Source organism: Schistocerca cancellata, chromosome 5 (assembly GCF_023864275.1).
Source record: "Schistocerca cancellata isolate TAMUIC-IGC-003103 chromosome 5, iqSchCanc2.1, whole genome shotgun sequence".
Classification (NCBI taxonomy): Eukaryota; Metazoa; Arthropoda; class Insecta; order Orthoptera; family Acrididae; genus Schistocerca; species Schistocerca cancellata.
Genome location: NC_064630.1, coordinates 150,433,379 through 150,577,557, shown reverse-complemented (window position 1 = coordinate 150,577,557; position 144,179 = coordinate 150,433,379). Strand labels below are relative to the sequence as shown.

The window sequence follows — 144,179 nt, the reverse complement described above, 5'->3', positions numbered from 1 at the left end:
TCGAACTGGTCTCAATAGGCCCCATTCGATGACCAGTAATAGGAGTGGAGGCATGGAACTAGTTAAAAGCTGTTTTCTTAGATACAACTGTGATGATATCAGAGAGGACCTGTGTAGATTAAAATGTAGATTAAAATGAAAGCACAGTACAGGCAGTAATCACTGCACAAATACTTGGTTTAAGGGTGCCCATAGTACTGGACAGTGGAACAACCAAGAATACAATTTCGCAGACTGTTTGACCAGATGCAAAAACGAGGACACACACCAACGCTTTCAGTCCAAAATTGTAAAATCCAAACAGCTGTAAGAGGTAAGTCTGAAGGCGTAAAATTGCAGGCATTGATTCCTATTCAAATTGATAGCTTATCTTTGCAATGCATTTTTCTTGTGGTTGAAAGGTTGATAGTAAACAGTCTTATCGGCATGGACGCCTTTAGGAAGTAAGAAGCACAAACTGCAACTGGTACAGGGCAGTGTCATTTCGGCGCGAACGACCAACAATATTCGGTAGACCCAGTCAAGTCAAACGCCAGAGAAAGCAAAGCAAAACATACTGCTGACGATCGAATACATTTCTTCTTTCCTACCATCATATTTGTAAACAGACAGGAAATTGAGCAATCACAGGAAGAGAAAATAGGCCCTGGAATCTTGCACATCAAGGTAAGTGAGTCTGTGTGTCTTACAGAAGAACAAAAGGGAGAATTGCAGACGATTTTAATACGTTATGCTCATATTTTTGCACGACTTCCTGGCATAATCAAAGGATACAAATACAAAATGGAAGTGTACCTTCACAAAGATTTACATGAATTTGTCCACTAAACAGAATTCTTCACTGATCAAGCATGGCTTGGAGAAATGTATGTAAGTGTATATAAGAGGTTACATAGTGTTCACTTGATACTTAGTATTACGGAAAGATTTCAATTTGCCTATTTCATGTGTGTTCCCTTATTGGGGTGTGACTTCTAGTTATGTACGTTTGCGAATCAGAGAAGCTCAGAAAATATTATCCTCGCCTAGCGCGAGAAAGTGTTTAATTTGGCTCTGTACTGTTTAAACACACAGTACGTGTACGACTGAGACGCAGCGCATGGAAGTGGTGGAGTGAGAACAGAAATGCTCACCCGCAGTAGCTAGCATTAGGCTGCTTGCACATTATACGATTTCGCCCGTACGGGAAGAAACCAGACGGGCAAATTTTCTTAGGCTGCTTGCACATTACACGATTTCGCCCGTACGGGAAAAAATCGTACGGGCAAATTTTCTTAGTTGACTGTTGAATAGCATGAGACGTTTCACACTGTACGTTTACAACACGGACACGATTTTTAGTCGTGTTGCAGCCGTCCTGCGTTCAGCGTGCCACTGCCGCCACACGGCACCGTGCCCTACTCTCGGCTCAGTGGCCCACGTGAAGAAGTGCACGCTTTCACACTACACGATTTCAATCGTACGGGAGCTGCCCCAGTGTTACTTCAACTGAGTTCATTTTGGCTTCAGGTTGCGATTTTCCGTAATTTCAGTTTGTGTGTGTCGCTGGCAGTAATTGACGCTGAAATTTTGACATCGCTAATTGAATCAAAACCTGTATTACTTGTAAGGATGCCGGCCGGTGTGGCTGAGCGGTTCTAGGCGCTTCAGTCTGGAACCGCGCGACCGCTACGGTCGCAGGTTCGAATCCTGCCTCGGGCATGGATGTGTGTGATGTCATTAGGTTAGTTAGGTTTAATTAGTTCTAAGTTCTAGGGGACTGATGACATGAGATGCTAAGTCCCATAGCGCTCAGAGCCATTTATAAGGATAGAAACGCAACAAGAAAAGCCTGGGAAGAGGTATGTTCATCCCAGATTTTGAGAGCATTAGTGATACAGAAAAAAATGCATTTGGTAAGTACTACCTATTAAGCAAAGTAAATACTTATTTGTATTATAGCTGAATAACATTTTACTTTTCCTTATAAGGCATTACGGCCGTGTGAAGTTGGTCTACCCAGAATTTTTCCATCTATTGGTTAGTTCCGTAAATTTTATCAAGTAAATAATTAAAAACATGGGATATTTATTCTCTCAATATAAGGTGGTCGAGGTATAACTAGGCTAACTAAATAAAATAGTATTGAAAGTTTAAAAAAGCAATTTATTTTATGAAGGCTACAGAACACTGATTTTCTGTCTGCAGAAGAGACGCTTCATACAATCTTCTGTTTCACATTTGACAAATTATATTTTAGACATTTACCAGGGTACACGTCCGACTTCTGACACAAAATATCTGCTAGTCACAGTTCTGATATTGTTTGCTGCCAAGCCTCCTCTTGTAGTATTTTCCCCTGACAAATCTTCCAGGTGTGTGATTGTCGTTGTGTCCTGAACAATATATCCGTTTCTGTCACATACAAGTTGTGCAATACGATGCAAGCATTGGCAATCAGCACTGCAAAATGAGGCTGCACATTGATAGGCCGATGGAACACGAGCTATTTATTACTAAGAATGCCAAATGCACATTCCACATATCTTCGTGCTCTCCACAATCGATAGTTAAATATTCTTTTCTCAAGTGTTTTTCTCTATAGGTGTTTGTGTAAGCCCAACGCTTCGTCTCCAATGAAGAAGTATCGTATTTTAGGACTCTCAGTCCCTGAAAGAGGTTGTTCCACAGGTAATGGTTGAGAACCACTTTCTATTGATCTCCACAATTTGGACCTCTTAAATATTGATGGGTCACATTCTTTACCATAGCTCCCTACCACAACGTAAGCAGATCAGTACTTTTCGTCTGCTACAGCCATAAGCACAATAGAAAAGTAATCTTTGTAATTGTAATACATTGATCCCGAGTCAAACGGACAAGTCAGTCTTATATGCTTCCCATTGACAGCGCCATGACAGTGTAGGAAATTAGCGATACTTTCAAAGTCACAAGCGATTGACATCCACGTATCACAAGTTGGTGTTGGAAAACACTCTTCTCGCATTACTGACCAAATCGCTGCACATACTTCAACAATTTTTCAAGCCGTTGAAATTCCAACCCTGCAGCTATAGTGCAAATCCGTAAACGTACAGCCATTAGCCAAATAAAAAAATTGAACATTAATTATTACATGTTGTTGTTGTTGTTGTGATCTTCAGTCCTGAGACTGGTTTGATGCAGCTCTCCATGCTACTCTATCCTGTGCAAGCTTCTTCATCTCCCAATACCTACTGCAACCTACATCCTTCTAAATCTGCTTAGTGTATTCATCTCTTGGTCTCCCCCTACGATTTTTACCCTCCACACTGCCCTCCAATACTAAATTGGTGATCCCTTGATGCCTCAGAACATGTCCTACCAACCGATCCCTTCTTCTGGTCAAGTTGTGCCACAAACTTCTCTTCTCCCCAATCCTATTCAATACTTCCTCATTAGTTATGTGATCTACCCATCTAATCTTCAGCATTCTTCTGTAGCACCACATTTCGAAAGCTTCTATTCTCTTCTTGTCCAAACTATTTACAGTCCATGTTTCACTTCCATACATGGCTACACTCCATACAAATACTTTCAGAAATGACTTCCTGACACTTAAATCTATACTCGATGTTAACAAATTTCTCTTCTTCAGAAACGCTTTCCTTGCTATTGACAGTCTACATTTTATATCCTCTCTATTTCGACCATCATCAGTTATTTTGCTCCCCAAATAGCAAAACTCCTTTACTACTTTAAGTGTCACATTTCCTAATCTAATACCCTCAACATCACCCGACTTAATTCGACTACATTCCATTATCCTCGTTTTGCTTTTGTTGATGTTCATCTTATATCCTCCCTTCAAGACACCATCCATTCCGTTCAACTGCTCTTCCAAGTCCTTTGCTGTCTCTGACAGAATTACAGTGTCATCGGCGAACCTCAAAGTTTTAATTTCCTCTCCATGGATTTTAATACCTACTGCTTGCTCAATATACAGATTGAATAACATCGGGGAGAGGCTACAACCCTGTCTCACTCCCTTCCCAACCACTACTTCCCTTTCATAACCCTCGACTCTTATAACTGTCATCTGGTTTCTGTACAAATTGTAAATAGCCCTTCGTTCCCTGTATTTTACCCCTGCCACCTTTAGAATTTGAAAGAGAGTATTCCAGTCAACATTGTCAAAAGCTTTCTCTAAGTCTACAAATGCTAGAAACGTAGGTTTTCCTTTCCTTAATCTTTCTTCTAAGATACGTCGTAAGGTCAGTATTGCCTCACGTGATCCAGGATTTCTACAGAATCCAAACTGATCTTCCCCGAGGTCAGCTTCTACTAGTTTTTCCATTCGTCTGTAAAGAATTCGTGTTAGTATTTTGCAGCTGTGGCTTATTAAACTGATTGTTCGGTAATTTTCACATCTGTCAACACCTGCTTTCTTTGGGATTGGAATTATTATATTCTTCTTGAAGTCTGAGGGTATTTCGCCTGTTTCATACATCTTTCTCACGAGATGGCAGAGTTTTGTAAGGACTGGCTCTCCCAAGGCCGTCAGTAGTTCCAATGGAATGTTGTCTACTCCGGGGGCCTTGTTTCGACTCAGGTCTTTCAGTGCTCTGTCAAACTCTTCACGCAGTATCGTATCTCCCATTTCATCTTCATCTACATCCTCTTCCATTTCCATAATATTGTCCTTAAGTACATCGCCCTTGTATAGACCCTCTATATACTCTTTTCACCTTTCTGCTTTCCCTTCTTTGCTTAGAACTGGGTTTCCATCTGAGCTCTTGATGTTCATACAAGTGGTTCTCTTATCTCCAAAGGTCTCTTTAATTTTCCTGTAGGCAGTATCTATCTTACCCCTAGTGAGATAAGCCTCTACATCCTTACATTTGTCCTCTAGCCATCCCTGCTTAGCCATTTTGCACTTCCTGTCGATCTCATTTTTGAGACGTTTGTATTCCTCTATGCCTGCTTAATTTACTGCATTTTTATATTTTCTCCTTTCATCAATTAAATTCAATATTTCTTCTGTTACCCAACGATTTCTACTAGCCCTCGTCTTTTTACCTACTTGATTCTCTGCTGCCTTCACTACTTCATCCCTCAAAGCTACCCATTCTTCTTCTACTGTATTTCTTTCCCCCATTCCTGTCAATTGTTCCCTTATGCTCTCCCTGAAACTCTGTGCAACCTCTGGTTTAGTCAGTTTATCCAGGTCCCATCTCCTTAAATTCCCACCTTTTTACAGTTTCTTCAGTTTTAATCTACAGGTCATAACCAATAGATTGTGGTCAGAGTCCACATCTGCCCCTTGAAATGTCTTACAATTTAAAACCTGGTTCCTAAAAATCTGTCTCACCGTTATATAATCTATCTGATACCTTTTAGTATCTCCAGGGTTCTTCCATGTATACAACCTTCTATCATGATTCTTAAACCAAGTGTTGGCTATGATTAAGTTGTGCTCTGTGCAATATTCTGCCAGGCGGATTCCTCTTTCATGTCTTAGCCCCAATCCATATTCACCTACTACGTTTCCTTCTCTCCCTTCTCCTACTGTCGAATTCCAGTCACCCATGACTATTAAATTTTCGTCTCCCTTCACTATCTGTATAATTTCTTTTATTTCATCATACATTTCATCAATTTCTTCGTGATCTGCAGAGGTAGTTGGCATATAAACTTGTACTACTGTAGTAGGTGTGGGCTTCGTATTATCTTGGCCACAATAATGCATTCACTATGCTATTTGTAGTAGCTTACCCGCATTCCTATTTTCGTATTCATTATTAAACCTACTCCTGCATTACCCCTATTTGACTTCGTGTTTATAACCCTGTAGTCACCTGACCAGAAGTCTTGTTCCTCCTGCCACCGAACTTCACTAATTCCCACTACATCTAACTTTAACCTATCCATTTCCCTTTTCAAATTTTCTAACCTACCTCCCCGATTAAGGGATCTGACATTCCACGCTCCGATCCGTAGAACGCCAGTTTTCTTTCTGCTGATAACCACATCCTCTTGAGTAGTCCCCGCCCGGAAATCCGAATGGGGGACTATTTTACCTCCGGAATATTTTACCCAAGAGGACGCCGTCATCATTTAATCATACAGTAAAGCTGCATGCCCTCGGGAAAAATTACGGCCGTAGTTTCCCCTTGCTTTCAGCCGTTCGCAGTACCAGCACAGCAAGGCCGGTTTGGTTATTGTTACAAGGCCAGATCAGTCAATCATCCAGACTGTTGCCCTTGCAACTACTGAAAAGGCTGCTGCCCCTCTTCAGGAACCACACGTTTGTCTGGCCTCTCAACAGATACCCCTCCGTTGTGGTTGTACCTACGGTACGGCTATCTGTATTGCTGAGGCACACAAGCCTCCCCACCAACGGCAAGGTCCATGGTTCATGGGGGGCAGGAATTATTACATAACTCAACAATATAAAAATACTCAGGTAATACATTTGTATTTATGCAGGCAAGGAAGTAATCCGAAGGTGGACTAACCTCCGAGATTGTTTCGTAAAATCGAAAGAAGATGAGAAAGCTGCCAAATAAAGTGGATCTGGGGCCAAAAACGTAAGAAATACCTGTTTTCAGACCAACTTCAATTTTTAGACAAGGTCTACACTGAAAAGGATACGGTAGACAGCCTGGACACAGAAATTGAGCCAGGAACACTTAACGAAGACAGGGAGCCTGAAGGTGCCGATTTCTACTAACGTAAAACCGCCATACAGTCTGACAGGAGGAAGAAAACATAAGAAACGAGTCGAGGTTGAGATGAAAACACTCAAAGCTCTGGAACCTAAAACACCCTGCAGTAAGATGTTCTTCCTTCAGAGTTTAATGCCTCATTTAACGAACTATTCTAACAGTGACTTCCTTCAATTTCAAATGGGAGTGTTAAATGTAATTGATAACGTAAACAAAATGAAGCAAACAGTTCCTCATTCTCAACCAAGATACTCCTCTTCCACGCCATCTTATCCGCCATTCCCTCAGTGTATGCTTTAGCCATCTGCAGTTATCTAACCACAACCATTTTTAAACATTCAACAACCTTCATTTCCAGCTCAACAATATGCAGGGCCTAGTTTTTCCCGTCAGATTACAACTAGCGTAGAAGAACATTCCTTGTATCAGCATAGGTCTATATGTGGACTGCAAAATCATTCAAAGGAAGCACACCATTCAACGCCTCTCCAAAAAAGTACACAATCCAAACCAGAAACACAGACATCATCACATGACCTGCACGAAATTGTTCACAGTGACTCTCCACAAAGTGAAAATGTTGCAAGTCCGTCTATTTCTCCTTCAGGTAATTCCTCATATTCCGATTTCTTCAGTTGATATCATCAATTTGTTTTTGGAACGTCACAAATAATCTACCAAAACAATAAACACAATGAAATCCATAATTTGATCAGAAACCTACAATGTTTGTATTTTCTGAATATCATATTTGTTCAGAATTGTATTTTTATTGATAACATAATCTCAAATCTAGCCTAATAAATAAAATCTATTATTGTAAATGTGTTTTATTGTTTTGCCTACTACTACAATATCATCTTACTGCATAACCATCTTTCCTGTTTGTATGATACTTTGGTAAGTAGAAATATAATAAAATAATTTTATATATAGTATTAGAAAAAATACAGCAATAAGAGTTTATACATGTATTATTTAGCTTCAGTGACATATTTGTTCAAACACCAGTAATAACAAAGCTGTATTTATAAACTTACCTTAAAGTCATAGCCAGCATTTCAATAGACTGTATTCAGTTTCTCATTTGCATGTTTTGGCGTTGCAGAACATTCTTCAGTTTCCCGTGCAATTCATCAAAGGAGCCAAGTGACATACGATAGTAGTTAAAAAAAATTCGGTCGTCGTTTCTCAGATCTGCAAACAATGTGTAGAAAACCCCGACTTCCTCATGTCTCAGAATAATTGGATGAACCCAGTGAAGGCGATTGCGCCTTCATCTTTTCCGGCGTCGATACAATATCCACAACACAATGACTTGTTCACGATCTGTAATAAAAACTGTACCAGGTCACACTTTGAAGGGAACTGATGTTCTTGTTTAATGCTTAAAAATCGTTCAGAGTGAAAATCAACCGACTGTGGTTTAAACCAGTATGGTTTTTTCCCATATGGGCGAAATCGTGTAATGTGCAAGCAGCCTTAAGATTGACAAACTCCGCACGGCGTGCGCATGTTTAAACACAGTGCGTGAAGCACTCTTCGTAACAGTGTGACCAACTGCCACACAAACAGAGTTCTGTACTTACAAAAAAACAGGAGACCTTTTTGGGATTACCCTCGTATGTAAATCTATTTACATTTATACAAGTGGCTATTTGCATGCTACACGAAAGGGGATATCTACACGAGGAATGAAGGAATATAAACTAAGTCTTGAGTATACTATGAGAGATAGGAGTGTGCCCCTCCTATGACAAAACGTGGCTTTCCAGGTGCAAAAAGGTAAGTCAAAACCACAACTGAAGTACTAACATATGCGCAACTCATAAAAAACTGATGAAGAATGAAATGCGCACTGATACAAACTGAGCACATGAATACCGAAAATATGATGCATTAATTGCCAGCTAGAAACTATGCACTTAGTTTTGAGTTAGTATTTAAGTGTCCTTCCAGTAAACGATACAAAGCCACATCCTGGTTAAAATCTGTAAAACAATAGTTAGGTGTTTGGTACCACTGTATAAGGGCCACACTGAAAATAAATCATTATGTGTATAAAAATATATGTGAGTGTGATGGTGTGAATGAGTGTATGAAAAAGCTACAGTACGCCAGATGTAGAAAAAGGTTGAACTTAGGTCTTGTGCTACCAAATGAAAAAGGTTCAGACCAAGTGTTATAAGTCAATGTGATTGAGAAGAGCGTCAAATAAGAGTTATTACAATACATTTGCATATGAACACAAGTTTCCTCGGCACTGTTTTAGATTTGCTTATTGACACAATTATTGTATAGACATATTCATGTACAACATAAAATCACGAGAAATGTTTGTAATACAGTCTTGTATTTATTTCTGCCCAGTATTTACGCAATTTTTGTACAATACTTATGTAAAGAAATGTAAACGCCATACGAAAATGTGTATGTATAGAGTAAGAAACACGCAAACCCAGCGTGTCAATATATTTTAAAATGTAAATACTTAGGCTATCGTAACAGTGATGAAACGTAAAGCTGAATATGTTTTCCAGTACTGCATATATGAACTAATAACTATAAATGTGTTACAGACATTTTGCGAAGGTTTGAAACCCGTAATTCCGTGTGTTCCCATAAAAATGTGTGCCAGTGCTGGGCACTAACAAACATTTAGATCCTCGGTGGACTCGGATATCGACAAGACATTCTACCACAGAAATGGTATAGGAATGAATAAAGGCGTTGGAGGCTTACCTTGAACACATTCTAAAGTCTTTGGGATACTGATAGCGTGAGTCTGGTTCAACCACTGAAAATGTGGATTACGACAGGAACAAATGCCTGGACCATAACCAATGAACATACTTGTTACAGCATCGATGGTTCTACTATGCACAAGCCTCAGCACACCATGGTGCAGCAATGGAATGAACACTTTCATTGACTTTGAGTAAATAAGTGAAACTGTAGCATACTCATAGACATATCAACTGAATTACAGCATTAACAAACTCAAGTGTAAGAAAATGGAGATCAAAGAAGTTACAAGCCCACTGAAGGGACCTTTTCGTGTTGTAAGGACTCGTGGACAAATGCAGTACTCCAGTTAACGAATAAGAGGTTTATAAGAGTAAACTCGGATAGAAGCAGTTCATTTAACTTTTAGACATTTCTTCTGAAATGTAAAGGAGAAAGAGTAGGCTAAATTCTGTCTTAAAACTGATTAAAGAGAGATTTTCGCATAGGAATTCTAAAGGTATATGTGAGGGAGACACTGAGTTCTTCCTCAGAGACAGGCCGACCTCCAGTCACTTTGGTTCTATTAGCCTACCTCTGACAGCAGTAGCGAGCAGGAAGGATAGGACAGCATGTGCATAAATTCGAAATTAATTTAAGATTATATAAAAGAGTAGCAAAAATTAATAGAACTAATTCGAAAACATGCATTTCCGTTTACGTGTTAGCGACCACCACCACCATCATAACCATAGGTGTGAAATTAAGACATCTCAGACGCATTATTCACTACAGTAAGTGGAAAGAAGAGAAGCGTTATGACCACATTCGTGTGAATTTTGATCCAGCTCATCGAAAAATCTCACAAGAAACGCACTCCCTAATTGAAATTATCCCTAAACCAAGTACTTGTCACCAATACTTCTACAAACTGGACAAGAAGAATGATCTGCTAAACATTTATCAACACATTCTTTATGAAAAATATGTTACGTTTTGTTTTTACAAATCGATGATTTTGATCAAGTAAACATAGAGAACAATCGTTACCTCCAAACTAACCCATTATTTCATAAGGTTTAATGTTTTGTATGAATGACTCAGATAAATGTTGAAAACTTAGTTTTTTCCCAGGTAACTTCATCCTTTTATTCCACTACAAAATAGTCACACAATATTTGTTATTGCTATATTATCCCAAATTATCTCGAAAGCCTCTCATAAAATCTTTAGATAAATTCTGAAACAGTGATATATTCTCTCTTTTATAATTTTATTATGTCTTCAGATCCCTGATAAACTGATATATATACATATATACACCAGTCTATTGACTGGGGCCCAGGGTAATGAGATTTTTCTAGTAGTTTTGGTCCGCCCCGAGTATTTAATTTCCTCGGTACCACCTATATATATATATATATATATATATATATATATATATACATATATATATATCGGGGCGGTTAGTAGACCCGCAACCGAGCACCTCCACAGGTGGCGGATAGGGGAATGCCTGCTAGATATAGGTGGTACCGAGGAAATGAAATACTCAGGGCGGACCAAAACTACTAGTAGCGTCTGTTCCCACAGTGGGCGGCTACAAAAGGAGTCTGCTCCACATGTCAGTGGCGGCCTCAACCAACCTCCTGATCTGGAAAGTCAGCTTGTACTCGGCAGCATACCATATATCCAATTACTAAACATTATGATGGTACAATGAGAAAAATCTCATTACCCTGGGCCCCAGTCAATAGACTGGGATCGTCGTGTGCGTCAGATTCCGAGGGGCTCACAGACATCATGAGAAGAATCGGAGCTTCTCGAACTCCCTCAAGACCAAACGCAAACACTACATCGGCACACTCAACGTGAACACACTGATGAAGACAGGAAAGATGAAACAACTGACAGACAATCTCGAAAAATTTCAAATCAAAATATGTGCACTGCAAGAAACATGATTCAGAGATGAAGACCATTTCAACACGGAGAATTTCAGAATATACAAAGGAAAAACATCGAGACAACTGAAAAACCTAAAGCTTTTTGGCACAGGATTTGCAGTACACAGGTCCATCACAGACAGCATAATCAACTTTTCGTCACCAAACGAAAGAATCAGCACCATCACAGTGAAATCAGCCAAAAATCCTACACAATAATCAATGCACATGCACCGACTAATGACTACAACAGACAAACCCGGACGAAATTGATTACTTCTGGACGACAATGGAAGAAACTATCAGAAAAATTCCTGCACATAGAGTCAAAATAATACTGGTAGACTTCAACGCTAAACTCGGAAAAGAAAAGATATACAGACATACCATAGGAAAACATACTCCACACAAGGACACAAACAAAAACGGAAAACACCTGACAGACTTTTGCAAAAGCCACGACCTCGCCATTATGTCAACAAAATTCAAGAAACTAACACGGAAACTTACCACATGGAAATTCCCCAACGGAAAGCAAGAACTACAAATCGACCACGTAATAGTCCAGAAAGACTCACAAAAAGAAATTTTGAACATAGACATACGTAAACGCTACTTCGACTCTGACCACCACCTACTACAGATCAGGATTCGTCTTTCGCCTAAGAAAAAGCCCCAGAAGAACAAAATTGTTGGACCAGTACCAGAATACCTTACTTTAAACCAGACACAAATATTAGACAAAATTAAAATGGAGAAAACGACAGACTGGATACAACTTTCAGGAAGAATCCGAGAGGCCATGAAACTAGCACAAGCACCAGGCACAAGGAAACACCGTTGGTGGAACCACACATGTGCCCAAGCTATTGAGCAACGAATCAGGGCATGGAAAAAATTTAGCAGCCATAAATCCTAAGAGAACTGAATGAACTACCTGAAAACACAGAAGCAATCAAACAAAATCATTCGCAGTGAAAAACGACTGTATGATAAATGGCGACTGACGGAGATCGAATCGGACTTCATGAAGAACAATACAAGAAACTTCTACAGAACATTCAGAGGAAATATGACTGGATATCAACCACCCAACTTGTGCTTCAGAAAATCGGATGGAACCTTAGAAACCAATACCAAAAACAATTGTGACATTCTGGCAAAGTATTTTGAAAACTGCTCTACACGGACCCCCCTATGGAAGAAATGATGACAGAAACGAGCACGTACAATCCAGATAGTGAAGCTCCAACTCTAGAAGAAGTTAAAGAAATAATCAAGTCAGTCAAGAATCGTAGAGCACCAGGAGAAGGCGGCATCATCGCGGAAATCTGGAAGTTACAAGACCCAGAACTCACCAAAGACATCCACAGGATGTTGGAAGATATCTGGAAGACCATGAAAATTCCTTACGACTGGAAAACTGCCCTGATACACCCACTACACAAAAAAGGTGACAAAACTGACCCGAACAACTAGAGAGGAATATCCCTACTGCCAGTCACATACAAGATCCTCTCTAAAACTTTACTAAACAGACTAGAATGCCAGACCGACCACTTGATTGACGAATACCAAGCAGGCTTCCGTAAAGGGCGGTCTTGTGCAGAACAAATTTGGAACCTGAAAATGATTTTACAACACAAACAGAACCTCATCATTACCTTTGTCGACTTCAAAAAGGCGTACGACTCTATCGACCGGAAAACTCTCTTCAAAATTCTAGCAGAATACAAAGTAGACAACAAAACACGGGCTATCATAGAGCAAACTTTAACCAACACGACCACCAAAGTAAAGTTCTGTGGGGAACTATCAGAGCCCTTTGAAATTCACACAGGTGTCCGACAAGGCGATGGCCTTTCACGTCTCCTTTTCAATCTGGTGTTAGATAAGGTAATAAAAGAATGGGAAACATCACAACTGGAGATAACCTTGAAACTTCCTGGCAGATTAAAACTGTGAGCCCGTCCGAGACTCGAACTCGGGACCATTGCCTTTCGCGGGCAAGTGCTCTGCCCGAGTTCGAGTCTCGGTCGGGCACACAGTTTTAATCTGCCAGGAAGTTTCATATCAGTGCACACTCCGCTGCAGAGTGAAAATCTCATTCTGGAGATAACCTTAGGAAACCTACAGATTAAATGCCTGGCTTTTGCAGACGATTTGGCGATTGTCACGAAAGGTATAAAAGAAACAAAAGACGCTATTGAAAAACTACACGAAATCGCTTCCAAAACTGGACTACAGATCTCTTACAAAAAGACACAGTTTATGAGCACAAAGAAACTCCCATCTCTGAACACAAAATATGTCACGATTTACAAAACGGCAAACTTCAAATACCTCGGTGAAACACTACAAATGAGTGGACATAACAGAGACACAAACGAAGAAAGAAAAACTAAACTGGACAAGGTATACAAAGTAGTGTGGAATCATTACAACAAGACGTCTATCTCACAAAAAGCCAAATTACGCCACTACGACATGGTGGTGCTCCCCGACGCACTATATGCAGCAGAGACCACACTAATCCTAGGGCATACACGTATCAGACAACTATAAAAAGTAGAACGGAAAATACTAAGGAAGATATTTGGCGCAGCTAACAACAATGGAATATGGATCAAGAAACCTACAGAGGAACTATACAAACATACGGACACAATCACATAAAAGATTAGAAAACGCAGACTACAATTCTTTGGACACCTATACAAAATGCCATCACACAGACTGACCAAACAGATCTTTGACTGGGTAACCACTAGAAACAACAAATGGATGACAGAGGTAAAAAATGATCTGAACCAAGTCAACATAACAGCAGACATAATAAATGACAGAATAAAATACAGAAACATCATTAAGAAAAGTAAACAACATGAGATACAATGTGACAAACGAACAGGCACAAAATGGACCAAAGAACGCAAGCAAGATCACAGTCGGAAGATGAAAGAAATATGGGCAACCAAAAAGGCAATCAAGATGAAGCCGAAGACACAAAGCTGACAAGAAGTATGGACAGAGGACCGGAAACAGAAACACAGCGAGCGAATGAGGGAAGTTTGGGCAGCAAGGAAGGCAGCAAAAAGACCTGATCATGTAGTTTAGTCCAAATGCGCTCTTTAAGGGCAAAACACCAATATATGTATATATATATATATATATATATATACATATATATCTGTGTTGACTTCAAAAACATGTCAGTGTAAACTACAAACAACAAATGGATATTAACAGATTGAGGATTTATAAACTCATAAAGAAATGGTCATGTGTGTGCTGAAGAAAAGAAGACATTGAAAACTTAAAAAGATGAGAGGAATTACTTGCAGAACAAATTATCGAAAAGCAACCACATGTTGTTATACCAACTGAAAATAATGATTTGAGAAATATGTTTGTTATGCTATGATTATTTGATAATTACTTTCAACATTGATTAGACTTAGAGAAAGCTTTTGACAATGTTGACTGGAATACTCTCTTTCAAATTGTAAAGGTGGCAGGGGTAAAATACAGGGAGCGAAAGGCTATTTATAATTTGTACAGAAACCAGATGGCAATTATAAGAGACGAGGGGCACGAAAGGGAAGCAGTGGTTGGGAAGGGAGTGAGACAGGGTAGTAGCCTTTCCCCGATGTTATTCAATCTGTATATTAAGCAAGCAGTAAAGGAAACAAAAGAAAAAATCGGAGTAAGTATTAAAATCCATGGAGAAGAAATAAAAACATTGAGGTTCGCGGATGACATTGTAATTCTGTCAGAGACAGCAAAGGACTTGGAAGAGCAGTTGAACAGAATGGACAGTGTCTTGAAAGGAGGCTATAAGATGAACATCAACCAAAGCAAAACAAGGATAATGGAATGTATTTGAATTAAGTCTGGTGATGCTGAGGGAATTAGATTAGGAAATGAGACACTTAAAGTAGTAAAGGAGTTTTGCTATTTGGGGAGCAAAATAACTGATGATGGTCGAAGTAGAGAGGATATAAAATGTAGACTGGCAATGGCAAGGAAAGCGTTTCTGAAGAAGAGAAATTTGTTAACACCGAGTATAGATTTAAGTGTCAGGAAGTCGTTTCTGAAAGTATTTGTATGGAGTGTAGCTATGTATGGAAGTGAAACATAGACGATAAGTAGTCTGGACAAGAATAGAAGCTTTCGAAATGTGGTGCTACAGAAGAATGCTGAAGATTAGATGGTTAGATCACATAACTAATGAGGAGGTATTGAATAGAATTGGGGAGAAGAGGAGTTCGTGGCACAACTTGACAAGAAGAAGGGACCGGTTGGTAGGACATGTTCTGAGGCATCAGGAGATCACAAATTTAGCATTGGAGGGCAGTGTGGAGGGTAAAAATCGTAGAGTGAGACCAAGAGATGAATACACTAAGCAGATTCAGAAGGATGTAGATTGCAGTAAGTACTGGGAGATGAAGAAGCTTGCACAGTATAGAGTAGCATGGACAGCTGCATGAAACCAGTCTCAGGACTGAAGACCACAACAACTATGTGATTAGATGTCAAAAAAGAAAGCTACACACATCATTATATGTATTTTTAGACACACATCTAAACTGTGAAGAGATAAAAAAGTAGAATATAATGTGGAGTTGATTAACTTGTACAGTAAAATGAAAGATGAATTGAATCATAATTTACTTTTCATTAGGGAATGGGTGCATTGCACTTTAACTTTTACAAGATGGACGAAATATTTTATAAAATGGTTTTATTTTTATCTATCTACCTAACGTATGATTTATCAAATTCCAGCCATTTAACATGTACTTGATCGTTTTTCTTTCTCAAATCTTTCTCAACTAGAAGTACATTAAGACATTTTCTCTTCTGGTGCTCTAACTCGTAAAAATTTCCTTTTTTTCGATCTTATGCCTTTAATTTAATGTGGTTGGATTATAACATCTGCAAGTTCTCAAATTACTGTTGACCAAGTAGCTGTAAAACCTTTTCAAAAAATTCGTTTATATTTTTTTTGCTGATTCTAGCTTTATTGGCAACTTTATATTTAACATTAGATACAAAAACAGCCGGCTTACAGTTTTTTCACTATTTTCTATTGGGTTAATTTCTAATATTGAAAGCTTTATATTATTGTATTCATGAATCAATTTTTGAGCTATTTGAGCTCATTTGAAAAGCAATTTTTTCCACATATTTCCTTTACATGTTCTACTAAATCTTTCAACAACAGATGCTTTTAATGAAGGGAAATCAAATAATTATTAATATTATTTTTTAATGAGCTCTGAAATGTTTATTATAAAATTCTTTACCAGTATCTGTTTGTAAATTCTTTAGAAATCTTTGATTTAAAATTTTTTCAAAAGGTCCTGAAACATTTCACTAGTTTTATTTTTAACTGGAATAGACAAGCATATTCGGTTATAGTTAAGAAATATTTATATTTATATTTATTTTCGAAATTCCTTTTAATTTACCAGAACCGATCTCTACTAGATCACCTTGTCATAAATCACTTATACCAAAAGAAACAACACTCCTTCTTTCAAAATTTTACTCATTGGTTTAAGTAATTTATTAATAATTTCATTATAAACATACCATATGGCTAAACACATCTTTGATGTGTGTATTTAGACCACCACTTACAAAATTATTTTTACAAATGTTTTTTAGTTTTACACATTGTACAAATTCCCTCATATTTTTGTTGTTTTTCTATTTGTGTGAAGGGTGTCAGGAAATTTTTACTTTTTAGACAACAAATACGATTCTGTAAAAAAGTCGTTTAGGGTTATTCATTTATATAAGATTAAATGTGGACAAATATAGTTATTTTTTGAATGTGCTGGAACAGTTTTACTTTATTTTTTTTATTTTATACTTAGAAAATTTGATTTATGCAATATTTTTGTCGGTTTGTTAGCGGTAGCTATTTCATACATGTTATCAAACCCACTTAACGAAATATCGAATTCATTAAATGCTAAATCTGTGCTTTTGCCGATAACAACAACTTTTTAAGCGTAAATAGATACACAAAATTATGTGCTTTCTGTTCATCAGCAATCATAAAAGTAAATTGTATTATATGTTAGTCAATACGTTAATTTTCAATCTATCAAAATCATTTAACGCACAATTAAGAGTTGTATTGATTTTATTTGTGTTTTATGACAATATTTTGTAACGCTATCACAAATTGTTTTTATTTTATTGAATTGCACTAGAACATTTTCGAATTTAGCTTTAGTTTCAAAATCTTTTAGTTCTCTTTGTTGACATATTAGTGAGCTATGTTAGAATACTTGCATATTCTGGTTTTGTAACAAGATTGTTTACCCACAACCTAAGTTAATTACTAAATTCAGCGAGAGCAGAAGCCAAGTCCACTTTAGATAATGCAAACTGATTTTGTAAATATTGTTTTGTAAATACATTATAACAATTACAGGATCTTTTATATTTACCAGTCTTCTACCTTACAAATAAATATAACTTGCAGATGCTTTAAAAATCTTACCCAATTCCTTTTGAAATTGCTTAATTACAGTCTCTATGTTTGCATCACCTGATGATTTTAATTCTATACACTTGTTATATACATCATGTAGATTGTAATTGAAGGGTTGAATTAAATTTTTTGTAATTGAATTTGATTTGAAATATTTTATTGAAGATCTTAATTTTTTATTGCAATCTTTTTTGTATATTTTACTAAATTTATTTGCTTATTTATCTTACAGCTCCCTTTAGACCTTATTGTAGTTCTAAAATGTCCATTTATTAAATTCAAAATATCATTAAACTTAGAATTATATGACAACAGTCTTAAAACAAATACACGCAGATGGCCACATATTACTTCATTAAAATTTGGTATTCGTTGTCTGTTATAGTACAGCTCACTTGAGCGAATATATTTAACCAATTCTTTAGGAATATTTCGTTCAAGAGAATCAAATACAATTTTTTGTATATTCTTGTAATAACAGATCCAATTTGTGCCAGCATGATCAGATATATGTAAATTTACTATTCCAGATTCATGTTATCTACTATGATTGGTCATTCATCAATCATAAAACACCATTCAAGTATTTGATTTTTAATAGTTTAGCAAGTTTTTCTATATCAAAATCACTCAATGTATTTGGATACAGATGGATTATTTTTGTAATTTTATATAAATAAAACACTTTAATTCTTTCAGAATAACCATATACAAGAAATCTCTCATGACCCAACACAGAAATTCAACAGTAAACCAAAGAATCAGTTGAATAAAACATGCTTCTTATTAATAAGGGGAGAAACACACAGATTAACAAATATGAATCAAACTGCCTCAAAGTTAAGAGCCCAGCCTAAGATCTATAAACCTAATATCCCTATCAGACCAATTGTAAATGGTATAAATCATCCTGGCTACAAAGTTATGCATAAGCTGCTGGCAGTTCTACAAAAACACTATAAATTTAAAACCTCGTTTTCAGTGAAAAATAGCTACCAAGCAATTCAAAGTATGAAAGATCTTCATGTCCCATCCAATGCAAAGCTCATCTCCCATGACATAGTGAACTTATGTACCAGCATACCTATCAATGAATCCATAGATATAATCAAAAGTTACTTACTAAAAGGTCAGATATTGCGTCCACAACTGAAATAGCTGAATTAATAGGATCCGTAGAGCTTCTTGTTTCACACAGCTGTTTCACATTTAATGACAAAATGTACAAACGAGATGTAGGCCTAGCAATGGGAAGTCCTCTAAGTGGAATTATTGCAGAAATTTTCATCAACCCTCTTGAAAATAAACTTCTCAACAACAAATACATAGTAACCTAGAAAATAGTACACTACTGCAGGTATGTTGATGACACATTCATTGTATAAATTGGAACTGATGAAGAAATAGAAACTCTACTAAACATATTCAATAATTTACACAACAATACCCAGTTCACCATAGAACATGAGAAAGATAATAAAATTAATTTTCTACACATGACAATTAGTAACACAGACCAAACCCTAATAAACAATGTATACAGAAAACCAACATACATAGACACAGTTATTAATAAATCTTCCACACATCCCAACTCACATAAACAAGCTGCTTTCGGATGCTTCTTAAGCAGAGCACAGAAATTTCCACTTAATGCTGCCAACTATGAGACAGAAATGAACATAATAATGGCTATCACAGACATAAAATAGACACACTATCACAATGCACAACTAAAAATAACAACTAACAATGTGACACAGCTTCCTCACACAACATCCAAAAACCCAAGTACATAATGTTACCATATTAAGTGTCATCAGACAAAATAGCCAAGCCGTTTAAGGGGACCACACTGTGGTTCAGGCTGAAAAAAATCGATTTTCAGTTTTCATCACATTTAGATAGATTAAGGATTCATTTAAATACCCTGAAAAGGATTTTGCTGAAAAAATTTTTTTGAGCATTTAAAGAGCATTTTCCTACCATGTGTGTTTATGTGCCATGCCCACTTTTCTGTCACCCACTTTTCTGCATATATTTTAGATCTTTATATCCCCTACATTGCACGTTAGGGTTTTTTTTTACTCCTGAGTGTGTTGGCTATCCTTGGAATGTAATGTCCGGTATTCTTTTGTTTCTGCTGTTTGTAAACAACATGCTTTCAAACATGCTGTTAGCTTTGTTCTAGTGTGAGTGCGAGTAGTTGTTATAGGAAACTTGCAGGTATACTATGGGCAGGCAATTAGGAGAAATAAAGAAAATGTGGAGGCAATGAAGAGAGATGTTTGGGCCATATTCTTCCATAAGTCCTCTACTAATGATAAGCCGTGTCATAGATTGGGTCCATCAGAAGAAAATCCGTGGTTCAACTGGAGACTCTTATTCTCACCAGCATTATCTTCCTTTTGCTGTTATTACAGCAATTAAACCTGTTTTCAGAGACTTGGCTCATCCTGACCTAAGGAAATGAATGTTTCAACAGCATAATTTGGAACTGCCTTCCTGAAATTGTATTTGTAGGCATGCATACAATGAACGTAGGAGTTCATGATGCTGTTATTACATTAAATTGTGGTAATATTGGAAAGTGTTGGGTACTGAAAAAGCTGGGAATTAATCCTGGAGAAAATATGATCCCAGGGCTGCAACATTGCGATAAAATGAGATACCGATGCAGACAGGTCTGCGTCTAATATGGCCAAGAAAGCAAGAGAAACATCCAGGAAGGTGTAAAAGAAACTGGAAGACCTGCTGGAGCCCAAAGAAGGGCCATCATATGCAGCAGGACAGTTTTAATTGACTGTAAGTAACAAATTGCAAAAGTTTTTTCTGTAAAGTCAATTTCCCCCAAACTAAAATTTTCTGTACATATGCTGCATTATATCAGAAACTATCGCTGATAAATGAATGAAGTTTTCAGAGATTCTTCATATCATAAAAAGCCACCTCTGCTACTACATTCATTAATATTTCCCCATTCGGAAGTTCACAAAAAAATATTTTCTGCAGAAAAAACTTAATATTTTTTGTTAAAAAATTTTAAAAAGTATTTCTTAAAAAGTATAAAATTGATAAATTAGATTTTAGTACAGTTGACTCTATTAGCATGATGTAACATACAGTATTAAGGTCCTGCATGAAATAGTTTTTTCAGAAATGGGTCAAATACTTGCCTAAATTAACATGAGTTAGATAAGCAGGGTGTGGTCCCCTTAAAAAAAAAGACATCAGGATCACCTTTGCCACCAACAACAACTTAAAAAAGAAACTTATACATGACATCTCACATCCCATAGGGAAAGTAACAAAGCAGGAATTTATAAAATTATACAGTCATTGCAACAAGTATTACATTGGCCAAACGGGAAGAAATTTTAAAATGCGGTTTAAAGAACACATTGACTGTTTCAGACTTGGCAAACCAAATAAGTCAGCTATAGCGAAACATATAACTGAAACACGACACAGTGTTACAATAGACAACGATCTCTATGTATTACATAACTTAGAAAAGAGCTGGAAAATGGACGTCTTGGAAGAAATGGAAATATTCATCCATGACCACACGCGGAATAACGAGATCCTGAATGAAATGACAGACTTCAAAAATTCACATGTAAACAACTGGCACCACATAGATCGACAAATCGATAGTCAAATCGAAACCAGCTACATTTCGACTGCCATCTTATCCATTGCACTACAGATGTGTTTCTGATCGTGTTACCAAGTGACTGACATGTTAGTAACATAGTCATTTGACTCTAGCCCCAGCAATAGCTTGGAAATATGTAAAATAAATAGTTTATATCATGATGTGTTCAATAATATTGTAACAGGTGCTCAACTTGCAGTGTATTTCGTCAACCTACATCTATAATACGATTACAAGACATGCTGAAGACAGGTAAACATCTGACTGCACATAGATCGACAAATCTACAGTCAAATCGAAAGCAGCTGTATTTCGACAGCCATCTTGTCCACTGCACTACAGAACTATTTGTGATCGTGTTTCCAAGTTACTGCTATGTTGGTGACAATTTGTAAACAGTGACCAGGAGATAGACGGAAATGGAAGCACCCCAGCACATCACTACGAGACTGTCACGTCAGAAGAAAAAAGTGAGTGCCCTTTACAGACATTTTCATGCAAACATCAGTCCAGCTTCCAAAGTGACATCACCCCTTACTAAGTTTTCTCTTGTTCCACAGGATGACCACAGCAGTCACGAAAAGACTATGTAACATCTGTATGGCCTTTTTTAAAGTTGTTTTTGTACTGCAATTTAGCCTGAAGATGAGGTTTACATCGAAACATGTCGCTAAACAAATAAGTAATACAGTAGTTGACAAAGATTGTGACTGGTAGTGGTAATTTAAAAAAGTTTAGAAATAAATTTGTGCTAATATTAAATGAACCTCCTATTTGAATTGGGTGGTAAGCCATTTGTTGTCAATAAGAAATTGACTGTACCTATATGAGAAAATTTTAAAAGATTTCATCCCTTGCCATTGCGAGTTATGCCACCAAACTTACTTCTATGTATTTCAGGTAGCTGTTTTTCAGGGGGAGGGTCCTTTCCAAAAATGCAAACAGATTTCATTTATCTGTAAAAATAAAAAAGTTACAACAAAATGAAATTTCATATACTTTAAGCTTGGTGATGGTCAGTGTGAGGCATTGAGGTAAGGTCTATTTAAATTGATAGGGGAACATACCTCATTTTAAATATTAATTATTCTTTTCTTAATGATAATTTGAGTATTGTAAGTGCCATTAAATGTTATTTGCAGTTAGTATTTTCAAATAAAATACAATAATATTAAAAAAGTAATTTATTTGCACCTAAAATAAACTGTTGAAGATGACTTAATTTCAATGAAGTTTGTCACACGAATAATAAGTATATATACAACGTACATGACTCCTAATTTAATGAAACTCTACTACATACATTGACCAAAGGGAATGCAGATCACTGGAGTTCACTATAATGTGTTGAGAGTACTGGTATTTGGCTAAAACAACCATCACCCTCGCTTATGTACTGAATAGCGGCCTGAATAAATGGAGTGTTTCTGCTAATTTAGAAGTTAGTGTCCATGTAGTGCTGTGTACTTAGGATCAGAGGAGTTCGAAACATATACAAGTTGTGTGAATGACAATGTGGAGTTTGTTTTATGCTCTTTGAAATCTTACTAAAGCAAAAATGTCAGGTAAAGAATTTATTAACTATAATTATTTACCTTCATTTATCTTTTTGTTAAAATGTGATATTTGTTCTAGTGTGGTCAAAATTGTTATGGTTTATATGTAAACAGTGTGTACATTGAGCATGCTTGGCATGTTTTTATCGCAAACCCTTTTTTGAGGAATTAATCGAATTAATTTTATTTTAATAAGAATTAATGAAATTCCTTTATTTTCATTTTTATGAAAACTTACATCTAAGGATAGGCAATAAATGGATGAGCTTAATCACAGTGATAGCGAAAACATTGTTTAGGGTTCTTTCAAAGAGGGAGGTAACTGTGGTGACACTTTTTTTTATGGATTATTGAATCAAAAGAGTTAATTAACCTTAATCGACAAGATCAATTGTTAAATTATTTCGAACAGTTAGCTGTTTGTGGACCCTAAATTTAATAGAAGATTTAATTAACATGATAATTTATCATGTAAACTAGGTCATCAACATCAGATTATTCCCTATGATTAAGGAGATTAAGGAGATGTTAGAGGCCAATAGGAGGCAAAATAATGATAAAAGGGATGGAACTAATAATAAAATAGATAATGGTTTGCAAGAAGTAAATAATCGTTTAGACACAGGTCTTAAAGAGATGAATGTTGAATTAACCACAGGTAATAATGAAAAAGTCTGAAGAAGGGACTAGTTAATAATGAGACAATTCAGGTCAGTGAAAAATTGGAGACTCATATTAAAGAGTCAAGATTAGAAAAGGAGATAATTAAGAACCAGACCAAAACTTTCAAGGGAGAACTATTAGAAAGAATAAAAGAGGAGAAAAACGTTCAAGAATCTCAGAATAGAAAACAACAAATGACTAAAAAGGTAGGTAAGTTGTCTGAGGAACTATGAATTTTGAAATTAGATGCCATGAAGAAGGAGGCAAAAGGTTTAATAAACATCAACAGTTTACTGAGGATCAACTAAAAATTTTTCAGAGGAAATTATAGTCTCTTGGGGGTAATTATGAAGCATCAAATGAGAAAAGGCAAGAGGAAAGATTCAAGAAAGTAGAAGATAAGGTAGAACAGTTACCAAGTAAGGTAGAAAATATTGTTATTCAACAGGATGTAGATTTGGAGCATATTTGAGAACATCAGATTGCAGAAGGGGTGACAGAGAAAGCAATGGATGCTCAGAGGACAATAAATGATGTCCTGAGATATTCCCTCCTCAAACCCAGAGAAATGTAGATCTTACAACAGAAGTAATGGATAAAAGAATTAAGCAGTATACTGAACAAAGATTAAAGAAACACGATAAATTAGCATACCTGCCAGAATTTAATGTAGAGCTCTTGGTTACAGTTAAAGCCCATGAGCATATCTCAAAATGTAAGAGAAATATTAAGAAATTTTATGTAAGGAACCAAGGTACATGGGAGTTACTTGAAACCAAACACTGCAAGACTGTAGTACTTTAAGAGCCTAGTACCGGTGAGAACAAAGGCCTATATAATTTAGAACACATATGTAAAAGTCGATTACAACAAAAGAAGCAAGAAATGTATAAGATAAATGCAAAGAAAATAGCAAACTTAATGAGAAAGACAACTAATTTTCTAATGGTACTTTTAGGGTACATGTGGTTAGTGGGCGTTATAAGTGCAAAATTCGAAAAACGGTGCAAAAGACATAAAAACAAGGAGTTTATGTCATCAGGCAAGAACAGGTACAAATCATAGTATCATAAACAACGTAGTACACCATGCAACTGACAACTTAGAAAAGTTCTTTGTGTATATTTGGATTTAAAAATCAGAAGAAAATGACAACAGTTTAACTGGTTCCAGGTTTTCAGAAAATGTAAGAAATAATTGGCAGTGCCAGTTGCTAAAATAAAGGAAGTGGATGTGTTATCTGGATTGTGACAATTGTTGACTAAGATCGCCTCTATAAAGAAGGTACATAAAATGGGACTTCAAAAAGGATAGACAATAATACAAATGCTGGAAATAATTTATGCATTCGTTTGAGAGAAAATTTCCTCATTAATGGTAACAGACGATGACTGTGTACAATCTCCAACCTAGGGGTGGATCTACAGTGACCATGTAAAGTTTAAGCTCGATAAATGGTTGTGGGTAGTTTAGCTATAAATAATATGGTGAAAAGGGATCAGTCTAAGTTACATATTTTTTTGGGACTTAAGATGATTTACGTACATTGATAAGTTTTATTTTTCTGTTTATTTTTATCCATTAATTAGCCTACATAGTTCATGGCAAAAATTGAAATGCAATACACCCATGACACTCAAGCCTGTGGAGACACTGAGAAAAAAATCAAAAACATTAATTTTCTTATGTTTTGTAAAAACTTTTAGGATGTTTCATCGATCTTGTAGTGTCTGTCTCTTCACGTCCATGATAGGGAGATGCCATAAATTTCTGCGTACCTTAATAATAATGTGAAATATATTTATTCTTACAATAAAAAGCCGATGTCACTTATTACTCCTTTATTTCACCGATATATCCATCAGTGTCACTTGTACCTGTAAAACTTTGGAGAAGCAATAAATTTAAGCAGAGCAAGCTGGACACTGTAACATTGTCTTTGAAGAAGAAGAGGAGGTAATTAACTTCAAAGCTAGAAGAAATATAATCTAATAATCTAACATTATATGGTACAGATTTTTTTGTATATGCAAAATCAGATGCCTGTCTGGAGTGTGCATCCCTGATTGTAAACTAGCTGAGACACACACACCCCAGTGTACTCATTATTGTTGCATCTCTTGTGTGGGACCAGCAAATCCCCATCGCAATTATTGTTCTAAAAATCATTAATTAATCAGTAGAACTGGCGACCATTCCCTGGATGGTGCCAGATTGATTAAACAGGCACAATAATTAAATTATGTAAAACATACTGTGTAACATTTATTTCCTTTGCTTTATGATGGTAAACACCACATGGTGTACATAAATTACAAGTGGTTAACTGGAGGAACTGTACCAACAACATTTAAGAAGACCATCTACAAGAAGGAATAAACTCGAACTTGTAGCTTGCTGGACTGCACTTGGTAACACCTCAATTGAAAGTAATATCCATGTTTTACCCTAGCCAGTTATAAATCTAAAGCATATTTTTAAAGCAATAGAGATTTAGGTTAACATTATTTTGAATTTTTGGAAGGTAGATACAAAAATTTTAAATGGCAACAATAAGCTGCAGTGATGATGTAGGATAAACCATTCACGGATTGGGAAAAATCCCACAGTCAATTTTAAGATTAAAATTTAATTTTATTTCATATTTATAACTTTAAAAAATATTTACAAAATGGAACTAGTTAAAAAGGTTGTGCCAACTAATGAAAATAGTGCAGAGATACAAACTGTCACCGCAATAGGTGTGAAAACTAACGATAGTGACTCCAAAAATGTCGATCATTTCGACAGCACCTGGGAATGCTACGCAAATCCAACTTATGCTGATGACAATAATGTCTCACCTCATTGTGATATGAAGGACACGGTAGATGAGAGTAATTGCCAAATGTCACTGAGAAGCATTTTTTCACATGAAGCCAATTAGAGAAGCGCTAGTGTTGATTCAGTAAATTTTAATTACTCCACATCAAGAGCATTTGTTTCAGATGTGGTGGAACAAGACATGGCAGGTACACAAGACATTAATGTTTCATCAATGCATTCAGTGCAGGACATGTATAACGAAAGGTCTCATAGTCCTGACGTAAAACATAAAAGACCTAAAAATTTGACGAAAAATTTTGTGATATGAAAAATTACCTATCACAGATGTTCGATAATTTAAGTCAAAATCTATGCTTGGACCTTCGTAAAGATTCAACATGAAAACTTGTCGATATGAGGAAGATATTAAAGATGGAATTATTCACTGATTTTTCGCAGTAAATAAACAACCTAGATTCAAAACTGACATCTATAGACGAGGCACAAGAGGAAATGGCAGGTAAATTAAAGATCGTGAGTGGTGTGCAGACTCAGATGCAAGACACTCAGTTGGAAATTTGCAGACATTTATAAACTGTGACAGGTACTTCTAATGGGTGGAAATCTTTATACAAATATTTGCTGGAAGAAGTACAGGAGATGTCGGTAAAACTGAGTAATTAAGATTAAGGTACTAAACTCATAAAGAAAGCACAATAAAAAATTGAAAAGGAGGTAAAAAGTTTAAAGGACAGACCCAAAGTGGGAATATTAAAGGTACAACCAATACACAGAAGAGACCTAAGTCGATGCAATTGAAGAGGTAGTAAAGGAAAGCAAAAACGAATTGATTGCTAAGATTGAGCTAGGGTCAAAGGCAGCAGAGGAGAAGTTGCAGAGCAGTGTAATTAATGTTGTGGATGTCACAAAAAAGACACCAATAGCAAGCAGTCAGCTGCAGTTGGGCAGGATAGATACCAGTAATACTTATCAACGATTTGCTACTACCCGTTCAGATGCAGAAGAAGGGAATTATAAAATGTAACAGGCACTGCCAATGTCAATACCAGTAGCACAAACCTGCCAAACCAGGATATAAGTTAGATACATTGAATTACATTTACTACTGGTACTTCCAAACAAGTAATATTGATAGCTTACATGACATTGCACTGTCAGAATTCTGTTATGAGTTCAGCAAACAACAGTCCGCCCCCGGTAGCTGAGTGGTCAGCGTGACAGACTGTCAATCCTAAGGGCCCGGGTTCGATTCCCGGCTGGGTCGGAGATTTTCTCCGCTCAGGGACTGGGTGTTGTGTTGTCCTAATCATCATCATTTCATCACCATCGACGTGCAGGTTGCCGAAGTGTCGTCAAATCGAAAGACCTGCACCAGGCGAATGGTCAACCCGACTGGAGGCCCTAGACACACGACATTTCATTTCAGCAAACAATAAGTAAATATTTCCATAAAGATGAAAAGAATGGTGCTCAAAGAGTTTACTCAATTATTCTATGGTATGTAGATGACAGATTTCGGCAGCAGGCAAAAAAATAGCTTCTTTCCACTCCATGTCATCAATACTTGTAACTTAGTAGACGCTATCCTAGTAGACTTAAGAGAGGTAGGGCTAAGAATAGCTATTTCTACTTGTGCTGTACGTGTTGTTTAAGATGTAGGGAAGACTCCTTTACTTTCATTAGCAATCTGGTTTTTCAGGGGCGTGAGTCAGACAAAATGAGGGAACTGATTTATGAATACTATCAAACTGTACATATTTACTGCATATTATCCTTTCAAGCTTGAAATTTAAAAAAATTGGCATGAACTCAAAGGCCAACAGAGTTACCTGTTCATGACAAATCTGTAAGAGACAAGCAGGCTTTGAATGAGTGGAGAATATGTCTGTATTGTATATATAAAACATCATAAGATGTTGTTAAATGCGTCCTAAGCACGCAAGTAAAATCTTAAATGACATACAGTGCCATTGAAATGTTTTCTTCTGCACAAGTTATAAATGTTATAGTGAATATAGATATGAATATGTATAAATTGTACCCTATATGTGCCCTATGTGTCACAGAAACCATATACATATTGAAAAAACAGACATAAAGAGGAACTATTCAATTATCAAATGTTTGGCATGTGTTGCAAAAAGGTTACCTTTACACGTGCTATAATGAGTGAAGATGTGGGTGCTTATGACGAGCCAAACGTTCTAGGTCACAGCAGCGATGGTCACTAGACTTTTCTACAAGGGACCATGTAAGGTGAAAATGCTTATATACTTTGTAACGGAACTGAAATGATCGTAGGCTGCCAGTAATTTGGAGTCCCGTGCGTCGAAAGCGAGCGCACTGGCGTGAGACCGCCAGGGCGCGCATCCTGATGCCATCTCTTGGCGAAACCTAGAATTAGTGCGAGCTGAGGACAGCGAGAACCAGCGAAAAGGCATCGCCACGCTGTCTGTCAGCCAATGCTCTAAGCTCTCAGACTTAAATGTATTCTTTTTGTTGTTAATTGTAAGTTATTACTGTATGATTTAATGTGGTTAAGCGCTAGTTGGTGAATCATTATGACTGGTATTAACTCCAGGGTAATAGATATAATTTGCTTAAACGCTAAATGATTTTGATAAATTTGTGGAAGGGGAACCCCCCACTCTTGGGGAGACGAGCGTCGCTCGTGGTAGCTGGAGGCACAGGGACTGAACAAATGGAGTAGCTTGGGTAGTGTCGATGGGATCGGACCGGTATAAGTGTGCTCACGCAAAAGTGGTTGTGCAACAGTGAAGAGGTGAATATCGTCGCTGTTTGTGGAATAAAACGTGACGAATGTTTATCAGAGTCGTCTCTACGCTACTGGGGCGGCTTGCAAGAGTTCCTGCGCCCAAATTTTATGGCGAACGTGCAGTGGCTTATATGAGTATAATGGCTCGTAGTTCCAGCCGCCATTGAGAGTATGAGGCGTGAAGAGTTGCGTTTTCCACATACCTCTCACCACCAGCACCTGCGTGTCTGCCCAAGGCAAGACAGTTTATAATTGTTTAATTCTAACTTTATAGAACTGTAAAAGGAGAATACCAGTCGCGTTTTTATGGAAGTACAGAGGACAGAATACAGTTATGAGTAAAAATATGACGCATGTTGTTCATGGCAAAGTGTAGTAACCCCTTACTAGTATAGTGAAATCAGACTGAGGCCACCATCACCTCTTTCGTTGACAATTTCTTTTATTGAAGAAAACTTTAGTGTATAAGAATGTTGAAAAGAACAACGATCACACAAGAATTTGCTAGTCGCCATTTTATAGGTAACTTAAATTTGTCTGAGGAACTTTTCAAGCAACGTTTCTTAATAATTCTATATTAACTGTTCCAAGAGTAATATCCAAAATCATTACATAAATTTGAAAGATAGAATTTTGTTAAGCCAAGCTGTATAAATTTCCATGGTAGTAATTATCAAGTCAACACGCAACTATCGAAAGAGTATTTGCTTTGTTGATTCATCTTTACTGGTCAGTAATAGAAATATTCAAAATTAAGATTAAATTTAACTCAAGCCATTTCACTTTGAAACGAGCACAAAATTGATTTATTCTTTTGCTCCTTCAGAGCTGGCGACCGTAGTTATAAGTATTTTCAGGAGGATTCGACGGTAAATCTGCTGCTCTCGTCGTGCTGGAAGGATTACTCACTACTGCTATCAGTGATGATTAGATACTTAAGACCACTACAAAGTTAAGTGGGTCAGGTAGGTAGTGTTACCATGTGAACTGTAGGGCGCTGTAGGCAATGAATCGAACCCTTTCAATCATCACAGCTCTTTGGGTCATAGTCTGGTTAGAAGTGTGCTTTAATCTTTAGGTAAATACTGGCAAGTAATGGTCAAAAAGTACACGCAAGTGAATTTAATAGCTTTGCAAGGTCCAAGCGGCACATAGTTAATGTTGCGCATTGGTGAGGGTAGGAGCAGAGTAAAAGTGAACTGAGAGTATGTCAGCTGTGCTGTATTCAAATATTAACAACTTGAATTCACTACTACCTCTTACCATTAGGACCATGTTAATTACTGTTAATACCCATAGCAGTAACCGCAAAAACGTGATAGCTACAAGTCCGTATTTGTGATATACATACGGAATTAGGAAGTGAGTCATTCTGTCAGTGGAAGGGGCAAAACAACCGAGTCGGTTGAAAATATACCTGTTTCAACGACAGAGGGATTTAGCAGTTTGGTCGCAACTTACATGAAATTTGGTGAGATCTCGACATTCTGCTGAAATGTATGTGCTGGCCTTGGACACTGAAATATGTGACGCATGACGTGGTCCCAGTACCACAGGTAGGAAATGATGGGCCTTTCTGTAGCAGCAATGGAAAATCTTCATCATGCACTTGCCTATCCACACTATCCTATGGAGCAGCTTTGTGGACATTTTGATGACATGAAATTCGTCGTTATCCAAAACTTGTGAAAACAAACTGTGTCGCTTAGTCATGTTGCACCAACGGACTTACGAGGTGTGCACACAGCAAAAATTGCTTAACATGTGGGAGCATAGCCCTCCAAAACGCGTGTAGTAGTTACTCCACAATAATGGAGCTGTGGAGTCTAACTTCGAATATGCACTTTGTCGTGGCATGGACTTGTAAAATTAAACTTTCAGAATATGTAAATAAAACAGTTAAATAAGAAAGAGCTGGTACATATAGGGTATACATTAAAAGAAGTTTTACCATTAATAAAGGTATTTTAAACACCCATCTGGTCAAAGACATAATAAAAGCTATGACTGGAAATAATATGTTTGATCGTACCTAGAAAGTACACTGTTACCCTATATGTCGACCAGTAATCGTGGAGCATACACTAGGGGAGCAGTTGCATTGAGACTTACGCTGATTTACCTAAGTGGGTATATATTTTATTTTGATCTGTTTATTTTCATCCATTAATTCGCCTAAGTAGTTTATGGTAATGATTAAAATGCCATACCCTCACAGCATTCAAGCCTGTGAAGATAGACAGAAAAATAAAGAAAATTAATTTTCTCATGTTTTGTATAAACTCATATCAGATATTTCATCGATCTTGTACTATCTGTCTTTTCCCGGCCATGGTAGAGAGAGGACATGAATTTCTGTTTACTTCATTAATAAGGCAAAATATATTAATTCTTATAGTAATAAGCCAATGTCGCTTATTAGTTCTTTATTTCACCTGATGTATCATCTGTGTCACCTGTACCTGTAGCACTTTGGAAAAGCAAGAAATTTAAGCAGAGCAAACTGGACACCATAACAATGTCTTAGACAAAGAGGAGGAGGTAAATAACTTCAAAGCTACAAGAAATATCATCTACTAATCTAACATTATGCGTCACAGATTTTTTGTGTATATGGAAAGTCATAAACCTGACTGTCTGGAGAGTGCTTGTAGGTGCATAAATTTTTCGAGACGCATGCTCCCTAGCGAACCCAGTGATTTTGCGCCTCTTCTGCGGCGCCAGCAAGTTTCCATCGTAATTATTATTCTTAAAATTATTCATTAATCATTTGAATATTTTCTGATAATTGATTCAGATCCAACTAGTTCGTTTCAGATTGTCTGTATTTTAGTCAGATACTGGTATTAGTTGTGGAAATGTTGCGGGTAAGCAGTCCCCATGAGTGATGTTTTGGTGAAGCAAATATGGTCAGAAAGTGCCTTGGAAATGTTCAAATCGTTGACCCCAAAACAACTAATTACGTTAAATTAAGTTTCCTATAAACTTGTTAGGCAGAGACATCTGCAAAGAGACATGTGAGGCTATATATGTCAGCAGTTAAAATAAGTAGATGCAAATATTAATAGTCATTAAAGAGAAGACAATATCATGGTCAAACCAAAATATTACTATAATTATCAAGCCTAAAGGTACCTTAAGAATTGTCAGTGTCACACCCCACTAACAACAGAAAAAGTTAATTCAATGTAATAATTAGAACCATATAGTCTGGTACTCCTAAGGTCCTGGACATCTTGTAATGAATTCCCAGAAGCCAATTTTTTTTAATTATAAATGCTATGAACAGCTATTAGCTTGAGGTGTAAGTTAAGAGCATGCACCTAACTGCTTCAATGAGTCAGCAGACTTTCAGCAAAGATACATCCCATGATGATCAAAAGAGTAAAATGCCAATCACGACATAAACGCGAAATAAATGCTAGGTAACAAGCCATTATTAGTGAATAATATATGTCATTACAAAACTTTAAGAAAATGTGTCAATTAGACATAAAAATATATTATTATAAATAAAAAGCAACATAGTAATATTTAAGTGACAAGTAAGAGGGGAGACATGGCTAGCCAATATACTATAGTCCGCGACAGCGTTAATGGCTTGTCGCCGCACCGCGCAGCTTCCAAGGAATGCTGCGTTGTCAACTCGGCGCTGGGCGAATTGACGGCAGCTATGCTATGGACAGCTGCTTTAGCCGATGTGTCACCTGTCTCGCTACTGTCAGGTTCATGGTGCTCTACTCCCCATTCCGTGATAAATTTATTAACTGTACCTAATCACTGCGACATACACATAAGAGAATGGAATGTCTATTCAATCATTCCCAGTCATAATTACATTACGAAATAGTGATTCATACTCTCTCACTGCAGAATGGATTCTATAATAAATTGCACATTACAGAAAGATTACGCCTTCCATTCCTCTTGCTTTATAAATGAAAAGACGAAAGAATCAAATCTAAAATACCCACCCCAGTCCCCAGGGCGAACAGCATTTTGATCTACGTTATATCGTAGACAGAATAGAGAGAGAAGTAAAATAAACAAATTTGTTTGAATGGCCATTATCTGCAGCAAGTATATAAATAATCGTTTTTTGAAGTAAACGCCTTTTTCTAGCTGCAATCTGTTTTATTAATCCAGACGCGTTCCACATTTTATTTTAAGGCATTAGTGGTGGATATCATCTGAAATAGTACACTGTGGCGATATGCCGCCATTGTAGGTTTAAGAACAGTTCACGCCCTTATTTTTGCATATAATCGTAAGTAATAATTTATTTATGCAAACATAAGGGCGTAAACTGTTTTCAAATCTACGACGGCATATAATAGCTACAGCGTACTACATCAGATAATATCCACCGATGATGCCTTAAAATAAAATTCTAAACGCGTCTGGATTAATAAAACAGATTGCAGCATGAAAAGGCGTTTAATTTAAAGAAAAAAACGAAGTAAAATAAAATTGTCATTACAGAATAGATATTCCACTGAACTACTTTCTACAGCACAGACGGCTTGAGAAGAAAGTAAATGTTCATGATAATTACAGAGTAAGTTTACATTCCATTCACATACCTTTTTACTCGGACCTTTCATTGTCGCTGCCTCCGGAACTGGAGTCGCTGGACGTGAGAGCTACACTGACGATTGACGAATCCATTATTTCGTCTCTGACAACTTCTTTCTGGTAATCTTCTTCTTGCAGTTTGTCAGTGTGACGCACGCAAGCTTCCCAATCAGCAACGGTGATTTTCTCTATTGATTCATGGGTGAGTCTTTGAGTGTCGGCTATTTTAAATGTAGTATTTTTGTCTGCCACGTATTTCTTCACTTGTGCCCACACCAGTTCAATGGTGTTATAATGGCAATGATAAGGAGGTACTGATATCACTCAGTGTCCATGTTGCTTAGCTATGGAGTCAATTTCGTAGTTTTTAACGCTGGTTTTTGACATCTTCACCAGTTCCAAAAGCTCTGCTCTTGTTTGTGTTTCACTGTGCGTTACATTATTATTTCGCAACCAAGAAACAATATCACTTTTCCTTGTGCTTGTAGTGGGAGGCATGTTGAGAACAACAGAGTGATAGCTTGCATTGTCCATAACAATGACAGAGTCTGGATGCAAATAAGGCAACAGCTGATTCTGAAATCATTCTCGAAATGTTTCTCCATTCATTTCGGTATGGTAGTCAGATGTGGTTTTTGATTTTGATTTGAAAATATGTTTACTTTCAGGCAAAAACCAGGCAGCAGCAGAACCAGTGTGACATATTATAAGACTCCCTTCTTTTCCCACTGGAACTTTCAATCCGCCTTGTCCATCTGTTGTTTGCCAAATAAAATTTCTAGTATGGTTTTGATTCACCCAAGTCTCATCCAAGTAATAGACAGCTGACGTTCCTTTTGATCTGACGTCATGCATTTTTCTTAGAAACGTAATCCTAGCAGCAGCAATATCACTACGCTCCATTAAAAATTTGTGCCCATCATTGGACTTTACATATTTAAATCCGATGTTCTTCAACATTCTTTGCATTGATCTTGCACTTCCATCAAACCCAATAGCTTCATGCATAACAGTGCACAATTTCGCTGCTGTGGGGAACTCGCCTCTTTCATAAACTTCGAAAACCTTGCGACGTAACACATTTTGATCGAAGTCGTCGATTCCTGTTACCCTCTTTGGAACGCTATGTTTCTTTCCTGGAGACCGAAATACCACATTGCCAACTGCCTGCTCTGACAGCTTCGCCTCCTGTATAATTCACCTGACAGTTCGTACACCAATATCGCCACAGGCCGCTGCAGTGCGTCCCTGCACCCTTGGCAACCTCGCAGATCGGCTCGCCTGAAACTGCCTCACGCTTGAAGAAAGAGTACACTCTAAAAATAAGGTCCCTTGCCTGTTTGTGAAACACTTGACGGCGTTTAGGTGTTTCAGCCATTACGACAAAACTCAGAGAAGACCCTGTATACAACTGAAATCGGCCAACCGCACTGTTCCGCATGTAAACAAGTATAACTTTGAAATATGACGGAGCTTCAAGACAGCACGAGGCGCGGAAACCGAATGAGCGCTCATTGGCCGGCTGCACAGCCGTGTACTGGGCATCGTCGGCCGAGAGGCCTTCAACGCTGTCGGGAAGTATAGTCTCTCACAGCTGAACAATGAGCCTTGAAGGCACATAAACCCAAGTACCAACAGAATTAGTCATAGGTGATAGTACCTATAAAGTTTAAGGTAATTCCATTGGGACATAAACATCCACTCAAACTAGCACAACATGTAATTGCTCTAAAGTAAGGAATATTGGATAAGAACAAACTACTTATCTTAGAGACAATAAAAAAAAGAACGATAAATTTATTTTTAAGTTGATTTAAAAACGAAAGAGCGACGAAAGTTTGTCTCGCTGTGTACAGATAAAGATGTGATTGTATTTGCATGTAAAGCTCCATTTATTCTAACAGCATGAGACTGAGAAGTTTCACAACAAGTTGGACAAAAGGAAATGATTAATAACTATTGGGCATGTTAGCTGAAATGACAATTTTCCAGTGACAGAACTTATAACATTATGGATATGTTATTGGTAGATTCTTTAAAACTTTCTGGTTCATCTTTACAATCTGTTCAAATTGTTCACACAATATTTTGACAGATAACATTTGTAGACACCATATAATTTTTGTAGATAAGATATATAATACAGATTTTGCAGCTTATCAAAAATTATCTTGAATGTGTGCTTACAACCAAATTTGGAACTACACAGGTATCAAAAACACACACATTTTGAAATAGACAAAACACATATTATATGTAAACAAACCTCTGCCCACTACAATCATGGAATTATCCATGTTAATTTCAGTAGCAAACCAAATGAAGATAATTACAAATTGCACAATAATGTTAAATTATTAATTAAACTATCTTTTGAATTTTGTCTCAGCTGAAAAATTATTGAGACAGAGATAGTAGAATGCTTTCTAGTTTTTGTCAGTTCTGTCGCAAATAGAAAGTAGACGAATTTGAACTAAGAAAATTGTGTCACAATTTTGAAGTCGAATGCATAGTTGATTCTCAAAACTATTCACACCAGAATTACTTTTACTATTTGTAAATCCTAATACTGAACATAAAGCAGATGTAACCTATTTGCAGGAAAACATGGAGCTGCAAAACATCTGCTTGACAATCAGAGTGTAAAACACACCCAAATCAAATTAAGTATATCACTTTCAACACAATATAAACATAATATTCCCATATATAGTTACCTACAGTTACCATAAGCTTATTTTCAAGCTGTATGTTTCACATTTTTCTAGTTTTGTAATGGTATTAACCTGTGTCAAAAACATGTAAGCAAAACCCAGAATAACAACCCCAGCCTCTACTTGGAGGTTGTGTAAGGTCTTTGACGTATCACTGCAGACAATGCACTTGGTTGTCAGGGAAGTTAGGTAGTGGACATGTGTTGAGGGTCACTCTATAAACTGTTATCATCACTAATATACATTACTATTATACAGTTGTGAAAGTGTATCAGGATCTGGAACTAAAAGTTCTGGTTGGAAACGATATCATGGGCAGGGCTAATCATTTAAAGACAAACGCCAGCTTAAACCTACTGTGATTTACAACTATGGGATAGAACGCAAAATTTTAAGGTGTATGTTACTGCCATACTTGCCATGTGAGTCACAAACAGTGAGCTCAATACTAAATCACCGTCTAACATAATAGTGATGACACTCCGTCTCGTTTTTGTTATACCCAGCAACATCCGCGCCCCAAGCGACCACCAAGCAACACTTATAAATACAGAATCGAATGAGTGCGAATACTAACAATTATATTGATTGTAACATAGTTTCTTACAATAGGGAGTGTAGGTAATGCAGTAAAAATTGATAGTAACTAAAAAATTACACCACGTTTGTGTTTAATTACTTTGTTAAGCACCCTGGGAGATAAGAAACGGCACATTACAGGACGGTTTATTTACGACTTTCTTGTAACGTACAAACATTTACTGAATAATGTCATTTTCCTTTAATAACAGAAAATTGTTAGTAATCACCAGAAGGCCTGACATTTTGCAAAAAGACATCGTATATCTATCCAGCAAAGCAGAGTTTTTTTCGTTACACTTTCGGCCATATCAGTGAAAGTGTAAAGTAGGAAACCTATATGGAATGTGATACTTACCTTATATAACGTATTAAATAAGCCACCACAACTGTAGCTTAAATAAAAACCTCATAAACGTGATAATAAATAGTGAAAAGCAATGAAACTGTATTCCAACACAGAAGAAACGTCAATAATCTTCGACACATTCGCTTTTGAAGAGAAATAGTCGTGTATTAGGCAGTTGAGTGATGTGTCAGAATGGGCGAATCGCTGGACTCCATAAAAAATTTTGAAGTGCTGAGGAAAGTGCTTATGATAAAAACGACAATAACAGAAATATGTGCTTCTGATGCATGAAATGTGTTTATTTCCTCTTGCTTTCAGCGGAGTAAGCTGCAAATACAGACGTATTCCAAAGTATTTCTTCATGAAGGACTTATAGCTTATATCAATGAATCGATGTGGTTAGACTGCTCTTACATGTATTTCACGATATTTCATATCTATTGGTAATTTACTAACGTGTGAAACGCACAAATATAGCAACTATTCCGCTGATTAAGTAGAAAATAATTAAAAACACACTATCCATTCAACGCATGTGACTGTCTACTTCTTCACTGCTTGAAGTACATGTCACTCCAGCTGTGAAACGGCTGTATTTATTAGACTGTGACTAAAGTGGAAAGACTACTCATAGGCGTCTTTGCCTAGAAAACCGTGACTACCTATGGTGGAGTCGCCCTATTGAAATGGGACAGCAGTACTTAATGTCGTATTTCTGCCTGTGACTTTAAAGTGACTGTTTCTTTTTTAAACAAATATGATCAAGAACTGTGTTGCATACCGATGCAGTAATCAATGGACAACAGGAACTGGTATTCAATCCCACCTGTAAGTTACATATGCTTTAATATATGACGAAGGAAATTTTTTTCGAGAAATTCAGATCCTGTGAAAAGGTATCTAAAATCTTTTAGTTTTCCTAACTCGCGTCCAGAACCTTTAAAGAAATGGATGACTGCAGTAAGAAGGGAATACTGGACTCCATCGAAACATGGCGTCATTTGTTGCTCTCATTTTGCAATAGACAACTATACATCTCGACCAGGAGCCGATAGACAGCTGCTGAAGGATGGTGTTCTACCAAGTTCATTCAGTTTTCCAGACCATTTGCAAGTGAAAATCAACTGGCAAAAGCAACTTGCTCTAAATAATAATCAGTTTCTGGCGTAAAACCGTGTATTTAAATAGCAATAAGGATATGCACTGCTGTTAATGTATATTTCTAAAGTTGTAGCAGCTCATAATTGTTGCTAATTGATTCATTTAATTTTGTTTCAGGAAATGAATGAGATCCAGACGACAAATACGTTGTGTGAATCCGATGGAAAGCGTGAGAACTGTGATGCAAGGGTTCAGAATAATTGTGACCCTTAGAAAAAATTTAGACGACTGCAGATGAAACTTAAGTAACATAGAAAAAACGTGGAAACAATGGCAGAATTAATTACACTGCTAAAAAAAGAAATGGTGTAAATGAAAACCTGGAAAGTGTCATTCAGGAACGTTTCAGTGGGTTTCCTTTAGACTTCATAGTTACGCAATTGAAAAACGGTTGTGCAAAGAAGCAAACCAGGTGAAACAGTGAACTAACCAAGCAATTGGTCCTCATTCTACATTTCTATCACCTGGGGCATATAAATTTGTATAATCTATGTTTCTTTTGCCCTATCCCAGTATCCTTTGTGGCTGGGTGTCATTAGCATATTGTAAACCTGGCTATCTACAAGAGGTTTTCAACTATCTAGCTATCTACAAGAGGTTTTCAACTATCTAAAATGTAACATTAGTGATAAACGGTATCATGAAGAGTGTGCACTTTTGATATTATGTCAATTTGGAAGCAGCATTTGTGGAACAACAACAAGGAAGTGATGCAGGCTAGCATCTTGATCTGGGCAACATTGTGAATACAGATGCAGGAGAACTGGCTACTGAAGCTTTAGTTTTTCAGATAGTGTCATATACTGAAAAGTTTAGATTCCCAATTGCATATTTCTCTGTGAATCACATATAATGGCTGAAACTGTGAGGCTTTGTTTACTGAAACTGTTTTCTGTAAGTGTTCTTTTAGGTCATTGACACATGATGGTACTGCTGTCAACATTCAGACCCTGAAAAACCTTGGATGCTCACTGAATCTGGAAAATTTTGTCCATTACTTCAAGCAGCTTCCCAATCATAGTAATGTTCACGTAATCCTTGATGCATGCCATATGCTGAAATTAATTTATAATACTTTATCTGAAAAGCAGATTATTAACTATGCAGCTGGACTTTATTTTGAAGTTATGTTATTAGCAAGAGTGTGAATCTTTAAAATTTGTTAATTAACTCTCTGGTTCACATATGAATTTCTATAATAAGAAAATGAATGTCTCTTTAGTGGCTCAGACAGTGAGCTCCAGTGTAGCTGACACCTTTTAATTTCTAGAGAGTTCCAAGCACCCAGATTTTCAGGACACCTTCATCAGTATTATTGATAAACTCTTTGATGTGCGAAACTCCAGGAATGTTAATGCTACGGGCTCTAAACAACCATTGAGAGTGGAAAAATGTAAATTATTGGAATGAATTTCTTTGTCATGCAGAGAAATTCCTTCAAGTGTGCATTAGTACATCCACAAAATACGTTTGTGCTGGGATTTTTGACGTGCAACCTCTACCAGGAGTTTCTGTTTCAGTGTACTGAACCTCTGAAGTATGTTTTAACATACAAACCCTCACAAGATCACCTAGAACTCTTTTTTTGCAGTAGATGTAGGTTTAGTTGGAATAATAATCCTATCACATTACAGTTCCAGTCTGCTCTGAGAACAATGTTGCTCAACAACAATGTTACTGCAAGTGACAAGAGTAGTGTAGATGACATTGAGAAAGTGAGCTAGCTCAGTGTTCATGAATTCATGAGCCATAAGAAGCAAAATGATAACCTCACTGATGATAGTGAAGATACTAGTTACTTTGAGGCTCTTGCTTCAGCACTACTCAGTGAATACCTGGATACTATTATTTATTGTATAGCAGGATGTGTTGCGATAAAGATAATGTAAATGTTAAGATGTTTCGAATGCAAAGAACTTACTACTGTTCCCTACATGTACCCAAATGATCAAGCTGCAAGACTCCTGTGGCAAATCCAACCCCCTACTGCCAGAGGTCGAGTCGTCCCTCAGGCATGGGTGTGTGTGTTGTTCTTAGCGTAAGTTGGTTTAAGTAGTGTGTAAGTGTAGGGACCGATGACATTTGAACATTTTGGCAAATGCATCTGCGATTACTAAAAAGGTTGACAGAGGCAGTTTGCTTCACCTGTCTGCAGTAGTGTTTAAAATAGTGCAGCATACAGAAAAATGCTTTCGTTCTGCTCTAGTGAGATTTACCTTAAACTCAATCCATTTTTATGACAGGCTTATTATTTCTGTTTGTTGTAGCATTGGTAAACAAGCGAATGTATTTGGAAAATTGCATGCACTAGTCTCTGCCATAGACTGTGAAGAGTCACAGCTAGTTCAACACGTCACTACTGTGTACCTTCTGATTAGATTAGTGGCACACACAAATAAGCAACAGCTGCTGCACAGGGTAACTGTTCTGGCATGAGGCAGAGGTTGGGGAAGATAATTACATTTGCTAATGTATAACATGTGAATATACATTGAATGAAGTTGTGCTGGCATAAGCTGGCGCCAGCACTCCGGGCGGCAAAGAGGTATGAAATTCGACAGTAGACGCTGGAGCAAGTGAGCCCATCAGGAGAGAGGCCAAAGACAAACTCACAAGAAACGCGCCACAAACGCCCTCTCGACCGCCAGTTTTTAGACAGCCACCATGGAGTGGAGGGCCAAGTCAGTCAGTCATCCAGTGAGTAACCGAGTCGAGTCTTCAGTCCCAGCCCAGTCCCTTGCAGCTGCAGACAGAGTCTCTGCCTCAGGCAGAATGTAGTAACCAGAGTAGTGTGCATAGCAACTTGAACTTCACCAGCAGTGACAGTAACTTGGACTATTATGGAAGAGCTTGTACGACAACACCTGGACTCTTTAATTTAAGTAGCTTCCTGTTTAATAAAGAACCATGTTAATACATGCATGCAGTTGTGTTATAGAAAGAGGATACCGGCCACCAAACAACATCCTCTCGTTACTTCCCATGGTACAAGCCTACAGTGACAAAGAGATGACACAAAAATGACAACGAGTAGAATTCAGTGCAGACTTTGTTTGTGTCTCTTGTGTTTTAGCTTACAGGGGTGCTCATTTCAAATTGCTAATTTCTTGTGTTCTTGCATGTATTTCAGAAGGGGAGCTGCAGAATTTATTTTTATTTATTTGTCCAAATAAATCTCTTTTTCAGTACATATATTGTACACAGGATATTGGACAGAAGACCTTTTTATCTATTGGTTTTTCAAACATTAAACATACATTATTAAAATTTTTATAACGTATTAAATCTATACATTTAGTAATTAATTTTTTTAAATACTGTATATTTTTAGCTTATTTCTACAGTTAAAGATACAAATTACATTTTTTCTTGCATGAGGTACTGTGAAGTAGAATAGCAGCAGTTTTTCAGAAGGTATGCAGTAACAGATTTTTTAAAGCTCTGTAGTTCACGAAGAGATTTTAAATGTCTTGGTAATCTGTTGTGCAGTTTTGTTCCTTCATGATATACACCTTTTTGGCATAGTGCAGTACTACAATGAGTAACATTTTTGTCACTGTCTGCTCTGGTACTGTAATCATGGACACTTTTGTTTTGAGGAAAAAGGTTTTCTCTTCTCAGTATACTTTTTTTGACATGCATGACTACTTCCAGTATAAAGAAAGGTTTGCATGGTTTTCTGCTGCTCACTTGTTTCATTGCTCTTATATTTGCCTTTTGTTTCCTGAAAACTGTTATGGCCTGGTGTACATTTCCACAGAAAATTATACTGTACTTCACTACTGAATGTACACAAGCTAAGTATACAGCTGTAGTATAGCTCACTTTCGCTAGTTTCGAATTTAAGGATGTGATATCAGAGCTACATTTACGATTTACCTGGAGATGAATCCCAAGATACTTAGTTTCATTGACAGCACTAATGAATTGGTTATCTACACGTATTACGGGTTGTGACGCATTTTTATTTTGATTTGTGTGGAAATTCATGACTACCATTGTTTGGGGATTAACTATTAGCCTTTTTCGGGTAAACCATTCAGACACTTCTTTTGTAATATCTTTTGCAGATGCAGTGAGATTTTCTTCTTTATTTCCTTCAGTCAATAGAGTGGTGTCATCTGCAAACAGTACAGGTTCAGAATCCCTAACATTTGATGGGAAATCATTAATGTATATGAAAAAAGAAGGGGCATGGTTCTAAAACGTGTACCTGGAGTTCATTTCCTTCCATGTACTTAATTTCAGTTACCTGAGAACGATATTCTAAATATTATTTAATCCACTGATTTGGCACACCACTTAGATCATACCATTAAAGCTTCATCAGGAGCACAGAATGATCAATCACATCAAAAGCTTTTGTTAGGTCCAAGAATAAACCTGAGATATTTCTGAGGTTGTCCACTGCATTTAAGACACGATTTTTCAGGTTACAAGTGGGTGTTTCAGTTGATCGCTGTGGTCTGCAGCCATGTTGACATCCAGAAATAATATTGTCCTCGTCGAAGAATATAGTTAGTTGTGAAAGGAACACGTTTTCAATAATTTTCGAAAATCCTGACCGTAGAGACTCAGGCCTATAGTTACCCATACATTGCTGATCACCTTTTTCAGTTGCTGTGGGAAGACACCACATGATACGGAAGAACTGCATACATCTAATAAAGGAGAGAGTATTTGTCTTGCTGCTATTTTAGTAATATAATCTGGAGAATCATCAATACCAGTTGAGTAATTACTGTTCAGTGCATTAATGTTATTTAGGAGTTTTGTTGGGCCTGTTGTACTGAGGTACATGGATATATTATTTATTTCAATAGACGAAAGGTCTTTCTATGTCATATTAAGTGGATTACAGATTTTTTCCTTCACTAATTTTCCAGCAACAGTTGCATAACGAGAATTGAAGGTGTCTGCAACTGCCCTAGGGTCAGTGACATTTTTGCTATCATGTGATTTCACAATATTTTTGTGAGTTCTCTTGTCCCCTGTAAGACCCTGCACAGCTTTCCACGTGGACTTAGTTTTATTGGATTAGTTCATAATATATTTGTATTTTCCCTTAAATTTTGCCTCTTTTATGACACATTTCAAAACTAACTTGTATTTTTTGAAATAACTAAGAAATTCTTGACTGCTGTCAGTTTTTGACTGCAGAACAAGTTCCCACTTCCTTTTAGAAGATCCTCTAATGCCTGATGTAATCCAGTTTTTGAATCTCTCTGTGATTCTGGAAATCACATTCCTTTGTGGAAAAGCTATGTCAAAGCTATGCTTGAAAATGTTCAAAAAATTTTCCATCTTCGCTGATTAGATACTGGAAGTATTCAATTTTTTCTGACTACAATTTGGTGGGAAAGATGGGAAAATAAAGAATTATATCGTTGCTTTTGCAAGCAAATTGCTGTTAAAACACGAGAAGAAATACACAGCAACAGAAAAGGAGTTCACTGGGCTTTTACTAAGTTTAGAAACTATTTTATGGAACATAAAACCATAGTGTACTCTGACCACAAAGCCTTAAGCTATTTGCAAGAATGCAGGTTATACCACAGCTGGTTAACAAGGGTGGGTAATGTGCCTCCAACAGTTCGATTAAAGTGCAGAATAATAAAAAGGTTCTAAAAACAAGATAGCAGATAACCTCTCACAGTCACCAATGGGAGCAGATCAGGGATGTCTTGAGGCAGAAGAAAAGGAATTCACACTTACATACACGAAGGGGATTTTTAATTAGATTATATTATATTAGATTAGTACCTGTTCCATAGATCATGAATAAGACATTTCGTAGTGATGTGGAACGTGTCAGGTTAATAATAGGTGTCTATACAAGATATTACATTAGACAAAATATTACATAACACTCAATACTTTTAATTTTCTTTTTTTTTTGTGGGGTTGGGAAGTTACCCACTTACTGTAACCAAAAATTCATCTAATGAGTAGAAGGAGTTGCCATTAAGAAATTCTTTTAATTTCCTTTTAAATGCTATATGGCAATCTGTTAGACTTTTGATGCTATTAGGTAAGTGAGCAAAGACTTTTGTGGCAGTATAATTTACCCCCTTCTGAGCCAAAGTTAGATTTAACCTTGAGTAGTGAAGATCATCCTTTCTCCTAGTGCTGTAGCCATGTACACTGCTATTACTTTTGAATTCGTCTGGATTGTTAATAACAAATTTCATAAGTGAATATATGTATTGTGAGGCTACAGTGAAGATTTCTAGCTCTTTAAATAAGTGTCTGCAGGATGATCTTGGATGAGCTCCAGCAATTATTCTGATTACACGCTTTTGTGCAATGGCATCAAGGAAATCAAAACCGTGATGAAAACAGGAGGCTAGTAGAAAGCCTGTTAGGCATACCAGATGAGGGATAGGTTACCAAATCTTATGAAGTATAAGAAGGTATTTTGTTCAGTCTTACTCAGGAGTACTCTGACTGCTGGAAACTATGTTGGCGAAAACAATTCATTAAGAAATTAATTATATACACTAGAGTTGTGGTCATTTTGGGGCACAAAAATGTCAGGAGAAGTTTCAAGAGAATATCTACTTCTAAGGTATGGCCAGGCAGGTAAGGAAGTGTATTTAAAGTTATAACAAGTGCTAAAGTGTCAAAGTGACCAACCAAACCAGTCAGGGACCAATGCAAAACATCATCCCTGAAAAACTCATTAGCCTGATCTGTGTAGGCCACTACCCAGTTTAAAAGGTGGATACAGCTATATTTTAGTTTCGGTAGCTCTATTTTCTAAACTTAACATACTTTACCCAATAAGAAAACCAATTAATCAAAGAATTGTAACAAGTATTGAGAATAAATATATGCCACAGGAAGGAAGCCACAGGCTATATGGTCTGACAATGGCTCACAATTTATTTCAAATATTTGGATATCCTTTGTTGGAAGAATAAAGATTAAACACTTGATTTCAGGATAAAACCCATCAAATAAGCCGGTTGAGAGATACATGAGGGAGATAGGGAGCCTATGTAGAACCTATTACAGTCATAAACATCTCTCCTGGATCGATCATATCACAGAATTTGAAGATGCGATGAATAGCTTACAACATTCATCTACAGTTTTCTCCATTTGAAATAATGTTTGACATAAAGCCTGCCAACATTCTGAATGAACTTACTGAGTTTACTATATGCACACAAATTTCTGCACAAGAAAGAGACGAAATCGCTAGAGAAGTCATGATAAAATAAGGTTAAGCTAAAAAGAAGAAACATAACACAATGAAAGAGGTGAACACAGATCAAAATAGGTGATCTTGTTTTAGTAAAAACACATGAGAAATCTCGTTTATTCACAAATATATTGGACCATACCAAATTGTAGAAAACCCAGCCTAATGCATATAGGTTGAGGTACCCAAACTGCTTGGTTTGAGGAACATCACAGCATTGAATCCTGTATCCAAAAGTCTTGAATAGTGAGTTTTAACTTTTGACATTTAAGAGAAAAAAAGTTGACCCCTCACAAAACATTTCCTCAGGGGGGCAGTCGATCTGTGATAACCAAGTGCTGAGCAAACATAAGGACCCAACTGTGCAATGTATACTTCCATTACAAAGAATCTTCAGTGTTGTACTGAAATTTTAGCCCTCCGTTCTTTATGTATGAATTCTTTATATGCATGAAATACTATAACTGTCTTGAAATCAGACTGCAAAACTTTGAATTCTGTTCAGTAATCGGATTCACATAAATCTTGCTACAAATTATGCAAGACTCATCTGTCAAACCCAACTTTTCTTGTTTCTAAATCAAAGTAATTATTCCTTATCCAGTATATGTTCCTCAGATTTAGTGACAAAATTTAATGACATTTTCTATTTTTGTGCACACGCCTACTTAATGTAAGAGTGTTTCCACCCAGAGTTTTGGGAAAACCTTTAAATTTTTATATGTGTATAAATTTTTACATACTTACGTTTCTGATAAAACAACACATAACCTAGCCTATGCAGTCAAAAGGGTAATTTACAAGCACTTGCCATAAGAAAATATATTACTTTTCCCTATAGTCATAATCATAATCATATACTGACTGCAATCAAAACAGTATTATCTAAGTTGAACCATCATTTTTAGACATGATGTTTTAATCATTATACTTAAATATTGGCTTACGTAACAAAATCTTTCAAATACACTCCTGGAAATGGAAAAAAGAACACATTGACACCGGTGTGTCAGACCCACCATACTTGCTCCGGACACTGTGAGAGGGCTGTACAAGCAATGATCACACGCACGGCACAGCGGACACACCAGGAACCGCGGTGTTGGCCGTCGAATGGCGCTAGCTGCGCAGTACTTGTGCACCGCCGCCGTCAGTGTCAGCTAGTTTGCCGTGGCATACGGAGCTCCATCGCAGTCTTTAACACTGGTAGCATGCCGCGACAGTGTGGACGTGAACCGTATGTGCAGTTGACGGACTTTGAGCGAGGGCGTGTAGTGGGCATGCGGGAGGCCGGGTGGACGTACCGCCGAATTGCTCAACACGTGGGGCGTGAGGTCTCCACAGTACATCGATGTTGTCGCCAGTGGTCGGCGGAAGGTGCACGTGCCCGTCGACCTGGGACCGGACTGCAGCGACGCACGGATGCACGCCAAGACCGTAGGATCCTACGCAGTGCCGTAGGGGACCGCACCGCCACTTCCCAGCAAATTAGGGACACTGTTGCTACTGGGGTATCGGCGAGGACCATTCGCAACCGTCTCCATGAAGCTGGGCTACGGTCCCGCACACCGTTAGGCCGTCTTCCGCTCACGCCCCAACATCGTGCAGCCCGCCTCCAGTGGTGTCGCGACAGGCGTGAATGGAGGGACGAATGGAGACGTGTCGTCTTCAGCGATGAGAGTCGCTTCTGCCTTGGTGCCAATGATGGTCGTATGTGTGTTTGGCGCCGTGCAGGTGAGCGCCACAATCAGGACTGCATACGACCAAGGCACACAGGGCCAACACCCAGCATCATGGTGTGGGGAGCGATCTCCTACACTGGCCGTACACCACTGGTGATCGTCGAGGGGACACTGAATAGTGCACGGTACATCCAAACCGTCATCGAACCCATCGTTCTACCATTCCTAGACCGGCAAGGGAACTTGCTGTTCCAACAGGACAATGCACGTCCGCATGTATCCCGTGCCACCCAACGTGCTCTAGAAGGTGTAAGTCAACTACCCTGGCCAGCAAGATCTCCGGATCTGTCCCCCATTGAGCATGTTTGGGACTGGATGAAGCGTCGTCTCACGCGGTCTGCACATCCAGCACGAACGCTGGTCCAACTGAGGCGCCAGGTGGAAATGGCATGGCAAGCCGTTCCACAGGACTACATCCAGCATCTCTACGATCGTCTCCATGGGAGAATAGCAGCCTGCATTGCTGCGAAAGGTGGATATACACTGTACTAGTGCCGACATTGTGCATGCTCTGTTGCCTGTGTCTATGTGCCTGTGGTTGAGTCAGTGTGATCATGTGATGTATCTGACCCCAGGAATGTGTCAATAAAGTTTCCCCTTCCTGGGACAATGAATTCACGGTGTTCTTATTTCAATTTCCAGGAGTGTATGTTTGGTTCTTAAGTTCATCAATTTTTGACATCTTGTACGAAACTTATTCTAGATATGTATCTATTCATCAAACTTTTACCAAAATACTTATGTACTAAGAGACACTTTAACCAAAAATGTATGGGATATAAAATACGTTCATGAAAGAATTACTTTCAAAGTTTTGAGCATCTGCAGAGCCAACAATGTCAATCAAGAAGCTGATGCAAGAGGGCTCCAAACATCCAGTCAAGACTCCTATGACCCTGAACCAACTGTCGAACGCCATCACCAGAATCATCTGACACTAATAGCAGGACGTACATAATATTGTTACAAGACATCAAGAAAACTTTGTAAAATTCGTTTAGTCTTTGTTAACATGTCCTTACACTGGTGTACTTCACCAAACCAAATTTTAAGACAGTTGTCATAGAAAACTTGGTTGTATCGAAATTGAACAATTTTAAAGTTACCATGGGATTAAATTGTTATAATTCCATCTATAGCGCAATACAATTGGAACTGTAAGGGGTTATTATAACATCATGGATATGTTATCGGTAGATTCAATAAACCTTTCAAACTTATCTTTACAATCTGTTCAAACTATTCACACAATATTTCGACAGATAACATCTGTAGACACCCTAGAAGTGTATAAACAAGAAATACAATATAGATTTAAGGCATACAAAAAATTATTTTCAGTGTAGGTTTACAACCAAATTTGCAACTACACAATTATCAAGAAAACATATATGTTGAAAAAGACAAAACGCGTAATAGATGTAAACAAACCTCTGCCCACTAACATCGTAGAAGTAGCTATTTTAATTTCAATAACAAACCAAAACACGAAAATTACAAATTGTTCAATTATGTTAAAATATTAATTAAACTATCTTCTGGAACTTTATGTCTCAACTGAAAAATTAGGAGACATAAGACACTGAAATGCTTCATAGTCTTTGTCAATTCCACCCCAAATCAGAAAACAGACGAATTTGAAATATGAAAACTGAGTCATAATTTTGAATTCTAAAGCCTAGTTGATTCTCAAAACTGTTCACACCAAAATTATTTTTATTATTTGTAAAGCCTCGTTGTTGTTGTTGTGGCCTTCAGTCCTGAGACTGGTTTCATGCAGCTCTCCATGCTAATTTATCCTGTGCAAGCTTCTTCATCTCCCAGTACCTACTGCAACCTACATCCTTCTGAATCTGCTTAGTGTATTCATCTCTTGGTCTCCCTCTACGATTTTTACCCTCCATGCTGCCTTCCAATACTAAACTGGTGATCCCTCGATGTCTCAGAACATGTCCTATGAACCGATCCCTTCTTCTAGTCAAGTTGTGCCACAAACTTCTCTTCTCCCCAATCCTATTCAATACTTCGTCATTAGTTACGTGATCTACCCACCTAATCTTCAACATTCTTCTGTAGCACCACATTTCGAAAGCTTCTATTCTCTTCTTGTCCAAACTATTTATTGTCCATGTTTCACTTCCATACATGGCTACACTCCATACAAATACTTTCAGAAATGACTTCCTAACACTTAAATCTATACCCGATGTTAACAGATTTCTCTTCTTCAGAAACGCTTTCCTTGCCATTGCCAGTCTACATTTTATATCCTCTCTACTTCGACGATCATCAGTTATTTTGCTCCCCAAATAGCGAAACTCCTTTACTACTTTAAGTGTCTCATTTCCTAATCTAATTCCCTCAGCATCACCCGACTTAATTCGACTACATTCCATTATCCTTGTTTTTCTTTTGTTGATGTTCATCTTATATCCTCCTTTCAAGACACTGTCCATTCCATTCAATTGCTCTTCCAAGTCCTTTGCTGTCTCTGACAGAATTACCATGTCATCGGCGAACCTCAAAGTTTTTATTTCTTCTCCCTGGATTTTAATACCTACTCCAAATTTTTCTTTTGTTTCCTTTACTGCTTGCTCAATATACGGATTGAATAATATCAGGGAGAGGTACAACCCTGTATTACTCCCTTCCCAACCACTGCTTCCCTTTCATGCCCCTCGGCTCTCATAACTGCCATCTGGTTTCTGTACAAATTGTAAATAGCCTTTCGCTCCCTGTATTTTACCCCTGCCACCTTTAGAATTTGAAAGAGGGTATGAACATAAAATGGATGCAACCAATTTGCAGTAAAACATGGAACTGCAAAACATCTGTTTGACAATCAGAGTGGAAAACACACACAAATCAAGTGAAGTATGCCACTGTCAACACAATATACCCATCACCTTCCCATAAATAGTTACCTATAGTTATCATAAGCATTATTCCCAACCTGTACATTTCACATTATTCTACTTTTTTAATCTGTGTCAAAATCGTGTGAACAAAACCCAGAATAACAACTCCAGCCTGAACGTGGAGGTTTTGTAAGGTCTTTGATGTATCTATGCAGATGATGCACTTGGTTGTCAGGGATGCTAGGAAGTGGACATGTGTTGAGGGTAGCTCTATAAGCTGTTGTCATCAATAATATATCTTACTGTATCAGGATCTGGAATTAAAACTTTTGGTAGGAAATGACATCATGGCGAAGACTATTTATGTACAGATGAATGTCAACTTAAAACCTACTACAAGAACCTACTTTTACAAGCTTGCACAGAAGAAGAAGAAGCAGCCTAGGAGACTACCCTCAAAACTTCAACATAAAAAATCTAAGTACAATTAATTCATCTTCACCGTCTTTATTTCATCCAAATTCAGCTACTTTAGGGTAGAAGACAAGATCCAGAATTTGGTCACACTCAAAAAGTATTCGGATAGTTGTATGAAGTGACTTTAGAAACTATGAAAGAAAAATAGTCTAAGTAATATAATGTTATAGATAAGTACAAACTATAGTGTCTTGAACAGTATTGCCCAAGAGGTAAGGACAATTGTATTTATTAAGGAATTAAAATAGGTACCACCATATGTCATTGTGCTGATGGTGGAATCTGTGATGATACAGGTTTTTTTTATAGCATCAGTTAGTGCAGCAACAACATATGGGAAGTGTCTGCCTGAATTTGTTATGTTAAGTACAATATAATACAGACACTGTTTGTATAAATTACATTAATTTTTGTTTTTAAAATTACAAATGTGCTTGTTGTTTCTTATGTCTAATGAGTGGCGCAGCAACTAAGTGGCAGTGGAATGGATCTTCCACCTGGACCGGAATACTGAAGTCGGCAGATGTAGACGTCAGAGACCGTATGTCCGTGTGCAGGATGATGATACTGGAAGCTTCCTTAGATGTTGTGGCTTATGTTTTTAACAATGAAATTATGTTTTGTGAACGAAAATATAATATTGTAACTTCAGTCCTATGTCAGAGTTCAATGTTAGCAATCTGAAAGAGCCACACTTGATGGAAGATGTACACTGAAATACACATGTAACAGTAATCTGTGTTTGGTGTTATGAAAAAAAATTTTGTGTCTTCTAAAAAGAAAAGTGTCAAATAATTAATTATTTTGGAAACTGATGACTCCTGTTTACTTACAATGAGATGTGTGTGAAGATCAGGAAGAGTGGTGACTTTTACTGAACGAAGTTTACAAGAAATGATATACACTGTGAATCTAGGAATGGTTTTCAAAGCATAGTGATCTGATAGTGTATGTCAGGGAAACATTATTAGTTTTATTATTCAAGAGGTGTCTAAACTGAACGCAAGTTACATAATTAATAATTTCCTGGATTAGAGAATTTTAATACTTTAACCAGAGATAATTGTGCACATGGATCTTTGTGTTAACAGTAATCCTTCGTTCACATAGTAATGGATAAACAAATAGAATTACTCACGTAATTACGCTTAAAGGTAATTTTTCTGAAGCACTTATACTATTCAGAGCCCACAATTCGACCGCAAAAGTGCAGTGAACATGTCTAAATAATAATTTTACTAATAGAGGTGTGGTTAGGTAGTATCTCTGTGAATAAGGTAGTGGAACTGACTTGGCCTACGAGTTATGTAAGATGAGCTCAGCCACAAGAGTCTTTAAGCTTCTATCACTAATACACCTATAGAGAGAGTGCGATACGACCTATCCTGCAATAGTAACATCTCAAGCTGCTGAGACAAGCCCCAGGTTAATGTATCACAGAAGTGACACGAAATTTGATGGCGAGTCGCTACAAAAACCAGATACAGCCTCTTCACTTTCTTTTATGAATGATATTAACAATTACTACGCACAACACGTTGCACGGATCAATACTACAATCACAACGGCTTATTATTGTTATGGCGCACAATAGTGTTACATAGCTAACGTTGGCAGCGACCCTAAACATTTCGGAGTGGCACGAAGTGAGCTGACTTCCTCCTATCACAGAGGGGTCAAGTAAAAGTGCGCGATCAGTAATTTAACTTTACAGGCACTGTGGACGAGAACGTGTGAAAATTGGCGAGTAATCTAAAACAAAGTTTATTTTAATAACTTCAATTCTGAAATTAAGTAATATAGGAACAAAGAGGCACCAGTTCTCATAATATGTAAAGAGCCACTTACATTTTATCATCTGTTTTTCTGTGAGAAGAAAGACATTATTTTTTAAACTCGTTTCATGGCTCACAAAACTGAAAAACTAGACTCTGTAAAGACGAACTGTTCAGACAGGTTACTGAATTCTGGGCGAGCCGTCTAACAATGATAGCGATGGCAACAAAGGGGCAATACAGTTAGTGTCGTACGGATGACACGAAGTACACACTGTTGTTGCGGACTGGGAAGCCATGATAATATTTGGTGCATACCGGTCAAGAGCCGAGCTGGAGGGGGAGCATATGACACTGGTACAGGCAGTACATTTTACAGGGCACACAAAGTATGGTGGCATCAGGAATATGGTACAAACTGAATGTACTGACCTGGGCTATAAATTTGTGCACAGATTACAAAAAAAAAATTGCAATTTGATTTTAATTTTGTTACACCTCTCTGGGAGGCTGATCCCCCCCCCCCCTCTTGCTTTATTCCATACTTGACACTGACTTCCTGCAGCTTTGATAGGGCAGGAGTGGAAGTCACTGCAGTCAGCTGGTTTGAAGATGACACCATATTACTGATAAGATCGCGGTCGTCAGCCACAATCTAGGCCACAGCAGCGGCCTGTGTTGTCATATTATGTCTGCCACATTTGGCTGAATTGCTCCAAATGTTGGAGAGTTATCTTGTAACATGTGAAGGAACACACACACACACACACACACACACACACACACACACACACACACAGTGTTCTTCATAATGACCCTGGGGTTCCCAAAGAAGATGCATGCAAACTACAAGACGTACAGAAAAAGATGCATATCAGTGGATAGAGCATGTCTCGAAGTTTTGAATCAGATTGTCACATCTACACTGATCAGCCAGAAAATTATGACCACCGGCATATTATTGATATAAACCGTCCAGGCGATAGCATCGACACATGGCGAGGAATGACTGCTAGTCAGACACACACACAGTGCATGTAGTATCAATGAGTGTTGTCCATGTGCAGAATGGGGAAGGTGCTCGATCTAACTGTGTTTGATCAAGGGTAGATTGTGATCGCCCAGAGGCTTGGCACAAGCATTTCGGAAACTGCTTGACTTATCAGGTGTTCGAGGAGTGCTATGGTGAGTGTCTTAAACACATGACAAAACCAAGGTGAAACCATTCCCAGACGTTGTGGGGTTGGGCGGCCAACCCTGATTACAGATGTCAGGCGTAGTAGGCGAGGCAGACGTAAAACAGGACAGGCAGTGAACTATGGCAGAACTAAAATCAGACTATGCTGGGCGAGTACAAGAGCGTCTAAACACACAGTGTACTAAACACTCCTAACGATGGGCCTCTGCAGCCAATGACCCACGCATGTCCCAATGTTAACACCATGTCATCAGGGAGTACAGTTGAAACAGACATGTGACCAGGATGGAGACAAACTGGAGGCAGCCCCGTTATGCTGTGGGGAACATTCACATGGGAATCTTGAAAACGTCAAAAGTGCGCTTGTTGAATCACCCATATTACATCATCCGGTTATGGGCGAACCATTTAAAATTTCAAGAGATGTATCTGATTACAGTATTGTTGCAGAACTTTTGCAAGGAGAGTGGGAACTAAAGAACGTAGAAGACCGAACCATAGCTATTGCTAGCCATAGTCTAAATAAGCATGAATTAAATTATACGGCTACTGAAAAAAAACTGTTGGCAATTGTATGGAGTATCCAAACATTTCAAACACTAGTATGGGGCTTGGAAATCCGCGTTTATACGGATCATCAAGCTCTATCCTTTCTAATGGGTAGTCGATTGTTACACAGTAGATTAATGCAATGGATGCTTTTCCTACAGGAATATGATATTAGCATACAATATGTAAAAGGTTCGGAGAATATTGTACTAAAAGCTTTGTCTAGGTTACCCATAGGAATGGAAGAATTAAAATGTATGGAAGGACCCAGCGTTATTTTTGCAGTTAATTTTGTCAGTAGAATATCCGAATGCCAGGGTACAAGAGATGGCTCAAAGAATAACAGAAAATATCCAACATGATCCCTATTTTACAGAAATGTTTTCTATGTGTATCCGGAATTCCTTACCTCCTAATCACGTAGGAAAATGGAAAGTTATAGGTCATTATTTGTTTTGGAGAGACAGCGTAACATCGCAACGTTGGCGCTTATGCATTCCGAAGGTAATGGAAGATGCACTTGTGTGGTATGTTCATACAGGATATGGATATTTCGGAATCAGAAAGTGTATAACCCATATGAATAAGTTCTATTAGAAGTTTAAGATAGCATCTTTGATTAGAACTTGTGAAATCTGTCAGAAGGTGAAAGAGAATAATACTCCTGTGAAATACAAAATGTATCCAATTATTCCTAAGCCGTTACACGATCTCACAGCAGCAGATTTTTTGGACAAGTTCCAAAAGGAAAGGGAGGAGTGTCATACATTTTGGCCATCATAGAGCGTTGGTCAAAATGTGTTAAACTATATCCAATCAAAAGAACCAACACACAGACAGTTATACACTGTTTACAACAATACTTTCTGGAAGTAGGTAAACCAAAACGGTTTCTTACGGATAATGGCCCCCAACTCGTGAGTAACGAATTTAAAGAATTTCTAGCGTGGGAAGGTATTTGTCAAGTGTTAATATCCAACTTTAACCAGTCCTCGAGTAGAGCACGTGTGAACGAGTAATTAAGGAAATTGGAAAACTTTGCCGTACCTACCGGCATGAAAAACATACTTTATGGGCAACTAAAGACTTTGAACTTATTCTAAATGAATTACCACATTTATCGACTGGGTTGACACCTTGAGAAGTAATAGGCAAACCCTTTGTAGGAGAACCTCTGATTAATTGTTTTAATTGGCGTGGGCAACCTACTGTCGATTAAGAACTGAATCAGGAAATATCTTCAAAGAATTTAATTGAAAGAGCACAACAAAGAGCAAGTAAACATAATGAAAAAGCTGTTAGCCTCAGTACAAGGTCGATGACCTAGTTCAAGTAAAACAACATCTTCAGAGCTCTGTCCTGAAGAAAGAGACACATAAATTTTTCCAAAAATATGAAAGACCATACTGGGTGCAAACGGTAATCCATCCTAAGACATTATTTTTAGTGGACCCTGCAACTCGATCAGAGAAGGGAAAGTACAATGTAAAAGATGTAAAGCTGTACATATCACCCAGGGACATTAATGTTCTGAGGTAACGGGCGGAGTGACAATGGTCAGATCCCGAGTTGTTTTCGGTGTTTCTTCTATAACAGTTATCCTGCACCGAATTCCCTTCCTTTGGATCTTAAACTACTCTATCATCCCATACTCAGAGATTCTATGAAAAAAATCGTACCAGCTACGATTTGTGATTATGTCGTCCACAATTGTTCCTGGTGGGGGATTTCCTTGTTCCATTCAGTTAGACTACTAACAACCTCTGGCTCCCTATATGATCTCTCGTGGAGCTAAGGAAGCTTCTGCATATGTGCTTCTGGTACCACTCTTATTTGCCCTGCAAGAGCACACATGAGGTAGAGATTTGCACAGTGCATACACACCTACCTGTCACCAGGCTCTTCTGTCCTGACTTGTCCCAACTTTGCTCGGCTGCAGCATGAGGTGGAAATTTGTACACATGTTGTCTCTGATCCCCGTTATTTGGCACAGCTCTGGGACAAGATATATTAAGTCCGCCTGGTCAGCTCTTCTCTCCCTCCATTTCGATCGGCGCAGTTTCCACATATATTTAGTCATGTTTTTGCTTGAAATGGTCTTTGTATGTAATCTCTTCACCAGTTTCTTTGCAAACCTGTGTGTAGATGTCTTTGTGAGATCAAGGTCATCAGTTCTGTATGTTCTATTGATATATGGTGTCATTACGATGACTCCAACACTGGTTTTCTTGAAAGGTGCCTGGTAAGCCCTTTATTTGTCACATATTTCTGTGTAAATATGGAGAACTGTGTCCTGGCACATAACTTTCAAAATAATTTCTGAATTCATGACAATACTATTTTCATACTGAATGTAATATAATCGGGCCAAAGTTCCAATTTATACTTCTTGACGCATATTTTTCTTGGTGAACTGAAGGAAATATTAAGTTAGCAGAAGATATAATTAAACAACTGCAACATATAGATTTTCTACTTTTTACCGAATATTTTATACTTTTATGAGATGTGATGTAGATGGGAGGGTTTGTACCAATTTATGTAAAGTATCCCACCCACCCACCCATATATATATATATATATATATATATATATATATATATATATATATATATATATATATATATATATATATATATATATATATATATATATATATTTAAAAAGAAAGATGATGAGACTTACCAAACAAAAGCGCTGCCTCGTCAGGAAAGAGGGAAGGAGAAGGAAAGACAAAAGGATATGGGTTTTAAGGGAGAGGGTAAGTCTTTCCGCTCCCGGGATTGGAATGACTCCTTACCCTCTCCCTTAAAACCCATATCCTTTTGTCTTTCCTTCTCCTTCCCTCTTTCCTGACGAGGCAACCGTTGGTTGCGAAAGCTAGAATTTTGTGTGTATGTTTATGTTTGTTTGTGTGTCTATCGACCTGCCAGCGCTTTTGTTTGGTAAGTCTCATCGTCTTTCTTTTTAAATATATTTTTCCCACGTGGAATGTTTCCCTCTATTATATATATATGGGTGTGTGTGTGTGTGTGTGTGTGTGTGCATATATATATATATGCATTAAAACTGTGATGATTTTACATTGACTATACATAAGGAGGAGGCGTGAGTAATGAAAGAGAACATAGGCCAGAGAGGAATTAATTGTGATAAACATTATGGAATGTCAGTTTAATACATACTCTGATGCACTGTAGGATAGTAGGACTTGAATTATAGGTAGACATAGGTAGACGAAGAGTATAGAAGTTGAGAAGTAGAGGAGGACTCTAGGAATTATATGAAGTATTAAGGAGTATCCAAAGTGTAGAGTAGATTTGTAGCTTTACCAGAAAATATTTAATTATAGTATACATAGGAACATATACTAGGGTAATGAACCATGAGACCCACTCAGAAAGGATAAGCAGGGCATAACCGGCATCTGCTAAGCATATAGGGCAAGCGTACCTACATGGAGATAGGACGACTTGTGGCCTAAAAAATAGGAAAGTTTTATAAAGGGGAATAGAAAGAGGAAGTGCACTCATATGGTCAACCCAGAGGCAAAGTATAGGTAGTGATCCTAGCAGAAGGGGACAGTATCATGACAGAAGTCACACATTTTATAGGAATTGTTGTAGAAACTATGAATTCTATGCACAACGAGCATTATTACGTTTTATGTAAGTTTACAAGTGTCAAAAAGTACACTTTCACGTTGCCCAGAGTTCCTCCAAACTACAAGAGATAATAAATGAGTACATACTTAGGAAAGGTAGTACAAAAGGTGAGATCAGAAAGTAGGTTACTCATGTGTCATGAACACCTGGTGTTTACGATTGGAAAGACAGCAGAAAAAAAGAAAAGGACACTATAGCCCTCACGATTCCTATATATTAAAAGAGCTTACTAAAACCTCGAGTGAAATGCTCACTTTTTATTATCAAAGTAAAATGAGAAAAGAATAGCTAAACAGTAAGCAAAAGGTTATTGACGGTTATTGAAAGGAAAGAAATGTATACTGTTAAAATGTGAGCTGTTATTATGTGTGATATTAATGTACATAATGATTATGAATAAAATGTGGTGTGTTCGATTTGAGGGTGGGGGGGGGGGGAGGGGGGATATATAGTGATTCGAGAATTTCTGCATAAATTCTAGAACCATTCGGCCTTCCACTGTCTCGAACACACGATATATTAGACGTGCGTGGGAAAAAGGAACCCTTTCTACTGTACGCCACCTGTCTGTGTGTGCAGGTCTGAAGTTTGTCGTGAGAAAACTGTAGACACAGCGGTCGAACGGCACCGACAACTCCTTGTCGGTCGGTCTATGAAAGTCGTAGTGAAAGCACACGGAAGAACCAAGGAACTTTTGTGTTATCCTGTGCTGTTTTGTAGTGGTGACTGTTGTTAGTGACAAAACAACAGTTGAGTTGAGAAGACTTTTTAGAGATTCTTAACTTGGACTTGCTAAAGGCAAGACATGTTTCTGATATCTGTGTAGCAGATACGTGACTGTTAAACTAACTCCGTTGTAAATGTAACTTAATGGTGTCTAATAGGAGACGACACGGACGACTTACAAGAAATCAAATATTTATGTAAGAAATGACAAGTTGTTGTTTATGGAAGTTGAGAAATACCGAGAGTGAACTAAAAGTATTATAATGGAATGCCAGTTTAATACTTACTCTGATGCACTGTAGGATAGTAGGACTTGAATTATAGGTGGACATAGGTAGACGAAGAGTATAAAAGTTGAGAAGTAGAGGAGGACTCTAGGAATTAAATGAAGTATTAAGGAGTATCCAAAGTGTTGAGTAGATTTGTAGCTTTACCAGAAAATATTTAATTATAGTATACATAGGAACATATACTAGGGTAATGAACCATGAGACCCACTCAGAAAGGATAAGCAGGGCGTAACCGGCATCTGCTAAGCATATAGGGCAGGCGTACCTACATGGAGATAGGACGACTTGTGGCCTAAAAAATAGGAAAGTTTTATAAAGGGGAATAGAAAGAGGAAGTGCACTCATATGGTCAACCCAGAGGCAAAGTATAGGTAGTGATCCTAGCAGAAGGGGACAGTATCATGACAGAAGTCCCACATTTTATAGGAATTGTTGTAGAAACTATGAATTCTATGCACAACGAGCATTATTACTTTTTATGTAAGTTTACAAGTGTCAAAAAGTACACTTTCACGTTGCCCAGAGTTCCTCCAAACTACAAGAGATAATAAATGAGTACATACTTAGGAAAGGTAGTACAAAAGGTGAGAACAGAAAGTAGGTTACTCATGTGTCATGAACACCTGGTGTTTACGATTGGAAAGACAGCAGAAAAAAAGAAAAGGACAATATAGCCCTCACGATTCCTATATATTAAAAGAGCTGACTAAAACCTCGGGTGAAATGCTCACTTTTTATTATCAAAGTAAAAAGAGAAAAGAATAGCTACACAGTAAGCAAAAGGTTATTGACGGTTATTGAAAGAAAAGAAATGTATACTGTTAAAATGTGAGCTGTTATTATGTGTGATATTATTGTACATAATGATTATGAATAAAATGTGGTGTGTTCGATTTGAGGGTGGGGGGGAGGGGGGATATATAGTGATTCGAGAATTTCTGCATAAATTCTAGAACCATTCGGCCTTCCACTGTCTCGAACACACGATATATTAGACGTGCGTGGGAAAAAGGAACCCTTTCTACTGTACGCCACCTGTCTGTGTGTGCAGGTCTGAAGTTTGTCGTGAGAAAACTGTAGACACAGCGGTCGAACGGCACCGACAACTCCTTGTCGGTCGATCTATGAAAGTCGTAGTGAAAGCACACGGAAGAACCAAGGAACTTTTGTGTTATCCTGTGCTGTTTTGTAGTGGTGACTGTTGTTAGTGACAAAACAACAGTTGAGTTGAGAAGACTTTTTAGAGATTCTTAACTTGGACTTGCTAAAGGCAAGACATGTTTCTGATATCTGTGTAGCAGATACGTGACTGTTAAACTAACTCCGTTGTAAATGTAACTTAATGGTGCCTAATAGGAGACGACACGGACGACTTACAAGAAATCAAATATTTATGTAAGAAATGACAAGTTGTTGTTTATGGAAGTTGAAAAATACCGAGAGTGAACTAAAAGTATTGCTTAGAGTACCTACAGGGTGTTTCAAAAATGACCGGTATATTTGAAACGGCAATAAAAACTAAACGAGCAGCGATAGAAATACACCGTTTGTTGCAATATGCTTGGGACAACAGTACATTTTCAGGCAGACAAACTTTCGAAATTACAGTAGTTACAATTTTCAACAACAGATGGCGCTGCGGTCTGGGAAACTCTATAGTACGATATTTTCCACATATCCACCATGCGTAGCAATAATATGGCGTAGTCTCTGAATGAAATTACCCGAAACCTTTGACAACGTGTCTGGCGGAATGGCTTCACATGCAGATGAGATGCACTGCTTCAGCTGTTCAATTGTTTCTGGATTCTGGCAGTACACCTGGTCTTTCAAGTGTCCCCACAGAAAGAAGTCACAGGGGTTCATGTCTGGCGAATAGGGAGGCCAATCCACGCCGCCTCCTGTATGTTTCGGATAGCCCAAAGCAATCACACGATTATCGAAATATTCATTCAGGAAATTAAAGACGTCGGCCGTGCGTTGTGGCCGGGCACCATCTTGCATAAACCGCGAGGTGTTCGCAGTGTCGTCTAAGGCAGTTTGTACCGCCACAAATTCACGAAGAACGTCCAGATAGCGTGATGCAGTAATCGTTTCGGATCTGAAAAATGGGCCAATGATTCCTTTGCAAGAAATGGCGGCCCAGACCAGTACTTTTTGAGGATGCAGGGACGATGGGACTGCAACATGGGGCTTTTCGGTTCCCCATATGCGCCAGTTCTGTTTATTGACGAAGTCATCCAGGTAAAAATAAGCTTCGTCAGTAAACCAAATGCTGCCCACATGCATATCGCCGTCATCAATCCTGTGCACTATATCGTTAGCGAATGTCTCTCGTGCAGCAATGGTAGCGGCGCTGAGGGGTTGCCGCGTTTGAATTTTGTACGGATAGAGGTGTAAACTCTGGCGCATGAGACGATACGTGGACGTTGGCGTCATTTGCACCGCAGCTGCAACACGGCGAACGGAAACCCGAGGCCGCTGTTGGATCACCTGCTGCACTAGCTGCGCGTTGCCCTCTGTGGTTGCCGTACGCGGTCGCCCTACCTTTCCAGCACGTTCATCCGTCACGTTCCCAGTCCGTTGAAATTTTTCAAACAGATCCTTTATTGTATCGCTTTTCGGTCCTTTGGTTACATTAAACCTCCGTTGAAAACTTCGTCTTGTTGCAACAACACTGTGTTCTAGGCGGTGGAATTCCAACACCAGAAAAATCCTCAGTTCTAAGGAATAAACCATGTTGTCTACAGCACACTTGCACGTTTTGAACAGCACACGCTTACAGCAGAAAGACAACGTACAGTATGGCGCACCCACAGACTGCGTTGTCTTCTATATATTTCACATCACTTGCAGCGCCATCTGTTGTTGAAAATTATAACTACTGTAATTTCGAAAGTTTGTCTGCCTGAAAATGTACTGTTGTCCCAAGCATATTGCAACAAACTGTCTATTTCTATCGCTGCTCGTTTAGTTTTTATTGCCGTTTCAAATATACCGGTCATTTTTTAAACACCCTGTACTTATTTCACAAGTAGAGAGAGAGAGAGAGAGAGAGAGAGAGAGAGAGAGAGAGAGAGAGAGAGTCTTATATGTTCCTTTAACTAGCATCACTCTTCAGAGAAGGAGTTTTTAGAGATTCCAGTAGCCATCTAACCAGCGAAGAAGATTGACTGCACATTCATAAATAAGTTGACTCGTGTAAAAGAAGTGGGAAAGTTGCACACATACTTCACCACTTTAACTCGTCCAAACCGTTAGAACTGGCCACCCAAATGCGCCAGACCTGAATGCAATGGAACACATCTGGGACATGATTGAACATGGCGTCAGAGCTCATTGCCCCTCCCTGGAATTTATGGTAATTAAGGTGACTTGTGTGTGCACTTGTGGTGCCTCCCCCCTCCAGCGACCTACTGAGGCCTCATCTGTGCCAAAGTTGGACAGCTATTGCGTAGGTGGTCATAATCTTCTGTCTTATCAGTGTACGTACACACACACACACACACACACACACAAGATCAATTTTATATACATAGAAGCGAGAAGTTCGTGGAATTTATTTCAGTTTTCGCGGAGCACTCAAAACATGTAATGACAAGACTAGGTTACTGAGACACAAAGCAATTTTAGTCCTCCTCCTCCTCCTCATCCTCTTCGTCATCCTCGTCATCCTCCTCGTCCTCGTCCTCTTCGCTGCTCCCACTCTCGTCCTCATCGCTCTCCTCCTCGGAGCCAGACTCCTCCTCCTGCTGCTGGACAGCCTCCAGCCGGCCCTTCCAGACGGCAGCAGCTGCTGCTATGTCCTCCTCAGTCTTGCACCAGTTGTAGGCTCCGCGACGCATCGTCTCCATGAAGGCGCACCACTCGGCGCGCTCCAGGTCGGCCGCCTCGCCCTCTTGGACTTCGGCATTGCGTTTGGAGATGTCGCACACGGCGTCTACCGAATCGCCGATCCAGCGGGCCCATTCCTGCGCCAGTGAGACACAGCCGTCCAGCCACTGGGTGTATTCAGTGGCATCTAGCACAGGTGGTGGTTCGGGCTGCGGGATGTCCAGTTCTGGCTGCAGGTCGGCTGCCACAGCTTTGGACAGAGCGACGATGGCGTCCCGCGTCTCCTGCTGCAGTGGAATGCCGTCCTCTAATTCGGCCATCCGGCGCAGCTTACGTGCTACTGCCGCCTCCACCTTTCTACGATCTTCCGACACGTCCTCCCCGTCTCCGTCAGCGGACAAAACGTCCGTAGTTGGAGCACGTAATGTGAGCTTTTGCAGTACTTTGCATAATGGGACCTTGGGCATTGCCTGTTGGGGATACAGCGAGACTAGAGCACTGAGCACCGACACCCGCTTCTCGACTACAGGTTCTGGAGGAGGTGGCTCCTCGATTGGTTCCACTCTGAATCCGTCTCCTTCTGCCGTCACCACGTACGTAGTTTCAGAACCCTCACTCTTTCCTTCTCCCTCTATAATTTCTCCCTCTTCTTCTTCTTCTTCTTCTTCTCCTTCTTCACCTTCTTCCTCATCGCCTTCCTCTCCAGGCTCGCCTTCTTCTCCACCTTCTCCCTCTTCTCCCTCTGACGATTCGTCCGGAGGGCCTTCTGGGGGCTCGTTTGGGGGTCCAGTGGCATCTCCCTCTTGAGGGCCATCTGGCGGTTCATCTGCCGGTTCGTCTGAAGTTTCATCTGGCTGGTCGTCTGGTGGCTCTTCTTCTGGTTCTTCTGCAGTTTCCTGCTGTTGGCCTTCATCATCCACTGGTTCTTCACTTTTGGTTTTCTTTGCCTGTTTTCCTTTCTTATCTTCTGCTTCCACTTCCTCTGCACCTTTATCTTTCTTCTTTCCTTTCTTAGCTTCTGTTCCTCCTTCATCTTTATCTATAACTTTCTGCTTACTTTTCCCTTTCTTATCTTCCACTTCTACTATGTCTTCATCTGTACCTTTCTTCTTCTTTTTTGCTTTCTTATCTTCCTGTTCTTCTACCTCTTCTTCTGCACCTTTTTTCTTCTTTTTCCCTTTCTTATCTTTCTCTTCTTCTTCTACTACTTCTTCTTCTTCCTCAGCTTTCTTCTTCTTTTTTCCTTTCTTTTCTTCCACTTCTTCTGTCTCTTCTTCTGCACCTTTCTTCTTCTTCTTCTTCTCTTTCTTATCCTCGACTTCTTCTCCCTCATCTTCTACACCTTTCTTCTTCTTTTTACCTTTCTTATCTTCCTCTTCTTCTTCCTCTTCCTCTGCAGCTTTCTTTTTCTTCTTTGCTTTTTTACCTTCTGCTTCCTCTTCTTCGTCTCCAGCACCTTTCTTCTTCTTCCCTTTCTTCTCTTTTACTTCCACTTCCTCCTCTGATTCTTCTTCCAGTTCCTCTTCTTTCTTATCTTTCTTTTTCTTCGCTGTAGGCTTTGCTTCCTTGCCTTTCTTGCCTTTCTTCGTTGCTACCTCCTCTTCAGGTTCTTCTTCCTCCTCTTTCTGCTTGGCTTTCTCTTTTGGCTTGGCCTTCCCCTTCTCTTTTGCTTTCTCTTTTGCCTTACCTTTCTTCTTAGATACCCCCTCATCAGATTCTTCTTCTTCTTCGTCCTCCTCTTTCTGCTCTGGTTTCCCTTTTGGTTTAGCCTTACCTTTCTCTTTCGGTTTCTCCGCTGGCTTGGCCTTTCCCTTCGCTGGTTCTTTTTTCCCTGGCTTCTTGCCTTTCTTGATGGGTTTCTCCTCCTCAGATTCTTCCTCGCTGGACTCAGAGGAGGAGCCTGAGATGCTCTGCGCGTCTTTGACGACGAGGTCGACCCAGACAGCAAGACGCTCAGAGAGCGCAACGAGCAGCTTGGCGACGCGCTGGCGCTCATCGGGCTTCTTGGGTGGTTTGCCTGCGGCAGCTGCCAGCCGCTGCAGGATGGCCTTTGCCAGTAGGCGTTCGCGCTGTGTATGCGGGCGGCCTGCCCCCACCTGCGAGCTCAGGAAACGTGAGATGTGCGCTGCAAACTTGGCCGCAAATTCCCTGCTCCACTTCTCGTTGGCTCTCGCACCCGCTGCCCTGGCTCCACTTGGCGGCTTCTTGCTGGTGACCACTTTAGGCCGCCCCTTGCCCTTTTGTTTCCTTCTGTCCCTGCCCTTCCCTCTGCGCTTGCGCTTGCCCTTTCCCTTGCCCTTACCCTTGCCTCTTCGGCGGCTGCCGTCTATACGGCACCGGCACTGTTCCCGCATCTCGAGTTGCTCTCGGAGCCTTGCACGGGACACCGCTGTCATCGCCCGCCTGTCAGCAAAACAACAAGTTTAGTGCTGTAAGATGCCAGACACGTATAATATGCTACAGGTAGAGTTACCACATACATTCGTGTCTTTATGGAATCTTTAAGATAGATGGAAAAAGTATTTTGCTAATCGGATAAATTGCATTGTTCATAGTTTCTGTACGATATATGTACAAACTGCGCTTCAAAATACTTTTCAGAGACTTATCCATTACATGACATACGTTTTCTGAATTTACCTTGCGGCGCGGTTTTCGTTTTAATGACGACAATATGTTAAATATGGCATGAACGTACACATTATTCTATACTGCAAGTCAGTCCATTATCTAGACCTATATTTAAAATTCACATTACTTAGCTGCGCCAACTCACAAACCGTGTTATTATCCTGAACACAACTTCGATTACGTGCCACGCTACAAATCGGGCTACAGATGTAAACAAGGTTAGAGGGGCCGCGGGAGGTGGATATCCGATATTAAACTCTAGCTGTAAAATTCATTTCATACTTAGTAGTGGCGGGACAATGACACATGCAATTACGAGTCTGATTAATGTTTCTGCAACAGACCATATGGACAGTGGTTACAGTACTGCAGAAAAGGGGAATTAGTAGCGGCTCCCAGACAAGGTTCTTTTGTGCATCAGTCTAATTCACATGTTATATGAATAATTGCAATTGATTCTGCTGTACTACTCAACGCCAATATATATATAAAATGTTAGGAGTAGAGTAATTTTTACTACAGATCTAGCATATGTGCTCGTGTCCCTAAGGTGCAGTGTTCAACACAAAACCTGGGCACCGGCCAGCCACTGCCCTCGCCCCCACCCTGCAGTGCTCCCAACACCTTCTCCAGTCCAATCTTGACCGATTCACCACTTGGTGCAACCAGTGGTTGCTTAAGGTCAATCATTCCAAAACCCAGGCGATCACAGTAGGCAAAACCACCCTTCCCTTCCGCCTCCTCGATTTCTATGTCACCATCTATGGCCGTCCTATCGCCCTCACCCCCACCCTTAAGTACCTTGGCGTCACCCTTGACCGTCGCCTCTCCTTGACCCCCCACCTCTGGACAATCCAAGCCAAGGCACGCTCCCGACTCCATCTCCTCTAGCTCCTTTCTGGCCGTACATGGGGTCTGGACCCTTACACCATCCTCCATACCCATAAATCCCTCATCCGCCCTATCCTCTGCTACACCCACCCTGCGTGGATCTCCGCTCCCGCTACCTTTCGCAAATCTCTTCAGATCCTAGAACGCCATGCTCTTCACCTCGCCTATCGCATCCGACTCCCCTCCCCCACATGGATCCTGTACGACCTTATTCCGTTCCCCCACCTCCTCCTTTTCGTCGAACGGATACAGATCCTCTACACCTCCCGTAAACTCGATCCTCCTCACCCGCTTGTCCCTCCCATCCTCTCCCACCCTCGTCCACTGTCGCGTCTGAATTTCCACGTCCCACCTGCTCTCCATCTCCACTCTCCATACCCTCTCCCAAGGTGGCTTCCGCCAGCTCACCTTCCCTCATGATGCCCTCCTCCCCTCCATCTACCCCTCCTACCAACTTTGATCCTCCCTCCCTCTTCCTGTGTTTGTTCCTATGGGCGCCCTCTCTCCCTTCTCTCTCCCTTCCCTCCCTCCTCCCTTTCTCCCCACTCCTCCCCCGGGCTTCCCATATCCCCATACCTTCATTCCTCCTACCATCTCCTCTGCCATTGGCGTCTCTGCTCTCCCCTCTCCCTCCCCCACCCCCTTCTTCCCCTCTTGGCAGGTCCCCGGACTCGCACACGTTAAGTGGACATTCGCGCTGGAGATCATCACCATCAGTTTCTCGTGTGTGTGCCATCGTGTTTGTGGTTTAGTGTTTTTCGCCGTCACGCTCCTTCGTTCACCTGTACCGTCTAAGTCGTCAGTGTTTTACGCAGTGCCGACAGTTTTTCGTGTTTTTTTTTCGTCGAGTGTGAACGGCTTCGTGTTATTTGTTTGTGTGTCTACTGTATTTTGCCCCCACTTTGTTCTGTATCTTCTGTGTCTCCATTGTATTTTCTCTGTAAAACTTGTGGCTGAAGAGCAGCATAATGTGCTGCTGCCAGCCCACCTTACTGTAAGGAGTCAAATAACAATAAAGAAAAAAAAAAAAAATGGGCCACTGGAGAGACTAAGTTCGAGTAAAGCCAGCCATTCCTCAGAATTCTAAGTCCCGACATATGCACGATTTCGCACCATTGTAAAATGCTAAAGAGTCTGGAGGAAGTGTTGTCCCCCTCCAGAGCTGTTCCAGTAGCGTTATCAGCTGGTGGTCTTGTGATAAAGAGCACGAAGTGTAGCCACGAAGTCGCGAGTTCGAGTCCACATGTTTCCTTAGTTTTTAAAGCGCATTTCTGCTAAAGTTATCAGTCTGATTGAACCTCAAACATAATATTCTTCACTTTCTAGCCCACCAGTAAGAGCACAAAGTTCCAGAAACAATTTTGCGAATCTACTCGTGGCTACATCAAGACCAGAGCGGTATACGCTGGGCAGTTTACCCGCCGCACCGCGGCCACAGGCTGCCAACAACCAGTGACAACCGAAGAGCCACTTCATGTCGATCGCTGTCCGACCAGGTGACCGGGGGCCGGCGCTATGAGCGCATTTATCAATTGCAATTTTGTCGGTTGGGTTGGGTTCTTTGGGAGAAGAGACCAAACAGCGAGGTCATCGGTCTCATCGGATTAGGGAAGGACGGGGAAGGGAGTCGGCCGTGCCCTTTCAAAGGAACCATCCCGGCATTTGCCTGGAGCGATTTAGGGAAATCACGGAAAATCTAAATCAGGATGGCCGGATGTGGGATTGAACCATCATCCTCCCGAATGCGAGTCCAGTGTGCTAACCACTGTACCACCTCGCTCGGTTGCAATTTCATTGTTTGAAGTTCTAGTATTTAGCTTGCAGTTACGTAGTGGATTTTTTTAATACTTGGAACTTGGGAACGTTGAATAAGCGTCGTAAAACAGAGTCACAACTGGAATGAAGTCTCACATTTGCGACATAATTTTCGCTTTGGGTTTAATAGAGGAGGCGAAGGCACTGGTGGCAGCTAGAATCCTATGTATTGAGTGTGTGGGCGAGTACTTTCAGACAAAACAGGTAAGGAAAGGATTTTCTTGTTTCAAGAAAGATTGTCCTGGAATAAATGTGTTTCAGCATCGCGCCCTGCCAACAACAGTGACAAAACTCAAAAATGAAGTACTTGAGAGATCAACTTACAGAAATCGTTCTATAAAACTTATACTGAAATAGTATAAGCACTCCGTCCGACCGCCGTGTCATCCTCGGTGGAGGATGCGGATAGGAGGGGCATGGGGTCAGCACACCGCTCTCCCGGTCGTAAGATGGTATTCTTGACTGAAGCCGCTACTATTCGGTCGAGTAGCTCCTCAATTGGCATCACGAGGCTGAGTGCACCCCGAAAAATGGCAACAGCGCATGGCGGCCTGGATGGTCACCCACGCAAGTGCCTATCACGCCGGACAGCGCTTAACTTCGGTGATCTCACGGGAACCGGTGTAGCCACTGCGGCAAGACCGTTGCCCCACTGAAATAGTATAAGCTTGCTTTAAATTTAAGTACTGTTGGCAGTAAATTGTATTAAATTTTTCGAGGAGTTGTGACACTGCTCAAATATTACTCAGTGACAAATTGCCGTTTATTGACTGTTGTCGCATTCCTTGCCGCGGTGCGATATGAGGTGGACTGTGACCATTTAACCGTCGTGCAACATTTGCATTCAATAGGCAAGGTTCAGAAGTCGGGTTTAGGAGTACTACATGCTCTTAATTCAAAGATACCAAAATTAAACGGCTGAATATTACTGCACATTTTCCTGAACAGCATCACTTCGCCCATTTGAATTCCTATTCAGTATTATTACTGGTGCCGAGTTATGATGAGCTTATGTTTACTTCTTAAGTAGACGTTAACGTCTGAGCCCTAACAAAAGACATACTCGAGCAAACGGCAGTGTCAACATAATATATTTCTACATGGCTGGCTCTGAGCACTATGCGACTTAACTTCTGAGGTCATCAGTCGCCTAGAACTTAGAACTAATTAAACCTAACTAACCTAAGGACATCACACACATCCATGCCCGAGGCAGGATTCGAACCTGCGACCGCAGCGGTCGCTCGGTTCCAGACTGCAGCGCCTAGAACCGCACGGCCACTCCGGCCCGCTATATTTCCACATATTGAGGTGGCGGGTATCATTCCGGATATCAACGCAGCTCTTGCACGATATTTCGACAACTTAACTTGTTGTCTTGCAAAAACATCTTGCAAAAGCAATATCCAGCAGAATACCTGACACCTCAAGATGTAAACAGATCGCCGGGAAAGTATGAAGAATTAAATAATATATTTCATATGGTGGCTGAAAAAGTGTGTTGTGTGCTACGAACACCTTCCCAAGAGTGTTTTCAATGGCAGCTCGTATTAGTTGTCAACATTGAGATACATCTCGGCGCAGTGTAAGGAAAACGACCGACAGAAATCTACATCTACATCTACATTTATACTCCGCAAGCCACCCTACGGTGTGTGGCGGAGGGCACTTTACGTGCCACTGTCATTACCTCCCTTTCCTGTTCCAGTCGCGTATGGTTCGCGGGACGAACGACTGTCTGAAAGCCTGTGTGCGCGCTCTAATCTCTCTAATTTTACATTCGTGATCTCCTCGGGAGGTATAAGTAGGGGGAAGCAATATATTCGATACCTCATCCAGAAACGCACCCTCTCGAAACCTGGCGAGCAAGCTACACCGCGATGCAGAACACCTCTCTTGTAGAGTCTGCCACTTCAGTTTGTTAAACATCTCCGTAACGCTATCACGGTTACCAAATAACCCTGTGACGAAACGCGCCGCTGTTCTTTGGATCTTCTCTATCTCCTCCGTCAACCCGATCTGGTACGGATCCCACACTGATGAGCAATACTCAAGTATAGGTCGAACGAGTGTTTTGTAAGCCACCTCCTTTGTTGATGGACTACATTTTCTAAGGACTCTCCCAATGAATCTCAACCTGGTACCCGCCTTACCAACAATTAATTTTATATGATCATTCCACTTCAAATCGTTCCGCACGCATACTCCCAGATATTTTACAGAAGTAACTGCTACCAGTGTTTGTTCCGCTATCATATAATCATACAATAAAGGATCCTTCCTTCTATGTATTCGCAATACATTACATTTGTCTATGTTAAGAGTCAGTTTCTACTCCCTGCACCAAGTGTCTATCCGCTGCAGATCTTCCTGCATTTCGCTACAATTTTCTAATGCTGCAACTTCTCTGTATACTACAGCATCATCCGCGAAAAGCCGCATGGAACTTCCGACACTATCTACTAGGTCATTTATATATATTGTGAAAAGCAATGGTCCCATAACACTCCCCTGTGGCACGCCAGAGGTTACTTTAACGTCTGCAGACGTCTCTCCGTTGATAACAACATGCTGTGTTCTGTTTGCTAAAAACTCTTCAATCCAGCCACACAGCTGGTCTGATATTCCGTAGGCTCTTACTTTGTTTATCAGGCGACAGTGCGGAACTGTATCGAACGCCTTCCGGAAGTCAAGAAAAATAGCACCGACCTGGTAGCCTGTATCTAATATTTTCTGGGTCTCATGAACAAATAAAGCGAGTTGGGTCTCACACGATCGCTGTTTCCTGAATCCATGTTGATTCCTACATAGTAGATTCTGAGTTTCCAAAAACGACATGATACTCGAGCAAAAAACATGTTCTAAAATTCTACAATAGATCGACGTCAGAGATATAGGTCTATAGTTTTGCGCATCTGCTCGACGACCCTTCTTGAAGACTGGGACTACCTGTGCTCTTTTCCAATCATTTGGAACCTTCCGTTCCTCTAGAGACTTGCGGTACACGGCTGTTAGAAGGGGGGCAATTTCTTTCGCGTACTCTATGTAGAATCGAATTGGTATCCCGTCAGGTCCTGTGGACTTTCCTCTGTTGAGTGATTCCAGTTGCTTTTCTATTCCTTGGACACTTATTTCGATGTCAGCCATTTTTTCGTTTGTGCGAGGATTTAGAGAAGGAACTGCAGAGCGGTCTTCCTCTGTGAAACAGCTTTGGAAAAAGGTGTTTAGTATTTCAGCTTTACGCTTGTCATCCTCTGTTTCAATGCCATCATCATCCCGGAGTGTCTGGACATGCTGTTTCGAGCCACTTACTGATTTAACGTAAGACCAGAACTTCCTAGGATTTTCTGTCAAGTCGGTACCTAGTATTTTACTTTCGAATTCACTGAACGCTTCACGCATAGCCCTCCTTACGCTAACTTTGACATCGTTTAGCTTCTGTTTGTCTGAGAGGTTTTGGCTGCGTTTAAACTTGGAGTGAAGCTCTCTTTGCTTTCGCAGTAGTTTTCTAACTTTGTTGTTGTACCACGGTGGGTTTTTCCCGTCCCTCACAGTTTTACTCGGCACGTACCTGTCTAAAACGCATTTTACGATTGCCTTGAACTTTTTCCATAAACACTCAACATTGTCAGTGTCGGAACAGAAATTTTCGTTTTGATCTGTTAGGCAGTCCTAAATCTGCCTTCTAGTACTCTTGCTAAACAGATAAACCTTCCTCCCTTTTTTTTATTTTCCAATTAACTTCCATATTCAGGGATGCTGCAACGGCCTTATGATCACTGATTTCCTGTTCTGCACTTACAGAGTCGAAAAGTTCGGGTCTGTTTGTTATCAGTAGGTCCAAGATGTTATCTCCACGAGTCGGTTCTCTGTTTAATTGCTCGAGGTAATTTTCGGATAGTGCACTCAGTATAATGTCACACGATGCTCTGTCCCTACCACCCGTCCTAAACATCTGAGTGTCCCAGTCTATATCTGATAAATTGAAATCTTCACCTAAGACTATAACATGCTGAGAAAATTTATGTGAAATGTATTCCAAATTTTCTCTCAGTTGTTCTGCCACTAATGTTGCTGAGTCGGGGGGTCGGTAAAAGGAGCCAATTATTAACCTAGCTCGGTTGTTGAGTGTAACCTCCACCCATAATAATTCACCAGGAACTATCCACTTCTACTTCACTATAGGATAAACTACTACTAACAGCGACGAACACTCCACCACCGGTTGCATGCAATCTATCCTTTCTAAACACCGTATGTACCTTTGTAAAAATTTCGGCAGAATTTATCTCTGGCTTCAGCCAGCTTTCTGTACCTATAACGATTTCAGCTTCGGTGCTTTCTATCAGCGCTTGAAGTTCCGGTACTTTACCAACGCAGCTTCGACAGTTTACAATTACAATACCGATTGCTGCTTGGTCCCCGCATGTCCTGACTTTGCCCCGCACCCGTTGAGGCTGTTGCCCTTTCTGTACTTGCCCGAGGCCATCTAACTTAAAAAACCGCCCAGCCCACGCCACACAACCCCTGCTACCCGTGTAGCCGCTTGTTGCGTGTAGTGGACTCCTGACCTATCCAGCGGAACCCGAAACCCCACCATCCTATGGCGCAAGTCGAGGAATCTGCAGCCCACACGGTCGCAGAACCGTCTCAGCCTCTGATTCAGACCCTCCACTCGGCTCTGTACCAAAGGTCCGCAGTCAGTCCTGTCGACGATGCTGCAGATGGTGAGCTCTGCTTTCATCCCGCTAGCGAGACTGGCAGTCTTCACCAAATCAGATAGCCGCCGGAAGCCAGAGAGGATTTCCTCCGATCCATAGCGACACACATCATTGGTGCCGACATGAGCGACCACCTGCAGATGGGTGCACTCTGTACCCTTCATGGCACCCGGAAGGACCCTTTCCACATGTGGAATGACTCCCCCCGGTATGCACACGGAGTGCACTTTGGTTTTCTTCCCCTCCCTTGCTGCCATATCCCTAAGGGGCCCCATTACGCGCCTGACGTTGGAGCTCCCAACTACCAGTAAGCCCACCGTCTGCGACCGCCCGGATCTTGCAGACTGAGGGGCAACCTCTGGAACAGGACAAGCAGCCATGTCAGGCCGAAGATCAGTATCAGCCTGAGACAGAGCCTGAAACCGGTTCGTCAGACAAACTGGAGAGGCCTTCCGTTCAGCCCTCCGGAATGTCTTTCGCCCCCTGCCACACCTTGAGACGACCTCCCACTCTACCACAGGTAGAGTATGTTGGTACTACACGATAATGCACTCTGCTGACGTCACGAACAAAAATATTCAGGAATTTGTTTGGAAAGTCATACCTCACGCACTTATTCTTCTGATCTTATGCCCTGAAATGTTTATCCTTCCCGCTCCTTATCGAGCAATCGTCAAGATTTCCGGAGGAAATTTCGGTTCTAACCTAATTTGACGATATGTTAAATCAGAAGCAGTAGGTTTCTACAGGCATGGAATCGGTAATCTACCTGAGCATTGTCGGACTGCTTTCGATAATATGAAAGAATATATAGGGTGTCCAGGAGAAATGGTAAACATTCAGGGACACGACAAGAAACGATCTTTCAAAGCAAAAAAGTCTAGTAGACATGGGCTCTTAGATGCAGACTTTAAAAGCTATGAGTACTTTTTTATATTCGATACTGTGAAAGAAATCTCTTCTACTGTAAGCCCTTTGTTTCCCGATTTTGGAATGAGGTGGTATGGTGAAAAACAAGAAATAGTTGTCTAGTAGTCGTAGGCCCTAAAATGAAAACCTTGACTAGTTAATTAAAAGAGATACATCAGCGAAGAGAAAGAAGACCTCAGAGCTCTTGAAATATGCATCTTACAGTTCATGCCCACTCGGCTTTTTTGCTTCGAATGATGGCTGTTGTCATGTCCCGGAATATTGTCTGTTTCTCACTGGGCACCCTGTATTATTGACAATTAATTTGTCTCTAACTATTAACATTTAATTTAATAAACTAATGCAAAATGCTATGAAAATATGAACTGTACTAATAGAAATCAGTTACAACTTACCACCATAACTTTATGACAAAAGATTAATTTCATAAAACCTGAGGTATATGCAGTATGATTGTGCCTTTATTGGCACGAATTAGTAGGATGTTACACATTTTTTACTTCGAAACGGTCTATGTTTACTTGCTGTCATATTTCATACTCAGGTAGAATGAAAAATTCCTATTTCGTAAGTAAACTCGTGAATTCGCAGTTACCAAAAATTATGTTGGCAGATTTGGAAACACGCATTTTCAGTGGCAGTATCGACGTTTCTTGCGTCTTTGAGACGATTTTTGATGGAGAAGATGTCTTAAGATTTCCTTATAATTTTTTGATATGGCTGCTTGCAGCTCTGTCACAGAAAGAATAAAAATCTGAGCTTCAGGAAGTCTGGAACCACGAGACACAGCTGTCTTCGCTCTATACCCGACCACATTGCCTCAGAGCTAGAGATGAACAGTGGTATGCGTCTCCCCCTTATTGCCCCAGTGCTGTCTAGAACAGATAAATCGCAATGTAAAATATGGGATTAGTTGCACTTTTGTCGTGGAACGACTTTCCAGGACTCAAAATCATAAATTGTCAACCTTATGTCACACTTTCAGTGAAACTCACTCTGGTTATTCCATAGAAATGTCACTCGCGTTCCTGTAACTATGTTGAGGAACTACAGTGTTGTTACTAATAATACTCACATGCACCAACTGCAAAATAAAGATCATAAGTCAATAGTTGTCACAGTTATTGGTGCTTTACTGTCTTGGGCGTACTGAAAACTAAAAAGCTCAATCACCAGGAGAGACTCCCTTTTTTTGGAGTGTTCCAGTGACGATACTGTAACATTTAAGAGCAGGTCACACAACGGAAAGAGCACGTCAGATTTAAAAGAAAGCAAAATCCCCAAGATTGGCAAAGCTTTGCAGAAGTTCGAAATATAGCGCGTGCTTCAATGCGAGATCTTTTAATAACGAAACTCTCTCTCGGAAACTGGCAGAAAACCCAATGCCATTCTGGACATATATAAAGCACACCAGTGGCAAGTCGCAGTCAATACCTTCTTCCCTGTGCGATAACAACGGTGAAGTCACTGAAGACAGTGTCACTAAAGCAGAGTTATTAAACACGGTTTTCCGAAACTCCTTCAGCAAAGAAGACGAAGTAAACATTCCTGAATTCCAATCAAGAACAACTGCGAAGATGAGAAACACAGAAGTAGATATCCTCGGTGCCGCAAAGCAGCTTAAATCACTTAATAAAGGCAAGGCCTCCAGTCCAGATTGTATACGAGTCAGGTTCCTTTCAGAGTATGCTGATACAACAGCTCCATATTTAACAATTATAAAGCTCGCTCATAGAAAGATCCGTACCTAAAGACACCATTTTTTTTCCTTTATTGAGTTTCGATTGCCCCCCGAAGGGGGCGGGCTGGCAGCAGCGCAGTATGCCGCTCTTCAGCCTACAGAATTTGTTTTAAGAAGAGGAAGATAATAAATAATAAAAACAGGCGATAAAATCGGAGACTTAAATGGTAACATGGCGGAAAAAAATGGTTCAAATGGCTCTGAGCGCTATGGGACTTAACATCTGTGGTCATCAGTCCCCTAGAACTTAGAACTACTTAAACCTAACTAACCTAAGGACATCACACACATCCATGCCCGAGGCAGGATTCGAACCTGCGACCGTAGCGGTCGCGCGGTTCCACACTGCAGCGCCTAGAACCGCTAGACCACCGCAGCCGGCACGGAAAAAAATCGTGGAACTTAAAACATAGAAACAAAAGAATGATGATGCTAATAAAATACATATGAAGCAGACAGGTAAAATAATAGACAGACAATTAGAAAACACGGCGACAGTCTGGTTTCTGTTCGCAAGAGACATAAAATTCACACCCAGCGACAGCATGATATCTGTTCGCAACACTTAGGAAAGACGAAAAACACTGAACATTTACTTGAACACTGCACTAAAAAAGTTGGCAAATATGACATATCACAGTCGAGGGCAGGTGGGGGAAACCTGGACAAATGATGGAAAAATAAAAGGGGGGAAGGAGAGGAAAAACGAAAGGGCGGGAAAGACACCATATTTAGCAATTATATACAAACGATCGCACACAGAAAGTTCCGAACCTGAAGACTGGAAAACTGCTCAAGTCACACCAATACCCAAAAAGGGAAACAGGAGTAATCCGCTGAATTACAGGCCCATATCACTAACGTCGATTTGCAGTAGGGTTTTGGAACATATACTGTGTTCGAACATTATGAATTATAAGGTTCATTCAAATGAAACCTGGTCAGTGCGTCTACCTTTGCCTTACACGTAAGGTGGCACCACGCAACTGCTGGTATGTTGGCGCCATGTATTGGCAGAGAGACTGACGCGTGCGCACCGTTTGATGTTGCATAGCGCCAATGCGGTTTCACGCCGAAGAGAAGGTGGTTACACAAGTTGTCGTCCACTACCGAACATGCAGACGAGTAAGCAGGAACAACGAGGAGTGATTCGATTTTTGACGGCGGAGGGAGTTGGAGGCCGTCAAATGTATAGACGGATGAAGTCTGTGTACGGTGCGTACAGTCTGAGTCAAGTGTTGTGGAATGGCGCACGCGATTCCTAGAGCGGCGCGAGTCACTGGAAGACGATGCTCGTCCTGGACAAGCTCGTCGTGTCATCACATTGGAAATGGTTGCGGAAATGAATGCTTTAGTCTTGGACAACTGCAGAACCATCTTGGACGAGATCCATCGGTTACTGGATATTAGCGTGGGCACCGCCCACACCACAATGCATCAACACTGGAACTTTCGAAAAATCTGTGAACAGGGGTTCCGCACCAACCGACCTCCGAACAGCCCAATACTCGAGTGGCGCTGTGTTTGAGTCATCTGCAACGTTATCATGAGGAGAAATACGGCTTATGCCAACAGTGGCGCTGTGTTTGAGTCAGCTGCAACGTTATCATGAGGAGGAATACGGCTTATGCCAACAAATGCACACTCGTATTACAGATACATCATGTTTTATTAAAGTAGACTTTCATTACAAGGTTATTGTGTTATGTTGTATTTCATTTGTATTACTACAGTTCATATTTTAATATAATTTTGCATCAATTTATTGAACTCAGTGCTAGAAGTTAGAAAGCTATTAATCATCAACAATACAGTGTGTCATAAGAGGATGGCCAATATTCAGGGATATGGCAGGAACGATCATTTGAAGAAAAAAAAAAGTCTAGTAGGCACAAGCTGTAACATACATACCTTAAGATGTCATCTTCATCTTCAAATGGTTCAAATGGCTCTGAGCACTATGGGACTCAACATCTTAGGTCATAAGTCCCCTAGAACTTAGAACTACTTAAACCTAACTAACCTAAGGACATCACACACACCCATGCCCGAGGCAGGATTCGAACCTGCGACCGTAGCAGTCCCGCGGTTCCGGACTGCAGCGCCAGAACCGCTAGACCACCGCGGCCGGCCCTTCATCTTCGATATTGTAAAACAAATCTCTTCTACTGCAAGGTCTTTGCTTTCCATATTGTGCAAGGTTGTAGTATGGACCGAAACAAGATAAAAGACCAGAAAACATGAGCTCTAAAGAGCATACATTAAGGGCTATGAGCACTTGATCAGCTTCACTACTGTGGAACACATCTCTTCTACTGAACAAACGTTCATCGGTCTTAAGGTAAGCGCCTTAGAGCCCATATTTACTAGGCTTTTTTGCTTTGAATGATCGTTCCTGTTATATCCCTAAATATTTACCACTCCTACTGGTACACCTATACAATGTTTCACATTATCTAAAACAGTTTGAAAATGCACAGGTAGTTTACCGATTTTGCGCCAGTAGAAACCTACTGCTTCTGAATTGAAGATGTCATCAAACTAGGTTTGAATTCCTTTTCGTCTGGAAAGAAAGTTTCTTGACGGTTGTTCGATAAGGAGAGAGAAAGATAAACATTTGTGGGCACAAGGTCAGAAGATTAAGTGGGTGAGGTATGACTTCACAATCAAACTCCTGGATAGTTTTGTTTGTGACATCAGGAAAGCGCATTATCGTGTAGTACCAACATACAGGACATTTCTGTCGGTCGTTTTCCTTACACTGCGCCGAGATGTATCTCAATGTTGACAACCACTACGAGCTGCCATTGAAAAAACTCTTGGGAAGGTGTTCGTAGCACACAAAACACTTTTTCCGCCACCATATGAAATATATTATTTAATTCTTCATACTTTCCCGGCGATCTGTTTACATTTTGAGGTGTCAGGTATTCTGCTGGATATTGCTCTTGCAAGATGTTTTTGCAAGACAACAAGATAAGTTGTCGAAATATCGTGCAAGAGCTGCGTTGATATCCGCAAAAATACCCGACGCCTCAAGAGGTCGAAAAACGTTATGTTGACAGTGTCCTTTGCTCGAGTAGATATCTTTTGTTAGGACTCAGACGTTCACATCTTCTTAAGAAGTTAACATAAGCTCATCATAACTCGGCACCAGTAACAATACTGAATAGGAATGCAAATGGGCGAAGTGATGCTGTTCAGGAAAATGTGCAGTAATATTCAGCCGTTAAATTTTGGTTTCTTTGAATTAAGAGCATGTAGTACTCCTAAATCCGACTTTTGAAACTTGCCTATTGAATGCAAATGTTGCACGACGGTTAAATGGTCACAGTTCACCTCATATCGCACCGCGGCAAGGAATGCGACAACAGTCAATAAACGGCAATTTGTCACTGAATAATACTTGAGCAGTGACCCAACTCCTCGAAAAATGTAATAGAATGTACCGCCAATAGTACTTAGTTGAAATTTAAAGCAGGCTTATACTATTTTAGTATAAGTTTTATAGAACGAATTCTGTAAGTTGATATTTCTCTCAAGTTTTGCATATTTGAGTTTTGTCACTGTTCTTGCCAGGGCGCGATGTTGAAACACATTTATTACAGGACAATCTTTCTTGAAACAAGAAAATCCTTTCCTTACATGTTTTGACTGAAATCACTCGCATACACACTCAGTACATATGTTTCTAGCTGCCACCAGTGCCTTCACCTCCTCTACTAAACCCAAAGCGAAAAGTATGTCGGAAATGTAAGACTTCATTCCAGTTGTGACTCTGTTTTACAACTCTTATTCAACCTTCATAAGTTACAAGTATTAAAAAAAATCCACTACATAACTGCAAGCTAAATACTAGAACTTCAAACAACAAAGTTAAATGGGCTCATAAAGCCGGCCCTCGGTCACCTGGTCGGACAGCGGGTTAAGGCTTCTGCCTTATTCATCCGTTGCACCGTGTTAACGTGTCAACGCGCCCCCCAGTCACTTACAGCTCGCCTTTATGACTGTATCCGACCTGCGAGTTTAACACCTCCAGTAGATATTGGTAGGATTAGTTATAAATTACGGCACCTCAAGGAATTTTTTCTTGAGGTCACTGGTTGTCGGCAGCCTGTGGCCGCGGTGCGGCGGGTAAACTGCCCAGTGGATACTGCTCTGATTTTGACGTAGCCGCGAGCAGATTCGCAAAATTGTTTCTGGAAGTTTTTGCTCTTACTGGTGGGTTAGAAAATGAAGAATATTACGTTTGAGGTTCCATCAGACTGATAACTTTAGCAGAAATGCGGTTTACGAACTAGGGAAACATGTGGAGTCGAACTCGCGACTTCGTGGCTACATTTCGCAATTTTACATTTGTTTTTTTAAGATCCGACTACAAGCTTAGAATTCGTGACGATTAGCACTTTTTTTTAACTTTTTACTACACAGGAAACACACCGAAATTATACACTCAAATGGCAGTGTATTCCTTCAAAAAACGAAAATATTCACTCCTTTTTTTTTCAACGTACTTACCGAAGGCAATCAATTAAAATAAAACAAAAGAAGTCAATTCGACAAAAACAAAGGGGTGAAATCAGAAAAACTTATATGAAGGAATGGGGCGTCAATTTTAACGTGCCCACACATTCTTTGTTCCTTCACTTCTACATGGTGGAACATCTAAATCCATAGAAGTGTCCACAAAAAAATATATATATATATGAAAAAAATTATAAAAAAGGGGCATGGCAACTCATCCAACGACTTGTCGATGAAAAACAAGATACAACATATTAGAAAAAAATTCATGATACCGGGGCATCCGGAGCCACGTCCAATGTGCGGTGGCCATATACTGGGAAAAGGCACACAGATCTGCGTCATATCCACTCACCATCACGTAGTGGATATAATGACCAACAAGCCACATGAAGGTATTGTTCTTCGATCGAGGAAAGAAGGTTGAATCGGGACGCACGAGAATCTCTCTCGAGATAGCCGCCTCCGACGTCCTGAGGAGAAAAGCCAGTTGTCGGCGAAGCCATCTCCAATGGGCATGACCGCAGGAAGTCACCCGAGGAGATAATGTATCAGTTTCATGGCAACGGTTGCAGCGATCCGTTACACTGAGGCCAATACGAAAAAGTCGCACGTTGGTAGGTACAATATCATGAACAACTTGGTACCACGAGGACGCCATTTACATCGGGAAAATCGGGAGGCTGATGTTAGACCAAACAATCTTCCAGTTCGTTTCCGGCGACAGGGCTTCCACAGAGGGAATACTATGAGGAAATGGTCAGCGGCTTAACAGCATTTTTAGGGAGAGATTCGCTTGGGAAAGGATATTTACTCGTAAATAACTGACCTCAAGAAAAAATTCCTTGAGGTGCCGTAATTTATAACTAATCCTACCAATATCTACTGGAGGTGTTAAACTCGCAGGTCGGATACAGTCATAAAGGCGAGCTGTAAGTGACTGGGGGGGCGCGTTGACACGTTAACACGGTGCGACGGATGAATAAGGCAGAAGCCTTAACCCGAATGTCAGGGAGGCCCAAACCTCCCTGCAGACGGGGCCGCACCATGACCCCATAACGCACGCGAAATACAAAGTGGCGCCAGATAAACCTGCCACTTAAACTTTGCTAGACCAGGAGCTCATACACCATGGAAACAGCTTTAGAGAGAGACAACATTTCCTCCAGGCTCTTACATATTCTACAATATTGCCAAATCCCGCAAATGACCGAAATCTGAATTCTACAGGGTGACCGATTTATTGGCTACTTTAAGTGAATGATTCGGACTTGCGGTGGCCGGCTGGCGGCCATGTTTTGTGTCTAAGACTGTAGCTTTCAGTTTCAGGAAAATCAATGTGTCGTAAAATACTGTGCAAATCAGACTGTGACAGGAGAACAAAACTTATAAGTACGAGACTGCTGAATTTCCTTGTGGGCAATGGCTGTTGCATCACGGAAAACGGAGTAGGTACTGTCTTCCAGGAGGTTTCCGTCTGTGCGTCAAACTAATCTACACACTATGAGATGTGATGTTACCTACCACCCCAGAGGACAACCATAAAACAAGTCGTTGCAGATGAGAGCAAAAATATTGTGTGGATTTGTTATCTTATTTACACGTCGAGTAAGAAAGCATGTCTTCAATATGGGACAAAAGTCGCAGTAACTTTGCTACTACCATCGCCAGCCTACTTTAGAGAAGCACGAAGTCCTCGGAGAATACTGAACTCAAATTAAATGTCATCCATATTCATTCGTTCTTTGGGTAGACTTGTATGTAAAGATGTAATGACGGACGTTTTATTTGGCAGAAGCTTGATATTTTGTTGTATGAGTTGACGGACGATACATGGAGAATATACGAAAGGCGTTCGCATATTAATCAAAAAAGAAGAAGTTGCATTGTTATATTTCCTTGCAGCAATAATTAAGCAATGAAGAGACGAAGCCTTTCAGTGCCGCATCCAAGACGTTAGCAACAAAGAGGTAAAGAAGAGGAATATAAATCTTCATTGAATAAATTACGTCCAGCGCAACTAGGACCATGGAGCGAATAACTGCGATTTGTCCTACAGTCAGGACTATATGGCATTGTTCCTTTACCTACTTGCAGAAGGTTCGCGTTCTGTATCTTTGATGGCAATGACTTTCTCGATGACCGTGGCGTACAACGAAAACGGATACCTCCACCAAGTGCGTGAGCAGAATTTTATCCGAGAGAGGGGCAAAGTATTAAGATTGCCGTTTTTTATATAAATGATTGGATGAATTTAAAAATTTGTCTTGCCCCAAGAACTACATTTGACAGGGAACACGCAAAACTTATTGCATCTAAAATTATTGCAGCTCAAGTGACTGATAGTTATCTATTATTACTTTTAATGAAGATTACTTTGACACCAAAACCCTAAGCACATTTCAGTACTATATGCAAAGATAATCATCTTGTATCATTAATATGAATATGGATGTCATCTGCTTGGTTTAACGATCTAAAATTATATCCTCATATCATTAAGTCCATCGTACACAATGAGCTATGAAAACAACTAGAAAATATTCACATAAAATTTATTCATATTCCAGAAATTTTTGGTTGACACTAAATATTAAAAATCTTAAACGCACAAAAAGTTAGAACGATTGAGAAAATCCTTTTGCTTACCAACAAAAATTGCCATGTTAATGCTGTTTGAAATGGAGAAATAAGGAACAGACAAAAAAAAACTTATTCAAATTTGATGATGTGTGCAACACTTTTTGCATATAAAACGTCACATATGACAATGTTTATGGGTTTACTGCATCAGTTTCATACACTCTATTTTTTAAATTATTACTGGCATAACTAAAGTTGAATAAAATACGTATTGGAAGCTACATTTTTTGGGTTGGTTGGAGAAAGTGTATCGCCAGGTCAGCATTGCACTAGAGTGTGGGAACTCACCCAAACCACATCAAACCGGTCGGTAGCAGTGACGTGATCAGGCCCAGTGGACCGCACGCATCTACAAGTTCCCTCCTCCACTGTATTCTGTCCATTGCTGCTATCCGCCATCCGTCCACATCTATTGACACTTGGTTTAAATCTTCATGTAGTCCATCCCTCCAACGCTTCTTGGGTCTCCCTGGCGGTCTCTTTCCTGTAGGTGTGAAATCCAGGAGCTTCCGATGCCATCTGTGATCCTCCATCCGGGCCACATGGCCGGCCCACTGCATTCGTTTGGCTTTGACAATTCCTGCTATGTTGGGCCGCTGGTATAGTTCCTCAAGCTCTTGGTTGTATCTGATCCTCCATTCCCACATTCCAACGTATCTGAATCCAAAACCGGACCGAAGGTCTTCCGAAGCACTTTTCTCTCAAAAACAAGGAGCTTATGGAAGTCCTGTTTCCGCATACTCCATGTCTCACAGCCATATAGAACAACAGGCTGGATCTGGGTTTTGTACAGTCGAATCTTGAACTGTCTGGAGAGATATCTGGACCGAAGCAGTTGTGCTAGGCTGTGGTAAGATCCGTTTCCTGCTTGTATTCTGGCATTGATCTCTGCTTCACACGACGAGTTCTCAGTGAAAAGCGCCCCTGTGCATTTGAATTCATGCACTCTCTTGTAGGACTGGTCCCCAACCTGCAGTGATTGTAGATGACCAGCAGTCTGACAATGACCACGCGTCATAGCGAGGTGCTCTGTCTTTGCTTCGTTTATGTTTAGCCCAAATTTGCTGGCAGCCTCCTTTAGTGCTTTGGTCATTTGCTCCAACTCCTCTTCCGACCTAGAGAGAAAACAGATATCGTCTGCATAGTCTAAGTTTGCCAGTGTCTTTCCTTCGATTTCAATCCCTTCGTTCTCTTAGAATGTCTCGCGTACGATCTTCTCGAGGACAAAGTTGAACAGGATAGGGGACAACCCATCTCCTTGCCTGAGTCCTGTCACAATTTCAAATCCCTCAGTTACCCGATTTCCCATCGTCACCTTTGCACGTATTTGGTTCAGACAGATCTCCATCATTCGAATCGATCATTCGATCATCATCGAATATCTCCATCATTTAAATATCAAACTCATCAAACAACATCAATACAGCTAATTGTCATTTTTATGAGAAATTCACGTCTTCCTATTTCTTATTATAGAATTAAAACATAAAAATCAAGTTTGCATTGTAAACAAAAATTCTTAATTACTGGTCTAAGATAAAAAATTGTCAATGAATATAGTATAATTGAAACAAATTAAGAATTACATATTTTTATCTTTTTTATGCTTCATGCATATGCTCATAGAACATGTACTCATGTTATTAAATGTGGTTTCACGAAGATTCGAACCTAGGCCCCACACAATAAGTGACCACTCTACCATGTAGGCACACTGCTTGTCTAAAAAAACACCATCCTTACTTTAGCATACTGAAAGCGATCGGTAAACTTAAAGTCGATTTTCTGCGAACTGCTTTGGGAGAGGTGTATTTGAATTGTTAACTTCACGTACCTTGAATATAAAAAAATTACGAAAGTCTGATTGCTGTGTAGTCCCCTTGATACTGTATGAAATGTAAATTTGTAGGGCATCTGGCCATCCTCTATCGTTAATATTGCAAGTCCCAAAAGTCAACATGCCGACTCCGTGAAGGTACGGGATAAAGTCCAGGAAAAATATGAAGAAAAATACGAAGTGCAGATTTGTGTCAATCTTGGAACGTAATAGCCTTTCACTACACAAGAGATAACCAGTGATACAATCATCTGGATGAAACAATGCTTGTGGATTTGAAATGCACCAATGACTTACAATCGCTTGTAGGTGGAACAATAGCGGAAATGCACTGTAATACAAAAAGGAATTACCCGAGAAATTGGTAGATGTGATGCACATGTGCAGACGTGCAAATGACTACCATTTCAGAAAAATTGGACGGTTTGTTCAAGACTTTCACAAACTGGGAAAGTCAGTAACGCCTTGGTCCACCTCCGGCCCTTATACACACAGTTCCTCAGCTTGGCACTGATTGGCAGTGCTGGTGAATGTCTTCCTGATGGATATCGTGCCAAATTCTGTCCAGCTGGAGCGTAAGACCTTAAAAACCCGAGATGGTTGGAGGATCCTGCCCGTAATGCTCTGGATCTTCTCGGTTGGAAAGAAATCGGCGACCATGCTGAACAAGGTAGGGTTTGGCAAGCACAAAGACAAGTAGTAGAAACTCTGGCGTGTGCTGGCTGGCATTATTGAAATGTAAGCCAACAATGGCTTGCCATGAAGGGCAATAAAACTTGCATAGAATATCGTCGTCGTTCTTCTGTGCTGTAAGGGTGCCAAGTATGACAACCAAAGGGGTCCTGCTATGAAAGGAGTTGGCAACCCAGACCATTACTCGCGGCTGTGGTGCCGTATGGTGGGCAACATGCAGGTTCGTATCCCATCGCTGTCTGGGGCGACTCCAGACACGTCTTCGGCCTGGAATCTCATTGTGTGGTGGAGAACTGTCTCCAGTTATGAGTTCCGCTTCGAACTGAGCCCCGGCGACCCCTTGGACAGCAGTGGGATACTAATTAGATGTCGCCCGCCGTATGGTCCGACAGCCACGAGTGATGGCCTGGGCTGCTCTTTTGTTTTCATAGCAGGACCCCTTTGGTTCTCATCCTCGGTACCCTTACAGCACAATGGTACATCGACGCTATTCTATGGCCAGTTTTGTTTCCCTTCATGGCAAGCCACCCTGGGCTTACATTTCAGCAAGATATTGCCCACTCACAAATGACGCGAGTTTCTATTGTTTTGTCTTCATGCTTGCCAAACGTTGCCTTGGCTAACGAGGTCGCCGGACCTCTCCACAATTGAGAACGTCTGGAGGATTTTGGGTGGGTCCCACCACGATCTAACGCACCAATTGGACAGAATTTGGCACGATGTCCGTCAAGAGGACATCCAACAGCTCTGCCAATTGCATACAGTAGTACAAGTTTATATGCCAACTAGCTCTGCAGATGGTGAAGAGTTGAAGAAATGTATGATGCGATAAAAGACATTATTCAGATCATTAAGGGAGACGAAAATTTAATAGTCATGGGTGACTGGAATTCGAGAGTAGGAAAAGGGAGAGAAGGAAAAGTAGTAGGTGAACATGCACTGGAGGTAAGGAATGAAAAAGGAAGCCGCCTGGTAGAATTTTGCACAGAGCTTAACTTAATCGTAGCCAACATTCGGTTTAAGAATCATGAAAGAAGGTTGTACACGTGGAAGAGGCCTGGAGAAACTGGATGATTTAAGATCGATTACGTAATGGTAAGACAGAGATTTCGGAACCAGGTTTTAAATTGTTAAGAAATTTCCAGGGGCAGATGTGGACTCTGACCAGAATTTATTGGTTATGAACTGTGGATTAAAACTGAAGAAACTGCAAAAAGGCAGGAATTTAACGAGATGGGACCTGGATAAACTGAAAGAACCGGAGGCTGTAGAGAGTTTCAGAGAGAGCATTAGGGACAAATACTGGGGAAAGAAATACAGTAGAAGAAGAATGGATAGCTTTGAGAGATGAAATAGTGAAAGCAGCAGAGGATCAAATAGGTAAAAGACGAGGGCTAATAGAAATCCTTGGTTAACGGAACTGCTTGCATAAGGACCAGAAGGGGGCCAACGCGTTACTTACTTGCTCAATGGCGAAGCTCGTTCTCTTGAATAAATAATCTATTTTTGCTGAAACTGTAATAATTTGTGTGTCTGTATGAACGGGACAACCAGTTTTTCTGAAATTGTTATCATTTGTTTGCCTCTACATGTACCTCATACACGCCGATTTCCGTCCTTCCCGTATAATTCCTTCGTGGTGAGTCCCTTCTTTTTGCGTGTACATTAGTTAGTAAGGTGGTGCAAAATTGTTCCTTCGAAAGAGTCTTCTTGTGAAGAAGTTACACCCGCTATTCTAGAGTAACACTGGATTTTTTAAAACTATGCCAGGTAAAAACAGGGAGCAAAAGAGAGTACACAAAGATGTGCAGCGGGAGGGAATGACGGAATACGTTAAAAGATATGAAGAGATGTCATATGATCTGTATGATAGATACTGGAGGAAAAATGCAGTTGATACACAAACTCACATTGAACGTGTAGCGCAGTAGATAGTATAATGGAATGTAAAACAAACGCGGTATTTCATGCGTTTGTTCAAATTTCCCCAGTATCATTTTTTTCTTCACGTTCAATTTGAAATACCTACATTTCGTAGTTATGAAACTCATCATTATTTTTTATGAATAATACACGTCTTGTTGTTTCTAATTACATACTGGACGCGAAATTCTTTTTCATTTGAAATGTTGTTGTTGTTGCGGTCTTCAGTCCTGAGACTGGTTTGATGCAGCTCTCCATGCTACCCTATCCTGTGCAAGCTTCTTCATCTCCCAGTCCTTACTGCAACCTACATCCTTATGAATCTGCTTAGTGTATTCATCTCTTGGTCTCCCTCTGCGATTTTTACACTCCACGCTGCCCTCCAATGCTAAATTTGTGATCCCTTGATGCCTCAGAACATGTCCTACCAACCGATCCCTTCTTCTTGTCAAGTTGTGCCACAAACTCCTCTTCTCCCCAATTCTATTCAGTACCTCCTCATTAGTTATGTGATCTACCCATCTAATCTTTTTCTGTAGCACCACATTTCGAAAGCTTCTATTCTCTTCTTGTCCAAACTATTTATCGTCCATGTTTCACCCCCATTAATGGCTACACTCCATACAAATACTTTCAGAAACGACTTCCTGACACTTAAATCTATACTTGAAGTTAATAAATTTCTCTTCTTCAGAAACGCTTTCCTTGCCATTGCCAGTCTACATTTTATATTCTCTCTACTTCGACCATCATCATCCCCAAATAGCAAAACTCCTTTACTACTTTAAGTGTCTCATTTCCCAATCTAATTCCCTCAGCATCCCCAGACGTAATTCGACTACATTCCACTATCCTCGTTTTGCTTTTGTTGATGTTCATCTTATATCCTCCTTTCAAGACACTGTCCACTCCGTTCAACTGCTCTTCCAAGTCCTTTGCTGTCTCTGACAGAATTACAGTGTCATCGGCGAACCTCAAAGTTTTAATTTCCTCTCCATGGATTTTAATACCTACTGCTTGCTCAATATACAGATTGAATAACATCGAGGAGAGGCTACAACCCTGTCTCACTTCCTTCCCAACCACTACTTCCCTTTCATACCCCTCGACTCTTATAACTGCCATCTGGTTTCTGTACAAATTGTAAATAGCCCTTCGTTCCCTGTATTTTACCCCTGCCACCTTTAGAATTTGAAAGAAAGTATTTCAGTCAACATTGTCAAAAACTTTCTGTAAGTCTACAAACGCTAGAAACGTAGGTTTGCCTTTCCTTAATCTTTCTTCTAAGATAAGTCGTAAGGTCAGTATTGCCTCACGTGTTCCAGTATTTCTACGGAATCCAAACTGATCTTCCCTGAGGTCGGCTTCTACCAGTTTTTCCATTCGTCTGTAAAGAATTCGTGTTAGTATTTTGCAGCTGTGACTTATTAAACTGATAGCCGTACCGTAGGTACAACCACAACGGAGGGGTATCTGTTGAGAGGCCAGACAAACGTGTGGTTCCTGAAGAGGGGCAGCAGCCTTTTCAGTAGTTGCAAGGGCAACAGTCTGGATGATTGACTGATCTGGCCTTGTAACAATAACCAAAACGGCCTTGCTGTGCTGGTACTGCGAACGGCTGAAAGCAAGGGGAAACTACGGCCGTAATTTTTCCCGAGGGCATGCAGCTTTACTGTATGATTAAATGATGATGGCGTCCTCTTGGGTAAAGTATTCCGGAGGTAAAATAGTCCCCCATTCGGATCTCCGGGCGGGGACTACTCAAGAGGATGTCGTTATCAGGTGAAAGAAAACTGGCGTTCTATGGATCGGAGCGTGGAATGTCAGATCCCTTAATCGGGCAGGTAGGTTAGAAAATTTAAAAAGGGAAATGGATAGGTTAAAGTTAGATATAGTGGGAATTAGTGAAGTTCGGTGGCAGGAGGAACAAGACTTCTGGTCAGGTGACTACAGGGTTATAAACACAAAGTCAAATAGGGGTAATGCAGGAGTAGGTTTAATAATGAATAGGAAAATAGGAACGCGAGTAAGCTGCTACAAACAGTATAGTGAACGCATTATTGTGGACAAGAGGAAGCCGCCTGGTAGAATTTTGCACAGAGCACAACTTAATCATAGCTAACACTTGGTTTAAGAATCATGATAGAAGGATGTATACATGGAAGAACCCTGGAGATACTAAAAGGTATCAGATAGATTATATAATGGTAAGACAGAGATTTAGGAACCAGGTTTTAAATTGTAAGACATTTCCAGGGGCAGATGTGGACTCTGACCACAATCTATTGGTTATCAACTGTAGATTAAAACTGAACAAATTGCAAAAAGGTGGGAATTTAAGGAGATGGGACCTGGATAAACTGAAAGAACCAGAGGTTGTACAGAGTTTCAAGGAGAGCATAAGGGAACAATTGACAGGAATGGGGGAAAGAAATACAGTAGAATGGGTAGCTTTGAGGGAAGAAGTAGTGCAGGCAGCAGAGGATCAAATAGGTAAAAAGACGAGGGCTAGTAGAAATCCTTGGGTAACAGAAGAAATATTGAATTTAATTGATGAAAGGAGAAAATATAAAAATGCAGTAAATGAAGCAGGCAAAAAGGAATACAAACGTCTCAAAAATGAGATCGACAGGAAGTGCAAAATGGCTAAGCAGGGATGGCTAGAGGACAAATGTAAGGATGTAGAGGCTTATCTCACTAGGGGTAAGATAGATACTGCCTACAGGAAAATTAAAGAGACCTTTGTAGATAAGAGAACCACTTGTATGAACATCAAGAGCTCAGATGGAAACCCAGTTCTAAACAAAGAAGGGAAAGCAGAAAGGTGGAAGGAGTATATAGAGGGTCTATACAAGGGCGATGAACTTGAGGACAATATTATGGAAATGGAAGAGGATGTAGATGAAGATGAAATGGGAGATACGATACTGCGTGAAGAGTTTGACAGAGAACTGAAAGACCTGAGTCGAAACAAGGCTCCCGGAGTAGACAACATTCCATTGGCACTACTGACGGCCTTGGGAGAGCCAGTCCTGTCAAAACTCTACCATCTGGTGAGAAAGATGTATGAAACAGGCGAAATACCCTCAGACTTCAAGAAGAATATAATAATTGCAATCCCAAAGAAAGCAGGTGTTGACAGATGTGAAAATTACCGAACAATCAGTTTAATAAGCCACAGCTGCAAAATACTAACAAGAATTCTTTACAGACGAATGGAAAAACTAGTAGAAGCCGACCTCGGGGAAGATCAGTTTGAATTCCGTAGAAATACTGGAACACGTGAGGCAATACTGACCTTACGACTTACCTTAGAAGAAAGATTAAGGAAAGGCAAACCTACGTTTCTAGCATTTGTAGACTTAGAGAAAGCTTTTGACAATGTTGACTGGAATACTCTCTTTCAAATTCTGAAGGTGGCAGGGGTAAAATACAGGGAGCGAAAGGCTATTTACAATTTGTACAGAAACCAGATGGCAGTTATAAGAGTCGAGGGACATGAAAGGGAAGCAGTGGTTGGGAAGGGAGTAAGACAGGGTTATAGCCTCTCCCCGATGTTATTCAATCTGTATATTGAGCAAGCAGTAATGGAAACAAAAGAAAAATTTGGAGTAGGTATTAAAATCCATGGAGAAGAAATAAAAACGTTGAGGTTCGCCGATGACATTGTAATTCTGTCAGAGACAGCAAAGGACTTGGAAGAGCAGTTGAACGGAATGGACAGTCTCTTGAAGGAAGGATATAAGATGAACATCAACAAAAGCAAAACGAGGATAATGGAATGTAGTCGAATTAAGTCGGGTGATGTTGAGGGTATTAGATGAAGAAATGACACACTTAAAGTAGTAAAGGAATTTTGCTATTTGGGGAGCAAAATAACTGATGATGGTCGAAGTAGAGAGGATATAAAATGTAGACTGGCAATGGCAAGGAAAGCGTTTCTGAAGAAGAGAAATTTGTTAACATCGAGTATAGATTTAAGCGTCAGGAAGTCATTTCTGAAAGTATTTGTATGGAGTGTAGCCATGTATGGAAGTGAAACATGGACGGTAAATAGTTTGTACAAGAAGAGAATAGAGGCTTTCTAAATGTGGTGCTACAGAAGAATGCTGAAGATTAGATGGGTAGATCACATAACAAATGAGGAGGTACTGAATAGGATTGGGGAGAAGAGGAGTTTGTGGCACAACTTGACCAGAAGAAGGGATCGGTTGGTAGGAGATGTTCTGAGGCATCAAGGGATCACCAATTTAATATTGGAGGGCAGCGTGGAGGGTAAAAATCGTAGGGGGAGACCAAGAGATGAATACACCAAGCAAATTCAGAAGGATGTAGGTTACAGTAGGTACTGGGAGATGAAGAAGCTTGCACAAGATAGAGTAGCATGGAGAGCTGCATCAAACCAGTCTCAGGACTGAAGACCACAACAACAACAACATGCTCTTCTTGAAGTCTGAGGGGTTTTCGCCTGTCTCATAAATCTTATTTACCAGATGGTAGAGTTTTGTCAGGACTGGCTCTCCCAAGGCCGTCAGTAGTTCTATTGGAATGTTGTCTACTTCTGGGGCCTTGTTTCAACTCAGGTCTTTCAGTGCTCTGTCAAACCCTTCACGCAGTATCGTATCTCCCATTTCGTCTTCATCTACATCCTCAAGTACATCGCCCTTGTATAGACACTCTATATACTCCTTCCACCTTTCTGCTTTCCCTTCTTTGCTTAGAACTGGGTTTCCATCTGAGCTCCTGACATTCATACAAGTGGTTCTCGTTTCGCCAAAGGTCTCTTTAATTTTCCTGTAGGTTGTTATCTATCTTACCCCTAGTGAGATAAACCTCTACATCCTTACATTTGTCCTCTAGCTATCCCTGCTTAGCCATTTTGTACTTCCTGTCGATCTCATTTTTGAGACGTTTGTATTCCTTTTTGCCTGCTTCATTTACTGCAATTTTATATTTTCTCCTTTCATCAATTAAATTCAATATTTCTTCTGTTACCCAAGGATTTCTACTTGCCCTTGTCTTTTTACCTACTTGATCCTCTGCTGCCTTCACTACTTCATCCCTCAGAGCTACCCATTCTTCTTCTACTGTATTTCTTTCCCCCATTCCTGTCAATTGTTCCCTTATGCTCTCCCTGAAACTCTGTACAACCTCTGGTTCTTTCAGTTTATCCAGGTCCCATCTCCTCAAATTCCCACCTTTTTGCAGTTTCTTCAGTTTTAATCTACAGTTGATAACCAATAGATTGTGGTCAGAGTCCACATCTGCCCCTGGAAATGTCTTACAATTTAAAACCTGGTTCCTAGATCTCTGTCTTACCATTATAATATAATCTATCTGATACCTTCTAGTATCTCCAGGATTCTTCCATGTATACAACCTTCTTTTATGATTCTTGAACCAAGTGTTAGCTATGATTAAGTTATGCTCTGTGCAAAATTCTACTAGACGGCTTCCTCTTTGATTTCTTACCCCCAATACATATTCCCATATTATGTTTCCGTCTCTTCCTTTTCCTACTCTCGAGTTCCATTCACCCATGGCTATTAAATTTTCGTCGCCCTTCACTACCTGAATAATTTCTTTTATCTCATCACACATTTCATTAATTTCTTCTTCATCTGCAGAGCTAGTTGGCATATAAACTTGTACTACTGTAGTAGGCGTGGGCTTCATGTCTATCTTGGCCACAATAATGCGTTAATTATGCTGTTTGTAGTAGCTTACCCGCACTCCTATTTTTTTTAATACAAATTCTTAATTATCGATGTTTTATGAAACACTGTTCATAAAAGTTGTTTAAATTAATATAACATAACAATTTAACTTTCAAGGCAAAAATTAAAAACAAAATCCTCTTTATTTGGACTATGTCCATCGTTTTATAACAAAGAGGTAGATAAGTACCGTAGAAACATGAAAGACAATCATTTTTACAGCATCGAGCACATCATACAGATGCTGCATTTTTACATTTGCTCTGTACCATCACAATATGAACCCAACAGAACTGATCTGGAGCCAAGGTGCGGGATTTGGTTCGAGAAGTAACAAGACTGTTGCGCTGCCAGACGTAACGGAATTAAAGCACGCAGCTTTTTCACACGTCACTGCCGAACGCTGGCGGGATATAGAACGGATCGTCACGAAAGAAGAAGAGAAAATGCTGCGCCTGGTTGGCTTCGTGGATTCTGTTGTTGATAGGCTCGTTATCCACGTAGCAGGTGAGGCTTCCAGAATTGAAATGTATTTCTCGCATTCGGATAACGAAAGAGCTAAGAGATTACCAGACGACTGACTGTAAGTAATACCTTCAAATGGCTTCAATATTTAACTATACGGCGAAATCCTTGAATACTCTCTTACGTTATACACAGCTTATGCAGAAAAATTATCCTGTGGTTAAGTCAGGAATTTTCATCATTCTTGTTTTTAGTTACAATTGTACGTTAGCTAAAAACGATAACGTGTTGTGGTTTTCGTCTAGTCGTCTAAGGAGCGTATTGTGGGAGATTTGCAGTGTATTATTTCATGCTGCATAAAAATTAAATGACATTCGAAGCTGAATTGCTCCTCTGCTCGTCTCGTTTTACGTGTGAATTGCAGCTGGCCAAGTCACTGCAACACTGTATCAGCTGACCGGCCAGCGCTGAGTTAAATGCGCCGCTAAAGCTGTTGTGCCGTATTATCGATAAGTCGATGTGCACGTAACGCACAGCAGAAAACGTACACTACTCGAGACAGCTTGGCTGCAGTCCCACGTGTAACTGAAATCCAAAGAGGTTCCAGCAAACGCGGAAGAATACGTAGTGCAATGTTTACATCAGGTTTATTCTTATGCTGAACGGCTTATAGTGACTCACTTGTCACGGACATCGGCGGTCGGATAGCGCTCTGTCGTCTTCAGTGATTAGAGTAGTTTCTGTTTGTGGGTGATGGACATTCACGCATACTGCACAGACCTGGTGAGTTGCCTATTTGGGGGTGCATTCGCCCACGACTCGTAGGTCCCATCCCCGGCTCCATAGTGCGGTAGGCCATCCGTTACAACTTACAATCACATTTGGTTTTTCTGCAGGATACGGTAACCAGTGTCTGCTAAATTTCACAGGCTGCTATCCCTGCGCTACTGCCATTTCTTCGACAGGAGGGTGAAGTTCTCTTTAAGCAAGACAATGCACGTCCACACACGGCTCTTCGTGGAGTACAAGAACTGGCCTGGCCAGGAAGATCGCCATATTTCTCGCCAATTGAACACGAGGGATTAGCCGAGCGGTCTAAGGCGCTGCAGTCATGGACTGTGCGGCTGGTCCCGGCGGAGGTTCGAGTCCTCCCTCGGGCATGGGTATGTGTGTTTGTCCTTAGGATAATTTAGGTTAAGTAGTGTGTAAGCTTAGGGACTGATGACCTTAGCAGTTAAGTCCCATAAGATTTCACACACATTTGAACACGTATGGGACAGGATGAAGTGGGAACTTACTCGTCCTCTAGGGCCTGCATGAACCCTGGCCGAATTGTAACAAAAGGTGCAAAGTGCTTAGGACAATCTATCTCAGGATGTCATTCGGCACTTTTGCCGTCAGAGAGGGGTACGCTGCGTACTGATGCAACTATGTGAGCACTCTTTACTGTGACATGTGTGTTTCATTTGGTCTGAATTTGTTATCATATACTCCTCCAATGATGAAATACCATTCAACTCACTTTTCAATAAAATGGTCTTGTCCATGAGGGGGTTGCATTTTTTCCAGCTGTATATAATCTCTCACACGAAAATGTTTACTAACAGAACGGAGTTATCTTCCTCCCACGTCGCACATCGCACTGGCCACTTTAGATGATCGCCAACAGACTGCCGTATGTTTTATGTATTCCAATCGTCCAACAATCGTTGTACACTAATCATGCTCACCAACATAGATGGTATTTAACAATATTTCACGATCCTTTGTACAAACTGTCAGCTCTCATACTCTAGGACCCATCAGATACAAAGCTTATACAGGATGGTCAGAAACAGGATGTTGCAAGGCTGGTTGTGCTGAGAAATAATTGTTAAGAAAAATTCGGTACGTTGCCCCGTTTCAAAATTAATTAGTAATGAAGTTAGCCAATCGGGCTGTTGCGCGCACATATTCAAGAGGTTCGCCAGATACAAGAATACTGTCAGTTGTTCTCATATCGTAGATGATAGTGCACGAGACTGCTCAGCCTTTGGCCCAGTTGGATCCTTGTTACCGCCTCATGTCCAAAGTTTGTATCGCTCTCTTGTACGGTTTTAGGAAACCAAACGAAAAACATCATCTCCGGCAAACTTCAATGCTAATTAACTGGGAAACGAATTTCTTTTTAACAGTACAACCTCCCCTGCAACACCTTTACAAGCTTTACAGATTGTTTCTGACCTCCCACCCTGTGTATGGAGCAATGGAGCAATCGTGGCAGTACTTACGATCTCGACATTGCTAAGTGCCTTCCGAGCATCTTCCACAGCAGCCGGAGCCTCTGCGGGCTGAGAACTGCCGCCAACTCTTCGCATTGCGCCTCCACGTACCTGCGAATCACGTGTGTTACGTTTGCAAATACACTCACTACATAATACCAAAAACTATTATTGCAACTGTGATTTCTAGGGTGACTGAGGCTAGGTATAGCTGCCGCTACACAGTCGGGGTTAACTCTCAGTTTTCTGCATAATAATTTCCGTTTCTTTAATAACATTCGCCTTCTGAAAAAACTAAAATCATCTTCTGCAAAACTAAAAAAAGTTACTCTCTTGCGGTTAACTAGAAGTACTTAGGTAAAATGTGTACTGTTTGTGTAGAGCATGTTCCGTATCTACACTCCTGGAAATGGAAAAAAGAACACATTGACACCGGTGTGTCAGACCCTCCATACTTGCTCCGGACACTGCGAGAGGGCTGTACAAGCAATGATCACACGCACGGCACAGCGGACACACCAGGAACCGCGGTGTTGGCCGTCGAATGGCGCTAGCTGCGCAGCATTTGTGCACCGCCGCCGTCAGTGTCAGCCAGTTTGCCGTGGCATACGGAGTCTTTAACACTGGTAGCATGCCGCGACAGCGTGGACGTGAACCGTATGTGCAGTTGACGGACTTTGAGCGAGGACGTATAGTGGGCATGCGGGAGGCCAGGTGGACGTACCGCCGAATTGCTCAACACGTGGGGCGTGAGGTCTCCACAGTACATCGATGTTGTCGCCAGTGGTCGGCGGAAGGTGCACGTGCCCGTCGACCTGGGACCGGACCGCAGCGACGCACGGATGCACGCCAAGACCGTAGAATCCTACGCAGTGCCGTAGGGGACCGCACCGCCACTTCCCAGCAAATTAGGGACACTGTTGCTCCTGGGGTATCGGCGAGGACCATTCGCAACCGTCTCCATGAAGCTGGGCTACGGTCCCGCACACCGTTAGGCCGTCTTCCGCTCACGCCCCAACATCGTGCAGCCCGCCTCCAGTGGTGTCGCGACAGGCGTGAATGGAGGGACGAATGGAGACGTGTCGTCTTCAGCGATGAGAGTCGCTTCTGCCTTGGTGCCAATGATGGTCGTATGCGTGTTTGGCGCCGTGCAGGTGAGCGCCACAATCAGGACTGCATACGACCGAGGCACACAGGGCCAACACCCGGCATCATGGTGTGGGGAGCGATCTCCTACACTGGCCGTACACCACTGGTGATCGTCGAGGGGACACTGAATAGTGCACGGTACATCCAAACCGTCATCGAACCCATCGTTCTACCATTCCTAGACCGGCAAGGGAACTTGCTGTTCCAACAGGACAATGCACGTCCGCATGTATCCCGTGCCACCCAACGTGCTCTAGGAGGTGTAAGTCAACTACCCCGGCCAGCAAGATCTCCGGATCTGTCCCCCATTGAGCATGTTTGGGACTGGATGAAGCGTCGTCTCACGCGGTCTGCACGTCCAGCACGAACGCTGGTCCAACTGAGGCGCCAGGTGGAAATGGCATGGCAAGCCGTTCCACAGGACTACATCCAGCATCTCTACGATCGTCTCCATGGGAGAATAGCAGCCTGCATTGCTGCGAAAGGTGGATATACACTGTACTAGTGCCGACATTGTGCATGCTCTGTTGCCTGTGTCTATGTGCCTGTGGTTCTGTCAGTGTGATCATGTGATGTATCTGTCCCCAGGAATGTGTCAATAAAGTTTCCCCTTCCTGGGACAATGAATTCACGGTGTTCTTATTTCAATTTCCAGGAGTGTATTTCTTAACAGATAGTCTCTGAAATCACTTACGCTATTGTATGTGAGAATCTATCTATTTCTTAATGTATATCGACCAGACGCTGTGTCAGAGGGCACGGAATAATTAAATGCTATTCTTTGCTGTGTTAGTGAATGTGATTGCTGAAAAAAAAGAAAAACGAACATTTTGACAATAGACTTTTAACTTACTTCATGTCTTAGCTCTGAACGAAACAAGACGCATGGGACGTCTATAAATTATTTGGTTATTAAAACCAGGCAATTGTGATTATATTCAATTGTATGTAATGGGTATCGGTGTAGTTGACGTTCAAGAGTTTGTATGCTTATATGAAACTTGTGGAAAGGAAAATACACCTGAGCTGAACTGAAAGCGTGAGAGTACCGAGTTATTTCAAGTGAGAGAGATAGTAATTTTTTGGTTCCTCTCACCAGCATTATTTCTTCGGAGAAGAAATTGTAAAGATTGACGAAGCCACATATCCAGACAAGAGGATCGGCTAAACATTTCAAGCAAGTCAACTGTAGTAAGAGAAATGTGAAGTTCGCAATCCAGTTTTGCACCGCTTCTCTTGTCGCCGAAACCGTTAAGACTGTAAGGTTATCTGTGACGTCTCTTTATATCACCCCAAGCAGACAACGTCGAGAGTGTAGTGGGCAGAGTGGTCCACAGATGTGGAGCTACTTGTAAGGATGCAGATATCGACCCTGTCTCGCACCTGTACGATCTACTACTCTTAACGCCTCTTGGATGCAGCGAGTCCTTAGGGTCGCTGATGGGGAAGACCCATTGTACTAGGAGGGTACCACTTGGTGCCCGCAGTTTGCTTTGGCAAGTAAGTGTCAAACCCACCTGAGCCTTCTTTAGGAGGTGATTGCGATTGTGTGCGGTACGTGATAGGTAAGAAAGGTCATTAACTGGTGGAAGAGTAATTACACTACTGGCCATTAAAATTGCTACACCACGAATATGACGTGCTACAGACGCGAAATTTAACCGACAGGAATAAGATGTTGTGATATGCAAATGATTAGCTTTTCAGAGCATTCACACAAGGTTGGCGCCGGTGGCGACACCTACAACGTGCTGACATGAGGAAAGTTTCCAACCGATTTCTCATACAAAAACAGCAGTTCACCGGCGTTGCTTGGTGAAACGTTGTTGTGATACCTCGTGTAAGGAGGAGACATGCGTACCATCACGTTTCCGACTTTGATAAAGGTCGGATTGTAGCCTATCGCGATTGCGGATTATCGTACCGCGACATTGCTGCTCGCGTTGGTCGAGATCCAATGACTGTTAGCCGTATATGGAATCGGTGGGTTCAGGAGGGTAATATGGAACTCCATGCTGGATCCCAACGGCCTCGTATCACTAGCAGTCGAGATGACAGGCATCTTATCCGCATAGGTGTAACGGATCGTGCAACCACGTCTCGATCCCTGAGTCAACAGATGGGGACGTTTGGCAGACAACAACCATCTCCACGAACAGTTCGACTACGTCTGCAGCAGCATGGACTATCAGCTCGGAGTCCATGGCTGCAGTTACCCTTGACGCTGCATCACAGAGAGGAACTCCTGCGATGGTGTACTTAACGACGAACCTGAGTGCACGAATGGCAAAACGTCATTTTTTCGGATGAATCCAGGTTCTGTTTACAGCATCATGATGGCCGCATCCGTGTTTGGCGACATCACGATGAACGCACATTGGAAGCGTGTATTCGTCATCGCCATACTGGCGTATCACGCAGCGTGATGGTAAGGGGGGTCATTGGTTACACGTCTCGGTCACCTCTTGTTCGCATTGACGGCACTTTGAACAGTGAACATTTCAGATGTATTACGACCCGTGGCTCTAACCTTCATTCGATCCCTGCGAAACCCTACATTTCAGCAGGATAATGCACGACCGCATGTTGCAGGTCCTGTACGGGCCATTCTGGATACAGAAAATGTTCGACTGCTGCCCTGGCCAGCACATTCTCCAGATCTCTCACCAATTGAAAACGTCTGGTCAATGGTGGGCGAGCAGCTGGCTCGTCACATACGTTAGTCACTACTCTTGATGAACTGAGGTATCGTGTTGAAACTGCATGGGCAGCTGTAACTGTACACGCCATTCAAGCTCTGTTTGACTCAATGCCCAGGCGTATCAAGGCCGATATTACGGACAGAGGTGGTTGTTCTGGGTACTAATTTAATAGGATCTATGCACCGAAATTGCGTGAAAACGTAATCACATGTCAGTTCTAGTATAATATATTTGTCCAATGAATACCCGTTTATCATCTGCATTTCTACTTGGTGTAGCAATTTTAATGGCCAATAGTGTATGTGAATAATGAGTGGATGATTTTAAATTATGGACGACCATGAGGAACTTACCAGCAACGGCAAGCGCGATTCAAAAAGCGGTTGTAAAGCGAGTGTGATCAGGCTAGTAGAGATAATCTTGCTAGTGGTTAAAGTACAATAAACCGAATGTTGTCAAATCAGTGTGAACTTCATTTTGTCAGCAGGCAACTTTCTCGAACTGGCGCCTGTTCCTTGTGAGTAAGTTCGCCCTCCATGTTTCGTACCATCAAGGCCATTTGCCTATAAAAATTCAGACAACCGAAACGCGTGACTTAGGTTAAATAAAAGCAGGAGCAACTAACACACTCTTATAAAACAAAACAGGCAGATAAATAGAAATTTAAAGTCAAGTAGTAGAAGATGGAAGAGGTAGAAAACCTGTGAAGCTATGTTTCCAACATGTCAGCCATTTTAGAATCTGTAACCTTGTATTGAACTCGTAATTTTTAAGTGAAAATAGCGTCATTTGATGTATCAAACAGATACCGAATTACATTCGAAAAACGGTTGTGCATTTCATTAGAATATCTCGATTTACTTGCTTTTTCTTTTGCAAGACCCTCAGGTTTATGTACACATTTGTTGCGACGCAGTTACAGTACAGCTTTAAGTGAAGTCCTCCTCGGGTTTGGTGGTTTAGCGGTAAAGTGCCTGGAAAACGAGAGGTTGCGGGACAGAATTCCGATCGAACCACAGAAATGTTCGGTCTGCCTGTAAGGTAAAGTTCACCACTCTACGATGTGAGGAGTCCCCAGAAACGACTCTTGTTTGGATTCCACGTTAGACTGTAGGTTCCCTTTCCCCGGTTGAGTAACTGGAGTAAGTTAGCGACTTGCAAGTTGCCAAAGTGGCTCCAATACAAAGATCTGCACTCAACCACTGAGCCACTCTGAAGGGGTTATTTGGTTTGATGTTCTCCCTTATGTTTTAACGATCAACTATGAAGTGGCCTGTGCTTATGAAGTGGCCTGTGCTACCATCGGGAAACTGAAGAAAAGACTTTATCGTGTTCTTCACAAAAATGCAAAGGAGTTTCTCCCTCTCCATGACAATCAATAGACACCTTCAGAAAAAGGTTTCAAACCTACAACTACACTCCTGGAAATTGAAATAAGAACACCGTGAATTCATTGTCCCAGGAAGGGGAAACTTTATTGACACATTCCTAGGGTCAGATACATCACATGATCACACTGACAGAACCACAGGCACATAGACACAGGCAACAGAGCATGCACAATGTCGGCACTAGTACAGTGTATATCCACCTTTCGCAGCAATGCAGGCTGCTATTCTCCCATGGAGACGATCGTAGAGATGCTGGATGTAGTCCTGTGGAACGGCTTGCCATGCCATTTCCACCTGGCGCCTCAGTTGGACCAGCGTTCGTGCTGGACGTGCAGACCGCGTGAGACGACGCTTCATCCAGTCCCAAACATGCTCAATGGGGGACAGATCCGGAGATCTTGCTGGCTAGGGTAGTTGACTTACACCTTCTAGAGCACGTTGGGTGGCACGGGATACATGCGGACGTGCATTGTCCTGTTGGAACAGCAAGTTCCCTTGCCGGTCTAGGAATGGTAGAACGATGGGTTCGATGACGGTTTGGATGTACCGTGCACTATTCAGTGTCCCCTCGACGATCACCAGTGGTGTACGGCCAGTGTAGGAGATCGCTCCCCACACCATGATGCCGGGTGTTGGCCCTGTGTGCCTCGGTCGTATGCAGTCCTGATTGTGGCGCTCACCTGCACGGCGCCAAACACGCATACGACCATCATTGGCACCAAGGCAGAAGCGACTCTCATCGCTGAAGACGACACGTCTCCATTCGTCCCTCCATTCACGCCTGTCGCGACACCACTGGAGGCGGGCTGCACGATGTTGGGGCGTGAGCGGAAGACGGCCTAACGGAGTGCGGGACCGTAGCCCAGCTTCATGGAGACGGTTGCGAATGGTCCTCGCCGATACCCCAGGAGCAACAGTGTCCCTAATTTGCTGGGAAGTGGCGGTGCGGTCCCCTACGACACTGCGTAGGATCCTACGGTCTTGGCGTGCATCCGTGCGTCGCTGCGGTCCGGTCCCAGGTCGACGGGCACGTGCACCTTCCGCCGACCACTGGCGACAACATCGATGTACTGTGGAGACCTCACGCCCCACGTGTTGAGCAATTCGGCGGTACGTCCACCCGGCGTCCCGCATGCCCACTACATGCCCTCGCTCAAAGTCCGTCAACTGCACATACGGTTCACGTCCACGCTGTCGCGGCATGCTACCAGTGTTAAAGACTGCGATGGAGCTCCGTATGCCACGGCAAACTGGCTGACACCGACGGCGGCGGTGCACAAATGCTGCGCAGCTAGCGCCATTCGACAGCCAACACCGCGGTTCCTGGTGTGTCCGCTGTGCCGTGCGTGTGATCATTGCTTGTACAGCCCTCTCGCAGTGTCCGGAGCAAGTATGGTGGGTCTGACACACCGGTGTCAATGTGTTCTTTTTTCCATTTCCAGGAGTGTATCTTTTGAGAAATGTGACAGGTGATTTCACAGCAGAATAATTTCGTTGATGAGCTACCTGCTGCAAATATTGGGACGTCTTTCGTCAAAAGATACCTACATTTACACTCTGCAAACCACTGTGAAATACCCTGCAGAGGGTACGTCCCATTGTACCGGTTATTAGGATTTTATCCCGTTGTATTCACATATGGAGCGTGGGAATAATGATTCTTTGAAAGCCTCTACGCGTGCTGTAATCAGTCTAATCTTGTCCTCATGATTCCCACGGGAGCGATACGTAGAGTGTATTCCAAAAGTCATCATTTGAAGCCGCTGCTGAAACTCTATAAGTAGGCTTTATTGGAATAGTCACTAATATGGATTGTTTTTAACACCCTGTGTTACGGCATATTAAACATTTCGCATGACCATTATAATCGCCAAAAAGATATAGATGACCTATTGTACCACTAAAACAGTTGTCACTGAATGCCCGCTATTAGAACAACTCGCTTCGTCCGCCATCTCGCTGCGCTCTGACAAGGGAACCGCCCCATCGCACCCCCCTCAGATTTAGTTATAAGTTGAAAAACTGAACACAGATCAATCGAGAAAACAGGAAGTAGTTGTGTGGAACTATGAAAAAAATAAGCAAAATACACAAACTGAGTAGTCCATGCGGAAATAGGCAACATCAAGGACAGTCTGAGCTCAGGAGCGCCGTGGTCCCGTGGTTAGTGTGAGCAGCTGCGGAACGCGAGGTCCTTGGTTCAAGTCTTCCCTCGATTGAAAAGTTTAATTTATTTATTTTCAGACAATTATCAAAGTTCAAGCAATCACACATAATCAACTTCGCTCTCCAAAATTCCAGGACATGTTCAGATTTGCTTGGACATATGCAGGATTTGACGGTCTACACAGGGAACAATTTGAAAACGTTAAAAACATGTGTTTTGACAGAGCACAGGGAAAACTGTGCGACTGTGAAACTGTTGCATTCATTTGTTGCAGTTTATGTGACAAACTCTTATGTTTTCACCACTTTTTTGGGAGTGATTATTACGTCCACAAGAAAACCTAAATCGGGCAAGGTAGAAGAATCTTTTTACCCATTCGCCAAGTGTACAAGTTAGGTGGGTCGACAATATATTCCTGTCATGTGACGCACATGCCGTCACCAGTGTCGTATATAGAATATATCAGACGTGTTTTCCTGTGGAGGAATCGGTTGACCTATGACCTTGCGGTCAAATGTTTTCGGTTCCCATTGGACAGGCACGTCCTTTCGTCTACTAATCGCACGGTTTTGCGGTGCGGTCGCAAAACACAGGCACTAAACTTATTACAGTGAACAGAGACGTCAATGAACGAACGGACAGATCATAACTTTGCGAAAATAAAGAAAGTAAACTTTGCAGTCGAGGGAAGACTTGAACCAAGAACCTCTCGTTCCGCAGCTGCTCACGCTAACCACGGGACCACGGCGCATCTGTGCTCACACTGTCCTTGATGTTGCATATCTTGCGCATGGACTACTCAGCTTGTATATTTCGCTTATTTTTTTATAGTTCCACACAACTTCTTCCTGTTTTCTCGATTGATCTGTTTTCAGTTTTTCAAGGCCTATGCACTGTGCCAACTTATAACTAAATCTGAGGGGGGTGCGATGGGGAGGTTCCCTTGTGAGAACTGCGACCGATGGACGAGGTGAGCTGTTGCTCCATTCTGCCGCTTTGTTTACCGCTGACAGCCCAGGCTTGCACTTACTTGCAGGCGACCTGTACACCACCTGTGCTCTAACGAATGTCTCAGAATGGATTCAGCAGCAATTCACAGACATGGCCTCAATTCTGGTGTGCACATCCTGGATGTCGTACGAGATGTGCGTGCCTTCGACCAAGCTCTGACCAGTATCCATGAGCTGAGTACTGCGGTTGTGGCTTCATGGACCGTAATGGCTTCCAACACTTTCGGTGCATAGTGCAGTCCAAGTCACAACGCGTCACTGTCGTCATCAGGGCGAAAGAGGGTATACAGACGCACAAAATTTTTCAGTCGTGGTTGCACTTTATTATTTCTGATCTTGATTTTGCGTTTTGGATAACTGCCATCATCTGATCAAATACTCTTGTTAGCCAAAAAAGCAAAAGTCAGACATAATAAAAACTGCACCCAAGATTGAAAAATTTTACTGTTTGTGCATGGTTATGGCCGCTGCCTAGATAAAGACGTCCTGCCGGCGATTCGAAAGAGTGAACAACGCTTATTTAAAAAATTACAATCTTTTGGGGTATTAAAGGAAATTTATGACCGGGATTTCTTGGCCGGGAGGACGCAGCACGTTGCATTCTAAGACCAAATCAAAATACGCATCACGAAGGAATTATCCGAATGGGACAGAAATCGGCATATGTGATGTACATGTACAGGCAAACAAATGATTATAATTTCAGAAAAATTGGACGATTTCTTCAAGAAAAAGAGCTTCACAAATTGAGCAAGTCAATAACGCGTTGCCGGCCGTTGTCACCGAGCGGTTCTAGGCGCATCAGTCCGGAACCGCGCTGTTGCTACAGTCGCAGGTTCGAATCCTGCCTCGGGCATGAATGTGTGTGATGTCCTAAGGTTAGTTAGGTTTAAGTAGTTCTAAGTTCTAGGGGACTGATGACCTCAGATGTTAAGTCCCATAGTGCTTAGAGCCATTTGAGCCATTTTGAATAACGCGTTGGTCCACCTCAGGTTTTTCTGCAAGCAGTTATTCGGCTTCGCATTGATTCACAGAGTTGTTGGCTGTCCTGAGGGATTTTGTCCAATTGACGAGTTAGATCGTCAAAATAATGAGATGGTTGGAGGGCCCCGCCCGTAATGCCCCAAACATTCTCCACTGGAGAGATTAGGCCAAGGTAGGATTTGACAAGGACGAAGGCAAGCAGTAGAGATTCTCGCCGTGCGCGAACGGGTGTTATCCTGCTGAAATGTAAGCCCGTGATGGCTTTCCATGAAGGGCAACAAAATGGGCCGTAGAATACTGTCGACGTACGCAATGCTGTAAGGGTGGCGAGGATGACAACCAAAAGGACACTGCTATGAAAAGAAATGATATCCTGGACCATCACTCGCGGTTGTCGGGCCATATGGCGGCCGACATTTAGGTTAATATTCTACCAATGTCTGGAGTGTCTTCGATGGTCACTGGGGCTCAGTTCGAAGTGTGACTCCTAAATGAAGGCAATACTATTCCGTTCAATGAGATTCCAGGCCGAAGACGTGTCTGGAGACATCCTGGACAGCGGTGGGATACCATCCTGTCACTCGCCATAAGGCCCGACAACCACGAGTGATACTCTGGGGTGCTATTACGTTTCATATCAGGATCCCTTTGGTTGTCATCAGTGGCTCCCGTACAGCACAGCAGTAGGCCAGCAATATTCTACGCCCTGTTTTGTTGCCCTCCATGTCAAGCCATTCTGGCCTTACATTTCAGCAAGATAATGCTGATAGCCTTGGGAGAGCCAGCCCTGATAAAACTCTGCCAGCTGGTGAGCAAGATGTATGAGACAGGCGAAATACCCTCAAACTTCAAGAAGAGTATAATTATTCCAATGCCAAAGAAAGCAGTTGTTGACAGATGTGAAAATTACCGAACTATCAGTTTAATAAGCCACGGCTGCACAATACTAACACGAATTATGTACAGACGAATGGAAAAACTGGTAGAAGCCGTCCTCAGGGAAGATCAGTTTGGATTCCGTAGAAATGTTGGAACACGTGAGGCAATACTGACTCTACGACGTATCTTAGAAAATAGATTAAGGAAAGGCAAACCTACGTTTCTAGCATTTGTAGACTTAGAGAAAGCTTTTGACAATGTTGACTGGAATACTCTCTTTCAAATTCTGAAGGTGACAGGTGTAAAATACAAGGAACGAAAGGCTATTCACAATTTGTACAGAAACCAGATGGCAGTTATAATAGTCAAGGAGCATGAAAGGGAAGCAGTGGTTGGGAAGGGAGTGAGACAGGGTTTTAGCCTCTCCCCGATGTTATTCAATCTGTATATTAAGCAAGCAGTAAAGGAAACAAAAGAAAAATACGGAGTAGGTATTAAAACCCATGTGGAAGAAACAAAAACTTTGATGTTCGCCGACGACATTGTAATTCTGTCAGAGACAGCAAAGGATTTGGAAGAGCAGTTGAATGGAAATGGACAGTGTATTGAAAGGAGGATATAAGATGAACATCAATAAAAGCAAAACGAGGATAATGGAATGCAGTCGAATTAAGTCGGGCGATGCGGAGGGAATTAAATTAGGAAATGAGACACTTAAAGTAGTAAATGAGTTTTGCTATTTAGGGAGCAAAATAACTGATGATGGTCGAAGTAGAGAGGATATAAAATGTAGACTGGCAATTGCAAGTAAAGCGTTTCTGAAGAAGATAAATTTGTTAACATCGAGTATAGATTTAAGTGTCAGGAAGTCGTTTCTGAAAGTATTTGTGTGAAGTGAAACATGGACGATAAATAGTTTAGTCAAGAAGAGAATAGAAGCTTTCGAAATGTGGTGCTACAGAAGAATGCTGAAGATTAGATGGGTAGATCACATAACTAATGAGGAAGTATTGAATAGAATTGGGGAAAAGAGGAGTTTGTGGCACAACTTGACTAGAAAAAGGGATCGGTTGGTAGGACATGTTCTGAGGCATCAAGGGATCACCAATTTAGTATTGGAGGGCAGCGTGGAGGGTTAAAATCGTAGAGGGAGACCAAGAGATGAATACACTAAGCAGATTCAGAAGGATGTAGGTTGCAGTAGGTACTGGGAGATGAAGAAGCTTACACAGGATAGAGTAGCATGGAGAGCTGTCTCAGGCCTGAAGACCACAACAACAACAAATGCCCGACTGTACACGAGGAGTGTTTCTACTGCTTGTCTTTGTGCTTTCCAATCCCGACCTCGGCCAGCAAGTCGCCGATCTCTTCCTAGTTGAGAACGTTTGGAGTATTTAGGGCAGGGCTCTCCAATCAAGACGGATTTTGACGATATAACTCGCCAGTTGGACAATATTTGATACAATATTCCTCAGGAGGACACCCAACAATTCTGTCAATCGATGCCAAGCAGAATAACTGCTTGCATTGAGGCCAGAGGTGGACCAACCCGTTACTGACTTGGTCAATGTGTGAAAGTCTTTCCCTTGAATAAATCATCCAGCTTTTCTGTACTTGTAATTATTTGTTTGTCTGTACATGTTCACTGCATCAACTGATTTCTGTTCCATGCGGATGATTCGTTCATGGTGTGTCGTTAATTTGTCATAAGAGTGTATTTAGACGGAGGGTCATCGAAAAATGTCGAACTAACCTCGGGTGTTCTCCACTGAGGTGTGTTGAACCTTGCTGTTCATGTTGTATATTAATGACTTGACAATCAATATTAACAGTGTAGCGACGCGGGGTTGAGCCAGTACTTGTCGAATTCCAGGTGCCTCCGACACCACAGACTCAACAAGTACGTCATGCAGCGGCTCTGCAACTACAGGCATGGCGCTGGAGTAATAATCGTCGTTTCGAGACTCTTCGACAGCGTTTGGTGGGCTGGGTGCGTCACCTCAACCACAACAAGACCTGTCATCCAGATTGAGATTTTCACTCTGTAGCGGAGTGTGTGCTGATACGAAACTTCCTGGCAGATTAAAACTGTGTGCCGCACCGAGACTCGAACTCGGGACATCTGCCTTTCGGGGGCAAATGCTCTACCAACTGAGGTACAGTCGTGGAAAAAACGAGCGAGACCCCTCGCCTTTTCGTTATGCTGATCCGCACAGCTTTAAAGTCTGCTGCACAGTATAACAGGCAAGGCGACGAAGTGCTACCAACATTCCATGCACAGGCGTGAAATTGACGAACTATCCAAAATTGTCAGACTGTTTTCAATCATATGTAAGACTATATGGGGTTGGAACTTAAATAGTGTCAACTATTTATTCACAACCGATACAAAAGAGTTACATGTTTGTACCTGTTACTGGCCTTCAAAGTAGTCAGCAGCGTTGTGTAGAACCCGTTGCCGTTACTCGCTAATAACAGTATTTTGTTATTTCGATAAACATCCTGAATGACTGTCACATAAACGGTGACATAAAGGTAGAAAATTCATGTTTTAGAGTCCAGAAAGCTCTATGCAACAGAAACTGCAGATCATTTTGCCATTTTCTCTGTGAAATTGCCGGCTTATTCTCGTCTGAGGTAATAATAGAGGGTTGTTTGCCTGGATTGTGTGCTAGCGTAGTGAAAGGTGTTTGCTATTGCAAGGGGGGTCTCGTTTGTTTTCGGTTCTAATCTCGACGGAGGCAGATAGACAATCAATAAAGCAATTTTAAGAAATTCTCGCGCCCCCAATACGTTTTATTGCTACATTTATTCTGTACTGGCCCCCTGTGGATGTTAATATGAAACTCTTGTAGAATTTCATACTTGTTACTGTCTTCCGTTTTCCGCTTCTGTGAATAATTGAATTGACTTTCGTGTGGTACTGAATGATTTTTAACTGAATTTCGTTATGAATCTTCACGCATTGCTAAATTTGCACACTTTCATGGTAGGTCAGCAACGGTAAACCACTATGACTAGTCTGAAAGTTGACACAAACCGTTTCGCGGCCGAATGCGCAAAATATTTTGCTGATTCATAACGATCTGGGGTACTATGTCTTACTAGAACAGTTGTGTTGTCTCGATAAGTTGAAATTCATTTTTATTAGTGTAGTTCATACTAATTAGCGTTTCTTCTTTCATTTCTATCTTATATTTACGTGTTGTGTTAAACACACTAATCAGCATTAATATAGCCTTACACATGATTGAAAACAGTTCAAAATGGCTCTGAGCACTATGGGACTTAACTTCTGAGGTCATCAGTCCCCTAGAACTTAGAACTACTTAAACCTAACTAACCTAAGGACATCACACACATCCATGCCCGAGGCAGGATTCGAACCTGCGACCGTAGCGGACCTGCGGTTCCAAACTGAAGCGCTTAGAACCGCACGGCCACACCGGCCGGCGATTGAAAACAGTCTGAGAAAGTTCGGATAGTGTTTCAATTTCACGCCTGTGCGTAGTATGTTGGTAGCACTTCGTCGCCTTGCCTGTTATGCTGTGTAGCAGACTTTAAAGCTGTGCGGATCAGCATAATGAACAGGCGAGGGGTCTCGTTCGTTTGTCCACGACTGTACAAAGGCACGACTCACGCCCCGTCCTCACAGCTTTACTTCTGCCAGTACCTCGTCTCCTACCTTCCAAACTTTACAGAAGCTCTCCTGCGAGCCTTGCAGAACTAGCACTTCTGAAAGAAAGAATATTGCGGAGACATGGTTTAGCCACAGCCTGGGGGAGGTTTCCAGAATGAGATTTTCACTCTGCAGCGGAGTGTGCGCTGATATGAAACTTCCTGGCGGATTAAAACTGTGTGCCGGACCGAGAGTCGAACTCGGGAACTTTGCCTTTCACGGGCAAGTGCTCTACCAAATGAGCTACCCAAGCACGACTCACGCCCCGGGGCGTGAGTCGTGCTTGGGTAGCTCAGATGGTAGAGCACTTGCCCGCGAAAGGCAAAGGTCCTAAGTTCGACTCTCGGTCCGACACACAGTTTTAATCTGCCAGGAAGTTTCAAGACCTGTCATGTCCGGTATAAAAGGGGGCCACAAGGACAGGCGAGATGTCGGTCTTCGAATCGACGTCTGCTGTGTGTCGATTGCCGCTGTGAGGCCGCTAACATTCTTCCTGCAGTAGGCTGCCTGCGCCAAGGGTCGAACCGATGCCCTCCTAGACACCGAGTCGCGTGTACCTGCCAGAGCTCGTCACTCGCCTCACGTGAGCCGGACAACGTATGGCCGCTGCATTTGGCGCAATGCTCCAGAGGTATGCCTACCAGGCAAGACCTTGGCACTACTGGGGCAGCAGCTACCACATCCTCGTGAAACCGCTTCTCGGCATCGTGGGCCGCGAAATCGACGCCTGATCTTTCCTGTGGTACGTGGATGCCGTGGGTCGATGCTGGGCCGCGTCACCGGACGAGTGCGCACACCTGTAACCGCTGCAGTTTGTTGGAGTAATAAATGGTTTACATTCCATTCGCGCCGTCTGTCTTTCTGCAGCCAGCTTCATCTCCGACGGACTCCCGTAGCCATTACCTTGCCCATTGAACCCACAATGCTCCTCCGTAGCGTCAATTGAAATCCCCACATTCTGTATTTTGGCCGCCGACGGGGTACATGCGTCCTTCCATCCTGCTGCACCGATAAGTAGTAAGCTTGTATCTTTCTTTAGATAATGCAGTTATCTACAGGGTGATTTCTTGATTATGTTACTAACTTTCAGGGGTGATGGAGAAGGTAAAGGTATCGATTTGAGGCAAGCGATCCTAGTCCGGAGACGACCGCGTAGAAAGCTACAAACGAAAACCGTTCTGATGCCTCTGACGGTGAAATACTGGGTGATCAAAAACTCAGTATAAATTTGAAAACTGAATAAATCACGGAATAATGTAGATAGAGAGGTACAAATTGACACACATGCTTGGAACGATTTGGGGTTTTATTAGAACCAAAAACAGACAAAACTTCAAAAAATGTCCGACAGATGGCGCTTCATCTGATCAGAATAGCAATAATTAGCGTAACAAAGTAAGACAAAGCAAAGATGATGTTCTTTACAGTAAATGCTCAATATGTCCACCATTATTCCTCAACAATAGCTGTAGTCGAGGAATAATGTTGTGAACAGCACTGTAAAGCATGTCCGGAGTTATGGTGAGGCATTGGCGTCGGATGTTGTCTTTCAGCATCCATAGAGATGTCGGTCGATCACGACACACTTGCGACTTCAGGTAGCCCCAAAGCCAATAATCGCACGGACTGAGATCTGGGGACCTGGGAGGCCAAGCATGACGAAAGTGGCGGCTGAGCACACGTTCATCACCAAACGACGCGCATCTGTCGGACATTTTGTGAACTTTTTTTTTTTTGCTTCTAATAAAACCCCATGTCATTTCAAGCATGTGTGTCAATTTTTACCTCTCTATCTACACTATTCCGTGATTTATTAAGTTTTCAAATTTACACTGACTTTTTGATCACCCGGTACTTGTATTGGTAGTGTTGTTGCTAAGACAGTAGGGGATTCAACTTTCAGGAGTGGTAGTATGGACCAAAAAATGAAAAAAAATCCAGTAAACATGGGCTCTTAAATGTATACCTTCAGAGCTATGAGCACTTGTTCATCTTCGCTTCTCTTCTGCTCAACAAGCGCCCTTAGCTCTTGATGTATGCAGTTTGGAGCTCACATTTACTGGACATATTTTCTCGTTTGTGTCCATACTACCACCTCTGATAGTTGCCTCCCCTACAGTCTTGGCAACAACAGTACTGGTACATACATTGCACTGTTACGTATTCCACTGTCGGAGGTATCAGAACAATTTTCGCTTATAACTTTCGACTCGGTCGTTTGTGTACTACCGACCCTTATCTGAAATCGGTACATTTACCCTTCTCTATCATCCCTGAAAGTTTGTAACGTCGTCACGGAATCACTCTATGTAAGAGTAGAGAATGATGCTAATCGGTTCGGAAATAGACTCGTGGATACTGACTAATGACATACTATATCAAATATATGATACTCACGGTCTCCGTGGCAGTGAAAGTTCCTGCATCCTTGGTGTAAAAGGTCGCCGCTTGAATTTGACAAGTGTCATGTCTGGCTCCTGTCGCCATGGTTCCCTGAAAGACAAAAGAAGGCATCAGAAGGTGCTATTTCGCCAAATTATAATCGTAGGATTTGCCTTCGTATGTTTTTCGTCCCGACTTTCTCATGTCATCTGGGTTCAGTCAACATATTATAAACGTGACCTTCATGCGATCAGAACCAGAAATATAAGAGGAACTCCAAATTTTATTCTGATGCACTGCATATTGCTTGAAATTAGTTTTCATCGTAATCTGAAATTACTTAAAAGATGATCTCAATCAAAAAAAGCTTTTGTAACAATGATGCATAACTTGGATGACGCCATTGCCAACGACTACACAAACCATCACTGCAGTAGCTGCTGTCACAGGTGGATTTGGCTGGGGTACCGAGAGTGACGTTAAGTGACGTGAATCACAGCGGTAGCGGAGGTGGGTACACGTTTTATGACATTTTAGGTGGCACTGTAATTTCTGTATGGTAGCAATACCCATGTTGGAGTGATTTAGATATATGTTTTTGTTTGTGCTGGAAATTAAAAATAATCAAATACGTCGTAAATTGTTTGTTAGTCAACTAAACCTCAGAATCACCTCAGTCATTAACGTAGACGGGAACCTGCAACTCTGGGTGAAGCGGCATCAATTAAGTTAAGGATATGCACTATAATTGTGGATCTGGGTCTCTAATAATGGAGGCGCCATAAAATACCACAAAATAAACGTAAGTGTATTTCATTAGCACAGTCAGCATAGAAAATACTGTAAGATTGAATTAGTCTGTGTTAAATTATCGTTATTTTCTATATTATCAAGCAAAATTGTGTGTAATACTGAAAGAGGGAGTGAGTATGTATCGTCCCCTTAAGGGGAGCCGGAGGTGGTCAAAATCCAAAAAATTACTTTTTTTTGCTACCGAAAATTAATTGAAACATTCCTCTTTAATGTAAACTTTGAATTATTGTTCTACTCGCCCTAGAAGTGGAGTTATTACCATTTTCCCCCACGCCTGCAGAGGAAATGGGCGGCCGCTGAATGCATCTAACACCCTCTCGTGACTTCCTGGCGAACTGCTTGGGATTTTCTCGGCCGGTTACGCATACACCGCCTTATGTTACGCATACAGCGAGTGTGCAAGGGTTGGCTACATTGTTTTCTGTGACAAATATTACCCGTATTTCCTTACAGCTTACTCCTATTTTCCTGAGAATTTCGAACATCTTGCTCCATTTAACATTGTCGTACACTTTTGTTCTGGTTACGATGCCACGCTTTAGTAACCGTGTATATAAGAAGAGGAAGAACGTAGGGAAAAGAAAATTAACACTAATACCAAGTTGCGATACTACAATGAATAAGAGCGCGGAACATCGTCTCTTTGCTGTTTACCGTTTCGAATTAGTTCAGTGTTGCGCCTGTTGTTGGTAGTATTATACTTCTTGTGTAAAGCGGGTAATATGCAGTATGTACAAGAATCAGGAGGGAACAATAAAACCAATTTTTCATGACTTAGCGCAGTCAGAATTGTTACACAAATGTCTACACGGAAAGACGCAGAATCCTAATGAGAGCGTAAACAATTTGATTTGGAAAGTGATTCCTAAAAGGGTGTTTGTAAGCATAAAAACACTGCACTTCGGCATTTATGATGCAATAGCAACCTACAACCAAGGGAACAGCGTGAAGTGTGAAGTTCTGAAGGCATTAGGATTTACAGCTGGGGTGAACACTGTACGAGCACTAAGAAATATTGACAGAGAAAGGATAAGTGGAGCATAAAGAAGATTGATGGAACAACAGGCCAGAAAAGAAGACAGAAGAGGAAGCTTTTGGAGGATGAAGAAGAAGACCCTGATAATCCATCCTATAGTGCAGGAATGTATTGAGAAATTTTGATAGCCATTTCCCGTAAATTAGAATTTTTCGAATATAAGGAATATTTTCTCAAAATCCACTCAAGCTAGAGAGATGAAATTTTTATACAGCACTCCTAGTGGTCAAACTTACATTGTAACACAGCCATTTGGCAATATGTTCAGTAGTTTCATTTCAGTTTAATTATAAAGCAATTATTTGTAAAAAAAATTGGGTCATTAATAAAAAAAATAATTGAAAGGAAACTAGAAAAGATACTCCAAAATCCCTCCGTCATAACTGCAATACTAAACCACTCTATATGTAAAAAAAATTCAAATTTTTCTATTTGGTAGTTTATTCATAAATGCTCCTCAAACTTAGTGATTTTAACATGGGCAGCATAGGTACCTCCGGCTCCCCTTAAGCTGCAATGTTCATATGTTTATTACATTCTCGACTTGGAATTAATAACTTTGTAAAGACTATTTTATAAATATATGAATATTAATATTTTAAGCATGCATGTACATTTCATCCGATACTGCGTTTCTGGTGGAATAACGTTGTGTACCACACTCTCTTACGCAAATTTCTTTTTCACGTTGTCTTCTGTGTACTCTAAATTACTGGGTAGTGCCACTACAAAATGCACGAATCGCTGCCTGTTGGGAGATGATTGTGATCTAGGAAAAGCTTCAGGTAAACAACACAGGTCCCAGTGGATATCCATCGAAAGGTCCGGGTAGAAAAATGGAAGAACAGAACTGGAGAGCCCAGACATGCTCCCAAGAAAGTGGCTGTCTCTGGCGGTAACCTTCCCATCTTTGTGTGGTGAACTCTGGACAGGATGAGAATAGGAGTCCCACTTTGCAAGACCAACATATAGAAGAGGGGCCTCCTATCACATTTTCTATGTGAATGTTGTGAGGGGCAAAATCTAGGCCACCTAGCCAACGCAGCCTGATGAATGAACGTCTCACACTAGAAGATCTAGGGAGCTTTGGACGCAGTTTTCTGGAAACAACTCGTTCAGACGAACACAGGAAAGATAATGATGATATTGAATGCAGGGCACTCAGCGCCATGGTTATCAGCACCTTGTAGAATATTTACTAAATAATTGATTATAATAAACTCTTCTCAGGTAAAATATGGACCATGGGTACATATTCAAGATTTGAAACATTATCTGGCAATGGTTGCTTATTAATATACGTATTAAAATGGATAATACAAATTACAAATGAAAGTGTGCTTGTTTACATCCAATTTCATGTCTTTTCCTTTCGCTTAAATAAAACTATGATATGGTAATGATCTAAAATACTAAATAAAATGAGGCTAAGCTGAATCAAGTGCTAAATGTTTATCCCTGGTACGTGTGATAGGCTGACTACTAATAAAAAGAAACGGAAAGAGCCAGCCACTGTGAGAAAAAGCAAATGTTGATAAACAATTCTATACACATAAAAAATATATACATCAAAACCTGAGTCTCAGATTCAAAATCTGTATGAAAAGAAAAATGAACAAGCAGTCAATATTGTAAAACTAAGATTCAGTTGTTGACAGGAGGCTTGATCACTGACTAACACTCTGAGATCCATTAAAATAACCTACCCAAAATACGGGCAGGAGTCCAGACAAAACATAAAACCTTAAAACATTTTTCCACTGTTCTCATTGTTACTGAAAACAAAGAACAAACCGTTATCGGGAAAAATTGCTGTTCTCTTGTCACAATCAAACAAAATTTGCTGCACACCGGCCCTAGAACGCCGCAAGCATTAAACAATGGTGTTACGTTGTAATTCCAGCCACACATTATGCCACTGACACATAAATCTTGTTCTCAATATCGAGATAATAGTCCTCGAGGGAGCTGCGTGGGTTAGTACCTTATTTTACTTGCACGTGTCCCTTTATAGGCCAACAACCTTGCACCTTGCCCTTTCATGGAGACTGAACGTGTGAAACACGTAATTCGTGTGATGATCATAATGATATTGGATTTAGGTTGCTCAACAGCTTGGTCATAGTGGATTGGCCATTAGTGGATATCGAAATACACATCTCACGGTTTGATCAATGTCTGCTCTCATAAATAAAACTGCTGCGTAGATATCTCAAGTACACACATTAGTAGATTTTTCTGAATCTCTGGCTATGTTGATACAAACATGACGTTCGTATATATTAAATCCGCAGTTGTCTGGAAAGCCGTCATACTGACACACTGAGTGTTATATGGATGACTGGCCACTTAAACAAAAACCAGAAACAGAACTATGAGTTCATTAGCTTCATCTCAATATATCAGGTAGGCTAACTGTCACTTCAAAATTTTAAAATGCGAGGTACACAGATACTGTTGTCAGGTAGGATGACAGACACGTCTTTATAGCAGTGGAAGGTTACCATATGTCAGCGTAAGAAACACATGTTTTTAAGATACGTTGTATCGAAGTAGTATTCCACAAGCTTGACATATTGGTGGATGACCCAGTCTGAGAAAGGAACTGTGTCAATCGATAATGTCCTATTCGCGACCTGGTGAGCATCACTCCCTTCCGTCGGTTTTGCTGGCATGAGGTAGTTGAATTCACTGACTATGGATTGTTTCTTATCATTTACCATCTACTTGTCTTCCCCCTGATGCGAGATCTTCCTGTCCGACAATGAGTACAGGAGGACTTAATATTTCGTCTCAATGCCCCCTCTAGATGTTTCTTTCTGCTTTGTTGATCACATCGGTTCCCGATATTTCAACATTTCCCGGTCCCCACCAGAATACCACGTCCTTGCCTCGGTTTAGGAATCGCAGTAATGCATCTAGGACAACCTAAGCCATTTTCTCCACTGGATTCATTTTTTGTACAGATTACAAGGTACTGAAAAGTTAGAGCAGATGAGATATTTCCGTTGTGATGGCGCTTCGCCTCCACCAGTGTATTTTATGATGCCATATATTTGGACACCGTAATTTATTAGTTGTTCAAGGAAATGAAGTTTGAAGATCGTATTGGGGATGACAGCTGATGAACTATTCTCCTGTTCAGATCCATCCATGTATACATACACTGGAGGTATGAATTAAACAACGCCTTCAGTCACAACTTTTCGTGTTTTTTCAAGTACACGATGCACTTCGGATCCTGTGGATCCATCATCAGATGTAATCTGTCTTAATACACACTTTATTTCTTCTCTTGAATGAGGTGAAATGCATATACCTCTACGAAAAGGTTTATGTTAGGTTATGAATTTCGTAAGCCAAACATGGAAAATATGTGCGAAACAGTGGAAAAGATGAACAGTATGAACGTCAACAAAAGATTTGCATCACCTCTTGAAAGGTCTCTGTTGGATTCCTTTCATGTTAATTTCTAAGATCTGTTGTCATTTACGGCATAAATTCCTCTTCTAAATGTACTGTGGTGTTTCTGACTATCTAGGAGGAGACTGAGTAGTGGAACGTGTTACTTTTACACATAAACAAGAACGATCTGTCACACTACTACACTTTAAAACACAGTTTATATGTAATTCATGTCACACAGTCTCATACGGAACCTACATCCGCTTTCTTTTATATACTGTATATGATAAGATACTGTCATCCCCCTTCCCTTCTGTGTGAGAGGATGAATGAGCAAATGTATTTCTAGTTGCATGCTTGAGGGTAGCAGACAAGCCTGTCTGCTAGAGAACAGTAGGACCAACGTCGGAACAGGTAGCTACGCTTTCTAAAAGCAAAGAGGTTTCTATCCTTAGTATGGTCCTCTCCGTCCCTTGTCATGTTGGTATAGGAAGCTGCCCCTCTGGCCACTTCCGTTGGTATTTGTGAGCCACCCTCAGGATGGGACCAGTCAGTCTGTTCGAGGCGAGCGTCTGAAGTGGTAAGATCTCCTGCTAAGCGCGTGTCTGCTAAGTCCGTAGGACAATGGACTTCTTAAGTTCACCCTAACTGAAAATTTAATCACCTTTATTTCAGGTTTAGCTCTAAAATATCTAATGTTATCTTAAATTGCAATGCAGTGTAATTCGCGTGTGAAGTTCAGAATATCTTCCGGTAGTTACTTTGTCACTACTTTGTGAGTAAAGTGGAACCACGTGTTGATCAGTAACTCTAACTAAGATCATCAATCTTAAATGCGAATGTGCGTGAGATTATAACGTCTCGTCTTGACAATATTTTTCAATGTAGCAACTTTTCTTTATGTTCAACCCACGTGGGGTGTACTTTGTGAGACCAGTACCACGTGCTTATACAATTGTTTGACCCATCAGGTTAATAGTAAGACGTTAGTAACCAGTTCGAGGTTTTTCTTTTGTAAATTGCTTTTCGATCTAATTTATTTTAATTAATAAAATTATTGTGGAGTTACCCTCTTTGTGTAAACCAAATTGACCACGTGAAGCATGTGGTGTAATCATCAAAGTAGCCCTCAGCTATTCTTTTCGGGAAGATTTCACAGAGAGTTAGTATGTATTTAGTATACCAGTGTGTGGTAATTACGTGACGGACAGGATTGCGCTACGAATGTAACTTCTTTGGGTGAAAATTGAATCGGTTGGTTGTGGTTAATTTCCTCTTGCATATGTTTCAACGTTCTTCGTGTGTTATTTTATGAATGCAGTGTTGTATGCAATCTCCCAATCTTGGCTCCATGTGTTCCGTAAGATTACAAACTCACATTTTCACAGTCCTAAATAAGGCACCAGCTTAGTTATAACTCAAGTTTAATATCCTGAAATTTCAATGATCAATGTTAAAATAAATTTCCAAATATAAACTGATTTATTTCTTTTTACTTAAATTCTCTTATATATATATATATATATATATATATATATATATATATATATATATATATATATATATATATCACCAGTGGTCGTATGATTATTAAAAGATTATAATTAATGTTAGTTTGGTTGGGAATTTGGTAAGCTAGACTGGATACCTGGTGAAACAGTTGATCAGTAATGCAAGGTTAACTTCCCCAGACAGCTCACAGCTTTAACCCGCTTTTATTGTCAATCAGCACCGCTTTCAAAGGAAATTAAAGCAACAACGTTACACTCTTCATTTCGAAATTCATGGCATAGAAAAAAAATATTGGCTCTGAGGTTTTTTCACAGCACTCCTGAGCGACGTCATATACGTCGTGAAAAGTCCCCTTGCTCGTATGCAGGCTTTAATCCGTCGTGGCATACCATCGATGAGATCATCAAGCCAGCTCTGATCCAAATTGTCCTACTTTTCAATGGCGATTCTGCGGAAGTTGCGCAGAGTACGGGGTCGCTACCGACGTTCAAAAAAACGTTCGATTGTGTTCATGTCCGGAGAGCAGGCAAACAAATTCATTTTTGTGATTCTAGCGTGCTGAATGGACGTGTTCACAAGAACATCACGATGATCACGCGAGTCCTCACCCATCAAGATGAAATTGTCACCAAAATGTTGGCGATACAGTTCCACTAATGGTTGCAGAGCATCATCCCTGTCTCGTAGAGCAGTGAGATTGCCCTCAACAGCCACGAGAGATGTAAAGAGACTCCATGTGATGCCACCCCAGAACATCACTCCACCACCATCTTGTAGTACACATGGGACACAGTATTGGAAGCACTCGCTTTTAACGGGTTGTCTTCAAACACATTGTCTGCGATTATCAGAGTATGTACAAATCTGAGTTTCGTCAGTAAACAACACATGAAGCGAATCTTGGGGCGTCCATTCTGCATGATTTATTGCCCATTTGCAATGGAATCCATGGTGTTATGATGTACAACGTGGTGCTCGCCATGGTCGTCGGGAATGGAGATGTGCATCATGCAATCATCTCCCTGACAGTTTGTCGTGATAAAAGACGTTCGATAGCGTCTTCGAATGCCGAATCTATTCTGGAGCAATCAGTCCAAAGTTCATTGACTCAAAATTCGGAGATACCGATTATCCTGCGCACCTGTCTAAAGTATATAGCCTGTGCGTTCTACGTCTTCTATCTGCACCTGTCACCTGGAACCGATTCCATGTCCACACCACATCACTTTTATTCTAGTACTCACGTTGGGCAACTTCCCTGATTACGAAGCCTTCTGCCTGTAAAGCGATGATGCAGACTCGACCATTGGTCGCGACTGTCCTTCAAAGTATGTTGGATATTCACTCAACTGTTTCACCCCTACAGGTGCTTTACTTTCACTGAAATTCTGCTACCCATTCGAGAGCGGCATTCTACCCGAGGTAACTGTGTGTATATTTATAAACAACTTTGGGGTGATCTTCCAACTGATACTGGAACAGTTAGAATATCAGCACAACCTTTGTGTCATATTGGGATGCTGCAAAACTTTTGTCTTTGTATGTACAATGAGGTGACAAAAGTCATGAAATATCTCCTAATATCGTGTCGGACCTCCGTTTGTCCGACATAGTGTAGCAACTCAACATGACATGGTCTCAACAAGCTGATGAAAGTCCCGTGCAGAAATATTGAGCCTCACTGCCTCTATACCCGTCCATAATTGTGAAAGTGTTGCGAATGCAGGATTTTATGCATGAAGTGACCTCTCGATTATGTCCCATAAACGTTCCATTGGATTCATGTCGGGCGATGAGGGTGGCAAAATAATTTTCTTAGATTGTCCAGAATATTCCTCAAACCAGTCTCGAACAATTTTGGGCCAGTGACACGACATTGTTGTCTTGGAACATGAAGACCGTGAATGGCTGCAAATGTTCTCCAAATAGTGAAACATAACCATTCGCAGTCAACGATCGGTTCAGTTGGGCCAGAGGACCCTGTCCATTCCATGTAAACACAGCCCACACCAATATGAAGCCACCGTCAGCTTGCACAGTGCCATTGGTTCGTGGGTTCTGCACCACAGTCGAATCCTAGCGTCAGCTCTTACTAATTGAAATCGAGACTCATCTGACTAGGTCATAGTTTTCCAATTGTCTAGGGTCCAATGGATATGGTCAGGAGAGGCACTGCAGACAATGTCGTGCTGTTAGCAAAGGCACTCGCGTCAGTCGTCTGTTGCCATACTCCATTAACGCCAAATTTCGCCGCACTGTCCTAAGGGAAACGTTCGTCGCACGCCCAGCATTCATTTCTGCGGTTATTTCAAGCAGCTTCGCTTGTCTTTTAACACTGACGCAAACACTCTACGTAAAATCATTGAACATATTTTGTGTTCAAACATAATGACCTTTCTAGGCTCTGAGAAGCCCATCTGCAGAAACCAGCACGGTTTTAGGAAATAGCGGTCATGCGAGACACAGCTGGCCCTCTTTGTGCATGATAAACAGGCTCTAGATACCGGCTCCAAGGTTGATGCCATATTTCTCGACTTTCGAAGGGCGTTCGAGTCAGTTCCGCACTGTCGCTTGCTACAAAAAGTGCAAGCTTACGGTCTGTCCGATGACATATGCGGTTGGATAGAAAGTTTTCTAACAGACTGGGAGCAGTATGTCGTCCTGAATGGGGTGACTTCAACAGAAACAAGCGTAAATTCAGGTGTGCCCCAGGGCATCGTAACAGGTCCGCTGCTTTTTACAATTTACATAAACGATCTTGTTGATGCAATTGACAGCGGCATTAGACTATTTGCCGATGATGCTGTAGTCTACAGGAAAGTAGTATCAAACGAATGTTGTGAACAAATCAGTGAGGATTTGCAGAAAATAAATGCGTGGCGTAATAACTGGCAGTTATCTCTCAATATTAGTAAGTGTAACCTACTGCGTATAACAAGGCGAAAACCCCCATTAATGTACGAGTACAAAATAAATGCCCAGTCTTTGGAAGCGGTAACGTCCGTCAAGTATCTGGGTGTGACTATTCGAAATGATCTCAAATGGAATGATCAGATTACACAAGTAACGGGTAAGGCTAACTCTAGATTGCGGTTTATTGGTAGGATCCCGAAGCGATGCAGTCCTTCAACAAAGGAAATAGCTTACAATACGTTAGTTCGTCCAGTCTTGGAGTATTGTTCGTCTGTATGGGACCCTTACCAGTTGGGTCTGATTCAAGAGATTGAGAATGTCCAAAGAAGAGCGGCAAGATTCGTGACTGGTACATTTAGCCGTCACGAGAGCGTTACAAATCTCATAGAAAGTTTGAAGTGGGACACACTTGTAGATAGACGGCGCGCTAAAGAGAAGGTGCTGCTCACTAAATTCTGAAATCCGATCTTCACCCAGGATGTAGAACATATATATTATTAGCACCAACTTTCAAATTTCGCAATGATCACCATTCAAAGATAAGGGAAATAAGAGCTCGTACTGAGGCGTTCAGACAGTCGTTTTTCCCTCATGCGATCCGCGAGTAGAACAGAGGGGGGGGGGGGGGGGATATGACTTTGGCACGAATTGTGCCCTCCGCCACACACCGCTTGGTGGCAGCGGAGTATATATGTAGATGTAGATGTAGATGTACACGAAAAGCCGCTGCTCTCAGTCGTTAAAGCCGTCGGCCACTGCTTTGTTCGTAGTGAGAGGTAATGCCTCAAATGTGGTATTCTCGGCACACTCTTGACACTCTGGATTTCGGAATACTGAATTCGTTAACGATTTCCGAAGTGGAATGTCTAAATTGTCTTGCTACAACTACAATTCCGCGTACAAAGTCTGTTAATACCCGTAATGCAACCATAATCATGTCGTATGAGGGTATTTCGGAAAGTAAAGATACACCTTACGCCAGAGGAACAGAAGAGTTTTGACGAGCAAGTTGGAAACACTGGTGTTAACCTTGAACCGTTGGCTTTCTCCTCGCGGTCGTTTGGCAGTTGAACGTTGCTTCTGGTTGGAGTAGGTCGGGTTTAAAATGGCTGCGCCGATTCAGAATCCCGCCAAATGCGAAGTGCGCTCCGTCATACGTTTTCTTCATGCAGAAGGTCAGCGACCAGCGGATATTCACGAAGAAATTGTTTCTGTTTATGGGAACATTATGAATCGACAAAAATGTAACGAAATGGTGTCGTCATTTCTCTGAAGGTAGGAACGATGTTCATGACGAACAAAGAACAGGTCGGCCATCTGTGATCTCTGATGTCCTTCGTCGGAGAACGGAGGAAGCAATTCGTGCGAATAGACGTCTCACATTGAAAGAATTGCTTCAGATCATACCGGACGTGTCAATGACAACTCTTTATGACGTTGTGACTGTCAAGTTAGGGTACAGGAAATTGTGTGCACGCTGGGTTCCAAAACTGTTAACGGAAGAACACAAAAAGAAAAGGATGGGCTTTGCACTCGACTTCCTCACACGCTATGCTGAAGCAGGTGATGAGTTCCTTGATCACATTGCGACAGGTGACGAGACGTGGGTTTACCACCATACACCTGAATCCAAGCAACAATCACCGAGCGAGGTGGCGCAGTGGTTAGACACTGGACTCGCATTCGGGAGGACGACGGTTCAATCCCGCGTCCGGCCATCCTGATTTAGGTTTTCCGTGATTTCCCTAAATCGCTCCAGGCAAATGCCAGGATGGTTCCTTTGAAAGGGCACGGCCGATTTCCTTCCCCATCCTTCCCTAATCCGAAGAGACCGATGACCTCACTGTCTGGTCTCCTTCCCCAAACAACCCAACCCCAAGCAACAATCAATGCAATGGCGCCATTCGAAATCACCAAAAGCCAAGTAAAGCAAAACGTCGATTTCAGCGAAGAAAATCATGGCTTCTGTTTTTTGAGACAGACAAGGCATTCTTCTGTTGGAATTCATGCCTCCTGGAATGACAATTAATGCTGCTGCATATTGCCAGACTTTGAAACGTCTTCGAAGGGCAATTCAAAACAAATGCAGGGGAATGCTGACAAGTGGAGTCCGCTTGCTTCACGACAACGCTCGGCCTCACACAGCGCTCGTAACCAAAACACTACTCAAACAATTCAAATGGGGCGTACTGGACCATCCGCCATACAGCCCAGACCTTGCGCCCACCGACTTCCATGTCTTCCCTTACCTGGAGTCACATCTTGGTGGAAAATCATTCCACGAAGATGAAGAGATCAGAGATAAAGTTGAAACGTGGTTCCGACAACAGGCGGCAACCTCCTATGATGTGGGATATAAAAGCTTGTGCACCGACTTAACAAATTTTTGGATAACGGGAGTGATTATGTCGAAAAATAACAAATAATCCAGTTAATAAGATGTAACTGACGTTTTCTAAATAAATGTCCTATTTAAGGACTGCGAGCCATTGTATCTTTACTCAGAGGGCCATAGACACGGGTTCCCAGGTAGATGCCGTGTTTCTTGACTTCCGCAATGCGTTCGATACAGTTCCCCACAGTCGTTTAATGAACAAAGTAAGAGCATATGGACTATCAGACAAATTGTGTGATTGGATTGAAGAGTTCCTAGATAACAGAACGCAGCATGTCATTCTCAATGGAGAGAAGTCTTCCGAAGTAAGAGTGATTTCAGGTGTGCCGCAGGGGAGTGTCGTAGGACCGTTGCTATTCACAATATACATAAATGATCTTGTGGATGACATCGGAAGTTCATTGAAGCTTTTTGCAGATGATGCTGTGGTATATCGAGAAGTTGTAACAATGGAAAATTGTACTGAAATGCAGGAGGATCTGCAGCGAATTGACGCATGGTGCAGGGAATGGCAATTGAATCTCAATGTAGACAAGTGTAATGTGCTGCGAATACAAAGAAAGAAAGTCCGTTATCATTTAGCTACAATATAGCAGGTCAGCAACTGGAAGCAGTTAATTCCATATATTATCTGGGAGTACGCATTAGGAGTGATTTAAAATGGAATGATCATATAAAGTTGATCGTCGGTAAAGCAGATGCCAGACTGAGATTCATTGGAGGAATCCTAAGGAAATGCAATCCGAAAGCAAAGGAAGTAGGATACAGTACGCTTGTTCGCCCACTGCTTGAATACTGCTCAGCAGTGTGGGATCCGTACCAGATAGGGTTCATAGAAGAGATAGAGAAGATCCAACGGAGAGCAGCGCGCTTCGTTACAGGATCATTTGGTAATCGCGAAAGCGTTACGGAGATGATAAACTCCAGTGGAAGACCCTGCAAGAGAGACGCTCAGTAGCTCGGTACGTGCTTTTGTTGAAGTTTCCAGAACATTTCTTCACCGAGGAGTCAAGCAGTATATTGCTCCCTCCTACGTATATCTCGCGAAGAGACCGTGAGGATAAAATCAGAGAGATTAGAGCCCACACAGAGGCATACCGACAATCCTTCTTTCCACGAACAATACGAGACTGGAATAAAGGGGAGAACCGATAGAGGTACTCAAGGTACTGGCTTGCGGAGTATGGATGTGGATGTAGATGTAGATGTAGATGTGGACTGCCCTCGTATAGCTTTTCATATGAGTCACCTGAGTGCAAATGACAGCTCCACCAGTGCACTACCCTTTTATACGTTGTGTTCGCGATACCACCGTCGTCTGTATATGTGAATGTCGCTATCCCGCGACTTTTGTCAGCTCATTGTATAACGACGAAGTGTTGATACAGTCTTAAAATGGATGGAAACAAACTTTTAAAAAAGTACTTACTGTCGAGGCTGCGCCAAGATGTCGATGTACTCGTCCCTGCTGAGGCCGTCTCGCGGGGCCACGGGCCTGCGGAAGTAGAGGTGCGGGCACGGGCTGAAGGAGGGCGCCTTGCTGGGCAGCGGCCGCGGCAGCCACACGTACGACGCCGGCTTCGGCTTGGGCGGCTTCTTCGTCTTCAGCGCCTTGGGCTTCTTCTTCTCCTTGGTCGGCTTGGTCCGCTGCATCTGCACGCCCACCAGCTCGCCTTCGGGCTCCTCCTCTGCTTCTGCCAGATCGGCGGCTTCTTCCGCTCCTCCTTCTTCTTCTTCTTCTGCAGCCTCAGGTTCGCCATCTTCGGGCTTCGCGACATCGCCCACGTCTGCCGGTGGTGGTTCTTCCACTTCGGCCATGGTGTCAGGATACTTATATTTCTATCTTCGAGTTCTGCAAACGTATAAAACAAAAGAAAATTGTGGTTTCTGGTAATTTCCACTGTGTATCTGTCCGTACATTTTGGGATTTCGAGTCTGTAGTGAACTTTATTAAAAAAAGAATAAGGGAAGGTTTTATGCTGTGGTAGATTTGTGTGTGTGTTGGGGCTTATGAGCGCTCAACGTCGAGGTCATCAGCGCCCTGACACACATTGAAGGGAACGAATGTGGACAGATCTAATAAAACTGAAACACACACGCAAAGAAAGCAGGAAAAGAAGGAAAATGCTACATAAGAAAGTAGAACGTAAGGAAAGGGAAAACGTAGCAACAAGAATGCCACAGGAAATTGTCATTGGCTGGCTACTTACATAAAATATGGGCGAGCTTGTCACACAGTGAGCAAATTAAGATCCTCTCCCTAAAATCTTTGTAAAAACATTTGACATGGCACAGAACTTTAAAACTTTAACCATATTCGTCCGAGTGTTGCCTAAAAGAGATGGTAGGTCCGCTGGCAAGTCAGCCGCGGCCCGCTGGTCAGAAAATAAAACGCAATCAAATAAAACGTGGCGCACAGTGACCTGGACGCCGCAAGCACCACACATTGGAGGGTCCTCTCGCCGGAGCAGGAAGCCGTACGTCATAGGGCTGTGGCCTATCCGAAGCTGAGTGAGGAGAACCTCGTCCCGTCGATGGGGCTGAAAGGAAGTACACCACACACGCGTTGTGGGCTTCACTATACGGAGCTTATTGTCAGTCACTTCCAGCCACTCATCCTCCCACCGACACATGACTCTTGAGCTCAAACGAGGTGAGTGCGTGCAGGGGTATAGCACACTGAGATACATGTGGATCGAGACACGCCTCCTTGGCTGCGAGATCTGCCCTTTCATTCCCAGCAGTGCCGACATGCCCCGGAACCCAGCAGAAAGCCACCACCTTCCCCAATCGCTGTAGGTGGAGGAGGGCATCTTGGATGGTCTGGACTATTTTATCTGCTGGATACAAACGTTGCAAAGAGTGAAGGGCACTTAGTGAATCGGAACAGACAAGAAATTTAGGACAGGAAGAATGTCTCATCTGCTCCAGTGCCCGCAAGATCGCAAACAATTCTTCATCAAAGACAGAAATCTGAGGGAGTCGGACCTTGAGGACACGGTCCGGAAAAACAACAGAGCAACCAACGGAATCCCCTTGTAACCTCCCCCTCACTTACCGACCTTAATGACAGTGAAAAATGAAACCGCGTGTACCTAATGGGAGTTTTGGAAAAGCAATCGTCACCGAAGTTAACCTGTCGGTAAAAAGGGAGGAAAGGGTTACATCTAAATGAAAGGAAATGTGCTAATGAAACTGGTGGAAATTAATTTTGAAAAGGGGTAAAGTTAATAAAGAAAGTAAATGTGCAGCCGTTACGTTAACAATTAACTAGCGGTAATTAGGTATTTGAGATTTGGGGGAAATCACGGTCGCCAGTCCTAAGGACAATTACTATAGTAATTGAAAAAGAAAGGTTATTACACATATAATTAGCACTAGAAGCGTGGCAACTGAAGGTTGACATGTGTAGTGTGAAAACTGAAAGTTTGTCAGAAGTAATAAATTTCGCTACACCCTGACTTAATTTAGCAAAAGAATTAATAAAACCGGAAAATCGAAAGTTAATTTAGTGACTGAAGTTAATAGTGAGCTTTCTTTCTGAAGCACATCGAAATTCAGTAAAATACGGTTAGTCTTGGACTACCTCAACAATCATTTCAAAAGCTACTTGAATCTACACAATTTAGAAATAAGAGATTTAACTTTGAACTTGAATTAAATGATTCTGAACAATTAACAATAGTAAAATTTAGTACGTACCAAGCTGAACTGCAGTCACAGGTAAGCTAAAATATGGTAACAAAACTCGCACTCTTAATTTGTGCTTGTGTAATCTAACTTTGAAATTAAAGCATTGAAATGATCTTACTTTAATGCTGGCGTCTGAATTTCAACGACACTCGGGTTCATTCCGGAAAAGGAAGGGACCCTGCTTGGCAATGCAATTGGGACAATGAGCAACAAAGGTTCATGCTAAGTTGCTGTAATTATAGTTACGAAAATGGTACAGTTTGAAAAGCTGAGGTCTGCCATACAGTTCTAAAACTTTACTTGCTTCCAGTCTTCCTTGTTGGTTGATTGAAGGTTTGAAGCCGTCGATCGAGGAGGTGGCGACAGTCACTCATTGTCGGCCGTCGCTGTTGCAGAAGCTGGATGTTGGCGCGCCTTCTTCTCGACACGGTCACCAGGCGAAACGGGCTCTTGATGTGCGCCAGCTAATGCTTCCCGTCCGCGACACCATGTCAGAAACTAGTCACAAGTCGAGCGCAATTACATGCTGCCAAACCCCGAAAGCGCGGCAACTCGCGGGAGCGTCACACAACACACCTGCTCCACTCGCTACTCCAGCCAGACTCCTTCTCTCAGCCCGCGCTCCACACGGCAGAGTTAACACTACCAAAGATCCTACACACTTTGATTCTTCACACGACTTATCGACGTAATCGTTCGATAGCAGTTTTCCCTAGGCAAGACCCAGCGTAAAAATACAAATAATATTTACGAAACAAACCAATTATACATCGACATAAATGCATAAATATACAAATAGTAAAACAATTACAATATACAAAGAGACAGAAATGTCATATCTTGAGGTAACAAAACAAGGAAAAAAATTACAGTACACTAGATGGAAATAAGAGGATATGCATTTCCAGCGTTACACGTGTCCCACATTGTCTGAGGATGTTCGTGTAACCTAAACAGACTCAAAAAATGTCCCAAAAAAGAAACAGCGGAAATGCATATGCTCAAAACATCAACAAAATTTAGCATACGTCTAATTAACCATAAACCAATTTTTAGACGATAATAATTGAGTGGAGACACTCCTAATCTTATTCCACTCTGTCATCTTCACCAAATTAAACAGGTTGACAACATATTAAAATTCATAGAAAACATAGAAAATCGTTTAGTTATTCCAAAATCATTAAAATTCGTAACACTATAAGAAATGGAATACTATTTGCAAAATTGATCAGAGTACATGGTCATAAAAAACAGGTATATCAAAATACGCAAACTAATAATTAATTACATAGAATACACAATTTTACGTAACCTTTTCATAATTAATATTCTCGTCATGTCCAATTAACGCTAAACAAGAAAATAATATACAGCAGATAAAATAAAACATAAATATTGACAGCGGAATTCTTTCACATCAGCTGTCCGGGAAGAAAAGCAACTGCACATTCCGTACTCGCGAGTACAAAGAATGCCGACAGCGGCACAAGAGCCGATAGCGGCTTCGCCTCGCAAGTATTGTTGCGCCCGCCTGTGCGGCACGCTTGATCTCACTCGCCTGCGTAACGGCATTTCCAGAACGTCCGTTTCACTGAATTCTTTCGGAAAAACTCACTCCCGAGTAATCTCAAGGAGTCCATAAACACTATCACAGTGGATAACTCAACACTGTCCATCATCACACGCATGTACTAGCCTGAAACTTAAAACAGCGTCTAAGTACATCGGCAATGACTAATAAAAACACACTTTCATGAAATATTACAGAAAGTTACAAAATCATATTTACATTCCTTAATCTACTGTGACTCAGCTGAAAACTTAAACTAGCAGCTTGGATTTTTCAGATGATTACTAATCAGTTACTCTTAAATCATTTAGTCAAAATTAATTACTTATTAATTACAACTTCTTTAATGACCTCTAGGTCAGGCAAAAGCATCGTAACATGGCACATCCTTAAATCTTACACTCTATATTTACATACTGTACAAATTACCCATTGTGTGGTATTAATCGATCCTAGGTTGGTACAATTTCAAGTCTACAATATTCCGTATACCTAATCGTTTTCCAGAGCTTGGTTACTCTAAGCAATAAGCATTTGTGTGAGGTATACCAATGACTTTATATGGTCCATTATAAACAAACTTAAATTTAGAGATTTCATTGTCTATCTCGCTCGATTTCTCATGAGCTTTTACAAGTACTAAGTCTCCGATTGCAAACTTAGCAAAACGCGCTTTTGCGTCATGACGACGTATGCGAGCATCGGCTTTTAGCTTCATTACTTCTCGCAAACGATCTTTTTTCACACCAATACTAATGTCAATCCGTGGAGGGAATTTGATTATCTCTTCCAATTCACTTTCTACACTTTTGTCACTGCCGAAATTCCTCACGTTACGGCAGTTCAAATTCATTCCTACGTAAATGTCATCCGGCCAGTTAACAATGTATATAGGCTGGTATTGCTTATGCACACCGTCTCCTGCCTCGTCAAAACTAACTACTATCGTTTTATCTTGTGACGTACATGTCAAAGTTTTGCTTTCGCAATTAATCACTGCACGGTACTTTAATAGCCAATCTAACCCGATAATTACTTCCGTAGTCAAGTCTGGCACGACGACAAACTCTTGTTCAAATCGTGCCCCACCTATCTCGAAGTTGACAAAAATCTGTTTTGTGACCGGTTTACTGGCCTTCCCAGTAGCACCGATAATTTTCACTCCTGTTACTGGCATAACTACGATGCCGGGTCTGTCTTTCAGTAACTCAAATATTTTCCCAGATACAGCACTCAATTCTGCACCGGTGTCAATCAACACGTTTAGTTGTAGGTCGTGCATATTAACAGACACTACTATCTGTCTACACTTGTCCTCGACTGTTTCTTTATTTTCCCACAGTAAATCCTCGTCTATATCCAGGTCATTCCAGAAAAAACCATCCGGCTTTGACCCTAAATCCGGCTTATCTGGCGGCTTTTTCAGCCTCTGTTCACATACAGTTTTAATTTCAACACGTTTGTCCTGAGGCTTAGCCTGTAGCTTCGCCTCCAATACCGAAACCTTTTCCTTTAACTCGTCACCTAGTGAGTGTTGCCCTGCTATCATTTCATTAATCGTCACCTTCGTTGATTCAACTTTGGTCAGATTAATCTCATCCGCCAATCTACCTGGAGGAATGTGTCCAGTAGTTTCTGCAATTACTTCCGCTAGATCTGCGCAACCCACACTGCTATCGTCTGACCGTATAATGTCAGCTCTAACCTCATACACGTTGTAATCTATGTGCTTTTCTACCAATCGTGTCCGGCTATCACTAAAATTTTCGCAATCTTTCTCCTTAATACTCTCGCAATGTTTAAACTGGAGGTTTGCGTCGGATGGGTCGGTTACTTCTACCACTGAAACTTTCGGTAAGGTCTGCCGGATAGGGCAAGAACTTTCCGTTACTACTTCAACATCTAACTCCTGCGGGACGAAACACGACGAATCTTGCTCGTGCTCCCCCTTAGCATCAACTATTTCTAGTAAAGTCTGCCGATTAGGGCCAGAACTTTCTATCATTTCACAAACACTATCTTCCTGCGGGACGAGACGCGGAAAATCCTGCACGCGCTCCCCATAAACACTTCTCCCATACAGACCCCTATAATCTCTTAGTTCGTCGTATAAGCGACCGAACTGCCTTAACCAGACCTCATCCCTCTCTGCATCCCCTCGCTCGATGACGGACGTTTTATCCGACATCTGATCTTCTCTCAACAATTGCGAATCATTCTTAAACTCAATCGCCAGTTCCGCTGGGGGTATTACAGCTGCCACTTTATGATCGATTTCCGGAACACTACTTAAATTGTTCTCACTGACAGCGAATGTATTTTCTACTGCCGTGTATACAGCTGATCTACTACTTGTGGGCGCACTGTTTTCTCTTAACACTGGCACACTCTCCCGCCGTTGATTATTCCATACGGAATTTTCATAACGGCGACACCTGGGTTTTCTCTTGTTATTGGGCCGCCAAAATTTCTCCACGCCCGCTCGGCCCCTCACCGGCGCGGCTATTGGTTTCCCTGTCTCGTCCCAGCAGATACGCTCCCCGGATGCTGCTGAGGCGGCTGATCACACCCTCTGGCGTTATTACTATTCTGTGAAGCCCGTATCACGTTAGTATGATACTGGTTTCTGTCATTCCTGTTATTATTTGCATTGTACCGATTGTTATTACGGTCCGAACCATTATTGTTATTGCTGCGGTATGCATTATTCCCATGGTTATCATTGTTGTGGTTGCTGTGGTACTCGTTGTTGTTACCACGGCCTCTACCACTGTCGCGATTATTGCGCCAATTGTCCTCGTCCTCAACTCTTTCCAGGAAATCATTGATTGTCCTGTAATTGCTTCCTACGTAGCGTTTTGTATCATCTGGAAGCTTCTTGTAGAGTTCCCAGACTATTTCGGATTCCGTGCGGCGATCACGCAAATATTCCAACTTGCGGATCCAGCCCTCACAAAACTCCCTCATCGAACCGCGCGAATTCGCATCGAAAGGCCTCGATACGACAAATACGCGCCAGACACTTTGCTGTTTTTGCTCTGACCAGTATTCAGCCAGAAACAAATTTTTAAACTCGTCAAAAGTCAGGTTCGTAATGTTGAGGTTTAAGCCCCAACGCTTGGCGTCACCAGCCAGCACATCAATAACCGCATTAATTTTTCTCTCATTAGTCCATGATCTGGGTAAAACTCTTTCACAATTTTTAATGAAATCCGTCGCGTGTATACCGCCTTTTTTCAAGGGATCGAACCGCTCCTCTTTCGTCAACAATTCCGAACTATGTGACAGATTGGCACATAGCTCTGTTTTTCGTCAAGTTTCTTTTCTAATTCCGACACTCTCGTAATTACTTGGCAAGTGGTTGTCGCAAGCGTTTCCACTTCCCTCTTTTTCTCTTCGCAGGTATTAGCCTGCTCCCTCACTTTAGTGTCTACTTCGGACACTAAAGCCTTTAAAGTTTCCACCTTCTGTTGATCCTCTTTTTTCACTAATTGAATTTGTTCCGTCACCTTATTCTCGATGATCGGAGCAACTGCTTCTCCTACACTTTTCTCGATTCTGCTAATTTCGGAATCAAAACGAGTATTTATGCTCGCAATTTCCGCCTGAACGCCTATCTTTCCTGTTTAAGATTACCGATTTCGGTATTAATTACAACAATATCTTCTTTGATTTTATCAACTTTTGTATTAACAACTCCAACATTGTTGTTAACAACGTTAATAGCTTTGTTCTGATTGTCTAGCATCCGTTCAATTTTTTCAGACTGAGCTTCTTGCTTGGCAGCCTGAGCTTCTTGCTTAGCAGCCCGAGCCTCTTGCTTGGCAGCCTGAGCTTCTTGCTTGGCAGACAGAGCTTTAATTTCTGCCGATTGACTCTTGATTTCGTTAATCAAAACATTCAATAAATCAGTTAAATTCCCGGAAACTACCGGTTTTACTTCCGTAGCGGCTTCCTCTTTAATTGTCCCCCCGTATTCGTCATCAAGGGATTCACATTTGATTTTCACTTCCGATTCCGAAACATTTTCTAAAGTGTGGAATTCCATTTCTGCTCTTTGTTGCGTTTCGGCGGTCGCGTCTTTCATGCTAGCCGCCTGCCCCTGAACAATGGGTACCGCGGTGCGCGTTTCCCACTGTTCGACCGATTGTTCCGTATCCAATTCTACCAAATTTTGGCAATTGTTGCCTTCACTCATTTTAATAATTTTCAATATAAATGCCAAACCTCAAATATAATTAGGATTACTCCCACTACTTATTCTCGCTGACGTAACGGCCTGTACGTAACCAGTACTTTGTTACGAGATTTGCACAATGCAAAATTCGTGTCCAGAACAACCTCAAATCCGAAGATTGTCCTGTCACCAGGTCGCCACGTGTAACCTCCCCCTCACTTACCGACCTTAATGACAGTGAAAAATGAAACCGCGTGTACCTAATGGGAGTTTTGGAAAAGCAATCGTCACCGAAGTTAACCTGTCGGTAAAAAGGGAGGAAAGGGTTACATCTAAATGAAAGGAAATGTGCTAATGAAACTGGTGGAAATTAATTTTGAAAAGGGGTAAAGTTAATAAAGAAAGTAAATGTGCAGCCGTTACGTTAACAATTAACTAGCGGTAATTAGGTATTTGAGATTTGGGGGAAATCACGGTCGCCAGTCCTAAGGACAATTACTATAGTAATTGAAAAAGAAAGGTTATTACACATATAATTAGCACTAGAAGCGTGGCAACTGAAGGTTGACATGTGTAGTGTGAAAACTGAAAGTTTGTCAGAAGTAATAAATTTCGCTACACCCTGACTTAATTTAGCAAAAGAATTAATAAAACCGGAAAATCGAAAGTTAATTTAGTGACTGAAGTTAATAGTGAGCTTTCTTTCTGAAGCACATCGAAATTCAGTAAAATACGGTTAGTCTTGGACTACCTCAACAATCATTTCAAAAGCTACTTGAATCTACGCAATTTAGAAATAAGAGATTTAACTTTGAACTTGAATTAAATGATTCTGAACAATTAACAATAGTAAAATTTAGTACGTACCAAGCTGAACTGCAGTCACAGGTAAGCTAAAATATGGTAACAAAACTCGCACTCTTAATTTGTGCTTGTGTAATCTAACTTTGAAATTAAAGCATTGAAATGATCTTACTTTAATGCTGGCGTCTGAATTTCAACGACACTCGGGTTCATTCCGGAAAAGGAAGGGACCCTGCTTGGCAATGCAATTGGGACAATGAGCAACAAAGGTTCATGCTAAGTTGCTGTAATTATAGTTACGAAAATGGTACAGTTTGAAAAGCTGAGGTCTGCCATACAGTTCTAAAACTTTACTTGCTTCCAGTCTTCCTTGTTGGTTGATTGAAGGTTTGAAGCCGTCGATCGAGGAGGTGGCGACAGGCACTCATTGTCGGCCGTCGCTGTTGCAGAAGCTGGATGTTGGCGCGCCTTCTTCTCGACACGGTCACCAGGCGAAACGGGCTCTTGATGTGCGCCAGCTAATGCTTCCCGTCCGCGACACCATGTCAGAAACTAGTCACAAGTCGAGCGCAATTACATGCTGCCAAACCCCGAAAGCGCGGCAACTCGCGGGAGCGTCACACAACACACCTGCTCCACTCGCTACTCCAGCCAGACTCCTTCTCTCAGCCCGCGCTCCACGCGGCAGAGTTAACACTACCAAAGATCCTAGACACTTTGATTCTTCACACGACCTATCGACGTAATCGTTCGATAGCAGTTTTCCCTAGGCAAGACCCAGCGTAAAAATACAAATAATATTTACGAAACAAACCAATTATACATCGACATAAATGCATAAATATACAAATAGTAAAACAATTACAATATACAAAGAGACAGAAATGTCATATCTTGAGGTAACAAAACAAGGAAAAAAATTACAGTACACTAGATGGAAATAAGAGGATATGCATTTCCAGCGTTACACCCTCGTTTTGACCCATCCGTAAAAACAGCTACATAGCCGTGGTGCTCAGATAAAATGGAAGAAAATGCTGCATTAAAAACGGTGGCAGGAGTGCAATCTCTCTTGTACTGCAATAAATCTAAAATCACTCCGGGCCTCTTCAGTAACCAGGGTGGCAGGCGGTTAAAACCCAGGTTTTGGGGTTGTACAGACTCCACATCGAGGGACTCCAGCACACGTTGCACACGGATCCCAAGCGGCAACGTAGCCCGGGGACGGTGGGAAAAAAGGCGGTCCAGAGGTGGATGAGCAACAAGATGGTGAGCAGGCGAGGTGGTAGATTTGTTATACGAGGATGAGTTAAATGAAAAATTTGTAATAACAAATCGAAATTTGTAAGTTGGTAAGCGTGCTACAAACAGCGTGCAGAATGGCCTGTAGGTGGCAGCATAGTGCAGATACATACATATCGTCGCAGTATCAGTATAAAGATGGTCGCCCCACTAGCGACTTGCACCAGGGAAGAACAGCGTTCTGTTAATCGGTTTTTGCGTAGTGAAGGTGTGAAACCTATTGAAATTCATCGACGAATGAAGGTTCAGTACGGTGATGCATATTTGTCACAGCAGCAAGTCTACGAATGGAGTAGGAAGTTCGCAAATGGTGTGACTTCGGTGGAAGATGCTCCTCGTCTAGGTCAGGCACAACGAGTTGTGACTCCACAGAACATTGCAGCAGTTGAAGCCACAGTGAAGGAAAACCGCCGAGTGACACTGAACGACATTGCAGCATATTTACAGATTAGTCATGGGTCAGCACACCACATTGTGCATGATGTGCTCCAGGTTCACAAAGTGTCTGCAAGATGGGTGCCACGGTAGCTGACTCCTGAAATGAGAGAACGACGTGTTGATGCTTGTGAAGAACTTCTTCGGCGCTTTGAACGAGAAGGTGAGGGCTTCCTTGCAAGAATCGTTACTGGGGACGAAATCTGGCTTCACTTCCACCAACAGGAAATGAAGAGAGCGAACAAGGAATGGTGCCATTCCTCATCACCAAAACCAAAGAAGTTTCGAGCAGAACCATCAGCAGGGAAGGTTATGCTGACTCTCTTTTGGGAGGAAAAAGGCGTCACTTTGGAGCATTATGTGCCTAGAGGAACCACTGTCACCAGCGCATCGTACACAGATCTCCTAAAAAATCATCTGCGGCCTGAAATCAATTAAAAGCGACGTGGATTGCTGTCAGCAGGTGTCTTTTTGCAACATGACATTGCAAGGCCTCACACTGCCCGTACAAGAGTTGCAACAATCACAGACATGTATTCTGAGTGTCTTCCTCATCCTCCATACTCACCAGACCGTGCCACAAGTGATTTCCATATGTCTGGACCACTCAAAGGCGCAATGGCAGGAAAGAAGTTCCGTTCTGATGAAGAGGTACGCCACGCGGTGCAAGAGTGGTTGCGCGGACTACGAAACGAATTTTTTTATAAAGGAATCTATGCACTTTGTAAGCGCTGGAGGACTTGAATTGAGCGAGGGGGAGATTATGTTGAAAAGTGATACAGCATTGTACCACTTCTGCACAATAAATAATATTTTTTAAAAATTTAAGTTTTTCATTTGACTCACCCTCGTATTATCCGTCTTTAAAATCGTAATTACATTAAAAAAACTGCATCCGAACAGGCCTTGGAAGGCCCAACGAACTGACCGACCGCCATGTCATCCTCAGACAATAGACATCACTCGATGCGGAGATGGGGGAGGGGGGGGGCACGTGGTCAGTACCCTGCTCTTCCAGCTGTTTTATTTCTATGAATATTCGCCTCGATGGGCAACGAATTCACAACCTTCAGATGCACAATATCGTTCGACCTCTGGCGGGAATCTAAAATTAACGATCATGGAGAACACGGACAGAGACTGTGGATAGGTGTCGCTAGGTGGGAAAGTGTGTTGACCTGGGAGTATAGTCCGTGCATTTTTGATAAATATTTTGTCTGGGTGGCGCAGTGGTTAATGCAACTGACTACAGATGAATGTCCAATTGGAAGGCATGTCACAGCCACTTCATCCTGTCGAAGTCACTGGCATGAAGAAGGTCACAGTTGGATAGCGTGCATCACCAACTGCAGCTTACTGTCCGTCACCGCCGGTCACGTTTCCTCCCACAATTGCATGGACCTGTGGCTCACCAACGAGACGACATCCTCCAGGGAAATGGAACATGAACGTTAAATTCCCTACAGGTCTCCTTGGCGGCTTTGTCTGCCGGTTCATTTCCCCAAATTCTCACGTTTCCTGGTACCCAGCAGAAAGTCAGTTCCTTCCCCTGCCGCTGTAGGATGTACAGTTGGTCATGTATAAGCTGAACCATTTTCTGTGCTGGATAAATGTGCTGCAACGATTGTACAGCACTAAGAAAGTCGGAGTGGGTGAGAAACTGTTTGCTCTGAAGGCGCCTCATCTGCTGCATTGCTTTCAGGAATGCATGGAGGTCTGCAGAAAATACACTGTAGTGATGAGGACACAGTGGGCCCAACAACTGAACAACCAAGGGAGACCCCTTGTTAGGAGCCATCAGTGTACGCAGGTTTAAGAACTGTGATGCCTATCTAAAATGATAAAAAAACAGACTGAAACGCAAAATCTGGAGTGCCATCTTTTTTTTTTTTTTTAAATTCGTCAAGTCTAAAATAAGTCTGGACCTCTGCAGCAGATAAGGTGGAGACCTGCTCTAACCTTGGTGTAAAACCTGAAAACCAGCAACACTCATTTCCAGAAGGCAGTCCTTTAAACGAACCCCATAGGGCATCATTGTTCAGTTTCAAGTGCAAAAGAGCCTTAATATTGGTTCCGAGCAGTAGTACGGAAAGCAGGTGTGTGTGGCTTGAGCAGTGTTTTATATGCCTGGCACATCGTGAGGAGCTGTCGCCTGATAGCCTAGCCTGGTGGTCTAATGGTGAAGCGCGTGCCTGGAAAGCGAGAAGTCGTGGGATGAAATCCCGGTGGCACCACGGCAATTTTCAGTCTACCTTTAAAGTAGCCTTCACTCTCAACAATGTGAGGAGTCGCCAGGAACGACACGTGAAACTGTAGCTCCCCTTCCCCAGTTGGATAAATGCATGCAAATCGACAAAGTGGCGTCCAATTGAAAGAATTGCACCAGGCCACTGACCAACAAGAAATTATTACGAGGCGTGTTTTTTGAGTAAGTACCGTTTTGAAATTAAAAAAAGACGTGCTAAATATCTCAATAATTTTATTTTTACATGAAAGCCTGTACCTTAATCTACGCACTGACGCCATTACAGTCTGATTCTTCTTTGTTTACGTTGTGTACTGAGAGTTTAAAGATGCCTCCGATAGTCGGGAGTTCCGCCGACTGTGAAGTACGAGCTGTTATAAGATTTCTTAGTGCTAAAGGCCTAAAAGTGATCGATATTCATCGTGAGATCTGTGCAGTTTACGGAGAAAACATTATGAGTGATGGAATGGTAAGAAAGTGGGTGAGAGCATTTAAAGATACCCGCACAAATGTGCATGATGAACAACGGAGTGGGCGTCCTTCGGTCGTTAATGAAAGTTTTGTGCAGGAAGTGGACAATAAGGTGAGAGAAAACAGACGCTTTATGATTTCCTCCTAGCGGGATGACTTTCCTAATGTTTCTCGCAGTGTTTTGTATGGCATTGTGACCGAGCACTTGAATTACCGAAAATTGTGCGCACTTTGGGTACCGAAAATGTTGACGGATGTGCACAAAACCAAACGTTTAGACAGTGCATTGACTTCCCTTGAGCGGTACCACAACGACGGTGATGATTTCTTAAGCCAAAGTGTTACGGGGGATGAAACATGGGTGGCCTACGTCACACCAGAATCAAAGCAACAGACCATGGAAGTTGAGCAAGGGCATCGTTTTGCTGGAAGACAATGCCTGTCTGCAAGTGGCGAATCAGGCCAAAGATCTCATCACATCTTTTCGATGGGAAACTAGGTCATCCTCCGTACAGCCCCTATCTTGAAGAAACACCTGGGCGGTCAGCGTCTTCACGTCGATGACGAAGTCAAAACAGTGGTGGTGCAGTGGTTAACAACTCAGGCAGCAGACTTCTATGAGGAGGATATTCAAAAACTGGTACAACGTTATGACAAGTGCCCCAGTATTGACGGAAATTATGTAGAAAAGTAGATTAAGGTACAGGCTGTCATGTAAAAATGAAATTATTGTGATATCTTAGCACGTCTTTTTTTTTAATTTCAAAGCGGTACTTACTTAAAAAACACGCCTCGTATTATTATCGGAGTGAATGGAAGCGAACGAGCAATTGCAAATAAGTTCTCCGGTGGCCATCACCATCTGTGAAAAAAAGTTTGCCCTAGGTCGAGCGAAGACAGCACAAGAACATAAGGTAACCAGCCTCGCATATAAACCCCGCGTTGTTTTTTTTTTTTTTGCGCTAATAATCATCATACAGGATATAACACTACACAGTTTGAACCACCATGCAAATCCGTGATATTTATGGAGGATTATATGGCACAACGAGCGCGCTGTTTTTGGCGAAGAAAGAAAAATAACGTAGAAAGAATGAATTTAGGTGGCTGAATTAGCAGGTAAGTGTGAAATTCGTACAGAAAGTGCACTTAACACTGAATTATATCTCAAGTTTCCTTTAACATTATCTCAAATTCTGACGCTTTTCGCTAGCTTCTCGTTACAATTAAGCGACTAGAAGTCAGCAAGGTGGATGAGGGTGGAAGGAGAAAATGGGAGGATGGTGTGAAGTGAAATGTTGTGATTAGGGCTGGAAAGAGGGGTATATCTCCGGATGGATTTCTTTGCTAGGGAGCGGGAGAGGATGGATAAGGCATGACGGTACGTGGGAGGTGAAAATGGATGTAGTGGTGCAGTTGGATAACTGAGGTGGGTGGGAAGTTGGGTGCTGAGACTGGGTTTTCCGTTTAATGTATTCGATCCGAAGGTGCCTTAGGATGAGAAGAAGGTTTGGGAAATGGATAAGCTGCTGCAAGATTCGAGTTGGGGAAGGTAAGCGGATGCGGAAGCGAGGCGGGATGTATGTCTTTTCTGGATTTCGAGGGATTTACAGAATTCGGGCGAGGCAGAGATCCACACAACGTTGGTGTTGGACTCGGGTGGATGAGGGATTTTTAGGTGAGGATAATGGTAGAAGGATGTAGATCCCAGGTGCGGCCTGTTAGTAGTTTAGTCAGTTTCGAGCTTTGTGTTGGACGGTAAGAGAGATGTGCATTCTATGTTAGTTTTCTGTTGATGGTTATTCCTAAATACTTTATTGTGTGGTCAGAGGAAAAAAAATTGGAAATTTGTGGTAAGTTCTTATGGGACCAAACTGCTGAGGTCATCTGTCCCTGAGCTTACACACTACTTAATCTAACTTAAACTAACTTATGCTAAGGACAACACACGCACCCTTGCTCGAGATACGACTCGAACCTCGACGGGGTGAGCCGTGCGAACCGTGGCAAGGTGCCTAAGGCCGCACGGCTATTCCGCGCGGCGGTCAGAGGCATAGCTTGGTTGTTGATGGGCAGATGGAAATCTGGACGATGGGAACGACGAGTGGTGCGAAGAAAATGGTTGCTTGGCTTTTCTGTAGATTTACTTGAAGTTTCTACTCAAAAAGGAGATTTAGGTGACCCTGGAGGGAGATATGGGAGAACTGAAGGGCGTGGTGAGTGGCTAGGTAAATTGTGTTGTCAGCATATTGCAAGAGGTACGTTGGGGTGGCGCTCTGAGAATGTCTGTAGTGTACAGGATGTAAACGAGGGGTGAAAGAACAAAGATTTGAGGTACACCTGCAGTGGGGTGAAAGATGTGGGAGCAAGTGTGGTTGATTGTATTGTACACAGGGTGTCCCATTTATCTTGACCACCCTAAATAACTGTTCGTCCAGATGCAAATTACAAAATGTTTCAAGCAAATGTTCTTTAGCCGTCAGGGGGACATCAATCAGCACGATTGCCTTCGTTGTAGCTTTGTTTTTTACTATGATATGAACAGCGGTATGACTTTTTTAAAAGGCACCCTGTATTTTTTATTGGGTAATTCATTTTCTCTCCTAAAGACATATTCAAAAATGTATCATAGTGTAGCATTCACTGAAACACAACGTTATTAATTACATAACACGACATTGAAGTTGACATTCCCAGCCCTTAGTGCAGGTACTCAGGGTAATGGAACACATCCACGTGCTGACGTTGACAGAGGATAAATGTAAAGTAGAATGCACACCCGTCATTCCGCCAACCATTGTCAGTTGAAGAGTTGTATGAGTAGAATGTACACCAACGAAGAGAAGGTAGAAATGCTACTCATCTATTGGGAACGTAAGTTAGCAGAACAGTAATTGTAGTATTGTTTTCTTATGTACGGGTACATGTAGAACTCTAATTTAGTCCTTTGAAATACCGTTGTGTAGAGTAGGCATAGAGTAAAGGCTGTCCTTCCTACAAATTGCATCGACGTAACATTTATTTTATTGTTGTTGAAGTTAGGCGAAATGCTACGCAGACAGCGGAATTGTACAGAGAGCGATATCCTGACAAGAACCTACCTTCCCGACGGATGTTTTCTCGTCTTGTTGCGACGCTTCAGGAAACGGGAAGTTTCAGCCCACGACAACGCAATCGTCGTAACGCTCGCACAGACGAAGCTACCGAAGTTACTGTTCTCGCTTCCGTTGCTATGAATCCACATGCGAGGGACACGACAGCTTAAACGTGAGATTGGCATTCCTAAAACCAGTGTACATCGTATTCTTACACGTCACAGGTTCCATCCTTACCATGTACACCTACATCAAGAATTGCATGGGAATGATTTCCTGAATCGTGTACAGTTCTGTCAGTGGGCACAGTCGCCAACTCGAACTTCTTCTCGAATGTTCTATTTACCGATGAATGTTCCTTCTCAAACAAAGGACAGGTAAATTCAAGGAAGATGCATTATTGGTCCAGCGACAACCCACGATGGCTTAGACAGGTGGAACATCAGCGTCAGTGGAGAGTTAACGTCTGGTGGGGGATATCTGGTACTACAATTATTGGCCCTTATTTCATCAGTGGTAGTCTAAACGGCCCAGCGTATGCCAACTTCCTCAGACGAATCCTTCCTCCTCTTCTGGATGAAGTGCCGCTAAGATATCCTACCAGATGGATTGGTCGGGGAGGAACAGTTACTTGGCCTGCTAGGTCTCATAATTTAAATCCTCTGGGCTTTTTTCTTTGGGGATGCATTAAAGGCGTTGCCTATCGTGATATTCCAACAACTCCAGAGGGCATGCAGGAATGTACCGCGCTTGCTTGTAATTCTCTTCAGCAGGCAACACTGGAAGTAGTAAATAATTCTTTCATTCAACGAGTGAACCAGTGTATTGGTGTCCACGGTCACTACTTCGAGCACCTTTCAATGTTCTACTCCTGGCCAATGCTACAAGAGAGTCAAAGTCAATTTTGTGTTATGTTTATACTTAGTTTTCATTTGTTTTCTGACAACTCCAGCAAGTTTGTGATCCTGGGCTCAAAGTCAGTGTTGTGATATGTAATTAATAACGTTGTGTTTCAGTGAGTGGCACAGTGTGATACATTTTTCAATAGGTCTTTAGGAAAGGAAACGAATTACCGAATAAAAAATACAGGGTCCCATTTAAAAAAGTCATACTGCTGTTCATATCTTTGTAAAAAACAAAGCTACAATGAAGGCAATCATGCTGATTGATGTCCCCCTGACGGCTAAAGAACATTTGCTTGAAACATTTTGTAATTTGCATCTGTACAAACTGTTATTTAGGGAGGCCAAGGTAAATGGTGCTGATGATGATGATGTTTGGTTTGTGGGGCTTTCAACTGCGCGGTTATCAGCGCCCGTATAAATTCCCAACCTTTGCTCAGCCCAATCTCGCCACTTTCATGAATGATGATGAAATTATGAGGACAGCACAACCACTCAATCATTTCGAGGCAGGTGAAAACCCCTGACCCCGCCAGAAATCGAACCTGGTCAAGATAAATGGGACGCCCTGTATAGGACTATGGTGAAGAAAGGATGCTATAAGGCAGATATAGTTAACTGAGAATGCATAGGTTTGTAGCCTGAAGAGCAGTCCAGAATACCATACCTGGTCGAAGGCTTTTTCGATAACAAGGGAGACAAAAATGGCGGACTTTGGGAGATTAGATGAAAAAGGTAAAGAAGTTGGTTGTCGATGGAATAGTTAGAAAGGAAGCTACATTGGGTTTTGGGAATGGGTAACTAGACTGCAAAAGCTGATAGATTTGTTGGATAAGAATGGTTTCAAAGATTTGATGAAAGCTGACGTGAGACTGATGGGTCTGGGAGGATGGTTTATAAGGTTTCAGAAAGAGGTGGACTTTGAAGTTTTTCCACTGTTCTGGATAATAACCTGTGTAGAGGACTGTACTATCAAGGATGACAAGGGTTTCATGACAGGTTCTGGGACATTCCTGTAGGTGGCGGTAGGTAATTGTATAGTGATTGGATATAATTTTCCGATTTTTATCGAGTGTTTGCGTACAGTCGTCAGCTGTTGTTGGCGTGTTTAGTCCTGTTCATGGATTGCTGTGTAAATACTGGAAGTTTGGTGAGAGAGGTGGATTAGTTATGTTGGTATGTTCATACACAGTTGGTACGTTCATACACACAGGAGTCCATCGAGTAA

The 144,179-nt window shown here is 41.3% G+C and overlaps 1 protein-coding gene across 1 annotated transcript; it reads right to left on the bottom strand.

Annotated features, from left to right (window-relative positions):
- Positions 1 to 56,301: 56,301 nt before the first annotated feature.
- On the bottom strand, positions 56,302 to 126,072 carry LOC126188408 (trichohyalin-like). Its single transcript, XM_049930010.1, has 5 exons — positions 125,684 to 126,072; positions 95,847 to 95,948; positions 65,348 to 65,448; positions 62,953 to 65,263; positions 56,302 to 56,368 (listed from the first exon to the last, which is right to left on the bottom strand). Exons 1-5 carry the CDS (start codon positions 126,070 to 126,072, stop codon positions 56,302 to 56,304), a joined length of 2,970 nt encoding a protein of 989 aa, XP_049785967.1.
- Positions 126,073 to 144,179: the final 18,107 nt, after the last annotated feature.

Bases quoted from the DNA above. Each gene is read 5' to 3' on its own strand.
- LOC126188408 (XM_049930010.1), bottom strand. From the start codon at position 126,072: ATGGCCGAAGTGGAAGAACCACCACCGGCAGACGTGGGCGATGTCGCG. The intron at 95,949-125,683 runs GTAAGTACTTTT...CGTGATTCGCAG, and splicing joins ATCTTGGCGCAGCCTCGACA to GTACGTGGAGGCGCAATGCG. The intron at 56,369-62,952 runs GTCTGGCTCCGA...GTGCTCTTGCAG, and splicing joins GTCCAGCAGCAGGAGGAGGA to GGCAAATAAGAGTGGTACCA.